Genomic DNA, 118,839 nt, shown 5'->3' on the forward strand with positions numbered 1-118,839 from the left:
CATATATGTTATGTATGGAAGGCAATATAAAAATCCATGAAATTGAATTTTATTATGAATAAGACACCATTGGAATAGTTACCTAGAGTGCTGAAATTTAGGTTAATCCTTTCTCAGCCTATCTCACTTCACACAATGGTTTTCCTCTGATCTTCTCCAAGGCACAGTGGGATATAAAAAGAGGAAAATAAATAACTCTTTGGTTTCACCTGTAAAGTTGGATGAAACTGAAAGCTTCCCTAAGCTTCTTTTCTATTTATTTACATAAAAAGTATGTCTCCCCCCCCCACATTTCTCCTTTGAAGTACATACACATCACTCAAATGGTTTACAGGATATGAAAGAATATAAAATTTAAAACCTTTTTTTTAAAGGATATTAAAAACCATTCCTAAAAAAAAAAGTCTAATGTATAAAGCAGACAGGGGGAAAAAACTATTCTGCTTTACCTTTGAGTTTAACGTTTGTTCTTCCTCAACCTCATTTACCTCAGGAGCTATTGTATGGGAAAATGTGAAAGCAAATCACATTATACACTCCTCAAAGATGCCTGGAAAGAGAAGATAAAACGAGGTTTCCGTAAATGCAGATTAAGTATTTCTTCACTTCTCTACAAGTTAATATATTTATTGATATGTCACGGAATCAATTTGGTGTCTTAAAGATCCTCCTTTCTCCCCACCCCGTACATAAAACTCCAATTTACTACGCTGTAATCCCTTAATTTGGTATAGAGTCGGGGCGACTGGATGAAACTGAGCAGTTACTGGACAGATGCCCTTCCTGATGCTACGCAGAGTATTAATTTTATTAAAAGTTTTAAAAGAGAAAAAATAACACCAAGGCAGAATAAAGAAAATAGAAAAAAACAAAAGGGCAGGAAAAAAAGAGACAAGAATGAGAAAGAGGAAGTTTCTTGAGTTCCTTTGCAACAAATGCAATTAGAAATGTGATATGGGAGGAAAGATATAAAAGCGAAAGAAAACCACTAAGAAATGCTTTTTAGAAATAGGAAATATTTATATGTTATATTTGTATGTTTATATAATCATAAAAAAAGAAAAAAAGAAAGTTCTCTCTTACTCTGTGGTTTGACTGCCTGTGAAGGAAAGAATAGTTTAAAATGATATGAGGCAATATTTATTAGATTATGTATAAAGTGGGAAACTAGGCTGAGAGACCATTTTTCTGTCTGTCATACTAGAATTCCCGGTCTAATTTCCAAAGAAATCCCTCAAAAGCATTCTCCAATATCACATTCCGAAAGCAGGTTGCAATTCTCAATCTCAGTAACATTATCATCATTATAGTTGTTGCCATCCAACACGTCCCAAGGATACAAATAATGCAATATCTGCTTAGTCTAAAGCAGGGGTGTCCAAACTTGGTCCCTTTAAGACTTGTGGACTTCAACTCCCAGAGTCCCTCAGCCAGCAAAGCTGGCTGAGGAACTCTGGGAGTTGAAGTCCACAAGTCTTAAAGGGACCAAGTTTGGACACCCCTGGTCTAAAGTAAACCCATTTGAATTCAGTCATTTACTTCCAGGAAAGTAAGATTATTAAACCAGTGGAGTGTCTCGTGAAACTGGTCACAGCTGCTCCGAGTTGCAAGAACAGAAAAACCGAAGTGGAAGTTTAGAATAGATATTCTATTCTATTCTATTCTATTCTATTCTATTCTATTCTATTCTATTCTATTCTATAAACGTGATAGATTAAAAGGTGATGGATTGTGGAGATTCCACAAATCCTATTGAAAGTGGTGAATCCAATAACCACACATAGGATCGAACTTTGTGATGGCAACTGGAATTTTATACAGACGAGATCTACTGATTGAAGTTTATGAACTTTCCATTTAAAAGTTGAAGAAAAAGTCTCTGTAGCATTTTTTTTCCTAGCATACTTTCATAATTTTATAAGCTAGCACCATATTTATTATTAGCCACTTTGGGATTTATTCTGTGATACAAACATTTTGGAATGCAAAGCAGTAGGCTCCCAAACAACAAAGCTGCAGTTTTAATCGTTTTCACTTGGGAGTAAGAATGATGGAACTCAGCAGGGCTTATATCTGAGGGGAAAATATATATATACAACTTAATTTTAAGGCTGTGACCTTATTAAAGTTGCATGGATGGTAAAGCTCCATAGAAGGCTGTTGTGCTTACTTTTGAATAAACAACTTAGACTTATGCTAAACTCCAACTTTAGAATTACTTTGTAAATAGGTGAGGTTACACACCAGTGAATTGCATTGCAAAAAAACCGCAGATCTGCATAAGATTGCAGCTGAAATGTCCCACTCCTAAATACAGATATTAGTGAGGGTTTTTTCTAACACTTTCTAGTTCCATTGACCTAAATAGCTTTTAATTTTGAATATTTTTGGATTGGGCTATAAGTAAATGAAACAGATGAGCACCGCGCCCTAAGGTCTGCAGCTATTACTCTACTAGCAGGGACTCCTTTACCTATAAGTAAATTAACAATGTTATAAAGAGGGGATATATATATATATATATATATATATCCCCTCTTTATAACATTATATTATATATATATATATCAGGGATATATATATATATATATATATATATATATATATATATATATATATATATATATATATATATATATATATATATATATATAATATAATATATATCATATATATATATCAGGGAACCCCAATCTCTGCAATTAACAATTAACATGGCAAGGCGAATAAGCAAGTCAGTCCTAGAGGAGATCAACCCTGACGGCTCTTTAGAAGACCAGATCCTGAAGATGAAACTCAAATACTTTGGCCACCTAATGAGAAAGAAGGACTCGTTGGAGAAGAGCCTAATGCTGGGAAAGATTGAGGGCAAAAGAAGAAGGGGACGACAGAGAACGAGGTGGCTGGATGGAATCACTGCAGCAGTAGGCGTGAGTTTAAATGGACTCCAGAGGATGGTAGAGGACAGGAAGGCTTAGAGGAACATTGTCCATGGGGTCATGATGGGTCGGACACAACTTCGCAACTAACAACAACAAAGGCAAACCAGATCTAAATATCCACAACGGTGATATTTTGGAGAAGCTAAAATACACTCTACTACATTACCTTGGTCTCAGTGGGAAAATGCAGACATAAATAAAAGTACATTCGTAGAGGGGAGGAGATGTTTTTATTCCTTGTTGTGAGCTGCTTAGATATGATACAGATGGCCACAGACTGGAAGTTCTGTAAAATAAATCAATAAAACTAGTCCTTGTTTCTTACCGCTTTCAACGCTATGGCTTAAGGTTGTCCTGCCCTACCTTCTCCTCCCTCTTAAGGATCTTTTTTTTTTGCACTGCAACGTTAACAGGCAGGGCAAAAGATGCAGCCCCTTCCCCTCTTTGGGGAAAATTGGAAAGGCCTCATTTATGCATTTATGTACCCTTAGTGGCTGGAAAGAAGGAGGCCAGCTTTTGCGGTGCTGCACAACAACTGTGAAAGGTGGCATCCCACAGACATGTCTGGAAGCTCACAGCTCCAAAGCAAAGTCATTTTCCTTGTTATCCTTGACCCAACACTCAGCACCCCTTCCTCTCTTGGGGGACCCCAAGAGCGGGATCACCCCCACCTTCTTCCCCTGGGATTGAAGCCCTCAGTGGCCCCTTTGCCTCCCCTCCCTAGTTTCTCCCTTGGCTTTGAAGCCATCCTTGGGGCTGCCGCCCCCCTCCTCTCCAGCCTAGGTTTTTCCCCTAGGGCAGCCGGAGATCTCTTGCGCAAGGATGGCAGTGGGTGAGGGGGGGGGGTTCTCCCTGGATCCCACCCTTGACTGGGCTTTGAAGAGGCCACTGGGGGAGGCATTCTTGCAGGCAGGGCCGGACCCCAAAGGTGGGAAGGCCCGGGGCCTTTCTTGTCTTTTGGCCAATACCTGGAAGAGAGGTGTGGTCAGGGCCACTTTAAGCAGGAGGGCGGGTCCCCTTCCAGGTTGGCTTCAACCCTTCCAGCTGTCGGGTGCGCCCGGAGGGGACGAAAGCAATCTTCACTCTGCGGGGCGGTGGGGATCCCTCCCTGCTGCCGCTGCTGCTGTTGCTGGCCTTTGGGGAAGTTTGTTGGACGTCGGCCCGGCTCTGGCTCTCCCCACTTGGGCTAAGGACAGAGGCGCTCAGCCCCTCTCCCCTTGGACTTGACTTCTCCTGCAAGACGGGGGTCCCGTCTTGGGACTTTCCCTCGAAGTTTTCTCAGCTGCGGTGGGGGGGACAGCGGCGGCCCCGTCGCCTCTTTGCTCCCTGCTCTTTCTTCCCAGGCATTGGGTCGGGGTCTCCCCATTGCTTCCTTCCACCCCCCCCACCCAAGAAGAAAAGCTGAGCCGTCTAAGGAAGGAGACCTTGGATGCTTTTTAACGCCTCGCCGCTTGCTCCGTCTCCTCCTTGCTCAACGCAACCCCGTCTTTATTTTTTTTCGGCCTCCCCCGTTTCTTTCCGGGGCAACTTTGGCTAACTTTCCGAGCCAGGCCAGAGCCTCTTTTCTAACCGGTCACCCATGGCGGGGCATTTGCGACGAGAACTGGGTCGCCCCTCCTACCCTTTCCCGGTGCAGAGCCTGCATCTCGGCAACCTCCCGGCGGTTCCCCAGCACGAGACCACCCCGCCCGGCTTCTTGGCCGACGCCTTCAGCGGGGCGACGGCCGGCCAGGCCTTTGGCTTCAAGCCCGACTACGGCCCCCAGGGAGGGATCGGGGAGCCTTATCCCGGCGGGGGTGAAGTGCCTCGTACCTGGTACCCCTTTGCTCCTCCGGGGGATGGCTGGGGACCCCCTCCCGGGTTCACGGTAAGCCCTTATGCCCTCGCTCAGCCCGGAGAAACCTGTCAGGCTTCCAAGGCCGAGATCAAAGTCGAGCGCGACTTCGACCAAGCGGGCCCCTATTACGGAGGGCATCCCTGGGCCGGCGGGTGTCTGGTCCCTTCGGTGCCGACCTCGGCCCCGGCCCCGGCTCGCCCGGCTTCTTGCAGCAGCAGCAGCAACAATAACAACAACAAGGAGGCCGCTTCGCCCAGTCGGGATTCCGAGCCTTCCAGCAGCCCCGCCAGCCAGCCCGAAGAGGTGACCAGCAGGGAGACCAGTCCCCGGAGCGATGGTAGTCCTACCCCCAGCGAGCAGATGGCCTCGGAGGAAGCGAAAGATGAAGAGGGCAGCGGAGAAGAGGTAGGAATGGAGGTGGTGGAGGGAACGGGACGATTGGGGCCAACCTGGGATTTTGCAAAGGGCTTCTCCAAGTAGAGTTTATATAAGATTAAGAAATGAGCGACTCTTTTAAAAAAAAACCTGGCAAGGACACCATTGAAGACCATAGTATAGTAGGGCTGCATAGAATAGAATAGATTTTTTTTATTGGCCAAGTGTGATTGGACACACAAGGAATTTGTCTTGGTGCATACGCTCTCGGAGTACATGAAAGAAAAGATACCTTCATCAAGGTACAACACTTACAACACTTAATGAGAGTCACAGGGTACAAATTTAACACTTAGTGATACAACACTTCATGATAATCATAGGCTACAAATAAGCAATCAGGAAACTATCAATATAAATCTTAAGGATACAAGCAACAAAGTTGCAGTCATACAGTCATAAGTGGAAGGAGATGGGTGATGGGAACCATGAGAAGATTAATAGTGCAGATTTAGTGAATAGTTTGAAAGTGTTGAGGGAATTAATTGTTTAGCAGAGTGATGGGGTTGGGGAAGGAACTGTTCTTGTAAATATTTTCACAGCCCTCTTTTGGACTTGTGCAGTATACAGGTCCTCAATGGAAGGCAGGTTGATAGTAATTTTTCTGCAGTTTTAATTATCCTCTGAAGTCTGTGTCTGACTTGTTGGGTTGCAGAACCAATAAGCGCTTTGCAAAGCGCTTCTCAAAGTAGAGTTAAATAAGATTAAGAAATGAGTGACTCTTAAAAAAAAACCTGGCAAGTACACAATTGAAGACCATAGTATAGTAGGGTTGCATTGATGTTATCCTTCTCATCCTCTCATCTTTCCTACTACCTTCTCCTGTTGGTGTCTATGATTTATCATGTCGGATTTCATGATTAATTATTGTAACTGATCTATGATAGGCCATATACCTGAGACAAATTCCTTGTGTGTGTATCCAATCAGACATGGCCAATAGAATAGAATTCTTTTATTGGCCAAATGGGATTGGACACACAAGGAATTTGTCTTGGTGCATATGCTCTCAGTGTGCATAAAAGAAAAGATGAATCATAAGGTACAACACTTAATGAGAGTCATAGGGTACAAATAAGCAATCAGGAAAGAAAGAATAATTGTGTCCTTGCCAGGTTTTTTTTTTTTTAATAAGAGTTGCTCATTTTTCTTACAGGATGCTAAAGGTTGCTTTTAAAACTGCTGTTTCCTACTCGGGATGGGAAGGCATTCCTAGCGGTTCTTTTTTCTATCTTCTTTTTCATTGCATTCAGCTGTGGTGTTGCAATCCAGAGGAAGAGTCTCCTTTTTTTGCATTCACATGACAATCCTGGGTTTGATCTGTTTTGGGTACAGCTGTTGGGTATCTGTTTTAGCAGAGCATTTTAGCGAAAGAGTTTAAGCTAAGGGTTTTAGCATTTGTATCTGCTTGAGGTATTGGAGTCTGTTAGGCAAATGTGGGGAACAAATGAAGGATTGAGGAATTGTATGAAGTGTTTCGGGACTTCATGTCCATGGAGATTCCTAGTCATCCAGGTCATGGTTGTCCCAAAGGTGGGTTTTCCAAGAGGCAATTGGATTTTCTTGGGGTTTTTTTCTTTGAAAGCGTTTCGCTTCTCATCCAGAAAAGCTTCTTGGATGAAAAGCGAAATGTTTTCAAAGGAAAAACAAACAAACTCCAGTTGCCTGTTGAAAAAACCACGTTTGGGACAACCATGACCTGGATGACTGGGAATCTCCATGGACATGAAGTGATCTCTGTTGGGACTCCTTGATAAATACTACAGATGAGATTTCCGAGCGGGTTAAAAACTTTGTTAAAGGTGGGATCCTTTAAGTCCCTGCAAGATTTGGAACTAGGGTTTTAGATCCCAGCTCAGCATCAAGCACTTGGAAAATAGTACCATGTCCTGCCTCCATTTCATGATTGTAACCATAAAGAAAAAAGAAAGCAATGTTTTTCTCTGATGGGAAAGCTTTTGGATGCTTTTTTTGTCATGTTTGAATGAGACTCTCTAAGATCGTATTGAAAGATAAATGTGTGGTTGGGTTTGCAAGACTGAATCGCAAACTAGCTAACTCTGTCTTAGCTTATTACATATTGTGTGAACCGAGACTGCATTATTAGTTTGTAGCTCAGCACGGTCTTCACAAAACTGGTAACCTGGTTTCTTAATTAGCCAGTTTAGGTTTTGTCCAAAACGCTGAAACTTAGTTGCCAGTTTTAGTTGTTATACCTAACTTGCTAAATCACAAATCTCTTAACTGAGTTGAATGCTAACCAAGCTGACCATGGTATCTGTGTTTGGAAGTGATAACGCTATGAGATGCTTTTTAGGATAGGCTATACTTTATCTATACTTTATGTATTTCATTATTTTTTCAATCCCACACCCACCTGTTCAGTATATATATATTAGAAACATATATAATGGGGAAATGGATGTTGTGGAATTTGGTGTGGGGGGGAAATGAAATTGAAAAAACAAATGATCCAGCATCATATTTTAGATATTGGAAACAGACTGTAGTTCATGAAAGTGGAGGCTATTGTGCATGATCACTTGAAGGTGTCACAAATTGGAAGCAGGCAGAAATTATGTGTGTTGAGATTATGGAAGATCAAGTTGAGAAAAGGTGGCTTTAGTTTCCTCCTAAAAAAAACTTGAGTCTGAGCTGTTTCTTTATACCCTTGAACCTTTGGAGATTAAAGCTCTAAATAGCCCTCTTTCTTTTAAAAATAATTACATAGCAAAGCTGTGTCAGATTACTCCATCAGCTCAACTATCCTTTGCATTACTTAGTTGCTGGGAAGGATGTAAAGCCAACAGCTTCCCCTTTTTTCCCCATTCAAGAACTAGTATTCACTGCCCTAATGGAATTGGGAGGATTAAGGGTGATTAATTAGTGCCAGGATGTGTTCAATGTTACAAACAGCTTTGAGATTTTTTTAATGGGACGCAAGCATATAAACATGTTAATGAAGGTCCATAAAATCATTGCCCCACCCAATTTGTTTAAAGTCACATAATCCCAAACAGCTGCTTTTAGAAGTTGTCAACTAATAAAATAGATTATAGCAGGGGTCTCCAACCTTGGCAACTTTAAAACTCCTGGACTTCAACTCCCAGAGTTCCTCAGCCAGCAAAGCTGGGAATTGAAGTCCACAAGTCTTAAAGTTACCAAGGTTGGAGACCCCTGGGTTATAAGGTCAAGAAGTCGGACTTGATCGGCAGAGCTTATAAACTTCCGAAGATGTAACGGAAAATATTTTTCATATAAATTCCTGGAGAATTTAGAGAAAGTTTTTTCTCTTCTCACCCCTATTGTGCAGAACTCTAGGTTTCCAATGGAACTGAAGACTAACTACCATTAGAAATTTTGGAGAATGTTCATAGCTCAGGTTGTTGTTTTAGGCAGAGGTGATTTGCAACTTGACTCCCAGATGTTTAGTTTTGGATGAAGTGTCTTGCTTGTTTACACAGGTACCATATAAAGGAGAATATTTGTAGCTGAGGGTTCACATGAGGAGTCCTTGGTGCTCTCTGAGCTTGGTTCTTTTCTTGGCAGATGTTTCATTTCCCAAACTAGATTTTACCTAGTTTGGGTAATGAAATGTCTGCAAGAAAACAATCAAGCTCAGAGAGCACCAAAGACCCCTCATTTATATAGGTTCTGGCAGTGGTGGGTTTCTATCAGTTCGCCCCAGTTCAGGTGAACCCGTAGTGGCGGCAGAGAGAGGCTCCGCCCACCCGCCTGGACGTCATCGGGTGCTCTAAGCATACGCAGAAGCGAGGGTGCATGCAAGCAAACCAGTAGTGGCAGCAGTGGGAGGCTCTGCCCACCCACCAGAATGTCATCACGGACACTCTGCAAATGCGCAGAAGCGTGTGTGCGTACATGCATATTCACAGTTCCAAACAAGTAGTGAAGGTAAGTGGAACCCACTCCTGGGTTCTGGATAGCTGGTTGATCTTGTAACCGGTTGAATCACAAGACCAACCAACCACCCAGGACCTATATAAATGAACAAGACACTTGACCCCAAATCCCACTGAAGATGTTACCTAGTTTGGTAATGAAACATCCAGGAGCCAAGCAGCAAGCTCGGAAGACAAACCTCTGTCTAAAACTCTTTAACTACCTTTTAAAACTAAAAAGCTTGAACTTTTCCTTCTAGGAAAAATGGTCCGTTGACTTGTATTTCTTGATTAGTTGCTTCCTTTTGTGTGCATCCCAGCTGTTTTGCTCACTTCTTAGTGGGATTCATTCAATTGATCAGTAAATAAACCATATACTGTATCAATCTCCAGTTGTTCGAGTTAGCCTAACCTGGTATGTCAAAAACCACATTTTGGCATCCTGTGAATGTGAAAACTAATGTTTTGGTATATTGGTACTTGGCTACTTTTTAGGTAGCCAAGTACAAAAGTACTTGGTACTTTTAGGCTGTATAGTGGGTATAAAACCACATTGTAAAATGAGTCACAGTTCTGTGATTTGTTTCTAAAATTCAGAGACTGCAGCAAGGGGTGGGGTTCCACACCCTCCCCCAAGCAGACTGATAATATTTTAGCTTTTATCCTGTTCTCCTGCATATCAGCTATAACAAAAAACTTCTAGTGCTAATAGACAGGATCCCATCACCCGGTCCCCAACTTGGTGCCCCCCTGGCTGTTGGGTGGGTGGGGGGAGGAATTAAGGGAAGTTTTGACATGATTGCGATTTGTTCATAGTTTGTGACGTCTATATTGCATAACAAGGTGCGAAATCCATGCCTCCTTTGCGACAAACCAGCAATGCAGTATAGGTAGTCCTCAACCTATGACTCAACTGAGCCCACCAAAATTTATGTTGCAAAATTTATGTTGAAACTTGTTAAGTGAGTTTTTGCCCCGTTTTTTACAACTTTTCTTGCCACCGTTGGTTAAGTGAATCGCTGCGGTTGTTAAGTTAGTAACCCGGTTGTTAAGTGAACCTGATTTCCTCATTGACTTGGCTTGTTAGAAGGTCACAAAAGGGGATCTTGTGACTGGAGACACTCCAACCAGCAGTCATAAATATGAGTCAGATGCCAAATATCTGAATTTTGATCACATGACCATGGGGGTGCCACAATGATTGCAAGTATAAAACCTGGTCATAAGTCACTTTTTTTCCATGTAACTTTGAACGGTTACTAAATGGACTGTTGTAAGTCGAGGACTACCTGTTTAGCATTGTCGTCACATGGTGATACTGTTCTCAGTATCTCAATGGTTAGAATAGAATAGAACAGAATAGAATAGAATATTGGCCAACTGTGATTGGACACACAAGGAATTTGTCTTGACGCATATGTTCTTGGTGTACATAAAAGAAAAGATAAATTCCAGAGGTGGGTTTCAGCAGGTTCTGACCAGTTCTGGAGAACCGGTAGTGGAAATTTTGAGTAGTTCAGAGAACCGATAGTAAAAATTCTGACTTGCCCCACTGCCTCCCAAGTTCCAGGAGGAAATGGGGATTTTTGCAGTAACCTTCCTCTGGAGTGGGGTGGGAATGGAAATTTTACAATATCCTTCCCTGCCATGCCCACAAAGCCACACCCACCAAGCCACACCCACAGAACCAATAGTAAAAAAATTTTTTGAAACCCACCACTGATACATTCTTCAAGAATCATAAGCTACAACACTTAATAATAGTCATAAGGTACAAATAAGCAATCAGATATATTAAATGTATATGCTGCTCATTCCACTACCCAGAGTGACTTACAATAAGTTACAAGCTTACAATAAAACTCCCCAAAGATTATTATGGAGCTAGAAAGAATGCAAAAAAAAAAAAAGATGCCATTGAATGAGGCAATTAGAAAGATTTTTCTGTATGAAAAGGCTACAACAATTGAAGTTGTTTTTTTTTAAGCCAGAGAAAACACAGTAACTTAATATAAAATCAATGCATGATATAGAAAATGGAAAGGTTTTATTCCTCTCAGTGTTAGAATTCTGTGTCACCCATTGAAATGAAATAATCAGTGATTCAGTGAACAGAGTAATTTTTCTTTATGCTATTCCTGGTATGAAATTCATGGCCATTGGGTGGTGATGGCCATCGGTGTGGAATTATTTATTTTTTTAAAGGAGAGGATTGGACAAATCCGAGAAAGGCAGGAAAATTCGACAGCTGTCGGTCTTTCCGGGCAGTTTGCTATTCTGAAATACCAGCTGCTGCTGGGGAGCCGCAGTGTAGGAGGGGTATCAACCCCCTATTCATGTTTGTGTGTTTTTGGAATGTATATTGACTGCCTACTGTGAGATACAGAGTGAGGGACCAGATCAGCCCTTGGCCCCGGGATCAGAGTACTTTGAAGTTTCTCATTCTTTGGGGAACATTAATTAATGAAACATTGTGATCCTGCTCCCAAAGCCAGAGAGAAAGCAATTGTGCAGCATTTCTTTAAAAAAAGAGTCAAGTTTCCAGAGAAAAGAAGCAACTTAAATGTCTCCCCTTTCTCCATTCTCAACTCAAGCTCTACCACTCAGCCAAGAAATTCATCTTGAATTTCTGAGCAGGAGCTGATCAAGTTAATTTTTAAGCCCCTTGGCTAACGTTATAATAACCGGAGGGAGAAAAATCAATCTTCCTGAATCTCTTTCTGTAATCAGATTATTGTTTGCTGCAGAACCAGACAGGAAAACCAGTCTTCTCAAATCCACTAAAATTTTGCTTGAATCCAAGAGCTATCGATCAAAGTCGGGTATTGAAGAAATTAAAGTGAAAGTTTATAAATATTTTATTGATACATTTTTCTTTTATAAACTTTAAAAAATTCCATGTCTATTTGAGCAGGGTGTTGTCTGGGCACCATTAATTTTAAATAAGAATACAACAATAACCATAATCATACTAGTTAATCTTAATACACATATCGATACTAATCGCAAAATAATACTACAGTTAGTTTCTCTATCTTACAAAATTTTCAATACACATTTTTGTTCTCTTTTTTTATTCTGTTCAGTTTCTAACCTCTCTTCCTATTAGTTAACTATTGGTAAATAAATCCCATGTTAAAAAGTATTCCGTTTCTTCTTTTTCTTTTATCTTAAGTGTCAATCTATCCATCTCAGCACATTCTAAGATACATATTTTTAATTACACCGTCATTGTCAGGACTTCATCGTTTTCCCATTGTTGTGCAAACACTATTTGAAAGTTTATAAATATTGAAGAGTTATTGCTTACTCATCTATGTAAACAATAAAAATAAAACCCAGATTACAGTAGATAACCTAGGAGTTTATTTCTCATTTGGGGGATAGAAAGGTGTACTTCTTAAAAAAAGAAATAAACACGTGACAAATAGAATATTCTCTCCCTATTTCCCCGTATGGTGAGCCAATTGGATAGATGAACCTCTGATGGTGATGATGTTTTATTAAATTTATATGCTGCCCATCTCACTATCCAAGAGCCTTTAGGCTGCTTACAATAAAATCAAAACTGCAAAAACATTTTAAAAATAAAAAGAGAATTTGAATTAACAAGGATCAACAAAATTAGAATTAACAGGGATGAATAGCAATAGAAGTAGTATTTAAATTTATATACAACTTCAGAGCCCTCTCAAAGTGATTTTCAGAGTCAGCATATTGCCCCCAACAATCTGGATCCTTTATTATCACCTAATAAAACTTAGGTGATATATGATGATGGAATAATAGCAATAGCCCTTAGACTTACATATTGCTTCACAGTGCTTTTACAGCCATCTCTAAGTGGTTTACAGAGTCAGCAAATTTCCCCCCAAAATCTGGGTCCTCATTTTCTTGACCTTGGAAGGATGGAAGGCTGAGGCAACCAATGAATCCCATTGGGTGGTACATCCGAACTGAGCAATATTTTGACTGAGAAACATGAGTTTCTCTGCGTGAAATGCTGCGTGCAGCATTTCTATCCATTATTTAATTGATTGTTCCTTAATCTGGATATTTAGATGTCTTAAGAGTACTGTAGTTTCTTTTCAGTCTTTGAAGTTATGGCTGGGGTGGTGAGACTAGTAATTCAAAATGTGTTGGAGAAGGCTGAGTTAGAAGCAGGGGTAGGTTCTACTTACATTTATTATCGGCTCGCAATGGTTCGCTTCGCTTGCATGCACCCGCGTGCACTTCTGCGCATGCGCAGATAACCCATAATGATGTGGTGGGTGGGTGGAGCCTCTCGCCGATTTTACTACCGGTTCTATAGAACCAGACCTGTGAAAATATTTACAGACCCCTCACATCCTGGACATAAACTGTTTCAACTCCTACCCTCAAAACTCTCTACCCTCTACCGCTATAGAGCACTACACACCAGAACAACTAGACACAAGAACAGTTTTTTCCCCAAACGCTATCACTTTGCTAAACAAATAATTCTCTCAACACTGTCAAACTATTTACTAAATCTGCACTACTATTAATCTTCTCATCGTTCCCATCACCCTTCTCCTTCCACTTATGACTAACTTTGTTGCTTGTATCCTTATGATTTATACTGATATTGTTTCCTGATTGCTTATTTGTAGCTTATGACTATCATTAAGTGTTAAATTTGTACCCTATGATTATCATTAAGTGTTGTAAGTGTTGAACCTTGCTGAAGGTATCTTTTCTTTTATGTACACTGAGAGCATATGCACCAAGACAAATTCCTTGTGTGCCAATCACACTTGGCCAATAAAAATTCTATTCTATTCTATTTTGGCAGAATAAACAACTGAACTAAGAAGTGAAGTTTAGCAGAAATAAATTTGAAATGCTGTATTTGCTGTACCAAAAAATGGTCAAATACATAGGGTTGGGATAAGGAGTACTTTACCTTGTAGGAAAAATATTGGGACTGTTGATTAACATTAAGCTAACTGTCGATCAGCAGTGTGTCATCCAACTTCAAAAAGGTTGTGTTAAGAATACTACCGTTTTTAAAAAAAATTAAAAAATTCCATTTTATTGTGCATTAATCAAACCTTACCCAGAATTCTGGGTCTTGGTCTGGCTCCAGATCATTAAATGGAAGGAGACAATTTATAATGAGACAGAATCACCAGCGTGGAAATTATGATCTGTGAAGAAAGGATGAAGGACAGTTGGTGGGTTTAGCCTAGAGGACAAATGACGAATGGGGAAGGGAAGGGAGGAAACTAAAAAAATATTGAAATATTTGAAGACTGTATAAGTAGTCCTCGACTTACAACAGTTCTGTTCTGTCTCCTTCCCCACTTCGGAGCAATGAGCTGGCCTTTAGCCAGTGGATTCATGGCTCTTATCAGTCCTGGCAGAGAAATCACAGCTGCCTGCCAAAGTTCAAACAAATGACTCAGAGAGTAAGACTTTCAGCTCTCTTTGAAACAGTTCAGCTAATTTTTGCTTCCCGTGGAATGAGAGCAGTCCCAAAGCTCCTTATATATCCTGTAGGGGGGGCTCCTGCCCCACCCTTCCCTTTGATGACGCCGCCTCTCTAATCTTCTGAAGCGCGGGTCGATCCAAGCTTGATTAATATTATTATTATCAGCTGGGTCTGAAGTTATAGCCTGGAGAAGGGAGGAATCAGGGGATGATGGCCTCATTACGTCCTCCGACTGGTCTGGTTCTGGCTCCTGGAGCCGGGCCAAAGGAATCGGTACTCCTGAGGTAAGCCTTACCGGCCCTTCCCCCTCACTCTCGGAGTCACTTTTGGGCATGGGGTCAGGTTCGGGGGCTGGAGTCACAACAAGTTCATTTAGTGACCGTTCAAAGTTACAACGGCACGGGAAAAAGTGACTTAATGACCGTTTTTCACACTTACGACTGTTGCAGCATCCCCATGGACACATTAAAATTCAGATGCTTGGCAACTGATTTATATTTATGACGGTTGCAGTGTCCCGGGGTCATGTGATCCACTTTTGCGACCTTCTAACTAGCCAAATCAATGAGGAAGCTGGATTCGCTTAACAACCTTGTTACTAACTTAACAACCACAATTATGTTCACAGAGGGGCCCAAAATTTCTCTTGCTAAGTGAGACAGTTGTTAAGTGAATTTTGCCCCATTTTGTGACCTTTCTTGCCACAGTTGTTAAAGTGAATCACTGCAGTTGTTAAGTTAGTAACACAGTTGTTAAGTGAATCCGGCTTCCCCATTGATTTGGCTTGTCAGAAGGTCACAAAAGGGGCTCACCTGACCCCGGGACACTGCAACCGTCATAATATGAGCCAATTGCCAAATATCTAAATTTTGATCATGTGACTATGGGGATGCCACAATGGTTGTAAGTATGAAACATAGTCATAAATTTTTTTACTACCGGTTCTGTGGACATGGCTTGGTGCGTGTGGCATGGGAAGGATACTGTAAAATCTCCATTCCCACCCCAATCCAGGGGAAGGATACTGCAAAATCTCCATTCCCACCCCAATCCAGGGGAAGGATACTGCAAAATCTCCATTCCCACCCCAATCCAGGGGAAGCTTACTGCAAAATCCCCATTTCCTCCCGATTAGCTGAGACTCAGGAGGCAGAGAATAGATGGGTTAGAATTTCTAGTCAGAATTTCTGCTACTGGTTCTCCAGAACTGGTCAGAACCTGCTGAAACCCACCTCTGGTCTAAAGTCACATTTTTCAGTGCCATTCACTAAACCAACTGCTGTTAGTCGAGGACTACCTGTATTAAGGGAATTAAAAAATAAAATATTAAAATAAAAAAACAAAACAAAAACCAGATTCAGTGGACCGCTAGATCTTTTTTCTGCTCTCAGTTTTCTGTGTTTCTAAATATTAAAATATCCAGAGTATGCTTAGAGATAAGGTTTGGTCACCCAATCAACAACCCCACAGGCAATAATGAAGATAAGATCAATGCAGATTTTCAAAATGTAAATGTAAATTCAAAAGACAAGTGCTCTTATGTTATGGAAGGAGGGAGAGGAAGAGTGGGAGAGAGAGGGGTGGAGAGGGAGTGAGGGGGAGAGAAAGGGAAGGGGGAGGGAGGGAGGGAGGGAGGGGGGACTGAGAGATAGTGTGAGGGAGAGGGAGAGAGAGAAGGAAGAGGTTAGGTTGAGTTAGGATCAAATTTGCAGAGTGAGCTTCCATGAATGAAGGTAGACCTGCACCAGAAGATCATAGTTCATTGAACAAACAATAGCATCTTGGTTCACTTAAGCTATAAACCAAGGTTTATATACAGTATCTAGTTTTCACATTACAGTGAAAACTATACGGTTAAGCACAACACAAGCTCAGCCTGTGTATTAAGTTTGCCACATCAGGAGGATCTGCTATGGCTTTCCCTGACCGGGTGTTTTTTTTTGGGAGGGGGCAACATACAAACAATGCACCTCTTGTGGATCTGATGTCTGCCCTACAACCCTTGCGGATGCTTTATCCTGTCTGCTCCATCCTGCCTTTGGGGCTTTCAGTCAAGACCCCTCCTTCTCCAACCCCGCCTCACTGGAAATGACATTCCCCAGGGCCTTCCAACACCATCCCCCCCCCTTCCCAGTAATGTCTGGCTGAGGATTTTGGAGAGCCACTAAAGTCATTTCAAAGCACTCTTGTTGGTGCCTTGAAAGAGTTCATCCTCTTGCCCTCGGGCAAGGTAGACCTTGTGGTTGGCCTCCAGTCTACGGAAGGAATCTGGGCTCAGACCTTGGCTTGTTCTTCACCCCTGCACAACGTATGGTGTCCATTTCTAAGGAGTAATAAGCTTCCAGGAATAACGATCTTGCTCAGCTTTCCAAATTTTGAATCCTCCAAGTTTTGAGATTTCGACTTTCACAATCTCCAGCTCATCTCAGGTCACGATGAGTTCTGGAGAACAGCCTACTGGAGAATATAAGTTAATTGCTGCAAGAGATAAATTGGAGCAGAATAGATCTTAGGAGGAGCCATACCCCCTTCACTGTCCCCAGACTGTGCAGAATTAGAGAAGATTCTCTAATTCTTGGCAAAGAAGTTGCCAAAAAGAGCAACTAGGATGACTAAAGGCCCAGAAACTAAAACTTATGGAGAATGGTTATAGGAACTGAGTATTGGCTAGTTTAGGGAAAAGAAGGACTAGGGGTGACATGATAGCAATCTTCCAGCATTTGAGGGGCTGCCACAAAAAAGAGGGGAGGTCTAACTTATTTTCTAAAGCAACTAGAAGGGATGGAAACTAATCAAGGAGAGAAGCAACCTGGAATTAAGGAGAAACGTCCCAACAGTGAGCACAATTTGCCTTCAGAAGTTGTAGGTGCTCCATTATTGGGAGGTTTTTAAGAAGAGATTGGACAGCCACTTGTCTGAAATAGTATAGGACAGGGGTCTCCAACCTTGGCAACTGTTAAGACTTGTAGACTTCAACTTCCAGAATTCTGGGAGTTGAAGTCCCCAAGTCTTAAATTTGCCAAGGTTGGAGACCCCTGGTATAGGATCTCCTGATTGAGCCCAGGGGTTGGATTTGAAGACCTCCAAGGTCCCTTCCAGCTCTATTCTGATTGGTTGAAGAATCAAGGGTGTATGCTAGCCATAATGCTATTTGTGGCAGAAACAAGATTGGGTTGGATTGGATTCTTTATTTGGCCAAGTGTAATTAGATACACAAGAAATTTGTACAGAAGCACTCAATACTTATTTTTAATGCCAATAAAAGGGAAAGTAAAAATTTTAAGTTTAAGTTTATTGTCATTGTATGTATATACACAGTATACCCACACAACAAATTCACATAACACCCAGAGACCAGACCCAACTAACATGACAATCCCCAGACACACTCCCACCCACCAAAAATTCCCCACCCCTAAAACCACCCAAGCATCCACTCAACAGACCAAGTAATGCTGTCTCAACAGTTCACTGATTAATTCATTGTCATATCCCAGTGCAATTATAGCTCTGGGATAAAAAAAACCTATTCAGAAAACATGCTGTCCGAGTTTTAATTGTTCTGCATCTTCTGCCAGAAGGCAACAGTCCAAAAAGATTATAAGCAGGATGGGAAGAGTCTCTGAGAATGTTATGCAACTTCCTCAAACAGCGAGATGCAAGGATGTCGTCCAGGGCTGGTAGCTGGAGCCCGAAGATAATCAGAAGGATAAATAATAATGCCACAGCCATACTTCATGGGTTAATCTAGATAGAATTTAGACAGCATTGTGATAATTAGACAATCAGCAGAAGAGATGGCATTGTTTTGGCCTGCAATGCCCTATAGCAACGTTCCCAAGGGAAGAAATTGGAACACTTTTATGTCCAGGATGTGAGGGGCTCTGCAGATGTTTTCTCACTTCTTCTTCTTCTGACCCACACAATATACAAGTCTTCTATGGAAGGCTTCTATGGCTGGTTGCAATTGTTCTTTCTACAGTCTTGTTAACTATCCCTTGGAGTCTATACTTGATAGTTAAGAAGAATGTAAGCTTGAGGGGGACACAAACCCTGGCGGATTTCTTCTGGAGAAGATAGGATTAGCTCTGATGGGCAATTAAGTAGGCTCCAGGCTAGAAAAGATCTGGCCTGTTACTATTTTTAGAAGCAACACAAAGAAAGCCAAGCCTGTTGGTTGGATTCCTTTTCTTATCATAAACGTGTGAAGATTGTCTGCTGGAAATTGGAATTGTCTGCTGGAGATTATCTACTATGACTGCTCCAAAGAGTGAGAAAGAAATAGATTAGAAAGTGATAGGCTGAGCTTGAACTCTGCCTTGTAGCAAGAAGTTTTAATAAATCACTCCAGCGGGGAGAGGTCCAGGTATGAAGAAGCACTGAGATCTGTTGATGTGATTGATTTCTAGTGATTTAAAAGGAATCCATTGGATCCTTCTGATTTACAAACTGCCCATAGTCTGGCATGGAATCTTTTCAATTCTCTTTCAACGTTGGCTCTTAAAACAGATTATGAGAATTAAAACCACTGCCCTCAAGTCTTGAGTTTGGTAATCTTATCCTGATTAGTATAAAAGTGAGACTGTATATGTACCTATATGATATAATTGTGTGTGGGGTGTGTGTGTGTGTGTGTGTGTGTGTGTATACACACATCTATATACATTTATATAATATTTGTTTTCTGAGGTTTTCACGGGTGTTTATATGTAGGTCTTTGGTTATTCGGGTTTTCTCCTGCGTAAAATTAGAAGTGTCTTGGCGACGTTTCGACGAAGTCTCATTCGTCATCTTCAGGCTTCAGCTTTGTGCTTCTGGGAGCCTAGAATAGAACTAGTTTATAAATATAAACTAGGAGTTTATATTAAAAAATATAAACAATTTTTTTAGATGTCCATCCCCTCTTCCTCCAGGTTTCCCCCTGGAACAACAGCTGATTGATGTAGGTAAGAAATAGTGACTGGTTCAAAATTACTCAGTGAGCTTCTATATAAAGGTAAAGGTTCCCCTCACACATACATGCTAGTCGTTGCCGACTCTAGGGGGCGCTGCTCATCTCCGTTTCAAAGCCGAAGAGCCAGCGCTGTCTGAAGACGTCTCCATGGTCATGTGGCCGGCATGACTCAATGCCAAAGGCGCACAGAATGCTGTTACCTTCCCACCAAAGGTGGTCCCTATTTTTTCTACTTGCATTTTTTATGTGCTTTCGAACACCATTTTTTTTTTACAATTTTAAAAATAAATAAATATATATTCCAGATGAGGTGATAGGAGCAAAAAGTTTAAAATAAATTGCTCAGTTCAATTCCAAATGAGGGAGTAGTTGTCCCAAAGTGTTTCTTTCCCCCCCAAAAAAACCCAATTGGACTCTTCCTTGGGGTTTGTTTGTTTTTCCCCCTTTGAAAATGTTTTGCTTCTCAACCAAGAAGCTTATTCAGTTCTTCAGAACGGAACTGAACGGAAGAAGCTTCTTGGATGAGAAGCGAAATATTTTCAAAGGAAACACCAAGAAAGTCCAGTTGCCTGTTGCGAGGAAACCCCCTTCCCACACACTTTTGGGGCAACCATGACTTGGATGACTGAGAATCTCCATAGACATTTAGCCAAAAGTTGTAACTTCTTTTCTGAAAAATGAGTGTGCCTCAAGGAGGCCTTGTTGTTGTCTTGAAATGGACACCTGTCAATCAAAGTGCTTCTTTTTCTTTGCTTTTTTCCCTTCCCCCTAGGAAACAACCACTACAGAAGAGCTGGAACAATTTGCTAAGGAACTCAAACACAAAAGGATCACCCTGGGCTTCACTCAGGCAGACGTAGGACTGGCCCTGGGTTTGCTCTATGGTAGGTATAAGCTGTCGAGTTTTAGGCATGTAAAATATCAAACAAATGAATTTTTTTAATCAATTTTTATTGATTTTTTTCCCCCCTCACACCCCTATTTTATGAACAGAGTATTGGTATTATCATATCTTATACAACTTAACATATCCAAATACATTTTACTTAGTTACAATTTCTGCCAAAATGTTCTTTTTCCATATTTTTAATCATATCTTAATATTTCTACGTTTGTTTGTATAAACCACATTTTCTTTCTTCCTCAGGTTCTAATTTCTCCATTTTTACTGATATATATTCTCTTTGATTATTTTTTAGATAATTTAGTTTTTGTCCTGATATATTCAAACATGTTGCCTTTCTTCCATTTCCTCTTGTTTGTTTTACAGCAATCTTTCTTCTCTTTCTCCTTCCTACTTTCTTTCTTCCCTCCTCTCCTGCTCCTTCTCTACTTCCCCTTCCTTTCTCCCCCTCCTCCTTTCTTCCTCCCTATCTAACCTTCTCTCCTACTCTTATTTCCTCTCCCTTTCTTCCTCCCCTCTTCCCTTTCTACAAATGAAATGTTTTAGTATGTTTTTTTTTAAACTAGTATGAGAAATTTTTTTTGTCTCAACTAAGGTTAAGAGTCTTTCTGCTGGCACTTGAGTAGTCCTAGCTCAGAATGATAGAGCTTGTAGAACAAAAGAGTTGGAGTGTTGCATTGAATTGGAATTAATCTTGATCTGTTGATAAGTTTGACCCATTAGTCCAAACAATAGTTCCAAAGTGAGAAACATCTCTCCTTTAAAGGCATTATTATCTAACAAGGGATGCTCCTTTTAATAGCTTTTATATTAAAAGGTGTAACAGGCACCTAATTTACAGGGAAATATTTTTAAGTGTACCATAAGGAAGGCTGAGCACCAAAGAATTGAGGCCTTTGAATTATGGTGCTGGAGAAGACTCCTGGGAGTCCTTCAGACATCAAGGTGATCAAATCAGTCAGTCCTAGAGGAGATCAACCCTGACTGCTCTTTAGAAGGCCAGATCCTGAAGATGAAATTCAAATACTTTGGCCACCTAACGAGAAGGAAGGACTCCCTGGAGAAGAGCCTAATGCTGGGAAAGATTGAGGGCAAAAGAAGAAGGGGGTGACAGAGAACAAGGTGGCTGGATGGAGTCACTGAAGCACTGAGCTTAAATGATCTCCAGGGGATGGTAGAGGACAGGAAGGCCTGGAGGAATGTTGTCCATGGGGTCGTGATAGGTTGGACACGACTTCGCAGCTAACAACAACATTTTTAAGTGTGTTGACTACTCTGATCAATAAAATCTTGTAGCACTTTCAGAGGCATTTCTCACTGACTACTCATGTTGTATGAATTTTTCTATGACCTGAAATCAATCAATCATCAATCAATTTCTTTCTTTCTTTCTTTCTTTCTTTCTTTCTTTCTTTCTTTCTTTCTTTCTTTCTTTCTTTCTTTCTTTCTTTCTTTCTTTCTTTCCTCTCTCTCTCTCTCTTTCTCTATCCCCCACCTCTCTTTCCCTTCCTTCCTCTCCTTCTCTCTCTCTCTCTCTCTCTCTTTCTCTCCCTTCCTTCCTTTCTTTTCTTTCTTCCCCCCTCTTTTTCTCTCTTTTCTTTCCTTCCTTTCTTCCTTCCTTTCCCTCTCTCTTTCTCTCTCTCTTTTTTAATATGAAGTAGATAGTCTAATTTTTTTGGTTTTCTACTGAAAACAATTATGCATTTGAATCTAAAAAGTATGAAAAACACTGGGCAAGAAGTTGCCTTTGACAGCTTTCAAAAATTCTTCCACTTGAATTATGAGCAAAGTAGTTGCCAAAAATATTGAATATTCCCTATTTTTCTTTAGTTACCACAAAGCTTGAACGCTTTACAAAAAGGCCCTTGAAGTCAATGAGATTTGAGTTCTGATATTTATAGGATCAACATCTGATCTACTAGATCAGCTTTGCTGGCTGAGGAATTCTGGGAGCTGAAGTTCACAAGTCTTAAAGTTGGAGACCCCTGTACTAGATTCCTCTTGTACTGTAAATATCGATCTGGTTGCTTTTTTCTTTTTGTTTTTTCTTACTTATGAAGGGAAGATGTTTAGTCAAACCACCATCTGCCGCTTTGAAGCTTTGCAACTCAGCTTCAAGAACATGTGTAAGCTGAAGCCCCTTCTTCAGCGTTGGCTTCAAGAGGCTGACAGTAACGAGAATTTGCAGGAGGTGAGTTTCTAGGACGGATGAATGGCTATCCTGTCTCCAGGACCTGAACGAATTCTTCCTTTGGGAGGCTACGTTTCATTAATTGTTGCCAATAATTATTAATAATGGCACTTTGCTGAGGGTTCTAGGCAAATGTCAGCCTGCCTCTTTCCCAAGGAGTAAAAAATTTTAAAGGGTTTTGTTTAATGTTTGAAATGAAAAGAGTACCATTCAGAATTGGGGTGCTCCAGAATATCACCCAAAAAAGTGCTATTTCAAAGGATCTGCTCATTGGAATTTTTTCCTCTATGGTAAGATTAACTCCAAAGAAAGGCAGAAATACATAATATGTTGAGGGTGAAGATTCATTCTCAGAGCTTGTGGGTTGGTTTCAGAACGTTTTATTACCAGGTTGGGTAACATCTTCAGCGGAGTCAGTGTCAGTATTCCTCTGTTTATAAGGGCTTCAGGCAGGGGTGGGCTTCAAAAATTTTACCAAGGGGTTCTCTGCCTGTTGCTGGGTGGGTGTGGCCATGGTGGGTGTGACCTAGTCAGCCTCCTGCACCATGGTGTGTGGGGTGGTTGCCCTCCCCAGGCTCTGGAGGCTTTGCTCGAGCCTCTGGGAGAGCAAAAACAGCTTCCCCGGGCTCCGGAGGCCCTCTGGAGCCTTCCCAAACTTCCGGTAGGCCCATTTTTCACCTCTGCGCATGCCCTGCACTTACCTACATCCAAAAGGGCCGTGTGGGGAGGAGGGGCGGGGTGGGCGGGGCCAGCCAAGAGTAGGATTTATGGGTTCTCCGAACTGCACAGAATCTTAACTAGAGGTTCTCCCAGACCCTTGCAAACCCCCAGCAGCCCACCCCTGGCTTCAGGTGTGGGTATGTCCGCTGAAGATTGTTACCTATCCCGGTAACGAAACATTCAGAAACCAACCCACAACCTCGGAGAACAAACCTTCACCCTCATCCTACACCCGAGCTACAGATATTCGTCACTACTGCAAAACACACCATTTTCTCAGACTGATGCATGTAACACATCCTTAGTGGATACCTTTTGTGGGAGGGTTTTGACTTGGGAGTGATAAAATGAATTACTGTAATCGATGGAATAGCTTGTCTCTCGGAGTTGTAGGTGCTCTTATCACTGGAGGTTTTCCAAAATAGACTGGTTGTAAAACAGCCACAAGTAGGATCACATTTTGGAATACTGCACCCTGTTCTTGTCACCACAATATATAAAAAGATGTTGAGATGCTGGAAAGAGTACCCAGAAGAGCAACACAAATAATTAGAGGGCTGGAGGCTAAAACATATGAAGAACAGTTGCAGGAGTTGGGTATGTCTAGTCTAGTCTAGTCTAGTGAAAGGAAGGACTAGGGGAGACATGATAGGCAGCAGTGGTGGGTTTCAAATTTTTTTTACTACTGGTTCTGTGGGTGTGGCTTGGTGAGTGTGGCATGGCTTGGTGGGCGTGGCAGGGAAAGGATACTGTAAAATCTCCATTCCCTCCTCACTCCAGGGGGAAGTTACTGCAAAATCCCCATTTCCTCCCCATCAGCTGGGACTCGGGAGGCAGAGAATAGATGGAGGCGAGGCCAGTCAGAATTTTTACTACCGGTTCTCCGAACTACTCACAATTTCCGCTACCGGTTCTCCAGAACTGGTCAGAACCTGCTGAAACCCACCTTTGGATAGCGGTGTTCCAATATTTGAGGGGCTCCTACAAAGATGAGAGGGTCAAACTATTTTCCAAAGCACCGAAAGGCAAGACAAGAAACAACGGTTGGAAACTAACCAGGGAGAGAAGCAAGCTAGAAATAAAGAGAAATTTCCTGATAGAGCAATCAAGCAATGGAACAGCTTTGCCTTCAGAAGTTGTGGATGCTCCATCACTGGAAGCTTTTAAGAAGAGACTGGACAGCTATTTGTCTAGAATGGATAGGTTCTCTTGCTCTAGGGCAGGGGTCTCCAACCTTGGTCCCTTTAAGACTTGCTGGCTGAGGGACTCTGGGAGTTAAAGTCCACAAGTCTTAAAGGGACCAAGGTTGGAGACCCCTGCTCTAGGGAGGGGGTTAGACTAGAAGGACCTCCCAGGTCCCTCCCAGTTCTATGATTCTATGTTCTAAGCATGGGAAGAGCAGGCTGGTGAAAAAATTGCAGCGCCTGAATTTTAGTCGCAGTAGCAAAGGAAATTGGATGGTTTTATGCTATGTTGCTCAGCAAAGATACAGTTTGGTTATACGGATCAGTTTCCTCCATTCAGTATTTCTGCAGATACAGTTCATTCATTCATTCACTCACTCACTCACTCACTCACTCACGCACTCACTCACTCACTCACTCACTCACTCACTGGGCCCTGAATGGTTGATTGACCTGAGGTCAATCTAAAGTCTCGATCACGTCAATATTTGAAACTCTCTGTGTTCATTAATTCCTTAGTATCGATCAGTTGAATGTTCTCTAAATATGCTACCACAGTATTAAAATCCACACTTTTTAATTACCCAAACTGAAATAGCCAAAAAATACACAAGCATTTCATAAAAGTTACAAAACAATTCAACTCAAAAAGGCCAATTAAAAAAAAACTATGGATATTGTGGAAAGGAAAGTGAACAGGAAGTCATGACAGAATTTGAAGGTGGACTAAAAAGGGAGAGAAAAAAATTATAGAGAAACCAGATAAGATATTTATTCTTGTCTTTATTTTTGAAGATGTAGAACATCCTTGAATTAGCTTTCACAAGAAGGAAATCTGAGATAGATTAACTGAGATAGAGATGAAATGAAAAGCCTAATTGATTAATTAAAAACCAGTTTTATGCCCATTCTGGATAAAATGTTGAAAATATTAAAAGAGGAAATAATTTTTAACATTCTGAACGAATCTTGCTGAAAAGGAACTAGCATGCCTCCCTCAAAAGTTTTATCCCATTAACTTTCTTTTTAGGTTGTCAGCAAAAATGTAAATGGGGTAATTTAGTAGACCGCCTACCTGGGTTTTCAAAAAGCTTTTGACATTTCTCTCATATCAAGTTTGTAATCAAAATTCAACAACCATTAGATAAAAGGGAGATGCTGTCTAGAAAAACAGAAGAATGAAAATGAACCCTTTTCAAACGAGAGAGATATTTAAAATAGTCCTTCATGGATCAATTGCTTTTTAAATAGTTTCTATATGTTCAGGTGAACAGTAAGATAAGGAGACCATGTTTATTGATGTTATTAGACACTATCCAGGACAGTAAAATCTAAATGAGAGTACAGAAAATCCCATAAGGATTTTTCCAAGCTAGTGAATGGACTTCAGAGAAGAAAATGTGGTTTAATACATGTAAAGGCAAATTGATGCGCACCGGCATGAAAAATCCAGCTTGCATGTCCAATATTGGGACTTGAGAGGGCCATGATTTGGGGATCGTGGTGAATGACATGTTAACTCACAGTTTGCTGCTTTAAAAGAGGACATTCTATGCTTGGAATCACTGAGAATGGAATTTAGAATTAAATGTAACAATGAATGGAAAGATCACTCCTGGAATATTGCATTGGCTTTGAGATCTCAAGAAGTATATTGTAGAGCTGGAAAAAGGTGTGAACATGACATGGATATTCCTTTGTTAGGAAAGGGTCAGGATCATCCTTTAGAAAGGAATTCCAGAAGGATTCAGAAGCATGTCACCACCCAGAGTTAAATTGTAAAAGTCACTGCCATCAGACCTGCTGATAGTTGCCAATTTAGATAATTTTGAAAGCAGACTAGACAATTTCAAGCAGACCCAGGTTATCCGTGGTGACTACTTTGTGGTTGTTTACTCTTCCTGAATCATAGGTATCTGACTTTAAAGAACAGCTGGTTGATTAACAATAGAACAGGACAATAAACCACCTATGTTGGCTTGTGAGCTTTCTAAATGCATCTGGTGGACTTAATTTAGCAGAAATGCTCCTTTAGCTTGACATGTGAAAGACATTTTTGGAAGGAGGGGGATGCAAAGTTGGAGAGGGTAGAGGAAATTGGGGACTAGAAAGCTTCGTAGATTTGGAGGAAAAAGGAATATCCAATTTGGATAAGTTACTCATTGAAACATGGGTCAAAGGGAGGGCGTTACAAAATGGAGGAGAGGGCAGCAGGTTTGAATGGAGGAATGGATAATGTTAGGGTGCTAGGGTAGGTAGGCCTTGACTTACAACCATTCATTTAGTGTTCAAAGTTGCAACAGCATTGAAAAAAAGTGACTTAAAACCATCTCGGCATCCCCATGGTCACACAATCAAAATTCAGGCATCAAGCAATCGTCATGCGTTCATGATGATGGCAACATCCTTGGGTCACTTGACGGCCATTTGCGACCTTCCCACCTGACTTCTGAAAGCAGAGTTAACAAGGGAAACCAGATTCACTTAACGGCCATGTGATTCACTTAAAAAACAGTGAATTTGCAGCCCCACACTTAATAACCATGGCGAGAAAAAAAAGGATGTAAAATCCAGTGTGACTCACTGAACAACTGTGCTGCTTAGCGACAGAAATGCTGAAATTTCAATTGTGGTCGTAAGTCGAATATTACCTCTGTGCAGAAATGACAAGGATAGAGAGTTAAAAAGACCAAAGGGTACCCAAGGGAGATGTTTAGACCAGGGTTCTCCAACCTTGGCAACTTGAAGCCTGGAGGACTTCAACTCCCAGAATGCCCAAACCAGCTGGCTGGGGATTCTGGGAGTTGAAGTCCTCCAGGCTTCAAGTTGCCAAGGTTGGAGAATCCTGGTTTAGACCATTGCAATGGGATTTATCACAGCATAGATTGCTTAACCTTGTAAGTAGCAGATGCTGGCGAGATCTGAAGCGGGATCCAATCTGGGTCGGTCATCAGGACCAGTCGTTTTTGTCTTCCAAGTTTTTGGACTCTTACTGGAGCCTGTCCTCAGGGAACTTCCATCCAGCACGAGTCCAAAAACTCAGAAGACAAAACCTCTGGTCTCTCTGACCGACCCAGATTGGATCCTGCAACATTATCCTGGGACACGTATATTTGCCTTTGTTTGTGACACCAGAAGCTATTGGGTTTTTTTTGCTCCCTCTGTGGCTGCCATAACTTTAAGCAGAGGTGGAGAAGGGACTGTCTTATTGGGTGGGTCAGAAGGGGTTGTGACCTCCAAGCAGTGACTCCAAACATAGCTCTCGTCCTCTGTGCAGCAACTGTGCTCCATGGAGTCGGCCATGATCCAGGCTCGGAAACGCAAGCGCACCAGCATTGAGAACAACGTGCGGGGTTCCCTCGAGTCGTACTATCTGCGCTGCCCCAAGCCTAACCTGCAGGAGATATCCCAGATTGCTGACGACCTCTGCCTGGAGAAGGATGTGAGTGACCCCCACACCCGTCTTATTGCATTTCCCCAAAGCAGCCACCATCTCGGTGCACGATATCCTAGCTCTCCAGGGTCAGATTGTGATGTCTGATTCAAAGTGTGCACAATTTTGTTTTGTTTTGCTTGGAAGAAATCAGGATGATAGTTTTGAGTGGGTTGAATTCCAAAAGAACAAAGCACTTTCCCCCCCCCCCTTAGCAAACAATGGGGAATTAAAATTAAAATGTCTGTCCTGGGGCCAAAGGAGAAGATAAGAGCGATAGTCCATTCTGGGTACTCCAAAAGTGCCCAGACTCCAAAAGGGTCAGAAAGGAATTGCAGAGAGATTCAGAAGCGGGTCACCCACCGCCCAGGGTTAAATTGTGAAAAGTCATTGCCATCAGACATGGTGATAGTTGCCAACTGACAGTTTTGAGTGGGTTACATTCCAAAAGACTTTTTTTTTTTTTTGAGAAAAATTGATTTAGAAGATGATCTTTTATTTACCGTATTTTTCGGAGTATAAGACACACCTTTTCCCCGCCAAAAAGTGGGTGAAAATCTGGGTGTGTCTTATACTCTGAATGTAGCCCCACCCAGCTTCTCAAAAGGAGGTTTCAGAGGCTGAAAAAAGCATCAGAAATGGAGCTTAGAAAAAAAGCCCCCAAGCAGAGCTTCAGAGGCTTTTTTTCTGAAGTTCTGTTTCGGAGGCTTTCAGAGGCAGAAAAAAGTTTTTTCTGAAACAGAGTTTCAGAAGTTTCAGAGGCAGAAAAAAAAGCAAGGCACAGAGCTCACAACCAAGGAACCTGTTGCTAAAATTCATCTCTGGGAACAGCTGATTGGGGGTGTTCCGGGAGGCCGATCCACCTGCCAATCAGCTTTTTTCTTATTTTCCTCCCCAAAAACTAAGGTACTCTTATACTCTGAAAAATATGGTGTTTTTTTTTTTTTTGCCTTAGCAAAAAAATGGGAATTTAAAAATTCTTTATCTGTCCTGGGGCCAAAGAAGAAGATAGAGGGATAGTCCATTCTGGGTACTTTCAGCCACCTAATTTAGAGAAAAATTGATTTAGAAGATGATCTTTAGGTTGGGTGATAAGACAGTTTCCTGCACAGATTATTTTTTCAGGATAAAAGTAAGTGAACAGAATGCTTATCGCAGAACCCATAGAACAAAGATGTTTTGGGATATTGTCAAAACTCAGGATAAAATGCCAAAACATGAGGTATTTTCTTTCGGAACACTCTACCTGTCAATCTGGAAAAGTGACAAAATAACCCTATGATTTTCATAATAACCAAAGCAAAGCTGGCTGAGGGACTCTGGGAGTTGAAGTCCACAAGTCTTAAAGTTGCTAAGGTTGGCGACCCCTGACCCAGAGAGTGCTCAATCCAGTCTTCTGGATTGTATCAGTTGGGGCCATTGCTTCCTCGTTGCTCATTTACAAATGACACACTACTCAAGGCGCAAACGTTGTGTCAGTATCTGATGCTTGTCCAAAGCATTCTGGTGTGGACTTTTTATCATTACCACAATTCTGAGGTGAATGAAACTGGCAGAGAGCAAATCCCTTGGAAAGTTGACAGGCTGTATAATGGTCTTGTTTTCATTGGGTTCACATTTCATTATGTGTTGTGTCTGCGCCCCCCCCCCCAGCCGGGCCTCCTGCCAGAAAGTGACTTGGAAAGTGAGGGGGAAGGGCCGTCAGTCAGGACTTACCTCAGGAGCACAGGCTTCCCTGGCTCAGCTCTAGGAGCCAGAGGCAGGCCAGGTGGAAGAGATAACGAGGCCTCCACTCTTTTCCCCCCAGGCCAAGCCTGCAGACCCAGCTGATGGCAATCAGGCCTGGCTGGACCCTAGGTTTTGTAGGCAGGAGAGGTGAGAACAACAGAAGCAGGGGTGGGGCAGGCCTAGGAAGTGCTGAGTCATGGAGCCACACCCCACAGGATATAAAGGCAGCAAGAGCTGCTGTGCCTCTTCATAGCAGGCAAATTAACTGCTTAACTAAGAGCTGAAGTACAGTTTGTTCCTGGGTGACTCATCGGCATCGAGGGAGATAACAGAGACACTTGTCATACGCTTGCTATTTTGCTGCCAGAGCTGATAGTGCTGGTTAATTAAGCCATCACTCGGACGGAGGCGAGGGGGGACAGAACATTATGGTTCATATGGTTGGTTGGTTTTTAAGCTTAGTACGTTGTGTGAATCTAGTTGGTGTCAGCTGGAAACCATGGGTTATTGCTTAGCTCAGGGGTCTCCAACCTTGGTCCCTTTAAGACTTGTGGACTTCAACTCCCAGAGTTCCTCAGCCAGCTTTGCTGGCTGAGGGACTCTGGGAGTTAAAGTCCACAAGTCTTAAAGGGACCAAGGTTGGAGACCCCTGGCTTAGGTGGTGCAGACTGAATGATGAGGGTCCTTGGTGCTCCCTGAGCTTGGTTGTTTTCTTGCAGAAGTTTCAGTACCCAAAATAGGTAACATCATCCGACTATCACGGATGATGTTACCTAGTTTGGGTAATGAACCATCTGCAAGAAAACAACCAAGTTTAGAGAGCACCAAGGACCCCTCGTTTCAAGCCTGAGCTACAAATATTCTCCTTTATTGGAAACTGAATCATTGATGGTTTATTAAATCCAAGAGCCACCTGATGAAATAAACCAAGCTTGATTGCAATGTGTATAGCCAGTTGGGATGTCCCCTTCAACATTTGTCTGTGGAGATTCTCAGTTATCCAGGTCATGGCTATCCCAAAGGTGCTTTTTTTTTCAAAAGGCAACTGGATTTTCTTTGTTTTGCTTGAAGACATTTCACTTCTCATCCAAGAAGCTTCTTCGGTTCTACGTTGTCTGTTAAAGTCTCCCATGACTCCCATTTCAAGGATGGGAACTAAGTGTTGAGAGTGCTATGACTCCCCTGTTCAGGAGATGAAGGGTTGTTAAACCCAGAGATAAACCTCAGAGCTTAAACTTAGAATAACTTTATTGTCACTTTGAATGTACACGAATCGGCATACATTAAAATGAAATTTCGTTGCATACAGCTCTCAAACGTCACCACCTCCAATATACACTACACAAATTTGACTAAATAAATAAATAAATACAACATTTATGCATATACCCACATACGTTATATTACACAGAACAACAAGTCTAGACCAGATGTATACATGTACATGGCGGGAAAAATGAATCCTGTGAGTTTACCAGATGGATGGCATAACTGGAACAAAGCTGTTACAGAATCTGGTAGTCCTGCTAGAAATGCTTTGAAACCTCCTCCCAGAGGGGAGCAACAGAAACGGACTGTGAAGTGGGTATGTGGGGTCTCTAACAATGCTTTGAGCTCTAAGCACATAAGCGCTTATAAGCAGTATCCTGAATAACGGGAAGCGAGCTTCCTGTAATCTTCTCTGCTGTCCTCACCACTCTCTATATGGACTTTCTATCTGAGGCACTACCACCACCAAACCAAACAGGGATGTAGTTTGTTAAAACGCCTCTCAATTGTGCCTCTGTATTAAAAAATGGCCAGGACAGAAGGAGAAAGATGTGGTGGTTTCATCCGACGAAGGAAATGCAGACGCTGGTTTGTATGCTTCTCTAAGGATGGCATGTGGAGATACTAGTTCAGTTTCTTCTGCTGTTGCAACATTCAAGCGCAGGCCATGTAGAGAGCCTTTCTAGAGGATGGGCTGTGCAAGGAGCTACGGAGAGGCCATTGTGGAGAGTATTAGCACAGTAATTTGTCCCTCACCATATCAGCTTGACCATAAGCCATGGTGGCGCCATGGTTAAAACGCAGTATTGCAGGCAAACTCTGCCCGCAGCCAGGAGTTTGATCCTGACCAGCTCAAGGTTGACTCAGCCTTCCATCCTTCCGAGGTCGGTAAAATGAGGCCCCAGATTAGTTAGAACAATATGCTGTTATTGTATGTAACCCCACCCCTTACCACCCCAGTGAGTACTGTAAAGCACTACGGGGCAGTATATAAGTCTTAAGCGCTCATGTCATAACTTACACGTGCTTTGTCTCTTGTAGGTAGTACGCGTCTGGTTTTGCAACCGCCGTCAGAAGGGCAAGCGCAACCCAGGAGCTGGGTCTCGGGATGAATCCGATGGTCCTATTCTACCTCAAGCTTGTCCTCATGGGCCGCTCCAAGCTCCGCCCCACGGTCTTGGCTCCGCCCATCACCAGCTGTCCCCACCGCCCCAGGGCTACAACACAACTACTTTTGCTGCTGTTTACGTGCCGCAGTTCCACGAAGGAGAAGTTTTTATCGCTCCCGCCTCGACCTCGGCCGTGATGGGGCACCCAATGCATTCCACCTGAGCAGCCTGCCTGCCTGGCAAACCTCAGCGTCTTTAATTTTTAATCTCAGGGAGGTCCTCCTGCCGTTTTTTCTTTCTTATTTCTTAGATTTGTTTTCCTTTAGGAAAGGAAAGGCTCAGAGCTTCGGCTTTTGACCGTCTTTTACATTCAGGGATACAAAACTTCTTGATGAGGCTTTTTTTTAATCAGGGTTTTAAAAAAGATTTTTGCAATGATGATTTTTAATATTTTGACAAAGGAAAAGCTACTTCTAAAAGCCGCTTTCGTTTCCAACCCTTTTTGGTCTCTTTATAGGATCCGTAATACCTTTATTTAGTTTGGCCTGCATACATATTTACCCACCCCCAAATCCAGATGCTCCTGTCCCTAAAGGACCAAGCAGATTCTGGGGAACGGGCCATAATTGGGCATCATTGCCCACTTTTAATGAATGAGACAGTAAGGCTTAATAAAGGCTTTAAAATGGGCTTTGTTCTCATAATTATCTAACATAAAGCTGTGTGATTTTTGAGGTTCACTTCTTGGTGAACCTCAAAATATCACACAGCGGTGTCATTTTCTTTGGGGAACACAACTCTCCTGCAGGTAGAAAGGACTTGGGGTTTTTCATTTTTTTTCTCTCTCTCCCCATCCTATCATTTAATACAAAATCTCTTTAAGGGGTGACTTATGTCAAAGCTTTCTTGTGTCCGAACGTGTCTGATCCAACCAAGAAAAGTCTTTAAAAGCTTACTGAAATCTTGGTTTCGTTTTTTGTCCACCCCGCCACACCAAGATGGAGAGATCTTAGAGGTGTCCCCAGAAACATTCTCCTTTTGGTCTTGACTGCCATTACAATCCTCAAAAATCAGATTTTAAGACGATGCCCTTTTCTCTCTCCTAAGTACACACAAGGGGCTGGATCCGCATCTCTGAAAGTCCACAATGTTAAAGACACAAGGACACATGGTATGAGATATATTTTGAGCAGGATATTCTTTCAAGGACCAGAGGTCCCATTTTCCCCCCCTCTTCCCTGCTACAAATTCAGAAACAGGCCAGCAGATCAAAGCCAAACATGGAAAAGGAAGCTAGCTATCAATATTGAAAGTCATACCCCGTTCCTCATTTGTCTTTCATAACGTTACTATTGTATCTGGCAATGGGAGAAGAATGTTGGTGGTTGTATTATTTTAATCGTAAACTCGTATGATTCATCTTTGTATTTTTGATTTTTCCTAATTTGCTCAATTGTTTGCATGACATGAGGCCTCTATTAAAAAAATATTGCTGATTAACATAGGTGTGAAGGTGATTTCTTTGAAAAAATATCTTTGTATCAAGGTGGACAATAATGCGGTGGCCACGATTAAACCACCCACATACCCTTTTTGGTTTTTATGGCCTGTGGATTACTTCACACATCATATTACTTCAAATGGCCTAGTTCAGTGGTGCCAAACTCAATTTCATTGAGGGCTGCATTAGGGTTGTGTTTGACCTTGGGGGGAAGGGCGTGGCCAGGTTGGTTGTGGCCAGGTTGGTTGTGGCCAGCTCGACGTCATTCATTGAAGCTCCATTTTGGGCTGCGATAGCCTCCTGGAGCCCTCCCTGGCAGTGGTGGGATTCTACTGGTTCGGACCGATTCAGGCGAACCGGTAGCTCCAATGATCAGCTAGTAGCAAAGCGGTTCATCCCAACAATCAAATGGGCCCACCTGCCTGCCTGCCCACACTATTTTCCTACCTTTATCTCCTCAGCTGATTCGCACGGCAGAGCCAATTGCCGCATGAATCAGCTGTGTTACTCCTCTGAAGAAACCCCAGAAAGTGAAGATTTGTTCAAACTGCGCACAAGCTCGCAATCACCAAACTGGTTGTTAAACTGGGAGGATCCAACCACTGTTCCCCGGGTGCCGATTTCACTGGCAGGGGGTGCAGGAGGCCATCGCAGCTGAAAATAGAGCATGCGACCCTCCCAGGCTCCGTTTTCGCTGGCACTGCATGCCAGTCCTTTGCTGTTTTCAGAGTGGGCCCATGGACCAGATCTAAGCACCCCACGGGCCAGATCTGGCTCACGGGCCTTGAGTTTGACACCCCTGGCCTAGTTTGTATGCAACACCAGTGCATGTTATGGATGAGTGCTGCACCTCAGGACACCAGGGGTTACTCCAACCAGACTATACCTAAAACTGCTCTCCATAAACATGATCGACACCTCTCGGAATCCAGGGGCCTATATTTTGGGGAGGAGGAGGAATGTAGTGTGTGCACCATCTAGTTTTCTATAGTTAATCCTCAACTTAAAACAGTTCACTTGGTTACTGTTTGAAGTTACAACTGTCCTGAAAAAAAAGTGACTGATGACACACTTCTGATGGTTGCAGCATCCCTATGGTCATGTGTTCAAAATTCAACCGCTCAGCAACTGACTTACACTTATGATGGTTGCAGTATCCTGGGGTCATGTGTACACATTTTGTGACCTTCTGGCAAGCAAAGTCAAGGAGGAAGCCAGATTCGCATAACAACCGGTACAGTCAGCTGAGTCCTCGGCTGACTGTTGGGGGCGAGTCATTGGCCCCGATGGAGAGGGTGCGCAACTTGGGCGTCCTCCTGGATGAACGGCTGTCTTTTGAAGACCATTTGACGGCCGTCTCCAGGAGAGCTTTTTACCAGATCCGCCTGGTGCGCCAGTTGCGCCCCTTTCTAGACCGGGATGCCCTATGCACGGTCACTCACGCCCTCGTGATGTCTCGCCTGGATTACTGCAATGCTCTCTACATGGGGCTCCCCTTGAAGGGCATCCGGAGGCTGCAGTTAGTTCAGAATGCAGCTGCGTGGGTGATAGAGGGAGCCCCTCATGGCTCCCGTATGACACCAATCCTGCGCAGACTGCACTGGCTACCTGTGGCCTTCCGGGTGCGCTTCAAGGTTTTGGTAACCACCTTCAAAGCGCTCCATGGCATAGGGCCGGGTTATCTACGGGACCGCCTACTGCTACCTAACACCTCTCACCGACCCGTGCGCTCTCACAGAGAGGGACTCCTCAGGGTGCCATCAGCTAGGCAGTGCCGTCTGGCGATGCCCAGGGGAAGGGCCTTCTCTGTGGGGGCTCCCACCCTCTGGAACAAACTCCCCCCAGGACTCCGTCAACTTCCGGACCTCCGAACCTTCCGTCGCGAGCTCAAGACACATTTATTCATCTGTGCAGGACTGGCCTAGATTTTAAATTTATTGGGGTTTTAAATGGGTTTTAATATTTATATTTATATTTTAAAATTTGGCATTAGAATAAGTTTTTTAATGGTTATTTTAATGTGTATATGAATGTTTTATTTGCCTGTGAACCGCCCTGAGTCCTTCGGGAGATAGGGCGGTATACAAATATGAATAATAAAATAATAATAAATAAACCGTGTTAAAAACCCAGCACCTGCAGTGATTCACTTAACAGCGGTGGCAAGAAAGGTGGTAAAACGGGGCAAAACTCACTTAACATGTCTTGCTTAGGAACAAAAATATTGGGTTCAAATGTTGGTTGTAAGCCAAGGACATCCGCCTATGATGGATGTCATGTAATCCAACTCCATGCTTTCTAATCAATTACAGACAATAGGATTCTCCTGATCTCCGTTTTGCAGAGAGATCAATCACTCTTGGGATGAGCCTTAGCATTAATATTCTTTATTTCAGGGGTCTCCAACCTTGGTCCCTTTAAGATTTACGGACTTCAACTCCCAGAGTCCCTCAGCCAGCAAAGCTTTGCTGGCTGAGGGACTCTGGGAGTTGGAAGTCCGTAAGTCTTAAAGGGACCAAGGTTGGAGACTCCTGCTTTATTTGGTGTGTGCATACAGTGTATCTTAAGTGCAGTACAAACCCAGGGAGTGTGTTTCTGTCCACAACCATCATGGATGGTAGATGGGCCAAAAGTGCACACTGAGAGCATATGCACCAAGACAAATTCCTTGTGTGTCCAATCACACATAGCCAATAAAATTCTATTCTAAAGTGACTAGACCAAAGTCACCAGGCAAGCAAACATAAAAGATTTATATTTTTTGCTTGTTGGCATAATTGCTGTCCAATTAATCAGATCTAGAACTTCATTTATTGTTTTAGTTGTTTCTAGACTAGCTTTTTTCCCCCTTGAAATTATTGGTTGTTATTTTTTTCTGGAAGAGTAACTTTATATCTCCTTTGACATCTGAAGTGGGGAAGGGAAGGAAGGAAAGAAGGAAAGGAAGGGAGGGAGGAGAGGGAGGGAAGGGAAGAAGGAGGAAAGCAAAGTTAACATGGTAAACAATGATACGATTGGGCTCTGCATACTGTGTGAACTTGGCAAATTGTTCAACTTGGAGTAAAGCTTTATCTTAACTCAGCTTCCTCTTCAAATTTTCTACATTTCCTATTTCTGCAATTTTGCCATGAGCATCCCAAATGCTCTTGAAGCACAGGGTTTTCTCTGCCAGTCCCTCCAAGGAGTTCGGAGGCACAAAAACTCTGGAATTCTTCGCAGCATATCCCAAGCTTTGGGATGCGGGGATTTCAATTTCCAGCATTCTCAGCAATGCCCACGCTGGCTAAGGCATAATGGGAGTTGAAGTCCAGACATCTAGCAGGTGTTTTTTTTTTAATTAATTAAATACACTCAGATGGCCGCGCAATTTACATGTGGTGACTCCAGGTGGCTTGCAAAATTAAACAAGGTTTAGGCTAAGAAGAAAATGCTGAATAAGCCTGGACGCATCCAGTGGGGGAAAAATGGCTGTTAAGCATATCTGGCTTCCCCCATTTTTCTTCGTGGGAAGTCGGCTGGGATGGTTGCAAATGAGGATCACGTGACCCAGGGACAGGGCAACGGTCATAAATACCAATACGGTTGGCGAGCACGCGAATTTTTGATCATGTGACCATGGGGATGCTGCAATCGGGATCGAGTGACGCTGTAACTTTGACCTGTCACTCAACGAATGGTTGTTCCCTATACAGGAGTGGGCAAAAGACACCAACGAGGCCCATCTCATATCAAAGGGGAAGCTAAAAAGAAACAGGACAACGCTCAAAAAAGCCCACCCGCGTTTTAAAAGTTCTGACAAGGAACTTTATAGGAATGCATGGCACAAACCCTGAATCAGGACAAGAGTAAGCAGTCTACCTGCATTTAAAAGACACAGGCCACTCTTTTGAAGAAGCAAAGTCCACAGTTTGGATAGAGAGGACGGCTGGTTTGAATGTGGGGTCAAAGAAGCCATCTATGTCAAAATTGAACAGCCCTCTCTCAACCGAGGGGGAGGGATACGACATCATCTATCTCCAGTCTGCAACACAGTCCTTTCACAGGTCCCATTTGCATCACTCAGGTAACCCCGATGACGCAGATAAACCTCCAGGTGACCTTAAAGATAAAGGTTTCCCTTGCACATATGTGCTCGTCATTCCCGAGTCTAGGGGGCGGGGCTCATCTCCGTTTCAAAGCTGAAGAGCCAGCGTTGTCTGAAGACGTCTCCGTGGTCATGTGGCCAGCATGACTCAACACAAAAGGCACATGGAACGCTGTTACTTTCCTACCAAAGGTGGTCCCTATTTTTCTACTTGCATTTTTTACATGCTTTCGAACTGCTAGGTTGGCAGAAGCTGGGACAAGTAACGGGAGCTCACCCCGTTACGCGGCACTAGGGATTCGAACCGCTGAACTGCCAACCTTTCGATTGAAAATGACCAGTTGTCTGCAAGGAGTACAAATCCTTCCATTCCCCACCATCCAGTCAAAGCTGAAGAAGATTCTTGGATGAGAAACGAAACATAATCAAAGAAAAAAACCGGAAAGTCCAATTGGCAACCCTGAAGATCCAACGAAAAGGATGGCTTGGGGGTGTTTGTCGTGTCCCACTCCTCCGCTGACGGCCGGGTCAGGGAAATCCGAATCAGGCTTGCCTCTGCAGCTCTGCCCAAAGTCCTAGCAAAGTCCTCAGAGCAGGCAGGAGACCAGTAAGTGACTTCAGCAAGGTAAGTTCGACTTTGCCTGACTCAGAGACTGCCAGAAAGCAGATCCTTTATATAGGCCATGGGGTGTGGCTCCATGACTCAGCACTCATTAAGGCCTGCCCCTCCCTTCCTTCTGTTGCCTCCGCCTATCCAATCTTCTGATGCGAGGGTCACTCCAATCAGCTGTTGTTGGAAGTAAACTTTCCTCAGGCTCACATGCTGTGGAGGAGGGGGAGGGGTCTAGCTGCTCCGTTTGCCTGGGCATGGAGCCAGGGCTGGGGCCAGGGGATGCTCCCTCCTCTGCAGCCTGCTTGGGCATGGAGCCAGGGCTGGGACCGGGAGGTGCCCCCTCCTCTGCAGCTTGTCTGGGCATGGAGCCAGAACTGGGGCCGGGAGGCATACATTCCTCCGTGTTCGGGAGCAGATAAGCAGACCCCGGCTGCGGTGAGAGCGGACAAGACACAACAGTGTTACTTGGAACCCTGACACCAGTTGCCTCTTGAAAAAGCACCTTTGGGACAACCATGACCTGGATGACTGAGAATCCCTTAACAAATTGTCTCGCTTAGCAGGAGAAACTGTGGGCTCAATTGTGGTCGTAAGTCAAGGACAACCTGTAAATTTCTGAACTTTGTAATGTCTGAGATCCCAGTGAGAATGTTGAACGTTCTTTCAACAGGTGAAAGAATGAGACTATTGCCTTATACACTGTAAGCCGCCCTGAGTCTTCGGAGAAGGGCAGGGTATAAATGTAAACCCCCCCCCCCAAAAAACCCCGCAATTCTACTGCCATAAGATTGTTTTCGAGGAAAGATACAGTAGTGGCCAAAATTGAGAAAAGTGTATTTTTGAGGTTTGATGGCTAATAACACCACTTTTTGTTTGGAGTTTCAAAATAATTATATTCCACTGCTGGAAAGGCCTGGGAATAGCCCAAACCTTAACCCAACTGAAAATCTATGGAGCCGACTAAAGAAACTTGTTAATCAGAAGCGACCCAGCAATAAAACCCAGTTAATAGAAGCAATCATTCAATCTTGGTTTCACATTATAACAGCTGCAGAACTAAAAGACTTGGCTCACTCCTTGGGAAGACGGTGTAGGACCGTAATTCATGCTAAAGGTTACTCAACTATTAACTGACATGATAATTTTTGTATATCTCGTTTTTTCTACATGTTTCACTTTTCTTTATAGTGTAACTGCTATTCTAATAGCAAATCCTTTTGTTATTGCATTACATTCTTGATTAAATTATCTTTCCATTGATATATAATTTTATGGTACTATTCCCTAAAAAAAGTGGTGTTATTTTAGAAAATACACTTTTCCCAAAAGGTTTCCACAATTTTGGCCACAACTGTAATTTAGTTTGAACACATCTCGTTCAGTCTTACCACATTTATGCAGCCATTAAGTTTGCAGTTTAGGTTTATTTTAATGCTAAGATCAAGCCGGTTGCAAGATGAGAAACATTTTTTTTTACAGGGAAAGGATACCCTTCCTTCCTTCCTCCTAAAAAAACAAAAACCAACCTTGCCAAGTGCATAAGAATAAAAAAAAAATGAATGCCTCTTTCCTAAACTATAGAAGTCTTTGGTTGATTTTCTTGTTGGCTTCAGTGGGAGCAGTTTTCCCTGTATGGAGTAGCTTATTTTTTTTTTCATTTTGGCATATTAAAAAGCAGATTTTCCCAAAATTGAGTCCGTTAGAGGCGGCAAAGGAGAGCAAACGTGCTGCTGAGAAGTCGGATAGTGAAGCCGGGATGATTCAGAAACGGGACTGAAGTCAAGAATTGCTTTTCTTTTCTTTTTTTTTTAACTGCAAAGTGCTTTAAGTTGGTGCATCTTGAGAAAACAAGGCAGATCCTATGGTTTACGGCAAATATCCTTTTTTCGAGAGGGGTTCCATTTTTTTTTTATCTCATTATTTCTTTTGCTAGCAGAAGGCTTGTGTTTGGTGTTTGAACAGATCCCCCTCGAAAAGATGGAGCCTGCTTCTAGCGTTTCCCCAGGTTGAAGATTCTTGATCTTGACCGCTCCCATTCCCCCATAAGCTGGAAGATACAGTCCATTCCAGATGTGTATCCCTCAGATGTTATCGCCGAGGGAGGCTGGGACCAACCGTTCAACATCTAGAACAGGGGGTCTCCAACCTTAGCAACTTTAAGCCTGGAGGACCTTCAACTCCCAAAATTCCCCAGCCAGCAAAGCTTTGCTGGCTGGGGAATTCTGGGAGTTGAAGTCCACCAGGCTTAAAGTTACCAAGGTTGGAGACCCCTGATTTCTAGACAAGCAGATCCCCTGTCATTTGGCACTGATCTATAGCTAAATATATAATAGAATGAGAATGGTATCTCCCCAGCTTTCAATTAAGCGAAGTGCCTTATCTAGCTGGGATGCCTTGTGGATACACATCTGCACACACCTGGGTGTTTCTTAGGAAAACCTACCACGCTGCTTTACAGACCTTTTTTTTTTTAAAAAAAATTGGTTTCAGTTTTTATACTAGAAATCAAGGCTACTGAACATTCTTTAGAAAGATTTTTTTTAAAAAACCCAGCAACTCGCTCCCTTTATCACATGCAAAGAACCCTCAGACCAGGGGCGTCAAACTCAAGGCCAGATCCGGCAGGTGGGGTGCTTAGATCTGGCCTGGGGGTGGCTGCCCTGGAAACAGCAAAGGATCGGCCCATGGTGCCTTGGTCAGGGAAAATGGCGCTCGGGAGGCGGCCCTCACGAGCTCCGTTTTTGCTGGCGGAGGGTTGCAGGAGGCCCTCACCGCCGAAAACGGAGCTCAGAAGCCCATCTTCGCTGGCAGAGCACTTGGGACATCCCCCGACACGAGTGACGTCAACCTGGCAACGCCCACCTGCCCCCCCCCCCCCAAGCCAAACACAACCCTTATGAAATCGAGTTTGACACCCCTGCCTTAGGCAAAGAAAACACCGCTCAACGAACTTATGGGAGTACAAGCTTTTGCAGCCGGATAGGTGGTTTGCCATCTTGGTTAGAAGAGGTTCTGTGGTATCGTTTGATGCGGGAAGGGCATACAGGAGGGAATGGGACAACTTGCCACAGCCAACTCACTGTGGGACAATTTAACAATTCTACTTAATTATTTAAAAGAAAAATTATTTTGTGTGCCACTCACATTTCATTCTCTCCCTCCTTTTGCACCCTTTCTTTAATAATTCTATCCCACCCTTTCTTCGACATTAGTCTTAACGCTTGTCCTGTGCCAAGATGGCCGTGGCGAGTTGACTGTGGCGAATTGTCAGACACCCCCCACCATATGGATTTGGTCTCCCTTGAAGACCAGCAGACTGGCTGCTTGCCTTTCACTTTTCTACAGTAGCTTCACTCTCCGTCTGCAAATATACACAATGGGGACGGAGGATAATGCTGTAGGAACCTCCTGAGACCAACAAAGCAACACATCTGCTTCTCACAAGATGCCACAAGACTAGTATTTCTCAACCTTGGCAGCTTTAAGATGTGCGGACTTCCATTCCCAGAATTCCCCAGCCAGCATAGCTGGCTGGGGAATTCTGGGAATGGAAGTCCACACATCTCAAAGCTGCCAAGGTTGAGAAATACTGTGCCAGACTGCATCTTTTAAAGAGAAGCTAAGTTAAATCAAAAGGAGCACTCAAATTGTGTGCCTGCCTTATTTGCATATAAAGTGCAAGAAGCTTTTTTTAAAAAAAGTCAAAAAAGCGATTGCTAAAAAGAGTAAAAAATCCTCCCCTTCTTCCCCCCCCCTCCACTCGTCTCACTGCCCGGTGCTGGGAGGCGAAAACAGAGGGTGAAAAGTGAAGAGGATGGGAAATCTTTCCTTCCTGGTTGCTTTTGGTGTAACAGTCAAGCAAACGTACGCGCTTTAAATACGGACAAAAGCAGATGGTGAACGGTACCAGCCTCATCAATTCGAATACAAGCCCCCATTCATTTCTCTGGAATTTAGAATTCGTGGGTTATGTGTTGCTGTTTTTTTCTTCCCATTTAATTCTTCATCTTTTAACTCCGTGCTTGCTTTTTCACCTGCCATCTCGTCCACCCCAAAGGCTAGAGAGAGGGAGCAAATCCTGTTCTTGGAAAATCTTCCCCTGGCGTACATGAACTTAAGTGAAGATTTGAAGAGCCCCAAATCTCAAATCCGGAGACGCAATTCTTGGATCTGCCTTCCCCAAGTGGCTTCTTTTGTGTTTTGACCACCCTTGTTGACCCCTCCAGGAAGCAGCTGGTTGTTCACACAACAGCCTTCTCCCTGTTGTAAGGCACGGATGGTGATCAGACCATTTGGCGCGATCAGAAAGTTGGCGCCCCATCCGAACCTTGGCCATATTCGGCTGTTTTATGAATTTGTTGTGCAAGCCAACTGACATATACGGATTGTTCTTCCCTGCACATCTTCTGCAGGACTTTCAAAAACAAAAACGTTTTCAAAGATGAGAACGTTTTTGAAAATTTTTGAAAAAAGTTCAAAAATGAAAAGATTCCAAGAGGGGGGACTCTGCGCCAAAGGTCTATTGCGTTGATCTCCAGGTTCTCACTGACCTTCTCCAGAGGGTCACCAGGTAGCCATTTACAGCATGATACATTCCCACAAACGCTTGCTTGACATTTTCTCAGCAAGGCAGTGATTTCCAAAGAAACGGGACTGATAACTTGGGAGTCTGTCTCCTTTTACGTGTCAAAGGTTGCTCACCCCATTCCGTCTAAGGCAGGGCTCTCCAATCTTGGCAACTTTAAGACTTGTGGACTTCAACTTCCAGAGTTCCTTAGCCAGCAAAGCTAAGAGACCCCTGGTCTAAGGGGTTTCCGTTGCACGTATCCACAGTTCACCCTACTGAATATCTGCTTCTTTCTCTATGAAGGAAGGCTTACCCTGTGCAAATTTTCAGTAGTCCGCATGCGTCCATCAGGGATCTTATTTTTTTAAAAAAATCTTTTCGGTCACTGATGGGACCCGTTTTCTGAGGAGAATTATCTGGCATTATGAACGGCAGGCAACACACCGAAAATCTGCCTCTTTCACAACACTATAGCTGCAGCCCACACAGGCTACATGGTACCAGGCATCGCAGCCATCGCACTGGACCCACTCCACCATCTCATCCTGGGGAAGGCGGCACCGGGGAGCCGCACATGGCTCCAGGGAAGAAAGAGTCTGGGAGAAAACTTGGCCAGCGCTTCCCAGAGGATTCTTCCGAGGCCGACCACGACGCTTCCTGGAAAGAACCAAACAGAGATAAGACATTTGTAATGCATCATAATCACCCAAGCGCATTCCTGAAGTAGTGTCAGACCTGCCCCAACTTAGATCCTTAGGAAAGAAAGACCCTCGACTCCCATCTGGTTGAAGTGATAGGTTCTTTTACTAAAGGCAAGTGGTTGCAGCGAAAGTAAGGCTAGATCTGTAACAAAAGGTTACAATTTTCCCCTTTCCCTGGCCTTCCTCCCTTGATCAGTTCAACAGTGTCCAATAGCATCACTATTTGATGTTTCGGGAAACGCTTTGAAGCTGGGCACTTCTCAAAATAGTTTCACATTCTATTCCCAGGCCAGGCATCGTGGCGATGGATTGGGCTGACAGAGAGAGTGACTGGCCCAAGGTACATCCAGCTAGCTTTCTTGCCTAAGGCAGGACTAGTACTCAGTTTCCTGGCTTCTAGCCTGGTACCTTAACCACTACACCAAACTGGCTCTCAGACAGAAGTATTTTCTTAAAAGAAGTAAACAAGATAAGGGCTTCCCTATCCAGGCGTGTCCGCCTCCGGGGCACAGTGTTCATCTTTGTTTCTTGGCCGAGGAAGCCAGCATTGTCCAAAGACATTTTCTGTGGTCATGCAGCCAGCATGAGGTACGCGGAATGCTGTTACTTTCCCACTGAAGTGGTGCCTATTTATCTACCCCTATTTGCATGATTTCGAACTGCTAGGTTGGCAGGAGCTGGAGCAAGGAATGGACGCTCAGCCCTTGCAGGAACAGTGTCTCAAACCCGGCCTGTCAGCTTTTCAGCTGACAAGCTCAGCGTCTTTAACAATGCTTCTTTAAGAGAAGTAATGTTGCATATAACATAGACCTTAAAGGGACTTACCCACTCGGTGTGATATGAAGCTTTGGTTCTACATCTTCCTGGATGCTTTTGCTCCGTTCCTGCACTCTTTGCTGGAGCCTCAAATTGCTACTCTGGCAACATCGGTAAGTTCCCAAGCGCTGCTCCTTATCCGGGGGTGGCTGTTCCTCTTCCAGACGTGCGATTTCATCCTCTAGTTCAGGAAGCACCGTGTGAGCCGACTTACGGCGATTGCGGGATGGTTTCGGCTGGGTGGGAGGATCCGTGCATCGGCTCTGACTCAAAGAGAACGTGAAGGGATGGGGTTTCAGCTTGCTAAGGCTGCCAATGGAGCTAAGGATGAGGGTGGCTTTGGGGCGGCATGAGAGGGAGGTGGGCGAATGACGGGATAGGGGATGGATGCGATGGTTGTCGGAAGGCAACACCGGCCGGAAGCCAGAGGAAGAAGCCCAGGGGGCTTTGGGTTCGGTGATAGCTGCAAAGTCTTGCGGCCGAACACGGACTTTCTGGAAGAGGAAATAAAACTCGGAGTTGCCATGTGGCGGCGGTAACACGCAACCCTCGGGCACCGGGCTGGGATGGCCGAAAGTCAGAAGGTCTCCATCGTTCAGATCTACCCTCTGGCCGTGGGACATGCGGAGAGCATTGATGTATGTACCTGAAAGGATAATTATATAGGGAGGAAAAAACATTACTTGTTGTCTAGTCCTCAAGGTATGACTAGCCGCTAAGCAATTGTTTGAAGTCACAACAGACCCCAAAAATGTACTTATGACCCAGATGTGAAGTTCTGACGGGCAGTTCCCTTCCCTAAGATCACATTTTGGACACATTTATGGCCGTTTGCAGCATCCCGCAGTCACACGACCCTGATTTATGATGGCTTTCTGTCAGAAACCAGCATTTATTTCCAATTTCTGGCAAAAAACGCCCACTGCAAACAAATGGGTTCACTTAACGACTTCGGCATTTACTTAAGAATTGTTGCAAAAAGAAAAGTAAAATCAGGTCAAATCTGTGATGATGGGCTTAAGGACAGGTATGACTTAACAACCATAATTCTGAGCTCAATTATGTTAAATCAAGAACTATCTGCCTACCTACCTGAAGGGTCTCCTGCTTGGATGGGGGGCTTGGACTAGATGACCTACAAGGTCTCTTCCAATTCTGTTAATCTGTTAAGCGTGATTTACCCGTCAAGGACTGATAGGTCCTTGACTTACAACACTGCACTTAGTGACTTTTTGAAGTTACAATGGCACTGAAAAAAAGTGATTTATGACCATTTTTCATACTTACGACCGTTGCAACATCCCCATGGTCATGTGATTTACATTCAGATGCTTGGCAACTGACTCACATTTATGTCGGTTGCAGTGTTCTGAGGTCATGTGATCCACTTTTGCAACCTTCTAACAAGCAAAGTCAATGGGGAAAACGGATTCATTTAACGTGACTAATTTAACAATTTAATGTGAGTAATTTAACAACTGCAATGAAGCGCTCCATGGCTTAGGGCCTGGGTACTTACGGGACCGCCTGCTGTTACCACATGCCTCCCACCGACCCGTACGCTCTCACAGAGAGGGACTTCTCAGGGTGCCGTCCGCCAAGCAATGTCGGCTGGCGGCCCCCAGGGGAAGGGCCTTCTCTGTGGGGGCTCCCACACTCTGGAACGAACTTCCCCCGGGTTTACGCCAAATACCTGACCTTCGGACCTTTCGCCGCGAACTGAAGACGCATCTTTTTATTCGCGCGGGGCTGGCTTAAATTTTATGGATTGTATAGTTTTATTATTAATTTTAAACGGGGTTTTAATTTCTATATATTTTAAAATTTTAGGCAAATTATAATAAGTTTTTTAATTTTGCATTTTATAGATTATTGTCTTGTCTGTTTTTATTTGCCTGTACACCGCCCTGAGTCCTTCGGGAGAAGGGCGGTATAAAAATCAAATAAATGAAATGAAATGAAAATGATTTGTTTAACTACTGTGGCAAGAAAAGTTGTAAAATGGGGCAAAACTCACTTAAAAACTTTCCCAGTGTCCCACGAACACTTTTTCCAAACTTTTGACAAGCAAAGTCAATGGGGAAGCCAGATTCACTTAACAACCGTGTTATTAACTTAACAACTGCAGTGATTCACTTAGCAACGGTGGCAATAAAAGTCGTAAAATGGGGGCAAAACTAATTAACACATTTCTCACAAAGCAAGATACATTTTGAGCTCAGTCGTAGTTGCAAATCGAGGACTATCTGTAGCCAAACCATCATCATTTTCCAAACGGGCTGATATGTGCAAGACATATGGAAGGGAAATTGTTCTTCACACAGGATACGTAACTGCTTTATGACAGGAAGGGGCAACTGGCTACACGAGGCCCTCACACCTGCACAACATTGTAATATAATATAATATAACAACAGAGTTGGAAGGGACCTTGGAGGCCTTCTAGTCCAACCCCCTGCCCAGGCAGGAAACCCTACACCATCTCAGTCAGATGGTTATCCAACATTTTCTTAAAAATTTCCAGTGTATTGTAGCCAGCAGTCTTCTTATCCCAGTGTGTTTGGGCCAGTGTTAGACACACTAATATGTGGAATTCGTCAGTCACAACCATCCAGTTTAGCAGAAGCCGATCATGAGAAAGAAAAGGAAGATGGACACTTAGAAAAGTGTTTTGTTATTTACAAGTATTTGCAGCCATTTAATACTCAAGTTTATGAGACTTTTTTTTTTTTGGAAATATTTCATGTGTGCAGGATCAAGTCAGGTTCTCGAGTATTGCAACACACCAAGAGAGAAGTGGAGAAGTGAAAAATATTAAAATATTCATTCATATTCAAAAAAGAAGCGTGTTTTCTAAGTATGAGCTACAGATGGTCCTTGACTTGCAACAGTTCATTTAGTGATTGTTCGAAGTTACAACCGCACTGAAAAAAGTGACTTATGACCGTTTCTCACGCTCACGGCCATTGCAGCATCTCCATGGTTAATGGGATCAAAATTCAAATGCTTTGCAACTGACTCAGGTTTATGACCAGTTGCAGTGTCCCAATGTCACGTGATCACTTTTTATGACTTTCTGCCAAGTCAAGCCAATGGGGAAGTCAGATTCACTTAACAACTGTGTTACTAACTGAGCAACTGCCGCGATTCACTTAACAACGATGGCAAGAAAGGTCATAAAATGAGACAAAGCACACTTTACAACTGCCTCACATGGCAATAGAAATTTTGGGCTCAATTATGGTTGTAAGTTGAGGACTACCTACACTGTACTTTGTTTCCTATCAGGTCTTTTGGAATGTGTGTTTCTCCTTCAGAAATGAACTTGACTTTTAAGGTATAAGGTTGACGCTCCTTATATAAATATTACCTGTATTAGTCTAAGCAATTATTCAACTTCTGAGCTGTGGGTTTTGTTCTGAAGTCCTCAAAATTAATGAATAAATAAAAGCAATTATTTTTAACCTTCAAAAATCCAGCCGTGCTAGAAATTCAATACATTTAGGAAGAAATGTCTGAACTCTTTGGGGTTGTGGTTAACCCCTAGAAACCAAGAGATCCTGAGTTGGACCAATCACTCTCTCAGCCCAACCCACCTCACAGGGTTGTTGTTGTGAGAAAATAGAAGGCAGAAAGAGTATTATACATGTTGGCCACCTTGAGCTATTTATAAAAGTAATAAAAGTGGGATGCAAATAAACAATTAGGCCAGGATTTAGCAGCATAATATAGGTAATCCTCTGCTTATGACCACAACTGAGCCCAAAATTTATGTTGCTAAGCGAGACATTTGTTAAATGAATTTAACAGCATTTTACGACCTTTCGTGCCATGTCAAGTGAATCACTGCATTTGTCAAGCTAGCAAACACAATTGTTAAGTGAACCTGGCTTCACAGTTGATTTAGCTTGTCAGAAGGTTGCAAAAAGTGATCACATGATCCTGGGACACGGCAAAACCGTCCTAAATACAAATCAGTTGCCAGGCGTCTGAATTTTGATCACGTGGCCATAGGGATGCTGCAACGGTCGTAAGTGTGAAAAATGGTTGTAAGTTACTTTTTCAGTGCCATTGTAACTTTGAACACTAAACGGTTCCTTTAGTGCCAGGGTCTTCAACCTTAGTAACTTTAAGGCTTGTGGATTTCAAGTCCCAGAGATCTAGGAGTTGAAGTCCACAAACCTTAAAGTTACTAAGATTGGAGACTCCTGCTTTAGTGAACTCTGAATGCTTCACCAAATAAACTGTTGTCAGTCAAAGACTACTTGTGTTCACAAGAACTCACCATAACTGCTGCAGTCCACCAGGCCAACTCGCCACTCCCCCGCCATGCTGTCAGCATCCCGTTCTGCGTGTATCTCCGCATGGACCCGGGAGATCAAGGCCGGGTTCTGTTCAGACAACAGAATGACATCACAAACTTCGGTTCGGCGACCCAGACGATAGACGCAGCTGGGCTTGGCAGGTCGGAAAGTGTAGAGATCTCGGTTTGGCAAATCCCCAGAAGAGGCCGGTCCCATCCGGAGTAACTGGAAGCAGGGCAGAGCTTCAGAAAGCATGGCTAGGTCTCCTTCAATCCAAAGACAGGTGTCAGGTGACAAAGCAGGTCCGGCAGGGTTCAGTCACTCCACCTGCAAGCCAGCAAGTTGACTTTCTGCCGTGACAAGCTGGCAAAATTTCCAAGGGAAAAACAGCAGCACTGGATGTTAAGAGAATAGGGTCGATTGCAAAAACTGAGATCGTTACAAAAATTGGCTGAATGTCCCCAAATCACAGGCTGTTGTGCAATGACAGGTTTATCTCTACCTGAAAGGGGAGGGAGGAGCCAGGGGTTCCTTCCATTAGCCCAGCTTCCTTGCTTTAACCTCGATTGATTAACTGCAAAGAAAAACAAACAACCAACAAGGCTTCTTTAGTCATGCAACCCCGTTTCATCTCATCATGACACTGCTTCAGTTGCAAGACACCGCTTCAGACGTTTTAAGGACAATTATTTCCTCAAGAGCAATTTCGAGTCAGAGGGACTCCTGACCCGCATGGCGGGTGCAAAAAAACACCCGTGTCTGCAACTCGCCATGGGAATTCTTGCATGAAGTCTTTTTTTTTTTTTTCGTCTTTCCTTTTTTCTTCTTGCAGGAGGGTTCCAGGTTTCCACGGCAGGGACAATAAATAATTCGCCAGCCTCCTAAAATGACCCCGCAGGTCCCGAGTTCGTGGAAATCAGAAGCCCCGCCGGGCTCCTTCGAGCATCCTCCTCGGGAAAGGGAGGATGCAGAGCTCGAGGGACCGGCTCGGCTTTCTGCAGCAGGCTTGAGGCTCCTGGAAATTAATTCGGATTTATACCGGCCGGCCAGCCACAAAAAGTTGCAGGTTTCTTGTCTCTCCGGTTTGCCCGGCAGCAAAGTCGACCGCCCTTCCTTGCAAGCGTTCTGGAACATCCAACGCCCCGCTCTGCTCAGGCAACGCGGTTCGGTTCTAGAACCCGGGCGTCGCCGTAGCAACGAGCGATCTTGGGCGGAGAGGGGGCGTAGAAGGGAGGGTTCTTGAATCGCCGTCTCCTTGGCGACGCCTCGAATCGCCTTAAAGGAAGGCGCTTCCCGGAGTCTCGTCCGCGCTTCGCTTCTAGCCCGAGGCTTTCTCCCTTGTCAAAGCCGCTCCCAGGGCTCCGAGCGGCGCGCGCTGCCTTCCGATTGGCTCGGCTGAAGCGAAGGGAAGGAGGAGCGGCCGCAGCTTCCGGTGCCGATTGGCCGCTCCGAGAGAAAGCCTTGCTGCCCTGTTGGCTGGGAAGCCTCGAGGGCGGGCCGGCGAGCATAAAGCGCGCGAGGCCCGACGCAGGGCTGGGGCGGAGGAAAGGTTCTGATTGGTGGGAGCGTTAGGGTGGGGTTCGGCCTCGTTGGCGCGTTCGGCCGGCGGAAGGCGATTGGGTGGCGGGAGGGAGGAGAGGGAGGAGCGATAACTATTGGCGGGATGGGCCGCTTTGGCCCCGCCTTCCGAGCTTCGCTTTCTAGCTAGAAAGTTGCCAAGTGACAGGAATCCTCGACTTACTTCGTTTAGTGACCGCTCAACGTTACAACGGCACTGAAAAAAGTGACTTAAGTTATGACCCGAAGGTGCTTTTTTCAAGAAGCAACTGGACTTTCTGGTTTTTCTTTGAAGCCGTTTCGCTTCTCATCCAAGAAGCTTCTTCAGGGTCTTCAAAGAAAAAGCTTGAAAGTCCATTGCCTCTTGAAAAAGCACCTTTGGGGCAACCATGACTGGATGACTGAGAAGCTCCATAGACATTTGACCTAATGACCCATTTTTCAGTTACAATTTTTCCAACATCCCCATGATCATGTGATCAAAATTCATATGCTTGGCAACTGGTTCATATTTATAAACGTTAGAATAGAATAACAGAGTTGGAAGGGTCCTTGGAGGTCTTCTAGTCCAACCCTCTGCTTAGGCAGGAAACCCTACATGGCTTCAGACAAATGGTTGTCCAATCTCTTCTTAAAAACTTCCAGTGTTGGAGCATTCACAACTTCTGGAGGCAAGTTGTTCCACTGAGTTCTAAGTTGTCAGGAAATCCAAACATGTGGGAGATCTGTGACAGTCTTTATGAGACAATCTGAACTTGATAAAAGAAACCGAACATTTAAAATATAAATTTATTTACATCATTTTTATTACAAAATAAAAGGATCTCTCTCATTCTTGCTTCTCCAATATTTTCCCACTGTATTTTTAAGTGTCCATAATGGTGTTTGTATTTTTGTCAGGCTTTTCCTCCTCCAAGATAGCAGCACCCAAAGTTTGTAAGTCATCCAACACAGCAAATAGGGATTCTGTGAAAAGAAAAATCTTTAAAGGATGATGTGTTAGGGGCAGGAAGTCATCAACAAAATCCTGAACCAAGCATCCTTAAACCAGAAGAAAAAGGAAACACTAAAATTTAGAAAAAAACCACTCAAACTTTTACAAATAAGCTAACAATAAAAATTGAAAAGGATTACAGGAAGCAACATGCGATACTTAGGTTAACTGGAGATAGCAGAGGAAAAAAATGAAGAATGGATTTTGAAATTGAATTAGCAGAGATGGCAAAGTTAACTGCTTTGTTTAGAGATAATAGATTAGACAGCTTTATAAAAAACAGGAAACTGTTGATGAAGTTTCTATGAGTTAAATAAAATAACGGATGGTTAACAGAGGGATTTGAAGATTAGTGTAATGTTTAGTTTAACCTGTTGACTACTTTTTCATAGATAGATAGATGGGTGGGTGGGCAGATGGGTAAGTAGGTAGGTAGGTAGGTAGATAGATCTATCTGATAGATAACATAACATAATAACAGAATTGGAAGGGACCTTGGAGGTCTTCTAGTCCAACCCCCTGCTCAGGCAGGAAACCCTACACCATTTCAGACAAATGGCTATCCAACATTTTCTTAAAAATTTCCAGTGTTGGAGCAATCACAACTTCTGGAGGCAAGTTGTTCCACTTATTGATTGTTCTAACTGTCAGGAAATTTTTCCTTAGTTCTAAGTTGCTTCTCTCCGTGATTAGTTGCTATAGATAGATAGATAACATGAATATATGCTTTTGTTTTGTTTCATTTTGTTTGTTTGTTTTACTGTTTTGTTTTCTTTTTTATGATAAAACAATTTTTTTAAAGGAAAAAAATAGAATTCTCAGACAACAAATCTATACCTTTAGATGGAGGACTAGTTCCTGTCTTTCCAATTGACTTAGCTGGGACTGCTGACAGCCGATTCTTTCGATACTGGGCTAATAGCCCTTCTTGCCTCAAGGTGGCCTGTAAGAGGAAGGAAGCAATCTTAATGAAAAGCCAGCAATGGGGTAAACAATTCCCACTTACTGCTTGAACATACCATTAACACGTTTTTGTCCCTCTCAAGCTCTTTCAGCCGTCCTTCTAGACGGGCCATTTCCTGTTGTGTTGCAGACTCCTGAATTGTTGCCAGTTCCTCACTCCTTGCTTTGTCTCTGGCTGCCTGACGCTCAGCTTGCCGAAGGGCAACCACTAAGGATGTAAGCACATTTAAAAAGGGATTCATGTTGCTGAGAGTGAGGAACACAAACCTCTTGCCACTGTAGGAATTTAGCACCCACCCCCCTCCTAGAAGAATGAAATATTTTAGAAAATATTTAAAAGGCAGAATATATTTCCCTGGATGAGAAATGGAGAAACATGTTTTAAAGACAAAGCAACTCCCCCCACCTTTGTCAATGGGCCATTAAGGCCTGAGCCAGTCCATTGTCTACATGACAAAGATAGGATTAGCCCCTACCCATCTAGCAACAGAATCTTACCACATGGCAGGGCTCAAGCAATCTTGAGAGACAACCTACAACATTAGCTAAGACCCCTAGACCACCTGGGAGTTTGACAACCAATCAGGATACTCTTCCTGTGCCCCAGAAAGTTCAAAGCTCAGAAAAAGCATAAAACCAGGGAGCACACAGGATCTCGGCCCTTTTCTGTTCAGGATCTCAAGCCATGTGATCCTGGCCACCATTAAACCATCTTTCCAAGCAGTCTCCATGTTTCCAGTGTCTTTGTCCCCACTTGGAACTGAACCCAGATGGATATTTCTTCCAACAATTGGCGACCCAGATGGGACTCCAAGCTAACCTAACCAATGGACCTGGCCCAGGTAAGCCTCCCTTGCTAGCAGCAGACCCATTGAGTCTGTGGGTAAGTTTTCCTGGACCTTGGCCATTTGGAACTAGGTTTTAAAGGGGTTTTGAGTGTTGAGCTCAAAGGCTGCTTGGAAAGAAGGTGAGTACCTCTAAATTTTAATTTTAAAGCATGGAAAAGTATGGGAAATATGTGTATGCCTGCATGTGTGTGAATGACAGAGCCCTTCTCCCAATCATAGCTGGATCTTGCTTCCTCTGTGCATATCCTAGCCGCAGAAAGACCAAAAGTCTGGAGAGCATGGGGGTTTTGCCAGAGCACAGGACCTTCTGTTAGGGAAGGAGGAAGTGTGTGTGTGGGATTCATTAGCTAAGACCCCTAGACCACCTGGGAGTTTGACAACCAATCAGGATACTCTTCCTGTGCCCCAGAAAGTTCAAAGCTCAGAAAAAGCATAAAACCAGGGAGCACACAGGATCTCGGCCCTTTTCTGTTCAGGATCTCAAGCCATGTGATCCTGGCCACCATTAAACCATCTTTCCAAGCAGTCTCCATGTTTCCAGTGTCTTTGTCCCCACTTGGAACTGAACCCAGATGGATATTTCTTCCAACACCACCATATACCCGACTGCCCTAAGGTCAGTCAACTGATGCAGGCCCTCTACTGTGAATGGCAGCAGCTATTTGGAAGTTCAGATAAAGGTCATTCCAGGCTAAGTGTAAGAGTTCTGGATAGAATGGGTTTCCCACGCCCCCGGAATTGCAACCTGCTGTCCAGAGTCACTTGATAGTGAGACGGGCAACATATAAATTTAATAAATAAATAATTTTTTCCAGCATGGACCTGAGTAGTCCATCTTGCAACCTTAACTGTAGCTCAGCCTTGTAGTAAAAATCTTCTGTTATCCCTTAATTCACAAAAGGCTTTTTAAAATATTTTTGCCACAGATAAAACATCTTCAGCCTTCTTCCATAGACAACAGTGTGACAACTCTTACCTACTTTGGCGTGTTCTCTCCGTGCTGTATTAAGTGCTTTTTCCATTTCAGAGAGATCCTTCCGCAGTTGCCTTTCAACTTCCGTTACCTTCTCCTGCAGGGCTGAGAAGAAATAGCACTGACCTTAACTAAATGCCTCTCACTACTGCTCGTAACCCGTTTTTCTAAACTTAATACCCTGGATTTCATGTGATTTCTGCTATTGGGGAATGCTCCTTTCTCATCTGATCATTGCCACTGCCAGCTCTCCATGTTTAAATGCAACTACCATAAAAATAAAGTCCTTTTTGTTATGCATAATTGCTCATTAGATTCATTAATTATACCCACCCCTATCCATCACTCATAGTAATAAGCCTCAATCTCAATTTTATAATTTTTATATTTTAACTAGGGAGATTTGGGGGATTTTGTATGCACCCTGTAAGGATTCCAGCAATGAGTGGCCCATCTAGTATATGTATTCAACTGTTGGGCCACCCATTATATGAAAATATCAATAGTCATTCTGCTGTTATATCATTGATGATAGTATTTGATAATATTGCTGCATCCGGGAAGTCAGAATAAATAATATAAAATGAAAGAGCTGGGAAAAAAACTTTGGAAGTCCTCCAATCTGATCATGTTCTGTCAGCCTGAAAAAAATTACCTAACCATCTCAGAAGGAATAATAGCAGGGGGGGAAACCCCTAAGTGTCCATTAAGGAGGACTTCAAATAGATGGGAACCTTTTTTAAAAAGAACTTCGTATCTCAGGTGTATCTTCAACCCAGCCTTTCTCATTAAGCTAAAAAAACACCATTGTTTTTCACATTCAGGATAGAAGGGGCTGATCCAATATTTTAGGAAGGAGTAAGTCTATAAGTAAGTGTCTTACCTGTACCACAGAAAATTCAGTTTACAGATAATATATCTGCGATACAAGACAAATCGTAATACAGAACTGTAGCTCTCTGCGTTTTGGTGTTACAATTGCATTCCTGTAGACACAGGAATTTCTAATTGTTTCTACTCACCATCATAGGGGAAAAAAAGAACCTTCTAACCCAAGATTTTATTTATCTCCAGAAGTCAATTCTTCCCACCTCTGAAGAACTTAACATACCTCTCTCATACTCTCCTCTTAATTGTCCCACCTCCTGTCTCAAACTATCTGCAGCTGTGGCAGTCCTCTGGAGCTCACTGTTGGTTGTTTCCAGTTGCTTTTCTGTTGTCTCCAACTGTTGCCTCAGTTCCCGCTCTACTGCTATCTTTGCCTCTAGCGTCTCCTCCAGGCTCTGCAACGTTTCCCTCGTTTTGCTCAGATCAGTCTCCACTGTTTGGTAGAAAAAGAGTTGAAAAGAAAGGGTCAAAATGAGAAGCGGAGACAGCAGACCAATACTGCTGTATCCCTTCCCCAGAACTTGGGGAAAAAGCTGTTCAATTCAGCCTTAAAAACAGGGAAGCATCAGTGAATGAACAAGGCCTCCCTGCCGCATTATTTCAGATTCTAGCTGTGGACACAGATGAATTTTCTTCCATGTGAAAGGTTTCCTATATTTCTGGGCGGAGAACAGACTAAAACTGTTTGGTTTTTTTTCTGACTTGCCCATTTTCTAGAATGTTGAGCTGTGTGGAATATTGTTGTGGTCCACCAGCAGCCTGCGAAGCTGGCAATGGAGTCGGACAGCGCTGAGGAAGAGTGTGGGCCAGTCATGGAGGCTGGGGAAGGCCTGGATGAGGGCTCTGTGTCGGAGGCTGAGGTGGGGCCAGGGCCATCTGGGAGCGATGCACGGGCTCCAGAGCCTCCAGAGACTGACAGTAGTGAGGCAGAGGAACAGGAGGAGCCTGTTCCTAATGCACACATGAGAAGGCCAGAAGGCAAGAGCAGCTCAAGCAAAGAGAACGACTCGGGAGTAAGGCCAAGAGATGATTGGCTCCTCCCATAAGGCTTAAAAGACCAGCAACGGTGTTTGGGCTTTGCTGGAAAACATTGATAGCTTCATCTTCTTGCATTTATTTTGTATCAGTGTCTTCTGAACATTTGCCAAGAAAGGCCTTTGACAGTTTGCCTAATTGGACCAAGGTTGGTTATAGGACTGAGGAATTTGTGTTGGGAGGAATTTGCTTCAATTTAGTTGAACTACGCTAAGCATGAAGTAATTCTCCGCTGTTCGAATAAAGTTTGTTTGTTTTTACACTGACTGAGTTTCCTACTACCTACTAGGGCCTGGGTCACAACAAATATCTTGCCAGCCTGCACCATCTGTCTGAAATACAATAGTGGTGAAATCACCTCTCTCTCTTGCTTCAGCCACCTTCTTCTCTATCAGTTGAGCCCCATGTTTAAGCTCCGCCGAGAGTCGGTCTCGTTCCTCATGCAGCATGTGTAACTCAGCTTGTAAGTCTTTATATGATGGTTGAATCCTGGAAAGAAAGGGCGAGCAGAAGCCAAAAGTGTTGAAACATGCTTGGGACTTTCTCTTTTCGCCTTATCCACGAACAAAGTATATATTGTGACTTAATTGCATTGACGATTAGAGGTTCCGGTTTCTAGCTCTATCTCCCAAATACAGGTAATCCTCGACTTACAACAGTTCATTTAGTGACTGTTTGGAGTTACAAGGGCACTGAAAAAAAAAGTGACTTCTGACCGTTTTTCACACTTACGACTGTTATGACATTCCCATGATCACGTGGATCAAAATTCAGAGGCTTGGCAACTGACTCATATGTATGACGATTGCAATGTCCCGGGGCCATGTGATCCCCTTTTAAGGCCTTCGGAAAGCAAAGTCAACGGGCAAGATAAATTCATTTACAATCATGTGACTAACTTTAACAACTGCAGTGATTCACTTAACAAATGTGGCAAGAAAAATGTTGTACAAGGGGGCAAAGCTCACTTAACAAATGTCTCACTTAGCAACAGGAATTTTGAGCTCCCTTGTGGTTGTAACTCGAGGACTACCTATACTCAAAATATCTGAGGTGTTCATTTCAGCTTTTCTATCTCTGATATAATCCACTATATATAGATCACAGATGGGAAACCTTGTTCGGGGTTTTGAGATTTTGCCATGTTTGTGTCCTACTTAAGAGTCTGTAAAGGGATCTGGATGAAAAATCAACAGATGGGGACTTTTAGCCACGTTTTTGCATACAAGAGGGAAGGTCTGGGGAATTTTTCAAAAGTTACAAAATGTCACCCCATTCTAGAGCTGTATGAGGGCACAAATGGGTGCTGGGACCCACAGGAGGTCTAACACAAGGATGGGCTATCTGCAGAAAAGTATAGCACTTGGTTGGAACTCAAAACTCCATTTTAGCCATATATGTGCTGAATAGCCATAGGAAGTAATTTATCAGCCTCGATATCCATACATAATACTTGAGTGACAATAATCTGTAATATGCAAAAGAGTGGAGAAAGTAATTGCCACTGCCCCTTTAAATAAATATACAGACTTATCAAGAGCTTAACCAACCTGCCTTTTACAGTAGTTATTTCTGGGATCTGGAATTTTGAACTTACTCTTGGTCTGTCCCTGCAACGTGTTTTTCTTCTTGCTGAAGTTTTGCCAGTGCTATTTTCCGACATACAAGCCCTAGAATGCAAAACAGAAACTGAAATGTAAAAATAAACTCCTCAACCCGAGATGTACGTAAGTATATAATTACAGCAGGGGAAGGAGCATATTGAATGAAATATAAAGGTTAACTGAATGAATGAATGCAGAAATACCAGAGTTCAGGAAGCCATTTCATACACAACTACACTTAATTAAAGCAAAATTAACATATAACATAACATAACATAACATAACATCAGAGTTGGAAGGGACCTTGGAGGCCTTCTAGTCCAACCCCCTGCCCAGGCAGGAAACCCTACACCATCTCAGTCAGATGGTTATCCAACATTTTCTTAAAAATTTCCAGTGTTGGAGCATTCACAACTTCTGAAGGCAAGTCGTTCCACTTATTAATTGTTCTAACTGTCAGGAAATTTCTCCTTAGTTCTAAGTTGCTTCTTTCTTTGATCAGTTTCCACCCATTGCTTCTTGTTCTACCCTCAGGTGCTTTGGAGAACAGCCCGACTCCCTCTTCTTTGTGGCAGCCCCTGAGATATTGGAAGACAGCTATCATGTCTCCCCTAGTCCTTCTTTTTGTTAAACTAGACATGCCCAGTTCCTGCAACCGTTCTTCATATGTTTTATTCTCCAGTCCCCTAATCATCTTTGTTGCTCTTCTCTGCACTCTTTCTAGAGTCTCAACATCTTTTTTACATCGTGGCGACCAAAACTGGATGCAATATTCCAAGTGTGGCCTTACAAAATTATCCCCCAACTCCTGAATACACAAAAGTCTGAAAGAGTTATTTTTACTTGAAGATGAAAAGAAACAACAGTTAGTGAACATTTCAATGATAATAAACCTAATCCTCCACAAAAGAAATACCCCAAATAAGGGCGGAACATTTATTTATTTATTTATTTAGCAAATGGCAGGGGCGGATTACAAATCCTGTTGCTACTGGTTCGCTTGTGTGCGCACTTCTGCGCACTGGTTCACCTGATCCAGTGCAAACCGATAGCAACCCACCACTGGCGTATGGCATATCATATATGGACTAGTAATCTATATTAACATTTCATCTAGATCAGTAGAACACAATAAAATATAAATGTGTCTAGGCCAGAGTTCCCCAATCTTTCCGACTTTGCAGACTGGTGGGGAGGGAGAGGGGATGGTTGTGCATAAGCAATTGGCAAGCGCACACATGTGCACAGCTCCATTTGTCTGAGTGGTGTGCCCACACGCCTGCCACTCACACAAATGGAGGGTGCGTGCACACACTCGCCCGCTGCTCACACAAGTGGAGATGAATGGGCACACACTGTTTCCACAGCCTGCTTGTAAATAGCTCATGGCCCACCAGTAGGCCACGGCCAGAGGTTGGGGCCCCTGATCTAGGCCATCTAACCACTGAGGTGCAAAAAAACCCCACCAAAAAACAAGTTCCAAAAAATAAGCACTATACGTTGATCACAATAATCAAGTTTTGTTTTGGCAGTGATCACTGACTGCAGTTATCCATCCATCCAACAATGCTGCCCATCTCACCAAAGGTGACTCTAATAATAGGATAAGACAGGGGTGTCCAAACTTGGTCCCTTTAAGACTTTTGGACTTCAACTCCCAGAGTCCCTCAGCCAGCAAAGCTGGCTGAGGAACTCTGGGAGTTGAAGTCCAAAAGTCTTAAAGGGACCAAGTTTGGACACCCCTGGAGTGGTAGGCAAGCAGCTGTAATGGTTTTAAACAAGGGAAAGATTTCTGACATACCACAAGTTCATCATCTGTTTAATATCAGTTTCATATCATGGCTTCCACAAACTATAGCTTAGTAAAGATTGTAAGATTTCTATTTGCATTTATTTCACACCTTTGTTAAGGTCTAATCCAGGGGCCGGCAACCTTAAACACTCAAAGAGCCACAAAGGTCCTCACCAGAAGACCCCTGTTCAATTCTAGAGCCGACTGGAAGTCAGATTCCCTCATCATAGAGTCTCCTCCTAGCACGACATTCTTTTTCCTATGCTGACCGGAAGTCTGGTTCCCCCCACCATAGAGTCTCCTCCTAGTGTGGTGTCCTTTTTCCTCTACCTGTCCTAACTGAAAGCCCTATCAATTGTGGAGCCAACCGGTGACAAAGAGCTGCAGCAGAAGGATGAAAGAGCCACATGTGGCTCCGGACCCCTAGTGTAGTCCATCAAACCTATACTGAAGATCATTAACTTACACAATGCACCATAATTATTTTTTATTTTTGTCCCTGTTTGGTTCTTTTTTTTTAGTCTTCGTTATCTTATTTTTGTCCCTATTTGTCCTTTATCTTCATTGTTGATGTTATATTATATCACATCACAAATGTTTTGTTTTTACAATGTACAAATACTATATAATAAATTACTGATAGCAATCACATTGGAGCAGGATACACGTATATTTATACATATTTATGTGTGCAAGTCAAACTTGATTTGGGGTAATTGCAAGGATAAGGCCCTGCAATATTCTAAGCTACATTTTTGGAAGAGGTTTGCCGCTGCCTTCTTCCTAGGTGCCGAGAGGAAATGAGTGATCCAAAATAACCAGTAAAGATAGGACTAGAACTCAGGTTTTTCTGCTCCTTACTGACTTTACTAGACCAGACAGCAAAAATAAATATTTAATATTAGGACTGTCTATGTATGCAGGAATCCAAATTAGTATTTTTGCCTCAACCCAGAAAAACGAATGGGACCCCATCACCTCACTTGATAATTAGATCCACTGTTTAAATATTCAGGCTTAAGATGCTTTTTATAATACTCAACTGGAATCAGTTTTAAAATCTCATGTCCTACGCTCTGTAGTGAGAGAAGAAGCCCTGAACTTCTCAATGAAACATGTTGCAATACTTGAGTATTATTGTAACAAAACAAAGTGCAAAGGGAAGTTCCTTTATTTGAATTAGCATTTGTATTGCAATAAGCCAAGAGAAATGTTTAGAATTTCCATCTCAGTGCCTTCAACAGACAATAGCAGCAAATTTCTAAAAATAACACCCACCAGAAGAGCAGGAAGCTTACTTGCAAACACTAACTCAAAACCAACGTTTTGTAAAACCACAGCTCAATTGCTTTTTCTTGTTCTACGGGAAGTAACATACAGGTAGTTCTCGACTTACAACAGTTCATTTAGTGACCGTTCAAAGTTACAAGGGCACTGAAAAAAAAAGGGACATGACCATTTTTCACACTTATGACCATTGCAGCATCCCCACGGTCACGTGATCAAAATTTGGATGCTTGGCAACTAGTTCATGTTTATGACCGTCATAGTATCCTGGGGTCGCATTTTGTAGCCTTCTGAAGGGCAAAGTCAATGGGGAATCCAGATTCAATTAACAACTGTTACTAACTTAACAAATGCAATGATTCACATAACCCAGGGGTCAGCAACCTTAAACACTCAAAGAGCCATTTGGACCATTTTCCCACAGAAAAAAAAACACCGGGAGCCACAAAACCTTTCCCGTGTCTGATTATTTTCTGTGAGGCCACAGAATTGGCATATCTAGTTGAATTAAACATTCTGTTTTCTTCTGAAACGTTTTTTTCCTTGGATTTATCCATGGTTGGCCTACTGGGTGTTGAAAAACTCAATAAATTGTGGTCCGATGGGTATCACACATTGGCAGCTGTGAATGACAGGGAGCCGCAGCAGATGGATGAAACAGTCACATGCGGCTCTAGAGCCGCGGGTTGCTGACCCCTGACTTAACCATTGTGGCAATGAAAGTCGCAAAATGGGGCGAACTCGGGTGAAATCCAGCAGGTTCTGGAGAACTGGTAGTAGAAATTTTGAGCAATTCAGCAAACCAGTAGCGGAAATTTTGAGTAGTTTGGAGAACCGGCAAATACCACCTCTGGCTGGCCCTAGAGTGGGGTGGGAATGGAGATTTTGCAATATCCTTCCCCTGTCATGCCCACCAAGCCACGCCCACAGAACTGGTAGTAAAAGAAATTGGATTTCACCACTGGGCGAACTCACTTAAATAATGTTTCACTCAGCAATATAAATGTTGGGCTCAATTATGGTCATAACTCAAGGACTACCTGTAATGGTTTAATGGTATATAAAGCAAGGGTGGGGAACCATGGTCCTTTTATGACAGGGGGACTTCAACTCCCAGAATTCTTGAGCCATCATATTACAGGAAGCCAGCATGGCTGGCTCAGGAATTCTGGGAGTTGAAGTCCATCGGTCATAAAAGGGCCATGGTTCCCCATCCCTGGTATAAAGAATTAATTGAATCGAGATGAGCGGCTATAGAAATTGAATAAATAAGAGGGGGGGGGGGACATGCCAGACAAATTACAGTGAAGATCATTAATGCCCAGATTTGCTCCAAAGCTTACCTTGGATGGTATCAACTCTCTTGGTTGCAAAACTGACCCTATTACCCAGGCCCAGAAGCCGTGACAAAGCTGCCTTCCATCTCTCTTCCTGCCCCATCAGCAGCTGCTTTAGCCTAAAAAGCAATTGGTTTGAATTTCAAAATTTTTCAAGATGTTTGGAATCTAACTTGGAAAGTAGAGGGCTCGGAACATCAAGGCTCTAAACCAGTATTATCTGTACTTAAATCAATTAACTCTTAACAAAACACAGTGCCTCATTAACTGGGAATGTCTTATAAATAAACAGTCTAATTATACTGATTTCCTAACCAGTTGTCCTTCTTTAGCAGGTAACAGATGTGGATATATGGTAATGAATTCTTTTTAGACTTTCATTTTATTCTAATGTGGCAGATTTTCCTCAGGGTATATTCAGTGAATGAATTATTTCAGTGTGCGTCACACTGACGTTGACAATCATCCAGATGGGGAATTTGGGCCCTTCAAGACTTCAGGTTTTTACAACTTCCTAAAATTGAATGTGAATCTCCAGATTACCTGGTAATAAACAGAACATATTGTAGATATTGGATCGATTCTATCAGTACCTCAAAAAGGATACTGCATAGATGGAAAAGATGCAAAAAAAGGCAAGCAAAAAAACGTTGCTAGGAAATACAGATAGTCCTCAACTTACAACCATTCTTTTGGTGGCTGTTAGAAGTTTCAATGGCCCTGAACAAAGTGACTTATGACCAGTTTTGACATGCGTATTGCAGGATCCCCATCTTGCATGTATTTATGACGGTTGCAGTGTCTCAGGGTCATGTGATCCCCTTTTGTGATCTTCTGACAAGCAAAGCCCAAGCAGGAGACCCTACACCATTTCTGATAGATGGCAGTCCAGTCTCTTCTTGAAAGCCTCCAGTGATGAAACTCCCACAACTTCCGAAGGCATTGGTTGATTGTTTTCACTGTCAGAAAATTTCTCCTTATTTCCAGATTGAATCTCTCCTTGATCAGTTTCCCTCCATTATTCCTTGTCTGGCCTTTGGGTGCTTTGGAAAACAGCTTTCCCCCCTCCTCTCTGTGGCAGCCCCTCAAATATTGGAACACTGCAGCAATTCACTTAACAACTGTGGCAAACATGGTCATAAAATGTGGCAAAACTCATTTAACAACTGTCTTGTTTAGCCACAGTTTTGGGTTCCATTGAGGTTATAAGTCGAGGACTATTGTACTCCAATGAAGAACTATAATGATTACAGTTTTTTAATGTGGAGTAAGGCAAGCAATGGGATACCTGACTGAAGACATAAAATCATTCAAGATATAGAAAATGTAAGTTAGGAACACTTCCCTCTCACAATATTAGATTTTTAAATAATCCACTGAAACTAAATGCAGAGAAAGTAAATAGAATAGAATAGAATTTTTATTGGCCAAGTGTGATTGGACACACAAGGAATTTGTCTTGGTGCATATGCTCTCAGTGTACATAAAAGAAAAGATACGTTCATCAAGGTACAACATTTACAACACAATTGATGATCAATATATCAATATAAATCATAAGGATTGCCAGCAACAAGTTATAGTCATACAGTCATAAGTGGAAAGAGATTGGTGATGGGAACTATGAAACGATTAATAGTAGTGCAGATTCAGTAAATAGTCTGACAGTGTTGAGGGAATTATTTGTTTAGCAGAGTGATGGCCTTCGGGAAAAAACTGTTCTTGTGTCCAGTTGTTCTGGTGTGCAGTGCTCTATAGTGTCGTTTTGAGGGTAGGAGTTGAAACAGTTTATGTCCAGGATGCGAGGGGTCTGCAAATATTTTCACGGCCCTCTTCTTGATTCGTGCAGTATACAGGTCCTCAATGGAAGGCAAGTTGGTAGCAATTATTTTTTCTGCAGTTCTAATTATCCTCTGAAGTCTGTGTTTTTCTTGTTGGGTTGCAGAACTGAACCAGACAGTTATAGAGGTGCAAATGACAGACTCAATAATTCCTCTGTAGAATTGGATCAGCAGCTCTAAATGCAGAAACTAAACTAGAGTCAGGGCCACTCTAGCTCAGAAGCACTTCTTTTTCCAACAAATAGTTAAACTGTGGAATGTCGACGTGGATTATTTTACTAACATGGATAATTTTAAAAAGACTGGACAAATTCATGACCAATTATGCTACTGATACCATCTCCAGAATTATAAGCATACTTGAAATACCAGTTGCTATGATGCAACAAGAGAAAAGGGCCAGGCCTTCCTGTCTATGCTTGTAAATATTCCAGATATACTTGGCTGGTCAATATTAGCACAGAAAACTAGAGTAGGTGAGTCAGCTGCAGTGATCCTAGATGGCGTTTCTTATGAGTAAGAGGGGAGAGGATCAAAAAACAAGGGGAGTAAAAATCACAGTGGCACAAAGCAACATATAGATTTAAAGCCAGAAATAATTTTGTTAGGTATTATTACCAGAAAAATATGACAAAGGGAATATATATTTAATACTACATGTCTTGACAGCAGCGAGAATTGTATTTGCACAGCATTGGAAAAATGAAGAAACTCCTACAGATGAAAAAAAAAAATTAAAAAAATACTAGATTGTGCAGAAATGGGATAAGCTAACATTAAAGATAAAAAGATACAGAATATTTTTCAACATGGGATTTGCTTTATCAATGGTTAATTTATCAATGGCAATCCTTATGATTTACATTGATATATTGACCATCATTTGTGTTGTAAATGTTGTACCTTGATGAACGTATCTTTTCTTTTATGTACACTGAGAGCATATGCACCAAGACAAATTCCTTGTGTGTCCAATCACACTTGGCCAATAAAAAATTCTATTCTATTCTATTCTATTCTATTCTATTCTATTCTATTCTATTCTATTCTATTCTATTCTAATAGATGTAGAAATTAGAAGTTGAAAGATTATTACTATGTATAAGTAAATAATACTATTATCACTATTATTAAATATAAGTAAACTGACCTAGACAATATACTGTTTACTAAGCACTTATGTAGAGGGACGCGGTGGCTCAGGGGCTAGGACATTGAGCTTGTCGATCGAAAGGTCGGCAGCTCAGCGGTTCGAATCCCTAGTGCTGCCGTGTAACGGGGTGAGCTCCCGTTACTAGTCCCAGCTTCTGCCAACCTAGCAGTTTCGAAAGCACGTAAAAATGCAAGTAGAAAAAATAGGGACCACCTTTGGTGGGAAGGTAACAGTGTTCCGTGCGCCTTTGGCGTTGAGTCATGCCGGCCACATGACCACGGAGACCTCTTTGGACAGCGCTGGCTCTTCGGCTTTGAAACGGAGACGAGCACCACCCCCTAGAGTCGGCAACGACTAGCAAGTATGTGCGAGGGGAACCTTTACCTTTTAAGCACTTTTGTATGTTAAAGAAAAATGTATAATTATTTTTTTTTAAAAGATCACAGTGGATTCTGCATTGCTTGTTGTTGTCCAGCATAATGTCTCACAAATGAAAGAGGTGCCACCGAAGAGATATTAGGTTTATATTGTGCCTTTCCTCTAGGAACTCAAGTGACTTATGTGAGGTCTCCTTTTTGTTATTTACAATAACAAAATAATCTTATAAGGATAAAGGTGAGAGAGACTGTGCAAGGCACCCTACAGCATCAGGCAGAGGCCAATGCAACTGAGAACGCCAACAAAAAGTTACAGGCAGTCCTTGGCTTACGACCACAACTGAGGCCAAAATTGATGTTGCTAAGACAGACAAACATTTTTTAATGCCCCATTTCATGACTTTTCTTGTCACGGTTGTTAAATGAATCATTGCAGCGGTTCAATTAGCGACAGTTAAATGAATTTGGCTCCTCCAATTACTTTGCTTATCAGAAGGTGGCAAATGGTGATCACATGAACCCTGGGACATTGCAATGGTCATAAATACAAAACAGTGGCCAAGCATCTGAATTTTGATCACGTGACTATGGAGATGCTGCAATGGTCTGAAATGGCAAAACGGTCAAAAGTCGCTTTTTTCAGTGCCATTGTAACATTGAAGCTCTTTCCACATTCTGTGCATTTATATGGTTTCACTCCTGCGTGAACCCTTTTATGATCAGTAAGGTATCTTCTCTGAGGGAAAACACTTTCCATACAGCAGGCATTTATATGATCTCTCCCCTGCGTGAATTGTTTTATGAGAATTACGTTTCCCTAAATGACTGTTGTAAGTCGAGGACTACCTGAACAAAATGAGTCGGTATTTGAGGAAAAGCCCAGAATCCATTCTCCCCATTACCTGCTGACAAAGTCGGCCAGTTCCCGAAGGGCTTTTTCACCAGCCTCTGCCCTCTGTTGAAAACCATGCATTTGTTCGTTGGAGCGCAGCATCTCTCCTTGCAGAGTCTGTAAGAAAAGGAAGATTCTTTGTTGAATAGGCTGGAAAATTAATTCCTGTGATCTATTCAGAATATACCCGTGATGGTGAACCTATGGCATGCAGGCCCACAGGTTGCACGCAGAGCCCTCTCTGTGGGCACGCCAGCCACCGCCCCAGCCCAGCTCCACCGCACGTGCCTCCCGCTGGCCAGTTGGTTTTTGGGTCTCTGCCGTACATGCACGGGGCGCATGCAGGGGACGTGTGTGCGCATACGCAGGGGCGGGGCGCATGCGTGTGGGGTCTGCACACTGCATTATGGGTTTCGGCACGCGACGACAAAGAGGTTAGCCATCACTGGAATATACCATACAAGATAGAAACTCTTAATGCTACTGCAAGGCCCTATTTTAGAATTAAATAACTATCTTTCTCATTCTAAGTTCCAATTTTAATCGTGTTTCTGGGTGTGCCAAAGGAAGCAGTAGCCTGACCATCTCAAGATTGACTCGGCCTTCCATCCTTCCGAGGTCTGTAAAATGAGGACCTAGATTGTTGAGGGCAAACATTAGAGAGGCTGTAAAGCACTGTGAAGGGGTATACAAGTCTAAGTACGATTGCTAGATCAATTCTATTTTTAAAAAAATTACCTCCCATCTTTGGATGGCTACCGAGAATTCCTAAGACTTTTTCCCTAGGCAGATAGCAGTAAAAAGCACACAGAGGTTACCTCTTGGCACAGCGATTTCTTTATTCAGGGGCAGGGACTGCTGTCATCCATTTTGTTTGGAAAGAACATTAGAGGTGAACTTCTGCGGGGAAGAAAATGGCCACCTCTCAGGGGAATGCAGAAAGCACCAGAATCAGAAGCTGCATGTTCATTTAGAGTCTCTTCCTTGTTTAAATGAAAAATCCAAAAATGGTACTGAGCCATCGATAATGGGAAAATGTGAGAATTGCTCCAGTTTTATGCTGCCAAGGGAACCAACTCCTACCTTCCCTGAAAATTTGAATTAACAAGAGAAGGCCCTTCCGTTCTTCACCTATGGTGCACAAACAATTATGTCTTGAAATCTGCCCATCCCCCATGCACTTGGGAATCCCAAGTGATCCCTATAAGTCACTCCAGACCCACCGAAGAGACCTCTGTTTGCATATGAAAATGAGAATGAAAACAGGCGGGTGGCTGTAATAGGTTAATTCACTAAGGCCAGTCAGCATGTTGCTCAAATAATAGCAATAGCACTTACCGCTTCATAGTACTTTTACAGCCCTCTCTAAGTAGTTTACAGAGTCAGCCTATTGCCCCCAACAATCTGGGTCCTCATTTTACTGACCTCGGAAGGATGGAAGGCTAAGTCAAACTTGAGCCGGTCAGGATCGAACTCCTGGTAGTGAGCAGAGTTAGCCTGCAATGCTGCAATTCTAACCACTGAGCCACCATGGCTCTAATAAATCAAGGAGAATATAAATTATGTGTAGAGTTTTGACCAAAAGCCCGAATTCTAGAGCAAGGCAGGAGGTAACTAGGATAGAGAGACTGCTTCTAAGGATTGTTAAAAGCTTTTTAGTTTGGCCCACAATGAACGGGAGGAACAACTCAGTTTTCAGGACACCCTCCTCTGTAGGAAAATGGACAGTTCAATCAAAAATATAAAACAGTATTTTAATTCACAAACCCTGGTTATCTAAACAAAGAGGATTATTAAAGAATAAGTAGACTTGCCCTTAATCAAAATTAAAGCCACACCCCTTCTCTACAGTAGTTATACTTTCCACTGAGAAAATCTCTCCTAAAACACAGCCAATTCTTCTCCTTTTATTTTCTTCCATCAATTACCAACTATTATCAATCACTCTGGGGACAACCATTTCCAAATAATATCAAGGTCACGTGAAATGTCAATGTTAATTTATAATGCCTTGGTAAGGCCACACTTGGAATACCGCATCCAGTTTTGGTCACCACAATGTAAAACAGATGTGGAGACTCTAGAAAGAGTGCAGAGAAGAGCAACAAAGATGATTAGGGGACTGGAGGATAAAACATATGATGAACGGTTGCAGGAACTGGGTATGTCTAGTTTAATGAAAAGAAGGACTAGGGGAGACATGATAGCAGTGTTCCAATATCCCAGGGGCTGCCACAAAGAAGAGGGAGTCAAACTATTCTCCAAAGCACCTGAGGGTAGAACAAGAAGCAATGGGTGAAAACTAATCAAGGAAAGAAGCAACTTAGAACTAAGGAGAAATTTCCTGACAGTTAGAACAATTAATCAGTGGAACAACTTGCCTCCAGAAGTTGTGAGTGCTCCAATACCGGAGATTTTTAAAAAGATGTTGGATAACCATTCGTCTGAAGTGGTGTAGGGTTTCCTGCCTAGGCAGGGGATTGAACCTCCAAGGTCCCATCTAACTCTCTTATTCTATTTCTATAATACAGCGGGATCTGTAGTCACAAATCTGTTTCAAGAGGGGTTGTGTGAGAATAGATTACCTTGTTTCTTACTCTTTCCATATTGGCTTCAGCAGTTTTGTCTTCAAGACTGTGGAGCAACAGTGCTACTTTCTGTTCTCTAGAAGCTACTTCTTCTTCCATGTCTTTTACCTGGGGATGGTGAATTATCCACTTATAAGTACCTCAAGGCAGTGAATATACATAATACTCCTCCTTTCTCGTTTTCCCCACGATAACCCGGTGAGTTGAACCGAGAAAAAGTGATTGACACAAAGTCACTCATTTAATTTTCAAGCCTAAGGCAGGGCTAGAACTCATAGTCTCCTGGTTTTTAGGCCAGCACCTTAACCACTACACTAAACTGGCTCTTATTTCTTGGGTTTCAAGGCTGCCCAAAACTCCAAAAAGACTCTGGAGGACTTACAGTTTTTAAAAGAATACATAAGGCTGGATAAAAATGCTACTTAAGTTTTATAATATACTTCTAAGCATGTAAAAGCATGTGAAATCTTTTACATGCCTTATATATTTTACTCCTCATGCATCTGCCATCAGATTTTAAAAACAAAGATGGATAAAACAATAAAACAGAAGAAACAATAAACAAGAATGTCGGATCAGCAATTTAAGGGGCATACTGTGAGCTCCACTTCAAATAATACAGGAGCCGGTGAAAGCTGAAGGCGCAGCAATGATCAAAGCCAATCACATGAAAACAAATTATATAAATATGATTAGGCCACACTAGTTTTTAATAACTTCACCCTTCTGTAATATTGAAGCATACATTTCTGTGATAACTTTTCAGAATATTTTAGGAAGCTTTGGGAGTCAAGAAGCTGGGCACTCTTGATTTAAAATTATTCTAATGCAGATGTTGTAGAAGCTGAGGCTGAAATTGGCTTGCCAAGTAAGTCATGGTTTGGCTTGCCTAGTAAATCATGGTTAAAGGCAAAATCTACAAATCTCTTGATTCAGGTTCAATCTCTTAGCTGCTAACCAGATTCAACTCATGAATTTTTCATATTACGTCATTCATAATAACTAGCAAGCCTAACAGTCTTTCCACATAGTGTCAAATACTTTTATCGCCCTAGGCAATTAGAATTTTTCATAGCCACCATTCACATCTCATCAGAAAATCTATTCAGCATTTTCTCTCCACTCCTTCCCAATCTTTCCTGACAAACCTAGAAATCCTAGTTCACCGTGCTCAGACTCCATTTGGCATTTTCTAGAGAATGTACCCATTTCCCAATGAACGCACTGGGAAGATCACTATATGCATTTAATCAATTCAAACAAACAGCAACAGCACTTGGATTTATCTGCTGCTTCACAGTGCTTTATAGCAGGGGTCTCCAACCTTGGCAAAGCTGGCTGAGGAACTCTGGGAGTTGAAGTCCACAAGCCTTAAAGTTGCCAAGGTTGAAGACCCCTGCTTTACAGCCCTCTCTAAGAGGTTTGCAGAGTCAGCGTATCGCCCCCAACAATCTGGGTTCTCTTGGAAAGATGGAAGGCTGAGTCAACCTTCAGCCCCGTCAGGTTCGAACTGCTGGCCACTGGGCAGAGTTAGCCTGCAGTACTGCATTCTAACCACTGCACCACCACAGAGCCTGATAAGTTAAGGAGTTCCCATTTGTAAAATGCACAACGGCTGGTATTTTCTGTGTCTACTCTAACCTGCTCAAGCCCCCAGTCCCTGTTCATGGATAGACCATACCTTCTTTTCCAAACGTTTAATGTCATCCCTATGGCTCAGCTCCTGAGACTTCAGCTGCACCAGGAGAGAAAATACTTTCTCCCGCCATCTAGTCAGCAGGCACTGAAGTTTTTGAGATGACTCAGACTGGAGAGAGTCCTGAAGATGCACCTGAGAAGATAAAGCACAAAATCAGACTTCCAACATACTTATTATCCCTTTCTACTTGGAATGATTGCAGATACCAGGGAGGGCAAAAACACCATCAGTGGCATATGGAAAAAGAGAGAACTACAATGCTGCTCTGGCCCTCAAAGAAATCCAGTTTGACAACCCCGCAGTACAGTATCCAGATCTTACGTTATGTAGGGTTTTATATTCCCTTACAAGTACCGGTATTACAGCAATGCTATATGGATCATTACATTCTAAACCCCAATTAGATAAGACATCAGAACTTTCTAAAGGGATCAAATGAAATCACCTTTTTATCAAGCTCGGTCTCCTGCAGAGTCAAGATATCACCTAACGAAGCCACACGAACTTGCAGAAGCTCAGCTGTCATTTTCAGAGCCTCCTTCTCATCCTCAAGTTGCTGAAACCAAAAAAAAAATGGTGCCCACCATTGAGTTAATCCTCAACTCCACAAGCCTTCGTTTAGTGACCATTCAAAGTTACAATGAAAACAATGACTTTTGACCAATGTTCACATGCAACTACTGGCATGGAATTCAAGGAGAGTTATGACTATTAGCTTTAACGGCAGTGAGTCTGCCTTCGAAGGCCATCTGCTGGTTGACTAATGGGCTTCCTAATGGAGCTGGTCGAAAGAGCAGACTGCTAGACTGGTGGGTCAGAGGGCCAAACCGGTAGCCCTGCTTATTGTTGTCTTCCTCCATCTTTCCCGAGTCTTCCCACCACCCGGTTTTGGGTCGACACTCAGGGCTCAGGACCCTGGACAGCACCCCGGGATCCAGGGAGCTGGTTGAGTCTTAAAGCAGATTCGGGTTAATATCAGGGTTCCAAGGCTCCCCCAACAAAGAAGACTCAGAGTGGTGTAGGGTCTCCTGTTTGGGGGGGGGAGGTTTGGACTAGATGACCTACAAGGTCCCTTCCAACTCTGTTAATCTATGCTATGCTTGAGGTTCCTCAAAGTTCCATTTTATTAGAGATGTCATATTGGCACATCTGGGAAAACCCGAATCTGAAAGTTTCCAGGTTTTCCCCACCCAAAGGAAAGTCTAAGTCCCTGCCCAGCACCCACATGTCCATCACATGGTCCAATACAAACACTGTACCAATTGGAGATGCCTCCCAGTTCCAACCCTCCAGGTGCAGGGCAAGATGTCCTTGACTCTCTGAGAAAAGAATATTATTATGACTATATATCACCCTGCCTCCATACAATCTCCCCTCCCAGTTTCCCACAGTAGTAAATGTGGCAGGCCTGAAGATTCAGTGCAAAAGATGGCTTCTAGGCCTGGTACTTATAGTCTCACCTGTATTCGATTTATCAGCCGCTCCTGTTCAAAACCAGGTTTACTTGACTTCTGCTCCCCCACATAGGTCTTAAACTGCAGCACCAAAGCATTCTGGGTAGCCAGTTCTGCCTCAGTCATGCTGGAAGAAAGAAACCAGGGACTACCTTGAATAAAAATCCCTGTACCAGGGAAGGAAGAGATTTGAAGAGGGGGAGTGAAGGAAAATTAATCAACCTGAGTTGGTTCTGGAGTATATCTTTTTTCTCCCTTAACTGACTGGCTTCCTTACGCTGAGCTTCCAAATCCTGCCGGAATGTGCATATCTGACGCTTCAAGGAAGTCGCTTCAGCTTCGTAGACTTCAGACAGCTCATTCAACTGTGGGAGGAAAGAGATGCTAGAGACTTGGTACATAGGCTCACCTCTATTACTCTGTTTGAAACTACAGGTGGTTTTCAACTTACAGCCACAATGAAGCCCAAAATTTCTGTTGCTAAGTGAGAGAGTCGTGAAGTGACTTGTGTCCCATTTTGCGACCTGTCTTGCCACAGTGGTTAAGTGAATCACTGCAGTTGTTAAGTCAGTAACGCAGACATTAAGTGAAACTGACTTCCTCAATGTCTTTGCTTGGCAGAAAGTCGCAAAAGGCGATCCCGGGACACTGCAACCGTCATAAATATGAGACGGTTGCCAAGCTTCTGAATTTTGACCACGAGACCGTGAATTTTGATCACCATTGATGCTGCAATGGTTGATAAGTGTGGAAAAACGGTCTTAAATCACTTTTTTTTCCAGTGTTGCTGTTAACTTTGAATGGTCACTAAATGAATTGTTGTAAATGCCCTCCAACGCTTTCTTTTCCAGAGAGCTTTGCAACTTATTTTATTTTCTGCCTTTTCAAAAAAACAACATCATCGTCTCTCGACATGTTTTGTTGAGAGCCATGGTTAGAATGCAGTATTTCAGCCTGACTCTGCCCACTGCCAGGAGTTCGAACCTGAAAGGGCTCAAGGTTGATTCAGCCTTCCATCCTTCCGAGGTTGGTAAAGTGAGGACCCAGATTGTTGGGAGCAATAGGCTGACTCTATAAAATGCTTAGAGAGAGCTGTGAAACACTATGAAGCGGTATATAAGTCTAAATGCTATTGCTATTTTTCATTCTGCAGTTACCTTTGTTTGGTACTCTTTCAGCACTGACTGTCGGCATTCTTGAACCATGGTTTCCTGCCTCCTCCTCTCCACCTCTCGCTCTTCCCTCATCAGCTGCAGCTCTTCTTGTGCCAGGGCGATTTCATGGTTGCTCCTTTCCTTGGTTGCCTCCAGTTCCTCCCTCAGGAAATCTGCTTTCAACTGACTTTGCTTTCTGAGCTCTTCCAATTCATTCCTTAGGGCCTCTTTTTCTTGCTGACTACTTTTCTTGACTTCTTCCAGTTGGGTCTTCAGGATAGCAGCTTCAGTAAGGGTCTGGCTTTTGAGGAAGGTTAGTTCTCCTTGGAGATTGGACAGGGTACTTTCCCGAGCAGCTATGGTTGCCTCCTGTTGGGCGGAGGAAACTCGGAGGGCGCTAACTTCTGACTCCAACCGCTGGATCTCGTGGAGCTGATGGGAGATGATTTCAGCCTGTTGAGACATTGCCAGGGTCACATTTGAAGGCTCGGCCAACCTATCCAAGGACCTTGGATAGAAGAGAGGAAGATGTCAGGACATTCTCCTATCTCAAGGGAGAATGCTCTAGGCCCAGGGTGTCAAACTCGATTTCATTGAGGGCCACATAAGGGTTGCATTGGGACCAAGGACACATGGCCGGGGGGGGGGCATGGCCACCTTGACATCACTCATGTCGGGGGCACCTGAGATGGCCAAGTGCTAAGGAAGGACTTCCCTCAGACCCTCCCTCCATCTCAGTATTTTTCTTTCTTTCCTTCCTTCCTCCCTCCCTCCCTCCTTCTCAAAGCCTGTGAGCGGGCCCTTTGCGGTTTCCAGGGCAGCCCTGTGGGCCAGATCTAAGGCCCGGATCCGGCCCGCAGGCCAGTGGTGAAATTCAATTTTTTTTACTACCAGTTCTGTGGGCGTGGCTTGGTGTGGCTTGGTGGGCGTGGCAGGGGAAGGACACTGCAAAATCCCCATTCCCTCCCCACTCCTGGGGGAAGGATATTGCAAAATCTCCATTCCCACCCCACCCAGGGAAGGATACTGTGAAATCCCATTCCTCCCACTCCAGGGGAAAGATATTGCAAAATCTCCATTCCGACCCTACTCTGGAGCCAGCTACAGGTGGTATTTGCCAGTTCTCCGAATAACTCAAAATTTCTGCTACCGGTTCTCCAGAACCTGTCAGAACCTGCTGAACAGCACCTCTGCCGCAGGCCTTGAGTTTGACACGCCTGCTCTTGGCAGGCTTCCCCATCCTGATTGCAACCTTCCAGATTTGTGAGCTTCAGTTCACAGAATTGCCCAGCCGACATAGTTAATGCTGTGAATCCTGGTTTTTTTTTTTTTTTTTATAAAAAGTTTTATTTTTACAATCATATCAAATAATTCATCCAATGTACAGGTATATACAATTAGTCGGGCTTGCCCAGTCACCACCCCCCTTTTTAACACTCTTCCCTCTTCTACCTTCTTTTACTTTCCAGACCTTCCTCTCCTTCTCTTATCTACATCCTCTCCTCCTCCACCTCTCGCTCTTCCCTCATCAGCTGCAGCTCTTCTTGTGCCAGGGCGATTTCATGGTTGCTCCTTTCCTTGGTTGCCTCCAGTTCCTCCCTCAGGAAATCTGCTTTCAACTGACTTTGCTTTCTGAGCTCTTCCAATTCATTCCTTAGGGCCTCTTTTTCTTGCTGACTACTTTTCTTGACTTCTTCCAGTTGGGTCTTCAGGATAGCAGCTTCAGTAAGGGTCTGGCTTTTGAGGAAGGTTAGTTCTCCTTGGAGATTGGACAGGGTACTTTCCCGAGCAGCTATGGTTGCCTCCTGTTGGGCGGAGGAAACTCGGAGGGCGCTAACTTCTGACTCCAACCGCTGGATCTCGTGGAGCTGATGGGAGATGATTTCAGCCTGTTGAGACATTGCCAGGGTCACATTTGAAGGCTCGGCCAACCTATCCAAGGACCTTGGATAGAAGAGAGGAAGATGTCAGGACATTCTCCTATCTCAAGGGAGAATGCTCTAGGCCCAGGGTGTCAAACTCGATTTCATTGAGGGCCACATAAGGGTTGCATTGGGACCAAGGACACATGGCCGGGGGGGGGGGCATGGCCACCTTGACATCACTCATGTCGGGGGCACCTGAGATGGCCAAGTGCTAAGGAAGGACTTCCCTCAGACCCTCCCTCCATCTCAGTATTTTTCTTTCTTTCCTTCCTTCCTCCCTCCCTCCCTCCCTCCCTCCCTCCCTTCTCAAAGCCTGTGAGCCGGCTCTTTGCTGTTTCCAGGGCAGCCCTGTGGGCCAGATCTAAGGCCCGGATCCGGCCCGCAGGCCAGTGGTGAAATTCAATTTTTTTTACTACCAGTTCTGTGGGCGTGGCTTGGTGTGGCTTGGTGGGCGTGGCAGGGGAAGGACACTGCAAAATCCCCATTCCCTCCCCACTCCTGGGGGAAGGATATTGCAAAATCTCCATTCCCACCCCACTCCAGGGGAAGGATACTGTGAAATCCCCATTCCCTCCCCACTCCAGGGGAAAGATATTGCAAAATCTCCATTCCGACCCTACTCTGGAGCCAGCTACAGGTGGTATTTGCCAGTTCTCCGAATAACTCAAAATTTCTGCTACCGGTTCTCCAGAACCTGTCAGAACCTGCTGAACAGCACCTCTGCCGCAGGCCTTGAGTTTGACACGCCTGCTCTTGGCAGGCTTCCCCATCCTGATTGCAACCTTCCAGATTTGTGAGCTTCAGTTCACAGAATTGCCCAGCCGACATAGTTAATGCTGTGAATCCTGGTTTTTTTTTTTTTTTTATAAAAAGTTTTATTTTTACAATCATATCAAATAATTCATCCAATGTACAGGTATATACAATTAGTCGGGCTTGCCCAGTCACCACCCCCCTTTTTAACACTCTTCCCTCTTCTACCTTCTTTTACTTTCCAGACCTTCCTCTCCTTCTCTTATCTACATCCTCTCCTCCCTCCACCCTACACCTTCCTTCTCCCTCTTCTACCCCTCTTCCTTCCTCTTCTCCTCTTTCCTACCTCCTACTCTCTCTTTTCTCCCTCCCCACCGTTCTAAAATGGTAACTGGGCAGACCCGACCCTGCATTAATTATATTTATACATCTTCAATAATCCCTGTACATTAACCATCATTCCATCTCTACCAAACCCCCAATTCCCCTCCCCCTTACCCCCCACCCCCCACCCCGACTTCCCAGAACAAAATGCAGGGTATCAAAACTAACAATCATAATCTAAAATAATTCCTAATGTGAATCCTGGTATTTGATGTCCCTACAATCTGAAGGGCATCTACATTAGGAAGGACAATTCTAGGAACTGCTCACTTAATAACAGAAACAACAGAATGCATAATATTTCCCCGCTAAACGCCACAAGTCAAGGAGAGCATAAGTGGGTTGATCTGCTATACAGGTTAGTCTTCAACTTACAACCATTCGTTTAGTGACCGTTCAAAGTTCCAATGGCCCTGAAAAAAGTGAGTTACAACTGTTTTTTCACACTTACAATCGTTGCAGCATCCCCATGGTCACGTGATTAAAATTTAGACACTTGGCGACTGGCCTGTATTTATGTCCTGGGGTCACGTGATCACCTTTTATGTCCTTCTCACAAGAAAAGTCAACAGGGAAGCCAGACTCACTTAACAACCATGTTACTCATTTAACTGCCGTGATTCACTTAACAACTGGGACAAGAAAGATTGTAAAACTGGGGCAAATCCCACTTAATAGCTGTCCTAGCAACAGACATTTTGGGCTCTATTGTGGTCATAAGTAGAGGACTACCTGTACAGTGCTCAAAGAAAAGAGAACAAAACCAGAGAAAAACGAGTGTTGTGTCCCACTCCTCCGCTGACGGCCGGGTCAGGGAAATCCGAATCAGGCTTGCCTCTGCAGCTCTGCCCAAAGTCCTAGCAAAGTCCTCAGAGCAGGCAGGAGACCAGAAAGTGACTTCAGCAAGATATGTTTAGACTTTTGCCTGACTCAGAGACTGCCAGAAAGCAGATCCTTTATATAGGCCATGGGGTGTGGCTCCATGACTCAGCACTCATTAAGGCCTGCCCCTCCCTTCCTTCTGTTGCCTCCGCCTATCCAGTCTTCTGATGCGAGGGTCACTCCAATCAGCAGCTGTTGGAAATAAACTTTCCTCAGGCTCACCTGCTGTGGAGGAGGGGGAGGGGTCTAGCTGCTCCGTTTGCCTGGGCATGGAGTCAGGGCTGGGGCCGGGAGATTCTCCTTCTTCTGCAGTTTGTGTGGGCATGGAGCCAGGACTTGGGCCGGGAGGCATACATTCCTCAGTGTTCGGGAGCAGGTAAGAAGGCCCCGGCTGCTCTGAGGGCGGGCAAGGCACAACAACGAGTGTTAAAAGGTGCCGCTCTCAATCATTCAGCTATGAAACAGTTCAAAGCAACGTCCTTCTAATAGTTCCCTCTCCCAGCTCACACAGAATTTAAAAAATTCAGAGAAAATGAATAAGATACAGAATTGTTCACCTGGTTTTATCTTTTGGATCTTCTGCAGTATCTACTTTTGTATGCCATCTTTGGAGTTCCTCTTTCAAACGCAAATTTTCTCGTCGGAGCTCAGCAGCTTCCTCCCACTTAGGGTAAGCTGTGGCCCCCAAGAGCCCAGTAGTAGACACCGTTGGAGGTGGTGCTGATTGGCTCTGGAAATGGGAAGGTGGGATCAATTCTCTAAATCCTAAGGGGAGGAAAAACACAGAAAACGCCTAGGTCAGGGGTCTGCAATCTTAAACGCTCAAAAGAGCCATTTGGACCCAATTCCCAGCGAAAAGAAAACACCAGGAGCCACAAAACCCTTCCCGTGCCTGACCATTTCTTTAGTGGCATAAAACTAGTACATGTAGTTTTATTTTATTTATTTATTTATTTATTTAATCAAATTTTTATACCGCCCTATCTCCCGAAGGACTCAGGGCGGTTTACAGCCAGATAAAAATACAGAAATCATACACAATAAAAACTACGGTAATTAAAAAACTTATTTAAATAGGCCAAAATTTAAAATTACAATTAAAATGATAAAACCCCATTACCTAAAAATTAACAACTAACCCCAGTTAAAATTAAGTAAAATTTTTAATCCAGTCCCGCTTGGATAAATAAATGCGTTTTCAGCTCACGGCAAAAAGTCCGAAGATCAGGCACTTGGCGTAAACCAGGGGGAAGTTCGTTCCAAAGCGTAGGAGCTCCCACAGAGAAGGCCCTATCCCTGGGGGCCGCCAGCCGACATTGTTTGGCGGACGGCACCCTGAGAAGACCCTCTGTGTGTGAGCGTATGGGTCGGTGGGAGGCATGAGGTAACAGCAGGCGGTCCCGTAAGTACCCGGGCCCTAAGCCATGGAGCGCTTTAAAGGTGGTAACCAAAATCTTAAAGCGCACCCGAAAGACCACAGGAAGCCAGTGCAGACTGCGTAGTAGTGGTGTTACATGGGAGCAACGAGTGGCTCCCGTTACTACTCGCGCAGCTGCATTCTGGACTAGCTGCAGCCTCCAGGTGCACTTCAAGGGCAGCCCCATGTAGAGAGCATTGCAATAGTCCAAACGAGATGTAACCAGAGCATGAGTGACCGTGCATAAGGCATCCCGGTCAAGGAAGGGGCGCAACTGGCGGACCAAGCGTACTTGGTAAAAGGCTCTCCTGGAGACGGCCGCCAGATGATCATCGAACGACAGCCGCCCATCCAGGAGGACACCCAAGTTGCGCACCCTTTCCATTGGGGCCAATAACTCGCCCCCAACAGTCAGCCGCGGTTGCAGCTGACTGTACCGGGGTGCCGGCATCCACAGCCACTCCGTCTTGGAGGGATTGAGCTTGAGTCTGTTTCTCCCCATCCAGACCCGTACAGCTTCCAAGCACCGGGACAGCACTTCGACAGCTTCGTTGGAGTGGTCCAGGGTGGAAAAGTACAGCTGAGTGTCATCAGCGTACAGATAGTAACTCACCCCGAAACCACTGATGGCTTCATATAGATGTTGAACAGGAGAGGCGAGAGAATCGACCCCTGAGGCACCCCACACGTAAGGCACCTCGCGGACGATCTCTGCCCATTCTGTTTTCTTCTGAAACTTTTCTTTTCTTGGATTTATCCATGGTTGGCCTTCCAGGGGTTGAAAAGCTCAATAAATCGCGTGCCGGTGGATGTTGCACATTGGTAGTTGTGATACATATTTTTGAGTGACAGGGAGCCGCAGCAGAGGGGTGAAAGAGCCACACGCGGCTCCAGAGCCACAGGTTGCTGACCCCTGACCTAGATCATGATTTTCTATTTGGATCTATAATGCTAAGCCAGGCTCTCACCAGATAAAAAACCATTAGTTGTTAATGAAAACACAGAACGGGGATCTTCCGTTTTACCCAGGCAGCTGTTGTTCTGGTTTAAGCATGCCTATGCTACCTTTGCAAACTAAGGAAAGAAAATTATTTGGTGAAAAAAAAAATCAGGAAAGAAATGGAAAACACAAATATCTCTTTGCTCTTCTGGCCACCTGATCAATTTCTCACACCTTATCAGAAATCCTCAAGAGGTCAGAAAGCACCACAGTGAGATACAGGCCTGTTTTCTGAAAGGGTATGGTGTGTCTGTGTATATATGCATACACACACATCTTCAAGTCAATATTGACTTCTGGTGACAGCCTGGATAGGTCCTGCAGTTTTCTTGGCATAATTTCTTGGGGCCTCTGTGGCTCAGACTGCTAATGCAGTCTGTTATTAACAGCAGCTGCCTGCAATTACTGCAGGTTCTAGTCCCACCAGGCCCAAGGTTGACTCAGCCTTCCATCCTTTATAAGGTAGGTAAAATGAGGACCCAGATTGTTGGGGTCGATAAGTTGACTTTGTATATAAATATACAAATAGAATGAAGACTATTGCTAACATAGTGTAAGCCGCCCTGAGTCTTCGGAGAAGGGCGGGATATAAATGCAAATAATAAAAAATAAAAAATAAAAATAATTAAAAAAAAATTTCAATTGTAGTTTGCTATTGCCTGCTTCCTGGGGCTGAGAGGCAGTCACTGGCTCAAGGTTACTCAGATGGCTTTGTGCCTAAAGGAGGACTAGAATTCCCAGTCTCCTATTTTCTAGCCCAGTGCCTCAAGAACTATATCAAACTGGTTCTGTAAAGACTTTATAAGCAACATTTTAAAAAAGCAACCAAAAGTGGATCAGTCTCATAATTTAACAATTGGCAAGTTATGCTCTTTGTGGTTAGTCTCAGGAAATAATCTAGATAATTTACTTTGTTCTTAGTTCAGGTAGATTTCTACAGAACACACATAATGCATTAAATAGGCTATCTTAGAAGTTACAACGGTAGCAATAACTTTATGGCTTGGTTATCTCTAAGAAGGAATTTGCTGATTCTTTACCAGTTGGCCTTGTAGTCTGGAACACAGCAGGGGGGTCCAGGTGCTTGCTTGAATCTTTCCTCTTGTCCATGGTCTCACTTCAACGTCCTTCAAAAAATATACAAAGACACTGAGTAATAATAATTTCAATTCTACTCATGACAATTTAAACACATTATTAAAACAAAATTTCACCATCAAACGAAGAGAACATTCATGTGAAAATTAATTAAATCTGTTACAATTGAAGGCCTTTTTGCAGGACTCTAAAGAAGCTAGATTCCTGATTAAAGGAAAAATGCCCCATAACCCTAAAGGCAATGACTGAAAATAACAGAGTTGGAAGGGACCCTGGAGGTCTTTTTTTTTTAAATTTGCATTTATATCCCGCCCTTCTCCGAAGACTCAGGGCGGCTTACACTAATGTTAGCAATAGTCTTCATTCTATTTGTATATTTATATACAAAGTCAACTTATTGCCCCCAACAATCTGGGTCCTCATTTTACCTACCTTATAAAGGATGGAAGGCTGAGTCAACCTTGGGCCTGGTGGGACTAGAACCTGCAGTAATTGCAGGCAGCTGCTGTTAATAACAGACTGCATTAGCAGCCTGAGCTACAGAGGTCCCCAACCTTGGCAACTTTAAGCCTGGAGGACTTCAACTCCCAGAATCTTCGCTGGCTAGGGAATTCTGGGAGTTGAAGTCCACCAGGCTTAAAGTTGCCACGGTTGGGAACCCCTGTTCTAGTCAAACCAACTGCTTAAGCAGCAGACCGTACACCAAATGGCTGTCGAATGACAGAAGACTGATCACAAGTCACAACCTGATGAGCTGATGGCACTCAAGAAATATCTTTCCAGGTAATTCCACTATCTGAGAAGGATTACATAAAGCAATGTCTCTTATAAAAGGTGATCCTGGCATCACTTGTGTTCCCCAAGATCCTCTCAGCGGTCCATGAAATCAAAACTATTCTCCAGCCTATCAATTTTAATTTTTTAAATATAGAAAATATCAATAAATGCTCTTTTGGGGTTCTTCAGAATGTTAAAAATGGAAAGGAATCCTGAAAGAAAAAAGACTTAAGAAACACTGACATTGAGAAATAGCATACTTTCCTGTTATTGCAACAAACAGCGGAGATTATATAAAAATTGTCTTCTCTAATTTAGGTGTTTAAGATGACAGCCAATGCTTTATACAGAATTTTTATCTGGAAATCTACAGGAAATCAATGTAACAATTTAAGAACAGACAAAGCTTTTTTTTTTTTGCTAAATAACCTTATAAACAAATTTTTCCTCTCCTTACTGAAAATTACATGCAGATGTGTGGTGTGTGTGTATACATATATACTCACATACCACATATACTTCACATATACCACATACTTCATATATAGTACACATTGCAACATTCCATTTTGCAGGAAACCTTATGATGCATCACTGTTTAAAGATCAGTAAGATATTTTCAAGAAAAGTCTGGAGCTACCAAATCAGTTTCAGCTGATACAAGCCTCAACATGAGTTCACATTTTTTTCCCCTTCGGAAAAGGAGCAAGCTTCTATCTTCCAGATCATGCCCCCTTACAAAAAAATTATTCCAGTTTGTTTGGATTCATTCCGGTTTATTTCTCATTGAGCCTATTAATGCTTGTAGACAAACACTGGGGGAGATCTTTCCATCAAGGATAACAAACAGATTTGAGTGTCCTGACTGGGGAATTCTGGGAGTTGAAGTCCACACATCTTAAAAATTGAAAAACACTGGTCTAGACTCTAAACCAGCGCCTCATCAATCTTACAATCTCAGATGCTTTAGTTTAGTTATGCAACCAATCTGGGACTCCACATGACTGGAAGCTGCAGTCTCCACATTGGGGAAGATGGTTTTAGCCACATGATTCTCAGCTATAGTTCCTATATGGGCAATTCCAGGACAGGTTGGTGGTGTTTTTATCTTCATTTATTGGATTTTTAAACTTTCTGAATCTTATGAGTGTCAGTTGTTTGAAACAATCGGATGAGACATCATTTCCTGCAGTGTTTGGGTTCAGAGTTAATTTATATACTTCTGATCTAGTTTCCTGGTTGGCAAATCCAACATAAACCGTACCCCAAAGCCAAGGATTAATCAAGCAAGCTGAAAGGGGCCTTGGAGGTCTTCTAGTCCAGCCCCCAACTCAAGCAGGAGACCCTATACCATTTCAGATAAGTGTCTGTCCACACTCTTCTTAAAAACCTCCAGTGATGAAGATTCCCTTAACCAGTATTGGTGATTCAGACAGCCCCAGTGCCCCACATTAAGTTGTAATGTATTTCTCCTGGCTAGGTTGCTGCACATTTCATAGCTACCTGCGCATGAAGCCTCCTTTGGTTGAATTCCAATTTTTCTCCCCAGCTGTTAATGAAAGATACGGCAAACCCAAATAAGAAACAAAAGCTGGCGATTCAAGGCAACGCCCGCCCTTCAAAGCAGCTTCCCTACACACCTCTCTCCCACGTTTCAACTATCCCAGCATCCGCGAGTTTTCTGATTGGCTGTGAGGAGCTGGAACCCCGGCTCCCCAGACCCTCCCCTCTTTTCATTGGTTAGTTCCTCGTTCCACTATGCCTCCCCCCCGTCCCCGCCCCCGCCCCTTTCGAATCTTTATCAACGGTCCCTAACGTTCGTCAACAGCCGAGAATCTTAAACTGCTCATGCGCGTAGTGCCGCGGGCTGGATTGGAATTTAGGGGTGGGGGGAAGCTTCGGTTGCCAAGAGAGGAAGCACTAGCTCCGCCCATCCGCGAGCGCTAAGCCAATGAAAACGGAGAGGAGCAATATACGCGACGAGGGCGCTAAGATTGACTTCTGTAAAAGAAAAGCGAGCAGCTTCCGTCCAATAAGAGAACTTTATATTTAAACGACCCCTTCCGTGGTTCTGATCTAAAACGGTGAATTAAGAGAAAAGGAAGTGCGGCTTTTTCTTCTCTTAAACCAGTATTTCTCAGCCTTGGCGACTCGTGTGGAGTTCAACTCCCAAGAAATCCTGAGGAAGCTGGCTCTGTGGGGAATTCTGGGAGTTGAAGTCCACAAGTCTTAAAGTTGCCAACCTTGAGAAACAATGGTGTGTTTTTTTTAGACTAAACAGAAATTAACCCGGGAATGCGAGGATTCCAAATATAATTTGTCTGGTTGTAATCTAAGTGAACTCTTGAGTTTGCTTGCTTTCATTAGGAAGAAGCTCAGCTGTAGGTGGAAGAGTTTTGCCAAAGGAGAAAATATCATCCCCGAAATGCATTTTATCAATTTGGCAACTCCAAATCTCAACCAGCAAATGCTCTGTCTTACACATTGGAAAAAAGAATCAGAACACTAAATACAAGCTGGATGGACATTACCTTGTAGATGACCTTCACCCCATTAAAGACCTTGTTTTCATATCCAATGATCTAAGTGCCAAAGCCCACTGCAACTACATAGCAAAAAAGGCTCTAAGAGTTGTAAACCTAATCTTACGTAGTTTCTTCTCCAGAAAGATTACACTTCTAACCAGAGCATACAAAACATTTGCTAGACCAATTCTTGAATACAGCTCGCCTGTCTGGAACGCACACCTCATTTCAGACATTAATACAATTGAGCATGTCCAGAAATATTTTACAAGAGGAGTTCTCCACTCCTCTGATTACAACAAAATACCATATGCCACCAGACTTGAAATCCTGGATTTAGAAAATTTAGAACTCCGCTGTCTTCGACATGACCTGAGTTTAACTCATAGAATCATCTGTTACAACGTCCTTCCTGTTGAAGACTACTTCAGCTTCAATCTCAACAATACACGAGCACACAATAGATTTAAGCTTAATGTGAACCATTCCAATCTTGACTGCAGAAAATATGACTTCAGTAACAGAGCTGTTAATGCCTGGAATGCACTACCTGACTCTGTGGTCTCTTCCCAAAATCCCCAAAGCTTTAACCAAAGACTATCTACTATTGACCTCAACCCACTCCTAAGAGGTCTGTAAGGGGCGTGCATAAGAGCACCAACGTGCCTACCGTTCCTGTCCTAATGTTCCCTTTGATTGTATCCAATTCGTATAGTTATTTCATGCTTATGCTTTTATATACTATTGTGACAAATAAATAAATAAAAATAAATAAAATAAGAGTTTTGCCAAAGGAGAAAATATCATCCCTGAAATGCATTTTATCATTTCTTTGACCTTCCTTATTGTGTTATAATTCTGCCTCCTATCAACCTGGCGTGCTTTGGTCCAGTGGGCATATTGTTGCATTGCAAGAAACAGCACATGACTAGCAATGCAATATTCCAATTCTGTTGCTAAGAATCTGAGTTATTCATCCTTTATGGCATTTGACATTTATTCAGCAGTTTCATTATCATTTGATGAAAGCAATGTGAAGTTTGATAAAAGGGATTCATTATAATTGCTGTAACTAAGATCATCTTTGGCATTTGGAGAGGTCAACAAACTCATATAATCTAGAATGCCTCTTTTTTCACTTTAAATACAGCCAGGTGTCTGTAATAAGAACTGCAGAAAAAACAGTTGCTACTAACCTGCCTTCCATTGAGGACCTGTATACGCCACAAGTCAAAAAGAGGGCTGTGAAAATATTTAGATCCCTCACATCCTGGACATAAATTGTCAAAACGACGCTACAGAGCACTACACACCAGAACTAGACACAAGAACAGTTTTTTCCCCGAACGCCATCACTCTGCTAAACAAATAATTCCCTCAACTCTGTCAAACTATTCACTAAGTCTGCATTACTATTACTATTAATCTTCTCATCGTTCCTATCACCCATTTCCTCCCACTTTTTTTTTTTTGTTTACATTTATATCCCGCCCTTCTCCGAAGACTCAGGGCGGCTTACAGTGTATAAGGCAATAGTTTCATTCTATTTGTATATTTTTACAAAGTCAACTTATTGCCCCCCCAACAATCTGGGTCCTCATTTTACCTACCTTATAAAGGATGGAAGGCTGAGTCAACCTTGGGCCTGGTGGGACTAGAACCTGCAGTAATTGCAGGCTACTGTGTTCTAATAACAGGCTTCTTACAGCCTGAGCTATCACGGCCCCACTTATGACTGCATAACTGTAACTTCGTTTGTATCTTTACGATTTATATTGATTGTTTCCTAGTATGATTTGATTGCTTATTTGTACCCTATGACTATCATTAAATGTTGTACCTTATGATACATGATGAATGTTGTTATGTATTCATGTTTGTACCTTTAAATATTTGAGCGGGAAATCAGCACGTTGCTGATTGGACGAAGCCTCCAGCAGAACTGTATAAAAGGAGAGGTTTTTCCCCCAGCCTGTTGCTGGGTTCACCCTATATTAAAGAGCTGTTGTCACTACCCTGGTCTCCAGCCTCGTTACTTCCAGAACTTAACATTGGCGACGAGGGTGGGATCTCGAGGCTAAGGAGAACCAGAACCGAGCTGAAGCACGATAGACCCGAACCCAGCAAACTCAGGGCAGAAAGGCGGAGATGGCCAGTTACACTCCGCCCGCACCGTTTGACCCGGCTAAAGAGAAATGGGGAACGTATATGACCCGTTTCGAAAGCTTTCTAGAAGCCAACGAACTGCAAGGAGTTCCAGATAACCGGAAAAGGGCTTATTTCTTAAGCCACTGTGGTCCGGAGGTCATCGATATCGCGGAAGCCCTGGCAGAGCCAACGCCGTTGCAGTCGGTGTTGTGGCCAACTCTACAGACTTTACTAAAAAACCACTTCGCACCAACGCCGTCCAAATACGTGCGGCGGTTTGAATTCGGAGAGCGAAGGCAGATGGAGGGCGAAACCATCGGTGACTACATGGCCGCCCTAAGAAAAGCGTCCAAGGACTGCGGATACCGCGACCTAGACGAGGTGCTCCTCGAGCAACTCATCCGAGGCGTCAAAGACATCCGTTTGCGGCGACGGCTGCTAGCAAAGAGCAACCAAACGCTGGCCACCGCTCTGGACGAAGCCAGAGCACATGAAATGTCCACCCAAGCGGCGGAGACACTGCAGAAGCCTGTCCCACCAAAGGCGAGCGCGAAGGCAACCCCGGTGCACCAGGAGGAGGTTCAGACCGAATCCGATGGTGAAGATGAGGAAGGGGTCTGCCGAACCGAGAAACGCGACAAAGGGGACAGAGACGAATGCGGAAGCTGCGGTGGTCAACACCAGCGGCAACGCTGCAAGTTTAAGGACGCGACATGCCGGCGGTGTGGGAAGAAAGGGCACCTAGCTCAAGTTTGTCAAGCGGCCCAACCTTCCCACCGAAAATTCAAATCGGCCAATCAGAGCGCGGAATCGGCAAGGCGACCCGCGATGGGCTCAAACAAAAAAGGCGCGGATTCCAACCAAACAACTGTGGTCATAGGTCATACCAAAGTGGAGAAGAAGATCTTCACCAAACCAAAATAGAGGGAGTACGGTGCCGGCTTGAAGTAGACACGGGTCAGCGATCACCATCATGTCCTGGGACACTTTGGCGGTCGCTGCCGTCCGTCGCGCGCCACCTGCAAGCACAACGCTACGAGTCCACGACTACCAAGGGAATCGCATCCCTGTTCGAGGGACCACCTCCGTCCGAGTCGAGCACGGTCCACAAGAAGACCCTGCCCATCACGATCGTCGAAGGACCCTGCCCAGTCTGTTGGGACTAGACTGGTTTCGTGCCCTGGGCATGGGAGTGACTGGCATCTACAGAAGTGACTGTAACCTGAAAGACATTCTCTTTAACGAGTTCAAGATGTCTTCAAGGACTGCCTGGGCAAGTACAAGGGGACCCCTATTTCCTTCAACTTAGACCCCAGGTAGCCCCCATTAGGCTTAAGGCAGGAGAGTCCTTTGCCCTAAAACCAAAAATCGATAAGGAGCTAGATAAGCTCATTAATCAGGGATTTTGGTGCCAGTCGATCACGCAGTGGGAGACGCCAATCGTCACCCCAATAAAGCCGGACGGGTCAATTAGAATTTGCGCTGACTACAAGGCGACGCAACAAAGCCTTACAGAAAAGCGCTTACCGGTTCCGTGGTGCAACACTTATTGCACTCTTTGGGGCAAGGGCAAGTCTTTGCAAAGTTAGACTTGGCCCAAGCCTACCAACAACTGCCCGTAGACGCCCGCACAGCCAAGCCCAAACGATTGTAACGCACAGGGGGCCTTCAAGTGCACCCGATTGCAATTTGGGGTCAGTGTGGCACCAGGGCTGTTCCAAAACCTAATGGAACGACTACTGCAGGGGCTCCTAGGGTAGTTCCTACTGATGATGTCCTAATTTCAGGGAAAACATAGAGGAATTGGGGAGCGGTTAAGAAAGGTTTTGGGCATTTTCCGACAGCCGGATTAAAAGTCAAGGCAAACAAATGCCAGATAGGGGTCGAATCCGTCGATTTCTTGGGCTACCGGATAGACAAGAAAGGAATTCACCCCACTGAGAGCAAGGTCAAGGCAATTAGAAGGCTCCAGCGCCCAAAAACAAAGCAGAGCTGCAGGCATTCCTGGGGTTGGTGAATTTTACGGTCTTTTTAAAGAACAAAGCAACTGCTATGGAACCGCTGCATAGGCTCTTAGGAAAAATACTGTTTGGTCTTGGGGAAAGTCGAAAATAGGGCTTTTGAAGCAGTAAAGAACCTGCTCTCAAGTGATAGCCTGCTCATCCAATATCACAACTCATTACCCCTAGTGCTGGTTTATATGCCTCCTTATGGGGTGGGGCTGTACTCAGCCATAGACTTCAAACGGCACAGAAGCCCCTATAGCTTTTTACTCTAGAACGATGTCCTCCCAGAGAGGAACTACAGCCAATTAGATAAAGAAGCACTAGCCATTGTGTCAGGGGTTAAAAATTCCACGAATATGTTTTTGGGCGGATTTTGAAATCGTGACTGACCACAGACCGCTACTAGGAATACTGGCTGGCGATCGCCCAACGCCTGTGGCACTTTCGCCACGCTTGACCCGATGGACTATATTCTTAGCCGCTTATCATACAAGCTGCAGCATCGACCAGGAAAAGAAGTGGGGCATGCAGACGCGTTAAGCCGATGCCCACTACCAGGGGCGATCAAGACCCCACCCGGGACGCCATCCTACTTATTGACTCTTTGGACTCTGGCCCAGTCACATCTAAGGAAGTGGCTCGGGCATCATACCGACATTGTATTAAGGACTGTACTCGGTTGGGTACAGAGAGGTGTCTGCGCCCGCAACGTTCAAAGAATTTGTTAAAAACGTGATGAGCTCTCGGCTCAAGGGGTGCCTGTTATGGGGTGATCGTGTAATAATTCCTGATAAATTAAGGGAAAGGTATTGGACCTCCTCCACGAGGTCACCCAGGATCGTAAGGATGAAGGGGTTAGCTAGAAGCTATGTGTGGTGGCCACTCATGGACGCAGAGATTGCTGAGAGGGTAGGGAAATGCCAGGCTTGCCAAGAGTCCAGACCTCTACCCCAACGGCCCCAGTCAGGAATGGGAAAAGCCCCAAGGGCCCTGGTCAAGAATCCACATTGATTTTGCTGGCCCTTTCCACGCCAAACGTTCCTAGTGGTTGTTGATGCATTCTCCAAATGGTTGGAGATCATACTCATGAAATCCACCACGGCCGAAGCAGTAATCGCAGCCCCGCGCCACCTATTCGCAACTCACGGGTTGCCGGACACTCTGGTGTCCGACAATGGGCCCGCACCACGGCAGCCCAGTTTGAAGAATACCTGGCAGAGGAGGCATCCGACATGCCCTCTCTGCGCCTTTCCACCCTGCGCCGAATGGCCTTGCAGAGCGTTCCGTCCGGAGCGCTAAGGAGGCATTGTCCAGGCTCAAGCCAGGTGACTGGCAAACAAAGATAGATTTCTTTCTGGCCGTTCAGCACAGAACCCCAAGCACGGCCACAGGCAGAAGCCCAGCCGAATTGTTGATGGGACGGAAACTCCGTGCCCACTTGACCGCTTGAATCCCCATTACACACCAGAGGGTTACAAGGAGAACTAGAAAAACAAGGGAAATGGGCATAGGCGACCGGTGTGGGCCGAAACTATGGGGACGGCCCTAGTTGGCTCGCAGGACAAATCATAAAGACAACCGCCCAAAATCGTATTTGGTAGAGCTACAAGACAACCGAGTGTGGAGGCGCCACATAGATCAGATAAGGAAACGAATAACTGATCAAACCGAACCAACAGAGACAGATATGACCAATCCTTATTTGAACCCACAGCTGACAATGACCCGGGAGGCGCAAGACTTAGCTGAGGTCCCAGAGTTCCAGCGACGCCATCAGGTTCCCGAGGGAATCGGCAGGAAAATCACAAAAGTAATCCAAGGCCGGATGGCCAAGAAAAGAGTCTGCAATAATCCAGGGCCCGCTGGCCTAGAGAAAGAGCTGGGAGGAGAAAACAGCCCTCCGACCAGCTCAAAACACCACCCAGAACTGAACCGCGCAGGTCTGAAAGAACTAGGAGACGCCCAGGTTATTTGCGTGACTACGTCGAATAAGGACATGTAAATAAAATGTAAATAGAGGCAAAGTGTTTTCTGGGAGGGGAGGAGTGTTATGTATTCATGTTTGTACCTTTAAATATTTGAGCGGGAAATCAGCACGTTGCTGATTGGACGAAGCCTCCAGCAGAACTGTATAAAAGGAGAGGTTTTTCCCCCAGCCTGTTGCTGGGTTCACCCTATATTAAAGAGCTGTTGTCACTACCCTGGTCTCCAGCCTCGTTACTTCCAGAACTTAACAAATGTATCTTGTCTTTTCATGTACACTGACAGCATATGCAACAAAGACAAATTCCTTGTATGTCCAATCACACTTGGGCAATAAAGAATTCTATTCTATTCTATTCTATTCTATTCTATTCTATTCTATTCTATTCTATTCTACTATTCTATTCTATTCTCCTTCCTCCTATCCTTCAGTTAGAAGAAAAGTATGCCAGCCAAATTTAATATATTTTTTCTTTCTTAAATGATTTATGTCATCTAGCATTGCATGGATGATCAAGCACATTATGTAATAAACTGAATGAACAACCTGAATGATCTTTATTTCCAAACCATGCCCACTGCAATCACCTTTCCTGGGATTGCTGATGTTGCTATTCATTCAGAGAAGGACAAAGTAATATTTTTCAAACTTGGCAGCTTTAAGGCCAGGGAATTCTTGGAGCTGAAGGCCACACATTTTAAAGTTGCCAAGTTTGAAAGACACAAAGATATTGATGGAGAACCTCTTTTTCCTCTTCCCTCCTTCCCTAGGTACTGTTTTGTCTGCTAAGGGGAAAAAATACTCTTTTATGAGTGTTGGGATTTGTGAAAGGAGCCTGGGATGGCACCTTTAGTCAATTGTCAAATTCCCACTTATATTTTTCCAAATGTGGGACTGTCTCCAAATGTGGGACTGACTCTCTTGAAGGAATGTTAAAGTTGCATCTAAAGATATTTGGGTCGATAGGTTACAGGCGTGGCAGAGGGATATATATGTTCATGAAGCAAGCGAGAGCTTGTCACTGAAAATCTGGTATTTTCCAAAGCCTCAGTATTTCCATCAAGTAGCTTTGACATCTTCAAAAGCCAACATATTTATTATTGTACAAGCAGACTTTAACAAATACATGCAGACCACTTTTCAGTGTTCAGAGGAATCCAAATAAACAAGTAAATGCAAGCATTCAGTCACATTTGGGTTATGAAAAATACACATTATAATATTTTTTATTAGAATGGACTTCCCCATCTGGAAATCCAGAAGTGTTGGACTTGCGTTTCCAAAATAGAATAGAATAGAATAGAATAGAATTTTATTGGCCAACTGTGATTGGACACACAAGGAATTTGTCTTGGTGCATAAAAGTGCTCGGTCAGAAAGGAGAAGTTTGGGGAAAGTGAATTAGAACATGGATGGCTCTTTGGGTTATGACTACAAAAATATTCTGCACTCATTCTACATTTCTTGCCTGAAAAGAAGTCTTCTCTTGGAAGAAAAAAGGTATAAGTGGCTAGAAAACACAAGAGCTTTCCATATTGAAGACTGTAGCATCTATCTTCTTGACAAAGAGGCAGGACACTTGTATAATAAAACTCTCATCTTGGAAGCATCTGCTAGAAAAATACATTCTGAACTACAATAGGACCTGGATAAACTATCTGGAAATTGTATTTCAACATGGCTAGAAAGCAAAAAGGTGAGAAAAGCTGTGCCAGTGGAATGCATACAAAATTGGTAAGTCATTTCAGTGTTTAGTTCCATGTTGGCATCCTATAAGGAACAGGTAAATAGAATGAGCACAGGTAGTCCTTGAGTTATTACCAATCAGAGCCGTGGTGGCGCAGTAGTTAGAATGCAGTATTGAAGGCTAACTCTGCCATCTGACAGCAGTTCGATCCTGACTGGTTCAAGGTTGACTCAGCCTTCCATCCTTCCAAAGTTGGTAAAATGAGGACTCAGATCGTTGGGGGCAAAATGCTAACTCTGTAAACTGCTTAGAGAGGACTGTAAATCACTGTGAAGCAGTATATAAGTCTAAGTGCTACTGCTATTGCTATAATGGAACCTGCCCAGTGGTTTACTATGGGCCAGTTTTGCTGAAAATCAGAAGTAAATGCTGGTTTCTGGTAAAATTGCTGTAAAATCTGTTCATGTGATCGCAGGATGTTGCAAAGGGGGATTGCTGAGCGCTTAACATGGAGTCATTTGGCTGAGGAGAGGGGCAGCCATCAGGACTTCGAATCTGGGTTGTAACTAGCTGTTGGGTGGGATTGGTCATGACTTTGGCTGTCAAGCAACTGGTCGTAAGTTGAGGACTACCAGTACACACAGTGATGTTAATGAAACATGGAGGAGGCCATGGAAACATTAATAACCTTGCAACGTGCTCTTTCCTACTCTGCTTTTCAGAGTCTTCACTGCTTTCTTTATTTCCAGAACTAAATCCTGGATTTTCTGATTCTCAAGGAACGCCTCCCCACCCTTCTCACCCATCACTTGAGCAATGTCTCCTAAGATGTCCACCAGCAGCTCAGGGAAACAAGCATGGCGAGACACGACTGCGGCTACATGAACCTTGCCTGCCAGTACGTCCAGCAGAGCAAGACATTTTCTGATCCAGGATTGCTTTATTAGAACATCCCCTTGGAAAGCAAGCAGGTCATCAGATTGAACTTGTGTCTGGATGATCTTCTGATTCATGGCGATTATCCCATCTTGTAACTCCTGTTCCTTTTGGGAGAAGTGTATGAACCTATCGTGGTAACCAGCCACTTCTGCTGTATATTCTTCTACTGCCCGTTGAGCTTCTGCGACTAGATTTTCCGCTGACTCCAGGGCTATTTGATAACCAATTAACACGCTAGCACCTAGAAGGAAAGATAAATTAGAGAAATGGATTTTGACTCCTAGTTGTTTTCCAACAGCAAGAACAGCGATTAAAAAAAATCCTCCAAATTCAGCTACTGAAAGTTTGGAGGGAGCTTTGTCTGAAAGGACTGCGGGCATGGTGTCAGTACTAAAACTGGTTAGAACAAATCATCAATTATCACATTAATCAATTGATTGTTAGGGACTCTGTTTTATAGTGTGCTGTACAGATTGTGTTGTGTCCAAGACAGTCTATATAGGTGGCCAATGCGATGCTACCAGAGGAATCAAAAGGTGTTTTTTTTAAAAAAAAATGTTTTGAATTCGCTGAAACAATTGTATTCTGAATCAAATAAAGAATTGTATTCTGAATCAAATAATCTGAATCAAAGTTTCACTCCTTCCTTTTCCCTTCATTCAGCTATGTTTTTCTAACACAGATGCATTCTTTTTTTAAAAAAAGTTTTATTTTCTTTTAAAACACAGATACAGTCTTGATCTACGGTATGTACCAAAGGCATCCTGTTTCATTATTCTTCAAAATATCTGCCATGAATCAGTTTTATATCCAAATCCTGTATCAATGTCAAAGTTTATCCCCAAAGTATGGCAGTTTCCTCCACCTGCTCTATTTGGATCATCTATATATAACATAATTATTAGGTTTTTATCCAACCTTTATTGTATTACTTTATAAATAAGCAAACATACACAATACCTTCTTCCTCCTATTTTCCCCACTACAACAATCCTGAGAGGGAGTGACTGACTTAGAAATTTATTCAACACCTATTTATTCAAGCGGGACTGGCCTAAAATTTTATTGGGGTTATTTATATCTTAATATTTTAAATTGTTTTAAATTCGGCCACCTTATAATATGTTTGTTTTAATTTCTTTTAATATTTATACTGTGATTTACTGTACACACTTGAGTCCTCGGGAGAATATGTATAAAATTGAATAAAATAAAATAAATAAAATAAATAAATTAAATAAAATACTCAGCTGGCTTTCATACCTAAAGTGACACTAGAACTCACAGTCTCCTGGTTTCTAAATGACCTTATTCTATTGTCATTGCACTAAACATATATTATAAGTTGCAGAACTGGACTTTAATGAAAAGAAGGACTAGGAGACATGATAAAGTGTTCATTCTCAGAGCTGCCACAAGAGAGAATTCTAAGCACCTAAAAGTAGAACAGAAGTGGTGGAAACTAATCAAAGAAACTTAGAACTAAGGAGAATTTCTGACAGTTAGAACAATTAAAAGTGGAACAACTTGCCTGCAGAAGTTGTGAATGCTCAACACTGGAAGTTTAAAGATGTTATAACCATTTGTATAGTGGTGATTTCCTGTCTAAGCAGGCGTTGGACAAAAGTAAGGTCCCTTCAACTCTGTTATTCTATATCAGTGGTTAATTTTCTTGTTTGATAATTTCTTGTTTGAGGCACTTAAAATTTCAGTTGGCACTTATAGAAATAGATATTTAAAATCTGTAGCTAAAGTTGACCTAAAGATCTCAGTTAGTGGATGGAACCACTGTTCTATATACTATTATGATATCAAAAATCATCTGTGCTAATTTTGTATTGGGAAGGTTTCCTCCAAAGTCAGTGGTGTATAAGTAGTGATAGATTAAAACCATTTTAAAACAGGATCATTGAGACTAAAACAATACTATCATACATTCATCAGGGGCTCTGTAACACTCTTACCCCAGGCTTGGGAACAAAACCAGGGCTTAAGAAAATTCCAGAAACTATGATCTCTGGGGTACAGGCTGCGAGTCAATCAACATTTAATTGATGGGATATAGTAATGAATGATTTACAACATTTTTTATCATCTAACTAATGTTGCCTTAAACCAGTGCTTCTCAATTATTTTCTGCCATGCCCTCCTAGGAAGAAGAAAACATTTCGCTTACAACTGTAAACAGGGGCTTAGCTTGTTATGACAGTGTTTGCAGGTCTGACTTTACCTCGCTTTGCCTGAGAAGCACTGCCTTAAACTAACATTAATGAAGACAGGCTTTAAATGACCTCAATTTTACTTGAGAGATAACAGATGTGCTATAAATGTCTACAGAGAAGAGGATAATCTACTTTTTAAGACTTCAATTAAATTCTCCAGCCAGCTATGCTGAATTCATAGCTGAGTCTGAGTTGAATCCAATGTGGGAACTGGTATAGTCTTGAAATCCTTTGATTCAAAATCTATTGATTTGGGGACTAACGGACCTAAAATGTCCCAAGTCCTGGAAGGATCATCAGTGCATACCAATATCCTCGCACGGTTTTTCTCCATTTCCTCATGGGCTAATTGACTCCTTTGTGTTTTCAAGGGCAGCTCGGCATTGCAACATTCCCAATTTCTTCTCAGCTTCTTGAAGGGCAACGATCTGAGCTTTCAAATCCGCCAACTTCTTCTCCTTCTCCTCAGGTCATCTTGCATGAGTTTCTTCACGGTTATCAGGGCCTCAGATTGAGAATCAACCAGGCAGTTGAGATGCTACCTTCTCAGCCTCTGAAAAAAGCTAAGTGTCAAGTTCTATTTTAACACAGGTCTCTTGTCTGGCCATAGAAGAGTAAGCTCAGCTAACAAATTGTTGCATTCTGCCTCAACTGTTCCTTGGTGAACTCGTTCAACTCTCATTTTGCAAAGCCATGAAAGTGGAGATGAATGAGCTGAAAACAACATTGGTAAAATTAAGACTTATTTTGTATTCAAACTTCGTTTGAACTTTGGAAAGGATCTGCTGTGGTGAGTAGCATCTAGAAGTCCCTTATTGAGTTCGCAATACTGTTGGGTTCTCATCAGATCAATAATTCTCAACCTTGGAAACTTTCAGATGCACAGACTTCAATACTTAGAACTCTTGACGTACAGGTAGTCCTTGACTTATAATCATTCATTTAGTGACTGTTTGAAGGGCCAGCGGCACTGGAAAAAGTGAATTCTGACTGTTTTTCACACTTATGACCATTGCAGCATCCCTTTGGTCACATGATCAAAATTTGGACACTTGGCAACTGGTTCCTATTTATGAATAGCTGGGTCATGTGATCACCTTTTGTAACCTTCGGACAAGCAAAGTCAATGGGGAAGCCAGATTCCCTTAACAACCGGGTTACTAATTTAACAACTAGGATTCACTTAACAATTGGCAAGAAAGGTCATAAATGCAAACTCATAACAACTGTTTCTTGAGAAATTTTGAGCTCAATTGAGGTCAGTTGTGGTAAATTGTGGAAACTCTCAAGAAGAGACTGGACTGCCATCTGTCAGAAATGGTAGGATCTCCTGCTTGGGTGGGGTGAGTTGGACTAAATGACCTTCAAGTTCCTTCAACTCTGTTAATCTGTTCAATCTGTAAATTGGGGACTACCTGTGTTTTCATTTGCAGATTTAAACAGACTGCGGTCTCAAAATAAGACTTCCTGCATTTCTGGTTCCTAGGCCAGCCATTCATTCACAGCAGAACAACAGACACAAGGACAGTTTTCCCGAGTGCCATTGCTAAACAACTAATTTAGATAATTAACTACTAAGACTGTATATTACTAATCTTCTCATCCTTACTAGTATCTATCTCTTCCATTATATATATCCATGTTGCTTGCATCTTTACAACATATTGTTTTTATTGTTTCCTAGTATGATTTGATTGCTTATTAGAATCCTATGACTATCACTAAGTGTAATGTATCTTTAAAAGTTTTGGCGGGAAAATAGCACGTTGCTGATTGGTTGAAGCCCCCGGCTAAACTGTATATAAAGAGAGGTTTTTCTCAGCACTGGCTGCTGGGGTTCACCATATAGTAAAGAGCTGTTGTCACTATCCTGGTCTCCTGTCTCGTTATTGCCCGAATCTAACACTGGCGACGAAGGTGGGATCTCGAGGCTAAGAGCACCAGGAAAAGAGCTGAACTCACCGGGAAGACGCGAACCCAGCAAAATTAAGGGCGGAAAGCAGCGATGTCCGGCTACACACCGCCAGCGCCATTCGACCCAGCGAAGGAGAAATGGGGGTCATACATGGCTCGCTTCGAGTGCTTCCTCGAGGCAAACGAACTTCAGGGAGTTTCCGACAATAGGAAACGAGCCTATTTCCTGAGCCACTGCGGTCCAGAAGTCTTCGACACCGCAGAATCCCTGGCCGAGCCAATGCCGGTACAGTCGGTACCGTGGCAAACTCTACAGACTCTACTCAAGGCACACTTTGCACCAATGCCATCCAAGTATGTGCAACGGTTCGAATTCGGGGGCGCAGACAGCAAGAGGCGAGTCCATCAGCGCATACATGGCGCCCTGAGGAAAAGCCTCAAAACATTGCGAGTATCGAGACTTGGGCGAGGCATTGCTGGAGCAACTCATCCGCGGTCAGGGACATCCGTTTGCGGAGGCGGCTGCTGTCTAAAAGCAACCTAACGCTGGCAAACGCCTTGGCGAAGCCAGGGCTCACGAGATGTCTACCCAAGCGGAAACCTACAAAAGCAGCACCAGCGGCTGGTGCGAAATCAACCCCGGTCCACAACGAGGGTCCAGGCGAATCGGACGGTGAGGAGAGGAAGGAGTCTTCCACACGGGAGGCCGGAGAAAGAAGACCCGGGCGACTCAGCGAGTTGCGGAGGCAACACCAACGACAACAATGCAGATTTAAAGATGCGTGTGTCGGTGCGAAGGAAGGGCACCTAGCACAGGTCTGTCGAGCTCCCCAACCTTCCGCCAAAAATTCAAACCGGCCAATCAGAGCGGGGAACGGCGGCGGCCCGAGTGGTCAGTTTAAAAAGGCGCGGTTGAATCAGACTGTCGTGAGAGTGGGTCACGCATCAACACGCCTAGAGAAGAAAAATCTTTACAAAGCAAAGATTGAGGGGTGCCGTGCCGATTGGAGGTGGACACGGCTCATCGATCACGATCATGTCCTGGGACAACTCGTGAGAGCCTTACCCGCCATCTAAGCAGCTGCAACCACAGAAATTAAAGGTACAAGACTACCAAGGAATCGCATCCCTGTTCGAGGGTAACGTCCGTCACGTCGAGTATGGACAATACAAGAAAACTCTGCCCATCACCATAGTCGATGGGACCCTGCCAAGCTTGTTGGGACTGGACTGGTTCCGAGCATTGGGCATGGGAGTGACGGAATCTTCAGAAAGAGTCGACCTCAAAGACGCACTCATGAAGAGTTTGGGGCGTTTTCAGAGACTGCCTGGGCAAGTACAAGGGACCCCTATCTCTTTTAACTTAGACCCCAAGTTGCCCTATCCGTCTAAAGGCTAGGAGGGTCCCGTTCGCCCTAAAGCCCAGGATTGACCGGGAACTGGACAAGCTAGTAAACCAGGAATTCTAGTGCCAGTTGACCATGCTAAGTGGGAGACCCTATAGTCACCCCAGTCAAACCGGACGGGTCGGTCCGGATTTGCGCTGACTACAAGGCAACGCTTAACAAAGCGTTGCAAAGAGTGCTTACCCGTTCGGTGGTACAGCACTTACTGCACTCAATGGGGCAAGGCAAGTTTTTGCCAAGCTAGACTTGGCCCAAGCCTATCAACAGCTGCCCGTAGATAGCAGCACAGCTGAGGCACAGACAATTGTGACTCACAGAGGGGCTTTTAAGTGTACCCGGTTACAGTTTGGGGTTAGTGTGGCTCCAGGGTTATTTCAGAACCTAATGGGCGGCTATTACAGGGCCTACCAGGGTGGTACCATACTTTGACGATGTACTGGTATCCGCTGAGAACCTAGAGGAATTAGGGGTAAGGCTGCGAAAAGTTTTGGGCATTTTCCGGTCTGCGGTCTCACGGTTAAACTGAACAAATGCCAGATCGGGGTTGAGTCTGTGGAATTCCTGGGCTACGGATAGACAGGAAGGATTCACCCACTGAGAGCAAGGTACGGGCCATCAGGAAGGCCCCGGTTCCAAAGAACAAAAGCGGAGTTACAGGCATTCTTAGGTCTGGTCAACTTCTACGCGTATTCTTAAGAATAAGGCAACAGTAGCCGAGCCGCTGCATAAATTACTAGCAAAGGCGGCTGCATGGTCTTGGGGAAAGGCGGAAGCTAGGGCATTCAAGGGTAAAGAATCTCCTATCGAGTGATAGCCTCCTTATCCAGTACAATGGCACGCTGCCATTAGTGTTAAGCTGCGATGCATCTCCCTATGGGGTGGGGCTGTGCTCAGCCACAGGTTACCAAATGGCACAGAAGCCCCTATTGCATACTAAACATATGTATTATATGTTGCAGGAACTGGGTATGTCTAGTTTAATGAAAAGAAGGACTAAGGGAGACATGATAGCAGTGTTCCAATATCTCAGGGGCTGCCACAGAGAAGAGGAAGTCAAGCTATTCTCCAAAGCACCTAAAGGTAGAACAAGAAGCAATGGGTGGAAACTAATCAGGGAGAGAAGCAACTTAGAACTAAGGAGAAATTTCCTGACAGTTAGAACAATGAATAAGTGGAACAACTTGCCTGCAGAAGTTGTGAATGCTCCAACACTGGAAGTTTTAAAGATGTTGGATAATCATTTGTATGAAGTGGTGTAGGGTTTCCTGTCTAAGCAGGGCATTGGACAAGAAGTCCTCCAAGGTCCCTTCCAACTCTGTTATTCTATATACTATTATGTTTTATATCAATCTTCAATCATCTGTGCTAATTTTTGTATTAGATTTGTTAAGGTTGCCCAACTCCAAGAAGTCTGGGTGGTGTATAAGTCCAGTGCATAGATTAAAAAAACATTTTAAAACAGCACATCATTGCCCAGACTAAAACAATACTCCCCCATACATGAACATTCATCAGGGGCTCTGTAACACTCTTACCCCAGGCTTGGGAACAAAACCAGGGCTTAAGAAAATTCCAGAAACTATGATCTCCGGGGCACAGGCTGCGAGTCAATCAATATTTAATTGATGGGATATAGTAATGAATGATTTACAACATTTTTTATCATCTAACTAATGTTGCCTTAAACCAGTGCTTCTCAATTATTTTCTGTCATGCCCCCCTAGGAAGAAGAAAACATTTTTCGCGCCCCCCCCCCGCGCGACTGTAAACACGGGGCTTAGCTTGTTATGACAGTGTTTGCCGAGGTCAAACGCGCCCCACTTTACGGAGCCTCGCGCCCCCCCTGGGGGGCCCGCCCCACTATTTGAGAAGCACTGCCTTAAACTAACATTAATGAAGACAGGCTTTAAATGACCTCAATTTTACTTGAGAGATAACAGATGTGCTATAAATGTCTACAGAGAAAGAGGTTATAGCAGAGGTCCCCAACTTGGCAGCTTTAAGACTTGTGGACTTCAACTCCCAGAATTCTCCAGCCAGCTATGCTGAATTCATAGCTGAGAATTCTGGGAGTTGAAGTCCACAAGTCTTAAAGCTGCCAAGTTTGGGGACCCCTGGGTTATTATATATAGTCTTGAAGGAATCCCTTCAGATTCAAAATCTATTGATTTGGGGACTAACGGACCTACCTAGGAGTGTCCCAAGTCCTGGAAGGATCATCAAGTGCATACCAATATCTCGTCCCGCACGGTTTTTCTCCATTTCCTCATGGGCTAATTTGAGCCTCTCCTTTGTGTTTTTCAAGGGCAGCTCGGCAGTTTGCAACATTCCCACTGATTTCTTCTCAGCTTCTTGAAGGGCAACGATCTGAGCTTTCAAATCCGCCAACTTCTTCTCCTTCTCCCTCAGGTCATCTTGCATGAGTTTCTTCACGGTTATCAGGGCCTCAGATTGAGAATCAACCAGCGGCAGTTGAGATGCTACCTTCTCTTCAGCCTCTGAAAAATAGCTAAGGGCCGTGTCAACACAGTTACGGATTTTAACACAGGTCTCTTCGTCTGGCCATAGAAGGAGTAGAAGCTCAGCTGCAACAAGTTGTTGCATTCCTGCCTCCAACTGTTCCTTGGTGAACTCGTTACAACTCTCATTTTGCAAAGGAGCCATGAGAAGTGGAGATGAATCCCGAGCTAGGCAAAACAACAGAGATTGGTTAAAATTAAGAACACGTGTTTATTTGTATTCAAAATGTATTCGTTTGAACTTTGGAAAGGATCTGCTGTGGTGAGTAGCAGCATCTAGAAGTCCCTTATTGAGTTCGCAATACTGTTGGGTTCTCATCAGATCAATAATTCTCAACCTTGGAAACTTTCAGATGCACAGACTTCAATACTTAGAACTCTTGACGTACAGGTAGTCCTTGACTTATAATCATTCATTTAGTGACTGTTTGAAGGGCCAGCGGCACTGGAAAAAGTGAATTCTGACTGTTTTTCACACTTATGACCATTGCAGCATCCCTTTGGTCACATGATCAAAATTTGGACACTTGGCAACTGGTTCCTATTTATGAATAGCTGGGTCATGTGATCACCTTTTGTAACCTTCGGACAAGCAAAGTCAATGGGGAAGCCAGATTCCCTTAACAACCGGGTTACTAATTTAACAACTGCAGTGATTCACTTAACAATTGTGGCAAGAAAGGTCATAAAATGGGGCAAAACTCACTTAACAACTGTTCTGCTTAGCCAGAGAAATTTTGAGCTCAATTGAGGTCAGTTGTGGCTTCAGAAATTGTGGAAACTCTCAAGAAGAGACTGGACTGCCATCTGTCAGAAATGGTATAGGATCTCCTGCTTGGGTGGGGTGGGGAGTTGGACTAAATGACCTTCAAGTTCCCTTCCAACTCTGTTAATCTGTTCAATCTGTAAATTGGGGACTACCTGTGTTTTTTCATTTACCAGATTTAAACAGACTGCGGTCTCCTAAAATAAGACTTCCTGCATTTCTGTCGTTCCTAGGCCAGCCATTCATTCACAGCAGAACAACAAGACACAAGGACAGTTTTTCCCTGAGTGCCATCACTCTGCTAAACAACTAATTCCCACAACACTGTCAAATTAACTACTAAGACTGTATATTACTAATCTTCTCATCCTTACTAGTATCTATCTCTTCCCATTTATGGCTATATCCATGTTGCTTGCATCTTTACAACATATTGTTTTTATTGTTTCCTAGTATGATTTGATTGCTTATTAGAATCCTATGACTATCACTAAGTGTTGTATCTTATGATTCTTGACGAATATATTTTATTTTTTCTTTATGTACACTGAGAGCGTATGAACCAAAGATAAATTCCTTGAGTGTCCAATCACACTTGGCCGATAAAGAATTCTATCTATTTAAGTCAGTGTTTTTCAACATTGGGAACTTTCAGATGAGTGGACTTCAACTCTTATGCTGGCTGGAGAATTCTTTTTTTTTAAATTTTATTTTTATTATGATTTTTTTTTTCATAACAATTGTACATATTCAACAGAGCCGTGAAGAAGGGAGGAATTATACTTGGTTTCAATATGGACAGTTAAAGGCTAGATGGAAAGAAGATCAGAAAATTGGTATCATTCAAAATGAAGAAAATTTGGTTAAACAAATTAGAAATCAAACTCAGGGGCATATAAAGAGATTGTATACTGTGTTGATAGAAATAGATTCTGAAAGAGATTTAATAAAGGATTGTATGATAAAATGGGCACAGAATATTCAAGAACCAATAATGTTGGAAACATGGGAAAAATTTGTTAGAAATGTTAAATTTACGCAAGCGCAGAATTTAAGGAAAAATTTTTATAAGATGTTTTATAGATGGCATTTAGATCCTAAGAAATTATCATGTATGTATCCAGATATGCAAAAATGTTGGAGATGTAATTGTGATGATGCTACATATTTTCATGTATGGTGGACTTGTAAGAAAATTAAGTCTTTCTGGATAAGAATCTGGTGGATTATGCAGAATGTTCTGAAGAAGAAGATAAAGTTCCTACCGCAATTTTTCCTTTTGGGAATAACAACGGACTGTACAGTGATTGAGACTAAGTTGATTTTGAACTTAATAACAGCAGCACGACTGTTGATTGGACAATATTGGAAGAAAAAAGAATTACCCACAATAGAAGAATGGATATTGAAAGTTTCCAATTTGGCTGAGATGGCTAAAATCTCAGCCTTCTTGAAAGACAGTACTCAAGAAAATATTTAAATGAATGGAAGAACTGGATTGATTATATTCAAAATAGATATCAGATTAAGAAATTTCGGATTGCTTTTGAATGAAGGATGTTATTTTTGATTTTAATGGAAGAAGTCAGGTTATGTGAGAGAGAAAGATTATAATTGTGTTAGATTTTAAAAATTTAATGTATGACTGTTTTGTTTAAGGAACTATACCTTGTGTTTGCTCCGGGAAGTCCGGGGGGGGGAGGGGGGTTTAGGAGGGAGGGGGGGAGGGGGAAAAAATTTAATTGTTGTAAAACTATTTTAATAAAAAAAAAACAAAAAAAAAAAACAGAGCCGTGACATTATTGTATATTTTGGATCTACTTTCCATATAATTTATATATACATTATATACATCTAATCATCAATAGCTTTATATATATTTTATTTTCTATTTCTATTAATTCTGGAGAATTCTGGGAGTTGAAGTCCACACATCTTCGCAAGGTGGAGAAACATTGTTCTATCTAAGCCAGTGGTTCTCAACCTGTGGGTCGGGACCCCGTTGGGGGTTAAATGACGATTTGCCAGGGGTCGCCTAAGACCATCGAAAATATGGAAGTATACTTGCGAGTTGAAGAATCGCGCTCCAGTGGTTGACTCCACAAGCCAGCTGCAGGCTCTTCAAATCGCTAGCCGAATTCGGCTTCAGGCACGATGAATTAAAAAAGAAAGAAATCTTTGCTCTGATGTCTCCCTCTCAAGACAGCTGCAATCACTCCCAATCGCTAGCCTAATCTGGCTTCAGGTGCGATAAACTTAATAGGGGAGGAGTCTCCGCTTTAATGCCTCCGTCCTCAAGGCAATCGCAAGCAGTTCAGATCGCTAGCCAATACGGCTTCAGGCGCGATAAATTCAAAATGAAAATAATTTTATGGTTGGGGTCGCCACATCATGGGGAATTGTATTAAAGGGGTCACCACATCGTGGGGAATTGTATTAAAGGGGTCGCAGCACTATAAAGGTTGAGAACCACTGATCTAAGCTGAAAAGCCTAAACCACTGTAGTCCCTCTTCAAATGCTCCGACTTCAGATACATTCAGAGCCCTTTTCTGTAAGTGTTTCCAGTTCTGCATGGCTCTCTTTTCAAAGTGATGGCCAAGGTTATATGCACAAGAGTCCCTGTGGTGTCTAAAAAGCTGGGTATGATAGAAGTTGAACTGCAAGGCATGAGAAGACCTCAGCAATCTGTCAACCCTAGAACCCTTGTTTCTGTTCCTATTCTTTGACAGGAGGGGAATTCCCTCCGGGAGGATCTGGAACAAGAATTTCCCCTGAGATCAGCATTTTTAAGACGTGTCAGAACCTCTATCTCTGAGGCAGCCTTCGCATTCCTTTAACTTTAAGAGGTTTGTGGCAGAGGTTATCACCTAACAGATAAAAACTGTAATAACACTGATAAGGAACAATTTATATTGGCTCTGGGAGGGCAAGAAAACAAATAGAAAAGAATATCTGAAGCTCAGGGTTCAATTGTTGAGGCCTTGGTGCTCTCTAGCTTCGGTGGTTTGCTTGCAGACCTTCAATCAACCCTCTAACATCAGTGGGAGGGAGTGTGGGGTTTGATCCTTGTTTATGTTGGAGTTTATGTACAATATATATAGTAGCTTAGATATCAAGTGCAGAGAAGAGCAGCAAAGATTATTAGGGGACTGGAGGTTAAAACATATAAAGAACAGTTGCTGGAATTGGGTATGTCTAGTCTAGTGAAGAGAAGGACTAGAGGTGACATGAGAGCAGTGTTCCAATATTTGAGGAGGGGGTCAACCTATTTTCCAAAGCACCTGAAGGCCAGACAAGGAATAATGGATGGAAACTGATCAAGGAGAGATTCAACCTAGAAATAAGGAGAAGTTTTCTGACAGTGAGAACAATCAACCAATGGAAGAGCTTTGCCTTCAGAAGTTGTGGGAGCTTCATCACTGGAGGCTTTCAAGAAGAGACTGGACTCCCATCTATCAGAAATGGTGTAGGGTCTCCTGCTTGGGCAGCGTGTGTGTGTGTGTTGGACTAGATGACCTGCAAGATCCCTTCCAACTCTATTCTGTTATCGTAGCTTAACCAAGCTCAGAGAGCACCAAGGACTCCACAAAAAGATTTTATTTCAGTGTGACAGTGAGAAACCTGCTCACCTTGTTCAGGTAGTCCTTGTGTCTCGTCCAATCTCACCTCAGCCGGGGTCTTCTTATCTGCTTCCGAACATGGAAGAAGAAATACGTCCAGCCCCCAGCCCTGGCTCCATGCCCAGACAGGCTGAAGAAGAAGAAATACCTCCAGCCCCCAGCTCTGGCTCCATGCCCAGGCAAACGGAACAACTAGACCCCTCCCCCTCCTCCACAGCATGTGAGCCTGAGGAAGGTTTATTACCAACAGCTGCCGACTGGAGTGACCCTCGTGTCAGAAGACTTGATAGGCGGAGGCAACAGAAGGAAGGGAGGGGCAGGCCTGGATAAGTGCTGAGTCATGGAGCCACACCCCATGGCCTATATAAAGGATCTGCTTTCTGGCAGTCTCTGAGTCAGGCAAAGTCTAAACATATCTTGCTGAAGTCACTTTCTGGTCTCCTGCCTGCCTTGAGGACTTTGCTAGGACTTTGGCAGAGCTGCAGAGGCACACCTGATTCGGATTTCCCTGACCCGGCCGTCAGCGGAGGAGTGGGACACAACAGTCCTGTAGAACATTTAGTGACCATTCAAAGTTACATCACTGAAAAAAGTGACTTGTGACCATTTTTCACACTGATGACTGTGGCAGCATCCCCATGGTCACGTGATCAAAATTCAGTCTGTTGGAAACTGTCTCACATTTATTATTGTATCCCGGGATCAGGTGATCACCTTTTGTGACCTTCTGACAAGCAAAGTCAATGGATAAACCCAAGTAATTTAACAGCCGTGTTATTAACTTAACAACTGCAATGATTCGCTTAACAACTGTAGCAAGAAAGGTCGTAAAATAGAGCAAAACTCACTTAACAAATATCTTGCTTAGCAACATAAATTTTGGGCTCAAATGTGGTTGTAGATCGAGAACTATCTGTAGATTATAGATTAAATTAAAGGATTCTAGGGCATCCCCTAAGACTAAATCACTCTTAAAAAGGGAAGGCCATGGGACAATTTAAAATAAATTCAATTTATGTAAATTTGGATTATATTCCTCAGACTCGGTGTTCACACAAATGAAAAACATAAGTCTTGCAAACATTTTTGCACTTCTTAAAGGTAACATGAAATATTGTGATTTTTAAACATCAAAACCATCTTCCAGATTTGCAAAGACGAACCACCCCTTGCTCAGTCATTTCATTGATTCATACCGATTGCTGTGAATAAAAGACAGAATGGTGCCTACATAGAGAAGTGCAATAACTCCACTCATGTAAAGTAGACATTTATGATTCTGCCAGAGAATATTTTTGCTTGTCTTCAGTCCATGGGAAAGTGGGTAGTATTGCTTTTTTCAGAGGTAGGTATTGCATTTAGATAAGAGATACAATACATCATTTGATAGTATGATGATCTCAGGCATGGCTATTTTCATGATTTGGGAAAAGATTTAGCAAGATATATGAACAAGCAGCGGGCACATTCTATCATATGTGGTGGACTTGTGAAAAAGCAAAAAAAAAAATATTGGGCAAGAATGCATAGGTGGATAGAAAAGATGATAGGGAAACATATAGACTTTAAACCTGAACTATTTTTATTAGGCATAATATCAGAAAAACTTGATAAGCAAAGTACCGGTATATATTTAATATTACATGTCCTAACAGCAGCAAGGATTATATTCGCAAAATATTGGAAAAAGGAAGAAACACCACGAGACGAAGAGATAATTAGGAAGATAGTAGACTGCAGAAATGGATAGACTTACATTGAAAATTAAACAGAAAGAAGAAACAGAATATTACCAAACATGGAACTTATTTTACCAGTGGTTGGAAAAAAGAGGTGGAGATTAAGAATGTAGCCTGTATTGTTAATTAAATTAAATATCCAGACAACACGATGTTTATTAAGCACTAACAAATGTAAACAATAGAAAATAATTTTTTTAAAAAAAAGATATATGAACAAGCAACTAGTAGCAAGTGCAAGATCTCTGATCCTGAATTAACAGTTGGTATTGCAGAAAAGAACTGTGAAGATTACCTGTGATTTGCAAGCATTTGATGACATTCAAATTGGCAGAACGTAACGATTTGGTCTTCCATTATATACGGCAGAAAGGATGATTAAACACAGTAAGAAACTAGGAATGGACTTGTGCTAAAATCAGAATGACCAGAGTGCTTTTCAATGTTTTCATGCCTTCTCTATAGCCTAATACGTGCTTTCCAAATTTTTTAAAAAAATATATTTACATCTTTTTATATATATATTTTTCAAATGGTGAGCATATTCTCTATCTCCCTCTGCTTGGTACTTCTGTTTTCCCATCTGTCACGACTTTCAAGTCCCTTGTCATTCATGCCATATGGAGATTTGAGGCACATTTAATCTACCTTGAGAAGAACTATGAAAATGGCATCAGAAAACTTGATATCAAGTCAGATTTCTTACTCATCAGCTGGACGACCAGAACACAAGCAAGCATTTTCACATCCCCTACCATTTAATCTCTCTCAACTTTTTTTTTTTTAATCTGAGAAATTTGTTACTTTCTGCACGAGAAGCTTGTATGGGGCCCAAAGTATGATTCCTCCCTCCTGTTCATATGTATACCAAATTATTTCAATCAAAACATGTATGACCTACAATCTATCTTTACTATCAGAAACAAAATGCAATTGCCCACCTACCTCTTAGAGTAGTACTGTAAAACTTATCCAACTGAAAATCTTGAGTGCGTTCCCTCGGTCTCGCTTGCAATCTCACTATTGTTTCCAATACCACCTTTTTTCCCCTCAGGAATAATGGTAAAAATCAGTGATTAATGAGACAACCGACCAATCAGATCTCCACAACTTGGGTATTTGTGCTAATTCCTTGGATATGAAACTTTTCCCTCCCACTTCCCACTAGCCTTACAAATACTTTAAATCTCAGCTTGGGAGGAACTAAAATGCATGTTCCTGGTGCAGCCAGGTTATTTTGAAAGATTTCAGAAGTGTGTGCGCATGCCCTGGCGCATATATAGGCTTTTGCACTGAGACCTGAGCGTATTTTGTCCTTATCTTTTTGCTTCAATAAAAGGTGAGTGAATTCTGGGCAAGGTGGGGTGGTACAAATCTATGATGTGTTCTCAGACTGACCCAAAAAGAAGAAAAAATTGGCAAAATGGGAGGTGATGGGAGAAGGCACTAAGGTTATGGGAATGACCTCTGGACCTTCCGCCATGAGCTGAAGACGTTGTTGTTTCGAGGAGCAGGACTAGCGTGAACATAGTTTTAAATTGGGGTTTTAAATCAGGGGTTTTAAACGGGGTTTTAAATTTGTATTTAAAAGTTTTAGGCGATCAATTGAATAAGTTTTTTATACTGTTTTTAGCTGTTTTATATGTATTATATGTTTTCTGTTGTTTTTATTGGCTGTGAACCACCCTGAGTCCTTCAGGAGAAGGGTGATATACAAATATAATAATAATAATAATAATAATAATAATAATAATAATAATAATAATAATAATAATAATAATAATAATAATAATAATAATGAGGAGGAGGAGGAGGAGGAGGAATGAGGACCCCAAGATTCCAAAGGAGACCGAAGCAAGAAAGGGACATATGATTTTGAAATATAAGAAAGAAGAAAGAAAGAAGGAAAGGAAGGAAGGAAGGAAGGAAGGAAGGAAGGAAGAAAGAAAGAAAGAGAGAGAGAGAAAGAGAAAGAAGAAGAAGAAGAAGAAGAAAGAAGAAAGAAAGAGGAAGGAAGGAAGAAAATAAAGAAGAAAGAAAGAAAGAAAGAAAGAAAGAAAGAAAGAAAGAAAGAACAGGGTGGAATTGAAAAAGGGAGGGAGATGTAATGGCATCCTGGTTATTTATTTAGTTATTTTCCTAAGGAAACCACTTATTCCTCCATAAACAGCTTCTTTTGAAAGGAAAAAAGGGGGGGGGCTCAGGCTATCTTGAAATTGAGTTCTATCACAATTAATACAATTTTTCATAGAGAAAATTAGTTTAGGAGGAGAGCATATAACATTTCATGCATTTATATTGTACTGGGGTGGGAAATGCTAAAAGCTATAAAGAGCATCTAAAGTTAAAACTGTGACGCCATGAAAAAGCTTCGATCAGCTATTAACACATAAGAAATGATAAGCATTTTTGAAGCCTAAATTAGAGATTTCTCTGACAATTAACAGCTTAGTTGGAAAGAAGAAATATGGCATATAGATGGCTTCTCCTTCTTCTCCTTCTCCTTCTCCTTCTTCTTCTCCCTTCCTCCCCCTCCTTATACTGTAGATGACATGGATGCAAACCAAAGAATTTAACCCATATGGCTAGACTTCACTCAGGAAAGCAAACGTAGCAAATTAGAGGGAAAAGCCTTAGCTTGCAGCTTGAATGGGCATTATTTATTTATTTATTTATTTATTTTATTTGTCACAATATTATATATAAGCATAAGCATGAAATAACTATACGATATATAAGCATATATATAACCATAAGTATGTAATAACTATATGAGATTGGATACAATCAAAGGGAACATTAGGACAGGAACGGTAGGCACCTTGGTGCTCTTATGCACGCCCCTTACAGACCTCTTAGGAATGGGGTGAGGTCAATAGTACATAGTTTTTGGTTAAAGCTAAAGGTCCACTTCTCACTTTCCTCATAGCTATTTATTATGCTTTTCCCACTATAGGCATTTCTAAGAGGATTTTCTTCAATTCATACAGAAACTGATGATATTTTAATCATAATTTCCTTACACCTAAAACTTTTAACAGTCAAAATCAGCTCCATGAATTGAGGCCAGAAATACATTAGAAATTAAAAGTACATTTTAATTTTAATAATCAGAATAATTTTACGGTCAGAAAATTGTTTACATTGATTGTTATATTGTTTTCTTGCTTATATTGCATATATTTTTTATTCACTTGTACTGCCTTTACCGTAGCTGTAAGTGCAGGCTAAATAAAATTGCTATTATAACACAATATGAATTTGCTGAGAAACCCAGCCAATGCTTTTATACCACTGTTTTGTACAATTGAATTTAAAATCACTGAAACTACGAAGTTGTCTCAATGTCGACTTGTATGAGTAGTTCTTAACTGATTACATTCCGTTCTTATGACCGGCCCTATCACCATAAAACATTTTAATAGCCAAGAAACAAGGAGCAGCCCTCTTTTGCTTAATTTTTTATGAGGGCATATTAAGCAAGAACTAATAAACCCATCCAGATGTGAAAAGTTAATGGTTGGCCTCTTTCCAATCTACTGGCCTAATGCATCTCAAGAAAGGATGACTAATTGTCCCTGCATTGCTGCAATCCACAGGACTGTCAATCTTTGATCCAGAGTAAACTAAAAAAAGGGAGGGAAAATCAGATGGCAAATGATGAGGTAATAATGGCCCTAGGCTGTTTGATCCTTTCCATTCATTAGTCAAATTGTAGATAGGCTTAACAATTCAAGAGAACAGTATATCGGTTTAGGACAGAGATCTCCAAATTTTTGCAACCTTAAGACTTGTAGACTTCAGCTCCCAGAATTCCTCAGCCAGCATGGAAGAACCCTGGTTTAGGAACTAGCATAATAGAAAACTTGTTTTAAAAAGATCACTTGTTTTTAAGAATCACCGTATGTTCCTCTCATTTCACAAAACTTGGCTATTCTGGTTCTCAGCTCCTTCTTGATTAAGCCGATTGCTCAGGGAAAAATTAGGGATTTTTCCTTCTATGTCTGCTGTCTTTAGAAACATAGCCAGGTAATCTACAAGCTATTTGGAGATCATCTCTTAGAAATCCCAAACCTGCCAATTGCCAGGCTTTCCACTCTTCCTCTACTATAAGTTGTAAATATAGATTTAGATTCTACCCGTGTTCCATTCATCAAGAAAGAATTTGGTAATTGCACTCTTTAGATCAGGGGTCTCCAACCTTGACAACTTTAAGACTTGTGGACTTCAACTCTCAGAATTCCTCAGCCAGCTTTGCTGTATTCTGTATTCTGGGAGTTGAAGTCCACAAGTCTTAAAGTTGCCAAGGTTGGAGACCCCTGCTTTAGATTATATTGTAATAGTGCAGGGTTTTGTTTTTGGGCAGAATCTAGTTATTCTCACCATATTCTATTCTAATGGGTTCTAGATCTCTCTCTCTCTCTCTTCATCTACCTGCTTCCATATTTGCCTATCCACCCCAAGGAATGTGGGAGGTACTTGTTGTGTATCGGAAGGTGTTGGAAGGGACTAGAATAACGTGCCATCAACCTTAATTTTGAAAGTGGGGAGAGAACTGGTGAGAAGAGAATAAACGATTTCTTCTAACTAGAAAGGACTTCAGAATTAATCGGATCCAACTCCTGGCACACTGCAGGATTCACTGCACCATCCCTAAGAGATAACTTCCAGCCTTTGTATGAAAACCACCAGGGAAGAGGAGGTCTATCATAGCCTGTTTTACTGATCGACAGCTCTTACTGTCAAGTAGTTCTTCCTGAGCTTCTTAAACTTCTCTTCTTCTTCTGAACAGCCACTTGTCTGGAATGATATAGAGCCATGATGGCGAACCTATGGCACGCGTGCCACAGGTGACATGTGGAGCCATATCTGTGGGCATGCAATCGTTGCCCTAACTCAACTCCAGCGCACATGCGCATGCCAGCCAGCTGATTTTTGGGCATTCCGGGCATACCAGAAGTCGGGAAACAGGTCATTTCCGGATTCTGGAGGGCCTCCGGAGGGGTGGAAAACGCTGTTTTCACCCTCTCCAGGCTCCTAGAAAGCCTCTGGAGCCTGGGGAGGGTGAAAAACAGGCCTTCCGGTCCCACCGGAAGTCAGGAAACGGGCCATTTCTGGCTTCTGGATAGTCTCCCGTGGGGGGGGGGAGGCCATTTTTGCCCTCCCCAGGCTCCTAGAAAACCTCTGGAGCCTGGGGAGGGTGAAAAACAATCCTACCTGGCCCACCATGCCATCACGTGCCAAAAGTGGAGGGAGTGCTGGGGGGTTGTGCACGCATTGAATTATGGGTGTAGGCACATGCGTGTGACCTTCCTCCCGCTTTTGGCATGCAACAGCAAAAAGGTTAGGCATCCCTGATATAGAGGAGGTTAGACCAGAAGACCTCTAAGGTCCCTTCCAACTCTTTTATTCTGATCCGATTCTGATGTGTGATCTGTATCTACCTCCTTGAAGTTTCACCCCATTAGTCCTAGTTTGTCCTCCAACCTTGGCAACTTTAAGACTTGTGGACTTCAAGCTTTGCTGGCTAAGGAATTCTGGGAGTTGAAGTCCACAAGTCTTAAAGTTGCCAAGGTTGGAGACTCCTGCTCTGGAGTAAGTGAGAATCATTTGAATGAATGCTCTGAATGGCTCTTTCGTCTGTGACCGTTTGGGATAGCAGCCAATTGCACCAAAACGTTAGGAGGAATGATCGAACCAATATGAAATTTCAAACCCTATTTGTTAAGCCTATTGCTGCTAACTTCAGATTGCCCATTCTGGGTCAAGATTGCAAATTTTAGGATTCCGATGTTTGCATCCCCCTGTGGCAATTGGATCATTCTTTCACAAGTAATCGTTGATTTACAACCATAATTAAGCCTGGAAATGAATGAATGGAAACGAAGTTGTTGCGGTCATAAATTGAGATAGTATTATGACGGAATCGGGTTTTTAAAAAAATGTTTTACAGTGGTTATTAACCAAACAGTGTTTTTAACCAAACATTTTTTTACAGTGGTTATTAACCCCCCGGTTTGTGCCAACTATCTGACCTTCGGACCTTTCGCCGGGAATTAAAAACTTATTTATTTATCCAAGCGGGACTGGCTTGATTTTTAAATTTTTTAATTTTTAGTAATTTTATATGGGGTATTTTAGGTTGGGTCAATTTGACGGTTTTAATTTGGCCATTATTGAATATGTATTTTAATTGTTATTTTAAATTTGTATATTTAATTGTTTTAACTTTGGCTGTACACCGCCCTGAGTCCTTCGGGAGAAGGGCGGTATAAAAATTTAAATAAATAAATAAATAAATAAACACCATGATTGTTAAATAATAAATTTTCACTAATGGGAATTTTTTCTCCAGAAACCAGAAGTAAACACTGGAAACTGGTGTGTGTGTGTGTAACAAATTGTGGTCATGTGACTGAGGGAAACTGCAAACAACCATAAAAGTTGCTTGCCAAATGCCCAAAATGAAATCATATGATTGTGGTTTATGAGTGTGCGTGTGTAGCTGTTCTAACAGAAAACAGATTGTAAGTAGTTCTAGGGCTGTGATGGCGAACATATGGCATGGGTGCCACAGGTGGCACGCGGAGCCATATCTGTAGGCACACGAGCGTTGCCCTAGTTCAGCTCTAGCGTGCATGCACCTGCTGGCCAGCTGATTTTCGGGCCTTCCGGTCCCACCGGAAGTTGGGAAACGGGCCATTTCCTGTCTCCGGGTGGTGGTGGTGGTGAGGAAGGCCATTTTCACCCTCCCCAGGCTCCTAGAAAGCGTCTGGAGCCTGGGGAGGGCATCAAATGGGCCTACTGGGCCCACTGTGTCCTACCAGGCCTACCAGACCCACATGTGTCAAAAGTGGGGGTCGTGCGGGAGGGGGTCGCATGTGCATGCATGGGGTGGGTGGGTGGGCAGAATGAAGTATGGGTGTGGGCACATGCACATGCGATCCCCCTGCATTCCCCCCACTTTTGGCATGCGATGGCAAAAAGGTTAGCCATCACTGCTCTGGAGGGGATGGATTTATTAAGTGACCGGTCGTAAGCGGAGGACTACCTTTAAAAAGCTTTGTTAAGAGTGATGTCCGTTTTTCTTTGCAGGCTATCCACTATGGCATCAGCAGGACAATCAGATGAGGTGGTCAAGGCCATAGAGACCCTTAGCAGAGGGCAAGACGTACGGAGAGAAACGGAACTCCTCATGAAGCCTTATGCCAACTGGGAGGAGTTTCTCATGCCAGCACCCATCTCCATTGCTATCCTAGGGGAGCTGATCTTCATCTCAACAGGACAGGGGGATTTCTCCATCAACATGTTACCTCCTGAGGGAGGCTTCCAGCACCTCAAGTATCCAGAATCCTTCAAAGCTTCCCTGTGCCAAGTCAGCAACCGAGGCTGGACCGCCTTCAATGAAGCCCACGTCAACATGGATCAGATTCGGCTATTAGCCAGCAGCATCCCAGAACAGATGAAAATGATCGTACGGACTCTCATCCAGGAGACGGAGGTGGTCACGGCTCATCCAAGAACTCCTGGAGGCTTGCCTCAATGCCAAGCGGGGCTACGAGAAGGAGCTGAAGGAAGTGCAGATCGCCCTGGAACAAGCCAAGATCCGAAAAAAGTCAGCCAAGGAAGCAAAGGAGATGGCTGAACGGTACCATTGGCAGATGAAGGAGCAAGTGGAAGAGTCTTTCCAACAGTATAAAGAAGCCATGGACTCCATCCCTACAGGGTGGGATGCGGTAGGAATGGAGCTGGTCACTACTCTCACCCAGACCCTGGGGACTTTTTCGGTTGAGTTTAGCCGAATGCTAGCAGGGAAGCAGAAGGGTCTCGGAGAAGCAGCCGAGATGGGTGGAGGTGAAGGACTAACAAGGACGATCCCTTTCATCTCAGCCAGCGTCATATGTTCAAAATCAGCTGAGCTTTTGACTTTTGCTACTAGCTTGAGGAACCTCTTGGATGACCAAGGAGGCCTTAAGACCTCCCTGATTCTCGATGAAAAGAGTGGGGAGATCAAAACGGAGTGGGTGAAGAGGAATTTGCAAAGGCTGAGAGACTCTATTGCAAAAGAAGACGAGTGTGACCCCAAATTCAAGGCTCAGGAGATTTGCCAAACTGCCTTGGATATTTGTCAACAGCTGGAGCAAATAGCTGTATCGGTGGGTAGTATTGGGAAAATGGGGAAGAGTTTGCTGGATGGAATACACCAGCTTCATAAGAAAGCTTCAGAATTTGACTCCTACAGCAAAATATACACTCGGTCTCCGGCGTTTTTGCCCAAACCCCCCAACGTGTCCAAGATGGGGGAAGTGAGAAACCCGGGAGTGGAAAATGCCCGTCTTAAAGTCCAGCAGAGCCGAGAGGCCTTGAAGGCCACCAGAGAGGAGTATCAAAGAAGCTTTGAAAATTTCAAGAAGCAGAATGAAGAACTGACCAAGATCCTCTGCACTATGAGAGGGTACCAGGTTAAGGAAGTGGATTTTGACACGGCCAGGAAAATGCTCATAAAGGGCTTAGAGGCCCTCAGTCGGGTAAAAGAGCAGTGGGAAAAGATGGTGAGGTTCTTCCAAATGATCTCCAACTTAATCGAGACCTGCCTGGTGTGGAGCGTGAAAGAATTTGCCAACACCGTGGATGGTGCCCAGAAGGTCTCCAGCTACTCATCGAAAGCTTTCATGGCTGATCTGGTTTACGGACATATTTTCAATGCCTCCAGTGTGGCTCAGCTGGTCGCCATGATTTCAGAGACTTACACCATGGTGTCGGAGAGGTACCTGATGGAGCGGGTGAGCAACTTAGGGCACCTGCTCGCCATGGAAGCCGAGGAGCCAAGTTTAGCTGCCGAACGAGCCGCGTTGGCTGAAGGCTGCGACGCAGCACGGAATGCCGTGAAGGAGCTGGTCTTGCAGAAGAAAGCTGAGTTTGAGAGAAGTTTGGAGGCCAGGGCTGAGGCCATCGAAAAGGAGATGAGAGCCGTTCTGCCTGCAAATAGGGAAGCTGCTGACCATCACCTGAGAACTGTCGGCCCAGAAGAAGAAAGCAAGTTCATATGAATCCAATATCTTGGAGGGAGGAACAGGGCAGCTCTGGCAGTTATAACCCTTCCCTCCCAATGGATCACTGAGTTATAATTACTTGGCTATTATCCTCAACGTATGATCACAATTGAGCCCAAAATTTATGTTGCTAAGTGAGAAATTTCTTGAGCTTTGCCCCATTTTGCAATCTTTCTTGCCACATTTGTTAAGTGAATCACTGCAGCTGTTCAAATAGTAACATGTCGTTAAGCGAATCTGATGTCCTCACTGTCTTTGCACATCCTAAATGTGAGTCAGTTGTCAAGCATCCAAATGTAAATCACGTGACCCTGGGGATGCTGCAATGGTCATAAGCAGGGGTGGGACTGAAAAATTTCAGCAACTGGTTCGCTGCCCAGTTGCTGGGTGGGCGTGGCCATGGGGGCGTGGCCTACTCAGCCTCTTCCACCATGGCCGGGGGGGGGATCATCTTCGCCCTCCCCAGGCTCTGGAGGCTTTCCTCGAGCCTCCAGGACGGCAAAAACAGCCTCTCCTGGACACCGGAGGCCAGAAACGGGCCCATTTCCAGATTTCCGGTACTTCCAGTAGGCCTGTTTTTTGCCCTCCCCCGGCTCCAGAGGCTTTCCTGGAGCCTCCAGGAGGTTGCAAACGGCCTCCCCCGGGCTTCGGAGGCCCTCTGGAGGCCGGAAACAGGCCTGTTTCCAGACTTCCAGTACTTCTGGTAAGCCTGATTTTCACCCTCTGAGAGCATCCACGCGCATCCTGCACTTACTTGGCATTCAAAATGGGCTGCGTGGCGACTCCTGGGAGGGCCAGGGTCAGCCAGTCCTTGGAACAACCGGTTCGGCAAACCAGATTAAAATTATCATCCTGTTTTCCCGAACCGGTCCGAACCAGTTGAATCCCACCTCTGGTCATAAGTGTCAAAAATGGTCATAAGTCACTTTTTTCAGTGCTGTTGTAACTTCGGTCACTAAATGAACTGTTATAAATGGTGGTATACATACCTATATATGTTTTCTAGTTTCTTTAAAAAAGTGACTTATGACCGTTTTCCGTAGCAAACCTATGGTCACGTGATCAAAATTTGGATGCTTGCCAAGTGGTTCATATTTATGATGGTTACAGAATCCTGGGCTCATGTGATCCGCTTTTGTGATCTTCTGACAAGCAAAGTCAATGGGGAAGCCAGATTCTCTTAACAGCCATGTTATTAACTTAGCGACTGCAGTGATTCACTTAACAACTGTAGCAAGAAAGGTCATAAAATGGGGCAAAACCCGCTTAACAAATATTTCACGTAGCTACACAGATTTTGGGCTCAGTTGTGGCCATAAGTCAAAGACTACCTGTGTATGTTTATGTTCAATGAAATAGTGAACAAAACATTGATTGTAGTTTGATTTATGCTCACTTGCTTATTTGGTTAAAGAAATAAACGCAGTTTAATAGTTTCATCACATTTGGGCTATTGCATCTTTTAGTAAGACCAGTTATTCTCTCACTGATCTTGGTTTATTACTTTTTACTATTTTATAGCGCCTTTTTAAAAAAAGAACTATTTACCTTCTTTATTTACACAAGGGCATTAGATGCTTAGGATTGCTGGTTTTATTTTAAAGGACAAGCAACATCTTATTGAAAGATCATCAAATGCACACAATAAATACCAGCTTGTGCATCTGCAAGATCCATCATTTTTGTCCAAATGAAGATGTTGGCAGGGGGCTGCAAAGCTCAATTTCTTTCATCACCATGTGACGCCATAACACAGGGGTGTCAAACTCATGGCCCACAGGCCAAATGCATCACGCGCTGGCCACGCCCACCACTTTAGCAAAGGGGAAAAAAGTTGCGATACGTCACGTGCAGAGGTGGGCTGCAGCCAGTTAGCACCGGTTCAAGCGAACCAGTTATTAAGTTTTTTTACCAGTTCGGAGAACCAGCTAATCCCAACTCTGGCTGGTTCCGCCCCTCCCCTCCCCTCCCCTCCCCAGAGTCCCCCCACATGCCCCGTTTGGCTTTCAGGGTGGTGCAGAAGGCTTCCAGACCCAAAATGGATGCAGGGGGGCGTCCCCCCACCCATGCCCCGTTGTGTCCCACTCCTCCTCCGACGGCTGGGTCTGGGAAGTCTGTATCAGCTTTGCCAAATTCCTGTCAGAGTTCTCAGGGCAGGCAGGAATCCAAAGTGTGACTTCAGCAACCAGATGAGACTTTGCTTGACTCAAGGAATGCCAAAAAGCAGACCCTTTATATAGGCCATGGGGTGTGGCTCCATGACTCAGCACTTATCCAGGCCTGCCCCTCCCTTCCTTTTGCTGACGTCGCTTCTCCATTCTCCGGAAGTGAGGATCAGCCCACCTTTCGTCTTCTTGCTCAGCTGCCGGCAATTCTAGCTCGTGGCTGGCTTCAGGTGCACATGCTATTGGAGGGAGGTTTGTTTGCTCAGTCTGTCTGGGCATGGTGCCAGGGCTGGGGGCTGGAGGCATGCCAGGCCATTCTTCTTCACTATCAGCCTCTGGCTGAGATAGCAGGAGATTGGAGGGGCCCAGCTGCGGAGAGGGGGGCGAGCGAGGCACAACACCTCGGCTTCAGGGTAGTGCAGGCGGCCTTCCAGCTCCAAAATGGGGTGCAGGGCAAGGGTGAAATCCAGGGATCAGCTTTTTTCAGTCTTGGCAAGTTTAAAATGGGCGAACTTCATGCTACCTGGGGAATTCTGGGAATTGAAGTCCATGAACCTTAAAGTGGCCAAAGTTGAGAAGCATGGGCCTATACTAGAGTTTAGGATTTTCCATTCCTATTTTATTTAGAATTTGGTACAATTAAGAAAATCAGTTGTGTTTTCTTTTTTTATTGAAAGAGTTTTAAAAAAACAAAAACATTTTTCCCCCTTTTTTCCCCCTCCCTCCCAAAAAAACAAACACCCTCCTCCCCACCCCCGGCTTCCCGGGTCAATCACAAGGTAAAGTAATACATAAACCAAACATAGAATAAAATTTTCCCTTCCAAT

The 118,839-nt window shown here is 43.3% G+C and overlaps 3 protein-coding genes across 4 annotated transcripts; 1 reads left to right on the plus strand and 2 right to left on the minus strand.

Annotated features, from left to right (window-relative positions):
- The first annotated feature begins 4,521 nt into the window (after window positions 1-4,521).
- Window positions 4,522-32,648, plus strand: LOC131191172 (POU domain, class 5, transcription factor 3-like). Its single transcript, XM_058169024.1, has 6 exons — window positions 4,522-4,947; window positions 5,020-5,196; window positions 20,295-20,406; window positions 22,487-22,617; window positions 27,799-27,963; window positions 31,993-32,648. Exons 1-6 carry the CDS (start codon window positions 4,522-4,524, stop codon window positions 32,281-32,283), a joined length of 1,302 nt encoding a protein of 433 aa, XP_058025007.1. The 3' UTR covers window positions 32,284-32,648.
- Window positions 32,649-41,872: 9,224 nt separating this feature from the next.
- Window positions 41,873-49,975, minus strand: TCF19 (transcription factor 19). Its single transcript, XM_058169413.1, has 3 exons — window positions 48,628-49,975; window positions 44,352-44,988; window positions 41,873-43,482 (listed from the first exon to the last, which is right to left on the minus strand). Exons 1-3 carry the CDS (start codon window positions 48,899-48,901, stop codon window positions 43,248-43,250), a joined length of 1,146 nt encoding a protein of 381 aa, XP_058025396.1. The 5' UTR covers window positions 48,902-49,975; the 3' UTR covers window positions 41,873-43,247.
- Window positions 49,976-50,984: 1,009 nt separating this feature from the next.
- CCHCR1 (coiled-coil alpha-helical rod protein 1) lies at window positions 50,985-82,969 on the minus strand. Of its 2 annotated transcripts, XM_058171793.1 has the most exons (18): window positions 82,822-82,969; window positions 80,484-80,570; window positions 77,584-77,791; window positions 73,086-73,590; window positions 72,151-72,293; window positions 71,935-72,055; window positions 70,920-71,030; window positions 70,457-70,606; window positions 68,773-68,883; window positions 66,198-66,304; window positions 61,931-62,043; window positions 57,502-57,574; window positions 56,263-56,393; window positions 55,093-55,302; window positions 53,985-54,086; window positions 52,217-52,368; window positions 52,035-52,140; window positions 50,985-51,169 (listed from the first exon to the last, which is right to left on the minus strand). In XM_058171793.1, exons 2-18 carry the CDS (start codon window positions 80,551-80,553, stop codon window positions 51,069-51,071), a joined length of 2,514 nt encoding a protein of 837 aa, XP_058027776.1. In that variant the 5' UTR covers window positions 80,554-80,570; window positions 82,822-82,969; the 3' UTR covers window positions 50,985-51,068. The 2 variants fall into 2 exon arrangements, with proteins under 2 accessions (XP_058027776.1, XP_058027775.1); XM_058171792.1 differs by lacking the exons at window positions 68,773-68,883; window positions 77,584-77,791; window positions 80,484-80,570; window positions 82,822-82,969 and having other exon boundaries at window positions 73,086-73,611.
- Window positions 82,970-118,839: the final 35,870 nt, after the last annotated feature.

This window comes from Ahaetulla prasina, chromosome 2 (assembly GCF_028640845.1).
Source record: "Ahaetulla prasina isolate Xishuangbanna chromosome 2, ASM2864084v1, whole genome shotgun sequence".
Taxonomy (NCBI): Eukaryota; Metazoa; Chordata; class Lepidosauria; order Squamata; family Colubridae; genus Ahaetulla; species Ahaetulla prasina.

Bases quoted from the DNA above. Each gene is read 5' to 3' on its own strand.
- LOC131191172 (XM_058169024.1), top strand. From the start codon at position 4,522: ATGGCGGGGCATTTGCGACGAGAACTGGGTCGCCCCTCCTACCCTTTC. The intron at 5,197-20,294 runs GTGGTGGAGGGA...CCTTCCCCCTAG, and splicing joins GAGAAGAGGTAGGAATGGAG to GAAACAACCACTACAGAAGA. The intron at 27,964-31,992 runs GTGAGTGACCCC...TGTCTCTTGTAG, and splicing joins ACCTCTGCCTGGAGAAGGAT to GTAGTACGCGTCTGGTTTTG.
- TCF19 (XM_058169413.1), bottom strand. From the start codon at position 48,901: ATGCTTTCTGAAGCTCTGCCCTGCTTCCAGTTACTCCGGATGGGACCG. The intron at 44,989-48,627 runs GTGAGTTCTTGT...TTATCCTTTCAG, and splicing joins GGTGGACTGCAGCAGTTATG to GTACATACATCAATGCTCTC. The intron at 43,483-44,351 runs GTAAGTCCCTTT...GGTTCTTTCCAG, and splicing joins CTTCATATCACACCGAGTGG to GAAGCGTCGTGGTCGGCCTC.
- CCHCR1 (XM_058171793.1), bottom strand. From the start codon at position 80,553: ATGGACAAGAGGAAAGATTCAAGCAAGCACCTGGACCCCCCTGCTGTG. The intron at 72,294-73,085 runs GTAACTGCAGAA...TTCCTCCCACAG, and splicing joins TGAAAGAGTACCAAACAAAG to TTGAATGAGCTGTCTGAAGT. The intron at 72,056-72,150 runs GTTGATTAATTT...TCTTTCTTCCAG, and splicing joins ATACTCCAGAACCAACTCAG to CATGACTGAGGCAGAACTGG.